General features: G+C 42.3%; 6 protein-coding genes and 1 non-coding gene across 17 annotated transcripts in view; 5 read left to right on the top strand and 2 right to left on the bottom strand.

Moving 5' to 3' along the window:
* MTHFD1 (methylenetetrahydrofolate dehydrogenase, cyclohydrolase and formyltetrahydrofolate synthetase 1) overlaps positions 1-40,024 on the top strand; it is a 68,907-nt gene extending 28,883 nt beyond the window's left edge. The window contains exons 3-28 of one of the 2 annotated variants that reach the window (XM_049611461.1): positions 54-113; positions 775-828; positions 1,916-2,052; positions 2,192-2,292; positions 4,336-4,472; positions 5,782-5,893; positions 10,176-10,303; positions 10,902-10,999; positions 11,635-11,808; positions 12,437-12,573; positions 14,099-14,145; positions 14,787-14,894; positions 15,037-15,111; positions 18,355-18,457; positions 22,323-22,399; positions 23,021-23,161; positions 25,051-25,119; positions 25,393-25,504; positions 25,603-25,742; positions 28,257-28,298; positions 30,616-30,716; positions 31,543-31,720; positions 34,011-34,118; positions 34,894-35,046; positions 37,672-37,765; positions 39,080-40,024. In XM_049611461.1, the coding sequence (XP_049467418.1) occupies positions 54-113; positions 775-828; positions 1,916-2,052; positions 2,192-2,292; positions 4,336-4,472; positions 5,782-5,893; positions 10,176-10,303; positions 10,902-10,999; positions 11,635-11,808; positions 12,437-12,573; positions 14,099-14,145; positions 14,787-14,894; positions 15,037-15,111; positions 18,355-18,457; positions 22,323-22,399; positions 23,021-23,161; positions 25,051-25,119; positions 25,393-25,504; positions 25,603-25,742; positions 28,257-28,298; positions 30,616-30,716; positions 31,543-31,720; positions 34,011-34,118; positions 34,894-35,046; positions 37,672-37,761 (2,682 nt within the window). In that variant the 3' untranslated portion in view covers positions 37,762-37,765; positions 39,080-40,024. The remainder of the gene's footprint in view (positions 1-53; positions 114-774; positions 829-1,915; positions 2,053-2,191; positions 2,293-4,335; positions 4,473-5,781; positions 5,894-10,175; positions 10,304-10,901; positions 11,000-11,634; positions 11,809-12,436; positions 12,574-14,098; positions 14,146-14,786; positions 14,895-15,036; positions 15,112-18,354; positions 18,458-22,322; positions 22,400-23,020; positions 23,162-25,050; positions 25,120-25,392; positions 25,505-25,602; positions 25,743-28,256; positions 28,299-30,615; positions 30,717-31,542; positions 31,721-34,010; positions 34,119-34,893; positions 35,047-37,671; positions 37,766-39,079) is intronic. The other variant, XM_049611460.1, reaches the window with a different exon arrangement.
* Positions 40,025-44,174: 4,150 nt separating this feature from the next.
* On the top strand, positions 44,175-49,779 carry AKAP5 (A-kinase anchoring protein 5). The gene is made up of 2 exons (XM_049611483.1): positions 44,175-44,378; positions 46,875-49,779. The coding sequence occupies exon 2, from the start codon at positions 47,135-47,137 to the stop codon at positions 48,422-48,424; it is 1,290 nt and encodes a 429-aa protein (XP_049467440.1). The 5' UTR covers positions 44,175-44,378; positions 46,875-47,134; the 3' UTR covers positions 48,425-49,779.
* An 11,397-nt stretch (positions 49,780-61,176) lies between these two features.
* On the bottom strand, positions 61,177-81,471 carry ZBTB25 (zinc finger and BTB domain containing 25). Of its 2 annotated transcripts, none has more exons than XM_049611481.1 (3): positions 81,394-81,471; positions 68,260-68,439; positions 61,177-64,929 (listed from the first exon to the last, which is right to left on the bottom strand). In XM_049611481.1, the coding sequence occupies exons 2-3, from the start codon at positions 68,430-68,432 to the stop codon at positions 63,795-63,797; spliced, it is 1,308 nt and encodes a 435-aa protein (XP_049467438.1). In that variant the 5' UTR covers positions 68,433-68,439; positions 81,394-81,471; the 3' UTR covers positions 61,177-63,794. The 2 variants fall into 2 exon arrangements, with proteins under 2 accessions (XP_049467438.1, XP_049467437.1); XM_049611480.1 differs by lacking the exon at positions 81,394-81,471 and adding an exon at positions 79,859-80,877.
* A 1,125-nt stretch (positions 81,472-82,596) lies between these two features.
* ZBTB1 (zinc finger and BTB domain containing 1) lies at positions 82,597-110,783 on the top strand. Of its 2 annotated transcripts, XM_049611463.1 has the most exons (3): positions 82,597-82,684; positions 99,507-101,422; positions 108,563-110,783. In XM_049611463.1, exons 2-3 carry the CDS (start codon positions 99,525-99,527, stop codon positions 108,597-108,599), a joined length of 1,935 nt encoding a protein of 644 aa, XP_049467420.1. In that variant the 5' UTR covers positions 82,597-82,684; positions 99,507-99,524; the 3' UTR covers positions 108,600-110,783. The 2 variants fall into 2 exon arrangements, with proteins under 2 accessions (XP_049467420.1, XP_049467419.1); XM_049611462.1 differs by lacking the exon at positions 108,563-110,783 and having other exon boundaries at positions 99,507-107,732.
* Positions 110,784-111,247: 464 nt separating this feature from the next.
* On the bottom strand, positions 111,248-111,316 carry LOC125910645 (small nucleolar RNA SNORD2). The gene has a single exon (XR_007454138.1). It is a non-coding gene; the product is annotated as a small nucleolar RNA SNORD2 (small nucleolar RNA).
* Positions 111,317-116,051: 4,735 nt separating this feature from the next.
* HSPA2 (heat shock protein family A (Hsp70) member 2) lies at positions 116,052-118,630 on the top strand. Its single transcript, XM_049611464.1, has one exon. It carries the CDS (start codon positions 116,352-116,354, stop codon positions 118,269-118,271), a length of 1,920 nt encoding a protein of 639 aa, XP_049467421.1. The 5' UTR covers positions 116,052-116,351; the 3' UTR covers positions 118,272-118,630.
* Positions 118,631-123,959: 5,329 nt separating this feature from the next.
* The window catches only part of PPP1R36 (protein phosphatase 1 regulatory subunit 36), a 53,327-nt gene continuing 35,139 nt past the window's right edge, over positions 123,960-142,147 (top strand). For 4 of the 8 annotated variants that reach the window (XM_049611474.1, XM_049611471.1, XM_049611478.1 and 1 more), the window contains exons 1-6: positions 123,960-124,130; positions 124,944-125,008; positions 134,636-134,722; positions 135,494-135,591; positions 135,699-135,765; positions 138,205-138,303. In XM_049611474.1, the coding sequence (XP_049467431.1) occupies positions 124,056-124,130; positions 124,944-125,008; positions 134,636-134,722; positions 135,494-135,591; positions 135,699-135,765; positions 138,205-138,303 (491 nt within the window). In that variant the 5' untranslated portion in view covers positions 123,960-124,055. The remainder of the gene's footprint in view (positions 124,131-124,943; positions 125,009-134,635; positions 134,723-135,493; positions 135,592-135,698; positions 135,766-138,204; positions 138,304-142,147) is intronic. The other 4 variants (XM_049611472.1, XM_049611473.1, XM_049611476.1 and 1 more) reach the window with 4 other exon arrangements.

The following is a 142,147-nucleotide window of genomic DNA, read 5'->3' as shown; positions in this document are numbered from 1 at the left end:
TGTACACTTCGCCTTTCCTTGATCGTCTGATTTGCATGTATTTATTATTCTAGGTTGGCGACAGAGATGATTCTAATCTTTATATAAATGTGAAGCTGAAGGCTGCGGAAGAGGTAAAGCCCGGAAGGGCAGCGCCGTCACCCCCAGCCCACCCCCTCCCCAGTCTTGTTGGTGACCCCGTGCCCTTTGTGCCCTCCCTGTAAAAGCTTTCATTGCCCATAGCAGGTTTGAGTCAGAAATGCAGGGCTGAAGCTGCAGCCTCCGGTTACCCTGGAATGTTTTCTAATCAGTGATGTGCCGACTTCCCAAAGAGCAGGAACAGTGGACGTGAAATTGCTTTAGTACAGTGGTGACAATGAACAAGTAAAGGATGAATGGGTCAAAGTGAGAGACTCATTCTTCAGACCATACGGGGGTGTGAGGTGCCTGGGTGGCTCAGTCAGTTAAGCAGTTAAGTGTTTGACTTTTGATTTCAGCTCAGGTCATGATCTCACGGTTCTCGAGATCGAGCCCGTGTTGGGCTCTGCCCTAGCATAGCGGAGCCTGCTTGGGATTCTCTCTCCCTTTCTCTTTGCCCCTCCCTTGCTTTGTGTGTGTGTGTGTGTGTGTGTGTGTGCGCGCGTACACACTTTCTTTCTCTCTTTAAATAAATAAAAGCAAGCATACAAGGGTGAAAGGGTGACTAAGGCCATCTGATTTGTTAGTCATATTGGTTAAAAGAAATGGGCCCATGTCTGACATTCTCTTGCCTGTTTTAAATGTTCATTTTTGCAGATTGGGATCAAAGCCACGCACATTAAGTTACCAAGAACAGCCACAGAATCTGAGGTGAGCTGTGAGGAATTGACTGTTAACAGGGGCAGCTAAAGTGCTTTCATCTCTGGTCTTTGGTTTAGTGGAATTTTAGGGATTGGTACATTCACCATATGAAAGACCTCAAGGTAATTCTTTCTTTGCAGACTCTGCTTCCAGAAAATTTCTGAAACACCCAGAGTAAATGGTGCCATCCTGGGGTATGGCTGTGTGTATACTCAGTGCGTGATCACAGTATCTTTTGCTTCAAACCCCCTGCAGTATTCACTACAAACCAATCCTGGACCTGTAGCTGTTTGCCTTTTAAAAACCAAATATGGGGGCGCCTGGGTGGCTCAGTCGGTTAAGCGGCCGACTTCGGCTCAGGTCATGATCTCACGGTCCATGAGTTTGAGCCCCGCGTCGGGCTCTGTGCTGACAGCTCAGAGCCTGTTTCCGATTCTGTGTCTCCCTCTCTCTGACCCTCCCCTGTTCATGCTCTGTCTCTCTCTGTCTCAAAAATAAATAAACGTTAAAAAAAAATGTTTAAAAAAATAAATAAAAACCAAATATGTATTCCATTTATGTGATGTTCAAGAATAGGCCAAACAGGTCATGAGTGATTAAACTCAGAAGTGTAGTTGCCTGAGGGTGCAGGGGTAACTGTGAAGGGGCAGGAGGGAGAAAGAACTTTTTGAGGTCATGGAAATGTTCTACGTTCTATGTCCAGTGGGGTAGCTACTAGCCCCCTGTGGCCGTTTAATTAGAATGAAACAAAATGTAAAATTCAATTCCTTGGTTGTGCTAGCCATGTTTACAAGCATTCAGTAGACATTACTGTGTGGTAAAGGGCACATTATAGAACGTTTCTGTCATCACAGATCTTGGTTTGGGTGAGTAACATGGCTATTGCTATTAAAGTTCTTAGCTCTTTTTCTTGATGGTGTTCTTAGCAGACACTGAAGATTACATATGGTGTTAGAATTGCTCTCAGGTTCAAGGGGAGGTACATTCTAAGAGGACTACGATTAAACTCCTGGGGGAAAATAGGGCAACCAAAAAGTGTTTCTCCACCTTTTTGGTTTCTGTGTATAACACAAATTGTGTGCGCTATTTCTTTTAGGTGTTGAGGTACGTTACATTGTTGAATGAAGACCTCACTGTACATGGTTTCATAGTGCAGCTACCTTTAGATTCAGAGAATCCCATTAACACCGAAGCAGTGGTCAATGCCATTGTACCCGAAAAGGATGTGGATGGGTGAGTGTGCCTCGGCTCTCTGTATCACGTTGCGTGATTCCAATTATATTTCTGTTTCCAGAACAAACCATATGTGCTTCTGGAGAGTAAAGACATCTAATTATCTTTATTTCTCCCTTCATTGCTTTAATTGTTTTAGATTGACTAGCATCAGTGCTGGAAAACTTGCTAGAGGTGACCTCCATGACTGTTTCATCCCTTGTACACCTAAAGGATGCTTGGAGCTCATCAAAGAGACAGGTAAAAACAAATGTGAAAACAAAGCACCGTTTCTTGGGTCTGGTCTTGACCCATGGAGGTAAGGGGGAGGTACACTGTGGGCCCTAAATGAATGGACTTGATTGGCACAACGACCTGTCGGCTGGGGGCTTTTCCTAAATTCTCAACTTTTTCGACAGCTCTATGGATTAGGTACTGTTACTGTTTGACAGCTTGAGAAAACAGGCTCCGAGAGACGCATAACTTGTCCCAGAGGCAGCCATGTCAAGATGTGAGCTCAGGGTTATTTGAGTTCAACGAAATTTATTTATTTAATTATTTGTTTTTGTTTTTATTATTTTTTGTTTGTTTGTTTTCAAAGAAGTTTGCTTTTTATGGAAAAGTAACTTACAGAGTCCTAAGAATTCAGACAAAGTGAAAAGTCCCAACCCCCCACATGGGCACTGAGTTGAGTTTGAGGACTCGACAGATGGCTGGAAACAGATCTCTTGAACAGTTGGCCATATTACCCCACCACCTAGTCAACATCTTGGTATTTTAATTTCATCATGAACACTTTTTGCAGAGGTTATTTTTTACCAGGAAATGTGTCCTATTTAAAGGAAGTGGATCAGAAGTTTCAAGTGGAAAATGCTGGCCAACGTATATGAAAATTTTCTGTGGTTGGCAAGAAAAGGTTAAGCTGTAAGCCTCGGGACAGCTATTACTGTTCAGTCCTCCAACTAAATTTATATACTCTAAAGCATATTTAGCAAACGATGCATTACAGAAGCAAATCCCATGAGCCACAGCAGCTTCTCTGCCCCAACACAGCTTCAAGTCCTTCTCTGAATCCTTGAAAGTCTATAATAAGGTACCTTTCAGACACCTCAGACTTTGAGGGCTTTACTTCTAGATGCTTATGATATTAGCATTACATAGAAGCTTATCTTTTTTGAATAAAATTAATGTTATACAGGAAGCACAGTTTAAAATAAGCCACCTTAAGTAAGCAAGAGTCCACTCAAGCCGGGCTGCATAGAGGAGCTCAGGTGGAGTCTTTGAGGTCTTACCCCTGCTTTCTTCTTGTGGTGGCTCATTCTTGGGCTCTCCTTGGCTGCCCCGAGCATCTCCAGCCTTGTGCCTGACAGTCATACGATTAGCTCTCATTGGCCAGAGACAGAAATGTGAGTGAGGGGCGCCTGGGTGGCTCAGTCGGTTAAGCGTCCAACTCTTGATTTCACCTCAGGTCATGATCTCATGGTTTGTGACTTTGAGCTGCACATCGGGCTCTGTGCTGACTCACAGAACCTGCTTGGGATTCTCTCCCTCTCTGTCTGCCCTCCCGTGATCATGTGCTCGCTCTCTGTCTCCCTCTCTCTTTTTCTCTCTCAAAATAAATAAAATATTTAAAAAAGAAAAAAAATGTGGGGGAGTACTGAGATCATCTCCTTCAATGAGTAGAGTATGTCAGTCCTGGAAAGGACATTGGGATAGTGCCAGAAGAATGGATGCTGAGTCATCAAAAAAGAAAGCTTTCTGGTACATTTAAAGTTCCCCTTTATCACTTCCCTGCAAATAATCCTGTGGCTCAGGCCCTATGCCAAAAGAGAAATCTGGATGAGGAACTACATAAATAAACTTACCAGAGCTGGAAAGAATTACTGATACTCCTCTAATTTCCTTTGCTTCTGTCCAGCACGTCATATGTACCCTATTTGTTGTAACTATTTTTCCCATGTAAGTAAATCTACTGTCTTCCATATGGCAGTTTAGCTGTATGTCAGGGTTTCTTTCTTCTTTGAGTGTAGGTTTTCTTCCCACTCTCCTATGACTCAATGAATGGATCTTGGCTTAGTCTGCTCCCCAAAACCCACAGCAAGAAAGGCACAGTATAAGTCCCAATTTGCAGCTGAAACCCTAGAGCTGAGACTATTATTGCCAAAGAAGGGATGTTTTTAGGAAGATTTCTGTTTGATGCTCAGAACCCGTGTTTGTGCACTTGTTCTGAATTTTCCCATTTAGGCGGTGTGTGAAGAGGGCGACTTCTCCCCACACTCTGACTCACCCTGGCTGTTCTTTCAGGGGTGCAGATTGCTGGAAGGCACGCCGTGGTGGTCGGGCGCAGTAAGATAGTCGGTGCGCCCATGCATGACCTGCTTCTGTGGAACCACGCCACAGTGACCACCTGCCACTCCAAGACCGCCAACCTAGGCGAGGAGGTAAGGGGACCGCAGCCGAGTGGAAGGGTTCTGTGTGTGCCTGTGCGCACACGTGTGCGGTGGGCGTTCTCACCTGGTTTTGAGTGCAGAAACTGCCATGTACTTCATTCAATATCTCATTTAACCCCTACAGCAACTCCCTCAATTCTTGTCTCATTTTACATGATGAAGAAACAAATTCTACTTAAAAACTTGCCCAGGTTGTACAGATTTTGTTCTGATCGTATTCTTTCTTTACCGGTCTGCCTCGTGGGAAGGTAGGGATTCGCAGTATAGAAACTGGGGTGGATCACAGCAGCCAGATCGCAGATGTGTGACACAGTGGGGGCCTCAGAGGTGGAGGTGCTCCTGAGGGGGATGTGGACGGTGGTCCCCTGGACCCCTGTCACATCTTGTTCTTTTTTTTTTTTTTTTAATTTTTTTTTTTTTTTAACATTTATTTATTTTTGAGACAGAGAGAGCATGAACAGGGGAGGGTCAGAGAAAGAGGGAGACACAGAATCCGAAACAGGCTCCAGGCTCCGAGCTGTCAGCACAGAGCCTGATGCGGGGCTCGAACCCACAGACCGCGAGATCATGACCTGAGCCGAAGTCGGACGCTTAACCGACTGAGCCACCCAGGTGCCCCCTGTCACATCTTGTTCTTGACTCTGCATCAGATCCCGGAGCCTAAGAATTCTCACGTGTACCTATCCCGGCTGACAACGCACCTTCTCTTTTAACGTTTATTTATTTTTGAGACAGAGAGAGACAGAGCGTGAACAGGGGAGGGTCAGAGAGAGAGGGAGACACAGAATCCGAAACAGGCTCCAGGCTCTGAACTGTCAGCACAGAGCCCAACGCGGGGCTCGAACTCACAGACCGTGAGATCGTGACCTGAGCTGAAGTCGGCCGCTCAACCGACTGAGCCACCCAGGCGCCCCCGCACCTTCTCTTTTAATCCCCCCGAAGCAGTGGTCTGCAGGAGGTGCTGGTCCCCGTACTGCATAGGAGAGGGGGCAGCCTCCCAACGCCTCGTAATTTAGAGCCGGGCCTGTGGCTCCAAGCCAGTGCTCCTCCCTGCCCTACATGTTTTCATCACGTTCCCCATTCGGGAAGATTTTAGTAGCGGGGAGCATTTTGGCACATGGAGGAATGAGCCCAGCATAGGAACTGTCAGATGTGGTGTGTGGTCTGCATAAAATAGCTGATGACATTGAACAAGTTCATACAAAGCTCAGGGATGTCTGTTCCACATGTACATTTTTATTTGTTTGTTTGTTTTATGTCTCACTGTTTAATTTCTCAAATCAAAATCCTCTTTTCCTAGGTAAATAAAGGTGACATCCTGGTGGTTGCAACTGGTCAGCCAGAAATGGTAAAAGGGGAGTGGATCAAGCCTGGGGCAATAGTCATCGACTGTGGGATCAATTATATCCCGGGTGAGTGCTGCTGGAGGATGCAGGTGCTGTCTGGTGTAGGGTGGGCAGAGGAAGACATCTAGGTCATCACGTGAAGCCTACGTGAGAACCTCTTGTCCCGTTTCAGGCTCGAAGTGCTAACCCTAACCCTTTTTAACAAAGGATGAGTGGATTTAAAATGCAACGTGATCTTTGCAGAATGCTCGGGTGCCTCCAGGAGAGGGGCTAGCTTCGCCAAGACTCCCATAGGAGGGCTTTACTGAGAAGGCTTGGGCCCAGACCCTTCCAGGCAGAGAGAGTAAAGCCAGCGCACCGTCATCCCCTCCCAATTGTTCCCTGTGTCAGATTCGTTTTTAAATATCGGAAATTTTCCCTGTCTTCTGTCTTCGGTGTCTCCAGTGAGCGTTAACCCTCGCAGGTGGAGGCCCTGCTGTGCGTCGGTTACTGGTCTCCCACGGCCAGCTGACTCCCACGCACATCCATCTGCGAGTTCTTGCCGTGTTGGTGGGTCTTGACGTGGAGCTTCTTCCTCCCACGTTACCTGTCAAACTCCTCAGCCCCACCCTGGTTTCAGCCAGCTCTGTGGCCGTTTATCTCACACCGCTTTTGAACACGTGTCTTCACGTGTTGCCGAGTGGACCACGTGCCCTTCTCTGCCCGTGCCTTGCTTGTCCCTGGCGGCTTCTATCCCCACATCCTCTGTGCAGTGGGTGATTCCCTCATGGTGACGTTTTCAAAATTTGACAGGACGATACAGTGAATAACTGTGCCTCACAGATTCAAGAAAGGAACAGCCTTTCATCAGACAGCTGTTTCTGTGCATCACACACCAGGGCAGGCCTTGGGCTACGTGGTCGGAAAAACTCCACTTTGATCTTCAGTTTAAGCCACTTCCTCTCTCTCTCTCCTTCTCTTGAAAATCCTTCTCTCCCTCCCTCCCCTCCCACAGAACCTAGTGTCTCTTTTACTGTGTGTGGTGTCCTGTGCTGTCCTCCACCTTGGAGCCGTGGTCTCTGCAGTTCCTTGTCTAGCTTTATGCCCTCTAACTGCTGGCACTCCCACCTGTTGAATTGTTGAAGGGAGTTTCAGCAAGAATATTGGGGTTTTTTTTCCCCCCTTCCCATCTCAAGTTTGAAACATAGACACTAAGCTGCCAGGAACATTAGTCACTGTCAAGCCTTCACCATTTTTAACCTCCCTCCCACTCTCCTTACCGTGCTTTTAAGACAGTAGCTCATAATTGATCACTCATTTTCTTGTAGTGTAATTATCTAATGGGTGATAAAGAAATTGCTCTCCTACAACTCCTCACTTTGAGTACTTGTGATATGACATTCAAGCCCATTCTGTTTAAAACCTTGCATCTTCTGTATCATATTTCTGCATTTTGGCATTTTGGGGGGTGGGGAGGGGGATTTGAGAGATTTGAGAAGATAGAAGAAAAAAACACCTGGATAGGAATCTTGAGTCCCACAGGCATGAAATGTTGACTTAAACATGAAACTCCCCATCCTGTTCACATTTATTCCTCACATAGATGTTGAAATATGAGTAAGAGCAAATCAATATCTGGTCAGCTGTGTTTTTACTGATCTGGGGTATTTAGTAAATAAGTTTTGATAAGGCTGGATTTTATTGTTTCCTTCTCAAATTATCTTTAGTAAGCCAAGCAGGAAGGCTGCTTTTATGTGTTTCTCTTCTGCTCTGAACTTGAATCTTAAAAGTATTCCTTTTTTTTTTTTTTGGAAAAAAAAAAAAAAAAACTTATTTATTTTTTTTTTTTAAATTTTTTTTTTTTTTTTAATGTTTATTTATTTTTGAGACAGAGAGAGACCGAGCATGAACGGGGGAGGGTCAGAGAGAGGGAAACACAGAATCTGAAACAGGCTCCAGGCTCCGAGCTATCAGCACAGAGCCCGACTCGGGGCTTGAACTCACCAACCGTGAGATCATGACCTGAGCCGAAGTCGGCCGCCCAACCGACTGAGCCACCCAGGCGCCCCCTTAATTCATTCTTAATTTGGCAAATGTCTTAGGATATTATCCCTGCGTGGACCATGCAAATGACTTTTTTTCTTTAAAGTTTTTTTGAGAGAAAAAGAGCATGAGGAGGGGGAAGGGGAGAGAGAGAGAGAGAGAGAGAGAGAGAGAGAGAGAGAGAGAGAGAATATCCCAAGCAGGCTCTATCCTGTCTGTAGAGCCTGACATGGGGCCTGAGATCATGACCTGAGCCAAAATCAAGGGTCAAACCGACACCCAACTGACCAAGCCACCCAGATGCCCTGCAAATGATTTAAATAATCAAAATATAAGTCAGGATACGGCCCAATTACAGAACATGATGCCTTGAAAATGAACATTGGCAAAGAATAGTATTTAGTTCCTCCAGTCCACCCACTGGTCTGTAACTCAGTGATTGGATTTTGTACCTATAATTCACAATGAAAGAGAACTTCTAGGGCTCAGATAAATAACCAGAATGTTTATTGGTTAGTGAAACCATACACTTAGTTTGAGAAGTGGTCACTTTTTCTACTGACCACATCATACTTTACACAAAACACTGGACATATACCAGAGGGCACTCGGGTCAACCCTAATAGTGTTGATTCAGGAGCAAAACAGAGCTCATCTAGTGTAGCAGTTGTACAGTGATTGATATGTCTCCTATATATAAAGACACTAAAATGACTAGCATGAATAAATAGGAAGAGGTGCAGGGCATTTTAGACTAATGTCCATGTTAGACTATTGAAACCTGTACAGTAGCTCTTAGCCATAGCTCCTTGGCATTTTGAAATGACTATAGGGGCGCCTGGGTGGCTTGGTCTGTTAAGCGTCCGACTTTGGCTCAGGTCATGATCTCACGGTCCGTGAGTTCCCCGCATCGGGCTCTGTGCTGACAGCTCAGAGCCTGGAGCCTGTTTCAGATTCTGTGTCTCCCTCTCTCTCTGTCCCTCCCCTGTTCATGCTCTGTCTCTCTCTCTCTGTGTCAAAAATAAATAAACATTAAAAAAAAAACTTAAATAAAAAAAAATGAAATGACTATAGGGTTCTGAGAGGAAATGTTCTGTGGTAGCTTGCTTTATAATTTAGCAACCTGAAACTATCCCAAGGAGAGATATTCTCCAGCTCCTTATAGTACATATAGAAAATATCCTATGTATCTAGGATGGGAAGAGAAACACTTATGTTTAGAGAACGCTTTTTAAAAAAAAGCACAGAGCCCAACACGGGGCTCAAACTCATGAACCGCGAGGTTGTGACCTGAGCCGAAGTCGGATACTAAACCAACTAAGCCACCCAGGCGCCCCTAGAGAATGCTTTTTCGATTTCAAGAATGCACACAATTTCTGACTTAATTCTCAGCGAGCTTGTGAAATAGGTAGTGTCAGTCCTTTGCAATCTTTGGCCTTCTGGTCAGGAAGGAGCCCACAGAGGCTAAGGACTGGCAGTCAGCTGATCCTAGAACTTAGATCTCTTGAAGTCTGACTTTTGGCTACATCCTAAAGTTTGCTCTGTCGGTTGTGGTGATCTGATCAAACAGAAGAGGTGAAATGGCTAAGATCCTACCAGATCCTGCCTCGGGAGTCTTAGAGCTGCAGGGTCTAGCCCTGTCCCCCAGCCCCTCCCGGAAGTGCACTGAAGCCAAGTAGAGGAGGTACTTTGTGTGAGTGAGCAGTGATGCATCACTGGGTTTTGTTCTCTCGAATAGCTGTTCTTTGCTGGTGAGATTTGTAGTTGTTCTGATTTCCTTTTAAGGGAAGCGTAATTATATTCTTTGCCTTTTGCATACATTTAAGTAGCTGCTTGTCTCTGGAATTGGATGTTGAATTGTTCCTCCAGCTCACGCATGGAGCTTACAAAGTGCTGACAGTTGCTGTAGAAACGGTATCTGGCAGCTGTGACATAGTTGGAGCTTTGTGCACCAAAAATTCCTTTGTAGGCCTTGGCAAATTAACATTTTAAAAGGTGCTCATTACATACTGGGTAGTTGGTTTTAAGAATAAAAAACAGTTGGTATTTTATTTGCCACATGACTGCAAAAGGATTCTCCTGGTTCTGAAACACCACTTATGCAACTTGTGAATTTTTGCGGATAAAGTAAGTTTCTACCTAGAAAATAGCAAACACCTGTCATCCTATAGCTTTTTAGTAAAGTAGATGTTTGAGCCTGATGGGAATACACACCCTAAACTCTAGTTATTGGTGCAAGCTGTCATACTCAATCACTTAACTTGGAAATAAACACCACGATTGCAATTGTGAGACCTTGCCTTGCTTTTTTCCCCCCCTTGACCAGATGATACAAAACCGAATGGGAGAAAAGTTGTGGGTGATGTGGCCTACAATGAGGCCAAAGAGAGGGCGGGCTTCATCACTCCTGTTCCTGGCGGTGTGGGGCCCATGACGGTGGCAATGCTAATGCAGGTGCGTGTGAATGGAAGTTTCTGCACTGGGGGTTAACTGGACTTACTGTGATTATTTTGCAGTATATACAAATATTGAATCATTGTGTTGTACAGCTGAAACTAATACTGTTGTATGCCAGAAAAAAAAAAAAGTTTTTCTGATGGTTGTGAAAAGCTGCCAGAATTCAAGTTATTGCTTTTAAGTAAGGATGTGAATCTATTGAAGGAGAAAAAGGGACTGTTAGAACAGAGATATAGAACCAGTTCTATTAGTAGGGCAAGGTAGGGATGGCACAATGGGGATTTACTCTGGAGTATCAGAACCTCAGGAAAAGGAAAGTGCGAACCCACAGCTTTGCTAAGTGCACTTTGTCTTGCTTGCCCTTGTTGATACACACACAAGCTGAGATGGGGCGAACCCAGGGCACTTTAGCGGCTGTAGATTCTAGGGGCTCAAACTCTCAAACTCTCAAACATGCCTAGGATTGAAGCATGTTTATAGGGGGGTCATAAAGCTGTTCATTTTGTGGTTGAACTGGAGTGACCTGGGATTTGGAATTGAGGTGGAAGTTAAAATAACCACTTCTTCTAAGTTCCATTTGTGACCTTTCGTTTAGAGCACAGTAGAGAGTGCAAAGCGTTTCCTGGAGAAATTTAAGCCAGGAAAGTGGACGATCCGGTATAACAGCCTTAATCTCAAGACACCTGTTCCCAGGTAAAAATAAAATTTTACGGGTTTAAAACTTTGTGGATTATCTGTTTTTAGCTCACGGATACTATGGCTACATATGTGCCTCCTCCAGAAGCGCCATCAGTGGTCGGGGTGGGTCGTTCCTAGGATGCGGTTAAATAAATTCAGTGAGTCGGGGCACCTGGGTGTCCCAGTCGGTTAAGTGTCCGACTTCAGCTCAGGTCATGACTCACGGTTTGTGAATTCGAGCCCCGTGTCGGGCTCTGTGCTGACAGCTCTGAACCTGGAGCCTGCTTCAGATTCTGTCTCCCTCTCTCTCTGCCCCTCTGCCACTCATGCTGTCTCTCTTTCTCTCTCTCTCAAAAATCAACATTGAAAAAAATTTTAAAGGGGCACCTGGGTGGCTCAGTCGGTTAAGCATCCAACTTCAGCTCAGGTCACGATCTCATGGTTCATGAGTTCAAGCCCTACGTTGGGCTCTGTGTGGACAGCTCAGAACCTGGAGTCTGCTTCAGATTCTGTGTCTCCCTCTCTCTGCCCCAACCCCACTCACGCTCTTTCTCTCTCAAAATTAAATAAACATTAAAAAAAAAAATTAAAGTTTTTAAAAAAAGTTCAGTGAGTCAAGATTGATAGATATTTTCTCTGTTTCTTGTAAGTGACATTGACATATCACGATCTTGCAAGCCGAAGTCCATTGGCAGCCTGGCTCGGGAAATTGGTCTGCTCTCCAAAGAGGTAGAATTGTACGGTGAGACAAAGGCCAAGGTTCTGCTGTCAGCACTGGAACGCCTGAAGCACCAACCCGATGGAAAATACGTTGTGGTGACCGGGTATGGTTGTTACTCCTTTGCTCTTGGAATCGTAATCCTGATTATTATTATCAAAGATGGCATTTCCTCTTAGCATATATATGAGAAGTTTCCTTTCATTTGGTTTTGGCATTTTCACATGTGTTTAGTCTCATTCGACTCTTAACAGCAACCCTGTGAGGTAATTAAGAGTAGATTCTAACCCTTTGGAGATGAGAAAATTTGTCAAGGTTATCCATCTAGTAGGGGAAAGAGTTGAGTTTTAAAAGCTTGTCTTCAGATGGAATCACCTTTTTTTTTTTCAACCCCAGATTTTTTTATTCAGTGGATGTATTGAGCATTTATTTTTATGGTTTGGCTGAGTTATACACAATAGCTAATTTTTTAGATTACATCGAGCTATTAAAATTATAGCAGTGTCTCTATAAGATCAAATGTGTTTTCTCCTCACAGTGCGAGGGGCTCAATTACAACAGTCTTTTTAAATGTAACATTTTTTTGCAACTTCAGTAAGACTCTTGGAAAAGAACTTTTTCAGGTCTTCTTCCTTACTATTCAGGTTAAAAATTATTCTCTAGGTCTGGCTTAGTGATTCACATAAATTTAATTCCTATAAGTTCACTTTCCCTCTTTTGCTTTCACCTTGAAGAATAACTCCAACGCCCCTGGGAGAAGGGAAAAGCACAACTACCATTGGGCTGGTGCAAGCCCTTGGCGCCCATCTTTATCAGAATGTCTTTGCGTGTGTGCGACAGCCTTCTCAGGGACCCACCTTTGGAATAAAAGGTATTAGTAGCACTAGACCTTGGGTGGCCAGAGGCCACTGCTTCTCCTTCAGTCCTCCCTGGTCCACTTGACCCAGGAATGCTTATGGGTCTTCATATAGACACCAGGAATGTCCTCGTGGTGCAGCCTCTATTGTGATGCTTTTGGTGAAGGCTTTTCATCAGATCATCCCAGCTCTTGCTGTCACTATTTGACACTGCACAGGGGTTCCCTGGGATGGGTAATAATGTAGCGAGAGGTGCTTTTCTATGACTAATAGTCAACTGTCACAGTAACAATAAAGGTAATCGTAGGTACTGATCATCATGCTGACTTTCTAGAAACAAAGACACCCTACAGCTGTCTCAGCCTGTTGGGAATAAGAAAAGCCTACTGTTACTGAGTATATGCTTTGCACTGTGTTTTATGCTACGCAGCGTATGCATTTTCTCTTCTAATATGAGATAGTTACCGCTGCCACCAGTTGTCAGCAGCAGTGGCTGGGACTCCCAGAGTAACTTTGTCAAGTGCTAGGGTGGGTGCCATGTCAGTTTCAGACCCTTTAACAGCACTGCCCACACAGGGTTTCTTCTGATTCCACAAAAACATGACATCACTATTCACTCTCCACCTTTCGTTTTTGGTAGCTGTGGTACTGCAAACATGCTCTTTTCATTTAAAGTATTTTCATTAATCGTAAGTTCGTAGAGTTAGCGTTCTCATGTGCTCGGTGAGAGCACCACATATTCTGCTTGTTCTAGAGACTGCTGCACAGGGCACACCTTTGCTCTTCTGCCTGTAGTAATATATTTTATAAATGTCCCGACTCAGTACACTCTGAGCTTGTCTTACCAACCGTCTTTCCACTTCAGAATGAACCGTTCCCTTGCACTGCTTATTGAACCCAGTATTCTGCTTTTCCTCTTATCACTAATTGCCCCATTTTCATCGCGTGGTCTCTGCCTCACAAAAAACCCACAAAATCTAAACCTCAAATTGACATTTGTCTCACTGATAACCAGAACATTTTTGACTGGTCTTTTGTTAATAATCCAAACAGACCAGCAAAAGCTAGCAGTTAAGCTGTTTTCTAACATGTGTCTCCTATTTAGGAAGAAGTACAGTCTCTGTGTTTGTGTTTGGCGTGTATATTTTAAACATTCCTTTTTTTAAAATGCCAGCGTAGCATTTATGAGAGTACGAAATTGAGCAGAGTTGCCTTTATGTAACTGTAGGCTGGGTCTTTTAACAAATGTTAGGAATCATGGGGAACCTGTCTCTAAAGATAATGAGTAGGTATGTATGTGTTCATGGTTTTGTCATTTAGAGTCAGATTTCAACAGAGACTATTCAGCATGAGCGAGATCAAGTGTTTTAGACTGGTAAAAGAAAATTAGAAAACACTTGGTCAAAGCTGTCCAAATGGTTGAAAAAAGTAAATAGATAATGTGCGTAGCAGCGACGAAAACCAATTTGCTTTTATTTGATTTGCAAGTGGTGGAGAAACACACTTAACCTGAGTCCTCACCCTTGGCCTGCCCTGTAGGTGGCGCTGCAGGAGGTGGCTACTCCCAGGTCATCCCCATGGAAGAGGTAAAGTGCCTGGAATTTGGTTTCATTTGGACCTTTATTTATAGTTTTTCTTACAGAGATTAACTTTTTTTGTGCAGAGTTCTTAGTGGACAAATGACTTCTTTTTAATCAGAAAGGGGAAAACATCTTAATATGCAGGCTTGTGAGACAGCTTAGTTTTTTTCACGTGACAAGGACTTCAAGGTCTGGCTTTCACTGGGAATAATAATTTTTAAGCAAGAGATGAAACAAAGCATGGGAATGGGAAGGACCAACACAAGGTGTATTCAGAGCGGTAACTCCAGACACGGGAGCATGGTATGAGCATACAGGCACAGGGCTGCCCTCATGAACCCCTCGGTGCTCACAGTCTAAAGGACAGGAGTGTGCCCTCGGTATCCCGTGGTTGCTCCTAATGCTGGTGGTACGGGGTTTGTGGTTACAGGACGTGTCCCTTCAGGTAAACACCAATTTCTTGTGAGGCTACACAGTCTGTAATTTATGTTTTCAAGAGCGATTTGTACCGGGTGTTTGTTTGCTAACTGTGCTGCCGTCAGGTTTCTGTTAGCTTTAACACAGGGATTGATTTGGTTGCGATACAATGATCATCGGAAAGATGTCAGAGAAGGTGAAAGACTAATGTGGCCTCTGCTCTTTTGTAGTTTAATCTCCACCTCACTGGTGATATCCATGCCATCACCGCAGCCAACAACCTTGTGGCTGCAGCCATTGATGCCCGGATGTTCCACGAACTAACCCAGACAGACAAGGTAGGCTCCTGAGGCCCACAGGCACTTTTGAAAGGGCTGACGCACCCAAACTAATGTTGTTGGTCCCTTGGGTGTTGATGATGCAGGTGGCAAGGCAGGGGGTTCCTCTCACTTCAAAGCCCTTTTCCTCCTTTTCTTTAAGGCTCTCTTTAATCGTTTGGTACCATCCGTAAATGGAGTGAGAAAGTTCTCTGATATCCAGATCCGAAGATTACGGGTGAGATTTTCCCCTGTTCATTTTTGATAATTGTATGAAGTTGGGTGATTAATAGGGAGATACCTATTTTAGATCAAGTTACATCCATAACCGTAACCTTAAGGTCATTGTATACATAACAAAGGTTGGTGGTGGAGGGTATCTCTCATCCATCTGTAAATTATAAGTGGTTAGTCCTGGAATACATACAGCACTGACACCCCACCCTCAGTCAAGAAGACTGATAATTCCAGGGCACCTGGGTGGCTCGGTTGGTTAAGCATCCAACTCTTGATTTCGGCTCAGGTCATGATCTCACGGTTCATGAGTTAGAGGCCTGCATCAGGCTTGCGCTGAGTGTGGAGCCTGCTGAAGATTCTCGCTGCCCCTCCCCTCCCTCTCTAAAATAAAAACAAATATATAGTCATTAAACATACATTGTACCCTGTGACCCAGAAATCCTACTCCTAGGTATTTATCCAAGACAAATGTTAAGTTGTGTTCATACAGAAACACGAATGTTTTTAGCAGTTCAACTAATAACCTCCAACATTTAGAAACAACTCTGATGTCCCTTAGTGGATGAATGGATAAACAAACCTGTACATTTATGCAATAAAAAGGAATGAACTATTGATACACACAATTTGAATGACTCTTAGAGGCATTATGTGGAGTGAAAGAAGCCAGTCTCAAAAGGTTGCATACTGTGTGCTTCCGTGTACATGGCATCCTCAAAAAGACAAAGCTGTCGTGATGGAGAATAGATCAGTAGGTGCCAGAGGTTATAGATCTGGGGAGGGTGTGACCCAAAAGGGATAGCACAAGAGGGTTTTTTAAAATAAAATTTGAAAATATATTCATCACTTTTGTATATGAAAGAAATTATATGTATATATATATTTTTTTTAATGTTTATTTATTTTGAGAGAGATTGTGAGCAGGGAAGGGGCAGAGAGAAAGAGAGAGAATCCCAAGGAGTCTCCACACTGTCAGTGTGATCACAGACCTCATGAACCGTGAAATCACGTCCTGAGCCAAAATCAAGAGTTGGATGCTTAACCGACTGAGGCTCCCAGGTGCCCTGTACATATATATTATTTAGACAACCTGGCATATGTAAGCTTAAGTAAATGGCACGTGCTGCTTATTAGCAACAATAGTTTTATTTATTTTAAATTTTTTGCAACTTTATATTTTGATGTTGCAAGAATAGTACATGAAGCTCCCCTTTACCGAGCTACATCGTTTATGTTTTGCCCTACTTGCTTTACAATTATGTTTTATTTATTTATTTATATGCATTTTTTTTCTGGACTTGAGAAAAAGTGACTTAGACACACTATGATATGTCTAGCTTACTTTGTTTCCATACCCCCAAAAATCCTGTGTGTAAGGTAAGTTAATTATTGCTCTGTTTTGTAAAAGGGTCATGTTTTGAGAGGCATGTAAAGAGCAGGCAACGTCTAACCTTACCTTTGCTGATGGAACTTTCTGTCAGATGTGGGGAGGTGCTGGACTAAATGTGTAAATGATTCTTTAAAAGTCTCTAGGATTTGAAATCAAGGGACTTGCCCAAGGCCACAGTACCCTCTCACCCCCCCCCCCCCCAGGTTTGAGCTAGAACCTCGGTCTCCTCCTGGGTCCCCAGGCCTCCTCTGTGGCAAAGTGTGCTCACGGTCTACACCCCGTGTGCCCAGTCGGAGTGGGGTGTCAGTGGCAGATTCTCAGCTGAGTGACTGAGAGTTGGGCTAACTTCTGTAAACAATGTCATGTACTAGGCTTCTGAGGCCTGTGATGAGCCAGTGAGGGCCAGCTCTGAAAACACATCTGAGATTTTATTTTACTTATTTTATTAAAAAAAATTTTTTTTAATGTTTATATTTATTTTTGAGACAGAGAGAGACAGAGCATGAGCAGGGGAGGGGGCAGAGAGAGATGGAGAGAGGGAGAGTCCCAAGCAGGCTCCACACTCTGAGCTGTCAGTACAGAGCCCGACACGGGGCTCGAACCCACAGACTGCGAGATCATGACCTGAGCCAAAGTCGGATGCTCAACCAACCAAGCCACCCAGGCGCCCCACATCTGAGATTTTAAAACAAAGTCTTCACAGTATAAAAAAAAGGAACTGTGGGAAGAACAGGGCTTGCTGGAGCCCACTCAGATCTACCACACATTAGGCAAAAAAAAAAGGAGGGGTACCTGGGTGGCTCAGTCCGTTAGGTGTCCAACTTCGGCTCAGGTCATGATCTCAGGGTCCCTGGGTTTGAGCCCCATGTCATGCTCGGTGCTGACAGCTCAGAGCCTGGAGCCTGCTTCGGATTCTGGGTCTGCCTCTCTCTCTGCCCCTCCCCTATTCGCACCCTATTTCTCTCTCTTTCTTTCTCTCTCTCTCAAAAATAAACATTAAAAAATAGAAAAGGAAAAAAAAGGAGAACACATTTTATTTTATTTTTGTTTTTTTAGGAGAATACATTTTATACTCACTTTCCATTTCAGGATGCGACCTGTATACATATACTCTGTAAATAAATAAAATTTCCAAGTTCTGTGAGGAAGAAGAGACAAACTTTTTTTGTGCCTTTTGGAACAGTAAGAAGGCACTAAAAAATGCAGTGCTGTGTAAAAAGCATGTGAAGGTGATTAACACAGAGTTTTACTGATTAATAACTTATTTTTACCCTTCCTAATTTTTCATGTGAATTGGGGTTCTCAACTGTCTGCTTGAGAAAGCTTTTGTACCTTGTGTTTCCTTTCATACACTTGGGCTTGGTGAATTAGGTACAGCACTTTTTGGTCATTGTGCTTTTGTGTTTTTTAAAAAAAATTTTTTAATGTTTACTTTTTGAGAGAGAGAGAGAGAACACAGGAGAGGGGCAGAGAGAGAGGGAGACACAGAATCTGAAGCAGACTCCAGGGTCTGAGCTGTCAGCACAGAGCCTGACATGGGCCACGAACCCATGAACCGTAAGGTCATGACCTGAGCCGAAGTCAGAAGCTTAACCAGGTGCCCCTATGCTTATTTCGGGCTAGGTTTAGGGAAATGCCTCTGGGGCCCAGTTATAGGGATAAACATGTTAACAACACCTGTGTGTGTGAGAAAGCGTAAGAAATAAAGGTTTGGCCTAAGGATTCTAATTTTCCCTTCTGAATGTCACGTGGTTTATATTTCCTAGAGGGCACTCCCTCCGGAGATAAATTTTTAAAAAATTTATCATGCTTGTGTTTTGTCTTACTGATGTTTTAATTTTCCTGCCTCTTCAGAGACTGGGCATTGAAAAGACTGACCCTAACACACTGACCGATGAAGAGATAAACAGATTTGCAAGATTGGACATTGATCCAGAAACCATAACTTGGCAAAGAGGTACCAGTGCAGTGTCTGCGCCCCGTTGGCTTTCATTGTGCTGCATGTCCCTCCCTGCCTGTGGGGGTTATTCGAGTGTAAGGTCCGGAAGCTTGTGTGTTGGTGTTTTCATGGTTAAGGCATGACCAAGATGGTGCCTGACCTGTTTTTCTGGCCACCTCCATCAGTCTCTCTCCTTATGAGCTGTAATCAATCCTCCTTTCGTCGAGTTAGTTGGACATTTTGCTGGCTTTTCAGTGTTGATTGCAGTGAGGGTAGTTATAAGGAAGTTCATGCATAAACTGGAAATAACATTCTGCAAGTTTCTTTTTATGCAAAAAGTTTGGGTTTCATGAAGTAGAGAAATTATGTTTAATCACTTCTTGAATCATGCCGTTCTTTACTCCCAGAACTCTTGTCTGGCACACGTGATGTACTTTTTCTTGTCACTCTCTAGGTTGCCTACTCATTTTTACCTCATTTTATTAAACTCTTGTAACAAAGTAGGTAGGTTTCAAGGTTTAAACAGTTGGCGGTAGGTTGCTTTTCTCTGTGCACAACTGGTGTAGCTTAGAATTTTATTTGGTACCAAATTTACCAACATAAATTTTATTTATGTGGTGCATCTACATATTCTGTGTCATTGCTAAGAAGAAATTTTTATCCAGTCATGCAGAATGCAGCTAGTGGCAAGTTTATTCACTGTTTTTGTGATTTTCATTGGCTTAGTAACTATTGCTAGCTAATGGCATTTTTAAATATTTTGTCTTTCGGGGCACCTGGGTGGCTCAGTTGGTTGAGCGTCCGACTTCGGCTCAGGTCATGATCTCACAGTCTATGGGATCAAGCCCCGAATCAGGCTCTGTGCTGACAGCTCAGAGCCTGGAGCCCGCTTCAGATTCTGTGTCTCCTTCCCTCTCTGCCCCTCCCCTGCTCATGCTTTGTCTCACTCTGTTTCTCAAAAATAAATAGATGTTAAAAAAAATTCTTTTTTTATTTTGTTTTTAAGGTTTATTTTTGAGAGAGAGAGAGAGAGACAGAGTGTGGGGAGGGAAGGGGCAGAGAGAGAGGGAGACACAGAATCCAAAGCAGGCTCCAGGCTCTGAACTGTCAGCACAGATGCAGAGGCTCGAACTCATGGACCGTGAGATCATGACCTGAGCTGATGTCAGACACTTAACCGACTGAGCCGCCCAGGTACTCCTTTTTAAAAATCTTTTAAATTTATTTTTTTAATGTTTATTTGAAAGCTTATTTATTTATTTTGAGAGAGAGAGAGAGAGCCAGAGAGAGTGAGCAGGGAGGGGCAGAGAGAGGGAGACAGTGAATCCTAAACAAGACTGCATGCTGTCAGCATAGAGACTGATGCAGGGCCTGACTCACAGACTGTGAGATCATGACCTGAGCCGAAATCAAGAGTCAAACGCCCAACCAACTGAGCAACCCAGGTGCTCTAGGTTAATGGCATTTTAAAGATGACTTCTTTAGTATCTAAAATCACATTGGTATACCTTTTCCTTTGCTTTCATTGACAGATGGTATAATATTTTATGAGGAATAAGGTAAAGATCCATTTTGAAAATTTAGTATCTCATTCCCTTTTCCTTTGCTTTATGTCTAATTCATGCTTCCTAAGAAAGTAGAAGCAGACAAGGAAAAAAATGGATCATACCTATTGACTGGCTATTTTATAGAGAGAAATCAAATACAAAGAACTTGACATAGTTTTTGAAAATAAGAGTAGGCTCCAACAGCCCATTACATCCTTCACTTACCAAGTGGTGTGTGTGTGTGTGTGTGTGTGTGTGTGTACATGCATTGTTATGCATTGTGCAAGACCCTGCTTTTGGGGTTTACATTTAAAAAAACATTTTTTTTTTAATGTTTATTTTTGAGAAAGAGAAACAGAGCGTGAGGGGGAGAGGGGGCAGAGAGAGAGGTAGACACAGACTCTGAAGCAGGCTGCAGGCCCCAAGCTGTCAGCACAGAGCTGGGGCTTGAACTCACAAATCGCACGATCATGACCTTAGCCAAAGTCGGACACTTAACCGACTTAGCTGCGCAGGCACCCCGGGGGTTTAAATTATTACAGTCTTTATGGAAAATAATTTCACATGTAATCAAGGGCCTTAAAAATGTCTCTCCTGTTTGACCCGTTTATTTATTTATTTATTTATTTATTTATTTATTTATTATTATTTTTTTAATATATGAAATTTACTGTCAAATTGGTTTCCATACAACACCCAGTGCTCATCCCAAAAGGTGCCCTCCTCAATACCCATCACCCACCCTCCCCTCCCTCCCACCCTTGACCCGTTTAGAGTATGAACTGGTTTCTTGTTCATTGTGTGTTTCATTATTGTTTGGCACGTCATACAAAAAACAAAATTGGTAATACACCAAAATGTTAACAGTAATTAGTCCTGGAAGGTGGAATTAAGATTAGTTAGCTAGTTGATCTTTGCCATGTTTTCCAGGGGTATACAATTGGATACGTATTCTGTCATCAGAATGGAAATTATTTCTTCCAAGTGTGCTAAAGGAAAGAGTAAGCCTGTACCTAGCATGCTTCAGAAAGCATTTGCCTTGCCCTGCATTTGTGGCTCTTGTGTGTCAGGATGGTGTAAGGTCAGTGACACCCCACAGAACAATAACCTTGGCCTTTTAAAAAACTGGCCAGCTCTGGTTTTCTTTTTACGTGTAATGGGCTTTAAAATAGATGCCAGATTTGTAGTTAATTGTTTGAATTCTCTAGACAGAATAAAACCAAGTCACTCTATTTCTTTAAAAATATCCTTCTTTGGGGCACCTAGGTGGCTCAGTTTGTTGAACGTCCGACTCTTGATTTCAGCTCAGTCATGGTCTCGTGGTTTGTGGGTCCGAGCCCTGCATCTGACAGCCTAGAGCCTGCTTGGGAGTTACTGTCTCCCTCTCTCTGTGTACTGGCCCCCTCAAAAATAAATGAATAAACTTTAAAAATGTATATCCTTCTTTAGGGGTGCCTTGGCCAGCTTCGTCGGTTGAGCATATGACTCTTGACCTGGGGTTGTGAGTTCAAGTCCCAAATTGGGGGCAGAGATCACTTAAAATTGAAGTCTCTTAGGGGCGCATGGGTGGTTCATTTGGTTGAGCATCTGAGTCTTGATTTTGGCTCAGGTCGCCATCCCAGGCCGGTGGGATCAAGTCCTGCATCGGGCTCCACACTGAGTGTGTAGCCTGCTTGAGATTTTCTCTCTCTCTCTCCCTGCCCCCCTCTTCCCCTGCTTGCATTGTCTCTCTCTCAAATTAAAAATATACATATTTTTAAAAATAAAATAAGGGGCACCTGGGTGGCTCAGTTGGATAAGCATCTGGCTTCGGCTCAGGTCATGGGTTGGAGCCCCATGTCGGGCTCTGCGCTGTCAGCTTCAGATCCTCTGTCTCCCCCTCTCTCTGCCCCTCCCCTGCTTGCCTGCTCTCTCTCAAAAATTAACATTTAAAAAAAATTTTGTTTTTTTAAACATTTATTTATTTTTGAGACAGGGAGAGACAGAGCATGAACAGGGGAGGGTCAGAGAGAGAGGGAGACACAGAATCTGAAACAGGCTGCAGGCTCTGAGCTGTCAGCACAGAGCCCTATGTGAATTGCAAGATTATGACCTGAGCTGAAGTTGGATGCTCAACCGACTGAGTCACCCAGGCGCCCCTCCTTCTTTTAAAATAATTCCCTGTTCGTTTATAGTTTGTGAGCATCATTTCTGAACTTCAACCCATATTCTAGCTTCGCCATCAGCTTTGAAGTCAAATTTTGGTAGACTGTCGTTGAGTTGGACTTGTAAGGCTGTCGGGTTAACTTACTGTGCTTATACTGAAGGCTGTTCTGTATCTTCTCTTTCTACTGTAGTATTGGACACCAATGATAGATTCCTGAGGAAGATCACAATTGGACAGTCTCCAACAGAGAAAGGGCACACACGGACGGTAGCTATTTGTTCATTTCTCAGTAAATTCGTTCTTGTGAACCAGATCCTTGCTGCTTCTGTCCTCCTCCGTCCTCTCCCGTACGATTGATCCTGCCAGGTGTTGTTCTGCCTTCTCCTTTTTAAAATGGAAGTGAGTAGGTGTGTGGTAACGAGCACTCCTGACGGCTTTCGCAATAAATCCCATGTGTCACCTGTGTGTTTTCCCCCCAGTATTTTTTCCTGGAGGTGGAAGCCCCCAGTGAATATCCTCGTACGTGATTTATTCAAACTGCCTCTTTTTTTGTGGCCATTTATGATGTTTCTTCGATGGAAGAGCTTCTGTGTCGTTTCCTTGTGGGTTAGGGAAACCATCACCACTTGAAGGCTGCCTTCAACGGAGCTTATTTTTTTCCTACTGGAGCATTTATTTTTAAAAATTAACTACTCAAGGTCTTGGAATAATTGATTACACATTTTTGCTCTTGGAGAATTATTTTCGTTAAGTTCTTTGTGCACTACTCTGTCATTCTGTCCTTTTAAGGTATTTGTTTAAGGCTTGGATGCAAACAGGGATTGCTTTCGCGATCCAGTCTTCTGGTTGGACGCAGTGTTATGTGTCGTGTCTTTTCCCTGCCGACAGGCCCAGTTTGATATCTCTGTGGCCAGTGAAATCATGGCTGTCCTGGCTCTCACCAGTTCACTAGAAGACATGAGGGAGAGACTGAGCAAAATGGTGGTGGCATCCAGCAAGAAGGGGGAGCCCATCAGTACCGAAGATCTGGTGGGTACCCGGCTGCTGCAAGCTCAGTGACACGCCTGTGTCTGTTAGCGTATCTCAGCAGTTACTGATGAATTCACTGTGATTTTCCTGCTTGTAAGAGAATTCGAAATTTATAAACAGTACTTCGTAGCGAGTAACGGGTGGTGTGCTCCAGTCATAGACCACAGGTTTCCGATGGTTTGAGCAACACCTTGAACCTGTGAGTATTCCTAAAAGCGGATGTATAATTTCAGTTTTCAGAGAACAGCCAGTGTCCCAGTGAGGTCCTTAGTAGCTGAGCTTGGAGCCACACCTGGCCTCTCCCTGCAGAGAGGCCTCTTGTCACGAGGCTCGCTGACCGCCATGTCCATGCTAACAAGCACATTGGGAACAACTTATTAGTGGTTTATCTGATGGTCCCCCTAGGCTACTTCTGCACTTCAGGGTTATTTCTGAACTGGGTGGTAATAAGAGGTTTGAAATGAGAGAATCTTACAGATTAATTTTTTGAAAGCCTGTTTGTGTTCACATACACCAAAATGTTCAGCCTGTGATTAGCAGTCTGTCAGTTGAATTCAGAAAAGGGGAGATACTAAGTTTCTGTTTTCACAGCCAATATGTGTAAGAAAAATCATTTTAAAGTTTACACCCAGAGGTGTCTGGGTGGCTCAGTCGGTTAAGAGTCCGACTTTGGTTCGGGTCATGATCTCACAGTTTGTGAGTTCGAGCCCCGTGTCGGGCTCCGTGCTGACAGCTCAGAGCCTGGAGCCTGCTTCAGGTTCTGTGTCTCCCTCTCTTTCTGCCCCCCACCCCCCGCCCCTGCTCACACTGTCTCTCTCAAAAATAAACGTTAAAAATTTTTTTTTTAATTTTTTTTCAATTTTTTTTAACGTTAATTTATTTTTGAGACAGAGAGAGACAGAGCATGAATGCGGGAGGGGCAGAGAGAGAGGGAGACACAGAATCGGAAGCAGGCTCCAGGCTCTGAGCCATCAGCCCAGAGCCCGACGCGGGGCTCGAACTCATGGACCGCAAGATCGTGACCTGAGCTGAAGTCGGACGTTTTATCCGACTGAGCCACCCAGGCACCCCTTAATGTTTTTTTTAATGTTTATTTATTATTTTTGAGAGAGAGGGAGAGAGAGAATGGAAGGGACAGAGAGAGAGGAAGACACAGAATCCGAAGCAGGCTCCAGGCTCTGTGCTGTTAGCACAGAACCTGATACGGGGCTTGAACTCAGAAACCATGAGATCATGACCTGAGCAGAAGTCAGATGCTTAACCGACTGAGCCACCCAGGTGCCCTCCCAGAAATTTTTTTAATAAAGTTTTACACCCAAACCAGAAACTTGGAAACTCCCAAAAATTGAACATGGGTGGGATCCATAGCTCTTTCTTACTTCGTTACCAGTTCATTCAACTATGGTTGGATGGTTTCAAAGAGAGACCAGATTTTAAGAGTTTGTATTGAACTCCTGGGTAAATTTTCAGTTTCAGTTTTGGGAAACACACACTGAATTTGGTTTTTAGCCATTTCTGCCCAGACATCAAAGTTACAAATAACTCAGTTCTCTAAGAGCTAGCATTTCTGTGCTATAAACCAGTATAAAATGGACTCCCCTCATCAGTCAGCAACAGAGCTTGATTGAGATGCTTGTCCAGAGTTCCATGTTTTGCACAAATTCCACGTGAATGTCATTTTCATTCTGTGTGTTATCTCTGCTTAAAATAAGTGATAACTTCATAGTATATCCAGAAAAAAATAAGTAAATGGATGGTACAGCTCAGGTGAAAGTACGGATTGGTGCACAGTGGCTAAAAAAGGAAGACCTGAGAATGTTGAGTTTTGGTTTGAAAAGGTTGGGGTTTCTTGCGGGTCGGAAGCAATGCTCCATGCCTTTGTTTTGTAGGGGGTGAGTGGTGCATTGACAGTGCTTATGAAGGATGCAATCAAGCCCAATCTCATGCAGACGTTAGAGGTGAGCAGAGTGACCACCGCCTTCCCAGACCAGTCTTCCGTGTCAGAGCAGAGCGGTTCTAAATCACACTTCTCTTGGGGAGTCAGGGAGTTCTGTACCTGCCCGTGTCTCTCTTCCCATTCTTCCTCACTGTTGTGATCGGGATGCTGCTGAAATAGAAAAGAGGGGGCTTTGTATTTTTCTTCTGGGAAGTCTTTATCTTTCGGATTCCAACTGACTTTCGTCCCCTTGACCATGTTGGCAGCACTGCTCACGATGTCTTGATTTCCATAGGGCACTCCGGTATTTGTTCATGCTGGACCGTTTGCCAACATTGCACATGGGAATTCCTCTATCATTGCAGACCGGATCGCACTCAAGCTTGTTGGCCCTGAAGGGTTTGTGGGTGAGTATTTTTGCAAAATCGGTGGATCAACTGTTTTCCTTTTAATATCAAAGGAGTCGGGATGGCCTTTTTACAGTTGCTTTTCTCCTTACTTACAGTGACTGAAGCAGGATTTGGAGCCGACATTGGAATGGAAAAATTTTTTAACATCAAATGCCGGTATTCTGGTCTCCGCCCTCACGTGGTGGTGCTTGTTGCCACTGTCAGGGCTCTTAAAATGCACGGGGGCGGCCCGACGGTGAGGACCAAGAGTTGGAAGGATCTGATTGTCAGGAATGTTCTGAAGGCTAGGAGGAACTTGGGATGACCTGTGCCTGTTTCTTCATGAAGTTGCTCATATTCTCATGACTAAGAGGTGCCCAAAGCAAGAGGTGTTCAGACGGCTCTCGTACTGGCCGCCTTATCACTCACAGGCACTGGGGGCTCTTGGCATTTACAGATGGTGGAAATGGGCTTCGCGGTCTGTCTTCTGAGGGAGCCATCTGATAATATCTAAGCCCCTCCAAGGACATGGGCTTGGCTATATCCACAAAAAGCCCCTTTATGTTTAGACTGTTTTTAAATGAGTCCCATTTTCCCTCTAAATAGTGACGCTGGCAGCCAGCCAAGCAAACCATTAAGCCGAGACAGAGGTCAGGGCCTTCTTGAAAGGCACATGCTGGGTGGGACTAGCACGGAGTAGGAGAGAAGGGGAGGAGAAAGGTAGGTCTGCCCTGGACTGCCTCCGGGTAACAGAGAGAAACTAGGTTAGGACTAGCTTATCTTCAACTCCAACCTGAACTTTGTGTGTTCCTGAATTCCTACTGGTTAGAAATTACACTTTTTATCCTATTATTTTAATACCTTTTCTTTAGCACACGTACATGAAGACAGTGTGCTAGTTTTCAGAAATTACTTGAAGAAGTATTAAATTCCTAGCCTTCTTAAATTCTAGAAGCTGGTCTTACAACTTGAGAAATAAGAGCCCCCTCTCTTAAAGTCGGTGTTTCTTTTCTTTGTTTTTTTGTTTGTTTGTTTGTTTGTTTGTTTAAATGTTTATTCCTTTTGAGAGAGACAGAGTGTGGGTGGGGGAGAGGCAGAGAGAGGGCGACACAGAATCCGTATAAGGCTCCAGGCTGTCAGCACAGAGCCTGCCGCGGGGCTCAAATCCACGAACTGGGAGATCATGGCCTGAGCTGAAGTCAGACGCTTAACTGACTGAGCCCCCCCCCACCCCGCCCCGGGCGCCCCTAAAATCAGTGTTCTTCGTGTAGCTATCATACAGCAGTTCTCAAGCATTTTAGTCTCAGAACTTCTTTACATTTAAAATTCTTGAGGCGCTGAAAGAACTTTTGTTTCGGTAGTTATATCGGTATTGACTATATTGGGAATTGAAGATGAGTTACATTTTAACAAAAATAATTTTTTTTTCATGAAAAGTTCTTACATTTCCCCAAACAAAATGTAAGAATCGTACAGTTTTCAGGTCTCTTCAGTATCTGGCCTAATTGAAAACTACTGGATTTTCATGTTCTGCACGGAATTAGTTGTGTTAGCACATGTCACGTATTCTTTGCAAAAGTCCATTGTACACTCAGTGAGAGAATGAGTGTGAAAAGGGCTGTGATATTTTAGAGTTACTATGGAAATAGTCGTGACCTCATGGCCCTGTGAAAGGATTCGGTCCCCAGACCACTCTGTGAGAACCACTGCCATAACGCAACCCCAGGACACCTCTCCAGTGTCACTGGTCCCCCAGGTACCAAAAGCACTCCTAGCCCACGAATGTAGGTTGGACTCCTTTTCCCAGTTATAACCAACATGTTTTCCTCTTGCGCCCCTCACACCATTGCACCTTCTTTCCTCGTGCCCTCATGGTCTGAAACATAATGCCAGACACTTAACTCAGGCAACAGTGAGAGGAGAGCCTCGTACGTAGCCTCACTTCTGTCAAGGAGCCAGACATGCTGCTCACAGTCCCTCATGGAGCTACATGTCAGCCCCAGAACACGGCGGCTCAGGTCCCTGCTTGCCGCCCCGCCTCTCTGGCCCCCTTTGGAGACCGAGGAATGGGAGTGGACCACGCTGGGTGGCTGAAGCCTTGTAAGGCACGCCCATTGTCCACAGTGGAGTCCCTGGGATGAGCACCTTTACCTCAGTGCTCGTCCCTGTGGATGCGGCAGAAGCCAAGCCACCGGCCACCTCCGTGACAGTGAACTCACCACTTAAGTATTCTGACACCTTGAAATATACTCTGATGGAGGGAGAAAATCCTGGGCTGTGTCCCTCCTGTTTTATTGCTCATGCTCCCTAGTTCAGCCCCACAAACTTGCGCGTTGGCTCCGTGGGCCAGGTCAGGAGCCCATTGCAGGGCCTGTCATAGACTCCTCTGGGGGACATTCAGGGTGGCCTTTCTGACCACTGCCTTTTTCCATACGTGCACCTTTACTTCCGCCCCCACTGCTGTGTGCTTTGCTCACTGAGGTTATGCCCCTTGCCTAGAACACATCCCTTTCCACACCGCCTTCACAGATCTGCCCTCACGTCCCTCATTCAGGCCATAGAGGTTTCCCACAATGCTCAAACCAGACATTTTTGTTGTTGGTCATATGCCCTAAATCCCTTGGACAGGAAACAACCTTATCCTGCTGTAAACTACCCCTCCCCCGCCAGTATGCAGCTTCTGGCCTTTTACACATGGCAAGGCATCATTTTAAGCTAAAACCGGATTGTAAGTAGAAAATGCCTCTGACTTTGCCTGCTTTCCTTTCAGGTTACTGCTGGACTGCCTCTTCCCAAGGCTTACATAGAGGAGGTAACTTCAGTCATTTCTAACCACTTGTCCTAGAGAGTACGCAGAATCAGCATCTCTCAGCCTGTTTGGAAATGAGGGGGGTGGGTATGGCTCCTGTGGACAGGGGCACTAAGAGGCCTGCTGTGTGCTGAAGAATCTTATCGAATAAAGTAGGGAAGAAGTGCTTCTAGTGAAACCAGTGGTTGGTTCTCCATCGGGAGCGGTTTTGCCCCCCGGGGGACATTTGGCAATGTCTAGAGACCTATTTTTGGTTGTTTCCACTTCAGGTAGAAAGTGCTGCTGGCACTGAGTAAAGGCCAAGGCTGCCTCTAAACACCATGTGGTGCACAGGTCAGCCCCACGGCAACGAATCATTTGGCCCCAAATGTCAAAGGTGGTGAGGTGGAGAAACCCTGCCCTATAGACTAATGACGTTTCTTTCCACTGCCTTAACGCATCGGCTGCTTCCTTACCAAATGCCATCTGAGTCTGGAACAAGTAGGGACTTTTTGTGAAATGTCTCTTCCTCTGCGGATTTAAATCCACCTTAAAGGGGCACTATGCAGTCGGGATCCTGGTTATATTTTTCTAGGTAAAGTTTCCCTAAGCTGATTTGGTCTCTAGCTGTCAAGGAGGAGCTCAAAGAAGAACTGTGACCTTGAGCCTTTTCCTCTTTATATCATTTACTACCCAAATCCCTGGAGGCTGTTGGGGTGGTTCTGTGAGAGACAGACCCTCGTATGAGACGGGAAGGTCAGCCACTGCCACTGTGAATTCAATTCTTCTGCCTTTTGTGGAGGCTTTTGAAGTTGTCAAGCAATCGAGTGCCACTGTTCAAGCCCTAAATGAAGTATTTCAGAAGCAGCTAGAAGAGAATTGTTAGTTCCTTGAGTCTGCCTGTCTTCTGAGTTATGATTTGCCTTTTATGGTCATTTGTCTGATTCACGCGTAGGAGGGGAATTCACAGTTCTGGCCCTCCTGCCACCCCACAGCCTTTCCTGTGTCTAATTAGAGTGACTGCCCCTCACTGGCCCAGCTGGTGTCTTCATTTACGAAATTCTACTTTTCAAAAACTGTTCTCAATCGGTCTTACATATTAATTGGTTTCCATGTGACTAGAGGTAAAGAATTAGCAGTGCTCTTTCGAATATCAACTCAATCCTAATTTTAGTTTTCAACTACTAAAGGAGAAAAAAGCCTAAGTCATGTTTATAACCGTAATTGTTTTCTACCTTTATCTTGCCCCCTTTTTCTGCTCTTTCATTGAATCCACAAACCAAGGGCTATTACTGCTGGGTTTGCTCATGAGCCAGTGTATGTATTTTTACGTAAAACTATTACATTTTTATCTTAAAGATATCTAATGTATTTTAAGCTTATAATGGTAGCATCCTTTTTGTAAAAGAAAGTTAAGCAATGTAAGGATATAATACGCAAATATGAGTCCCCTGAACAGTTTGGTATATATTTTTCAACATTTAAAACATTTCATGAATATATACACGTATTTTTTGTATTTGTCCAGAAGTGGAATTAATGAAGCTGTCCATAGTTTTATAACTTTGGCACACTTTAGTACATCTTTGACAGTTTCCACGTTAATGCAGATTATCTCACTTTTCATGGCATCTGCATGGTATTTAATAGAGGGTGTATGTCATAACTCACTGGTACAGTCCCCCATCGAAGGAGGTTTGTGTTTGCAGTTTTCCAAGGCTGCAAGTAGAGCTGCCATTAACATTTAACATATTTAAAGGTATGTTTCCTTAATGACTTTCCTTTAAACGTCATAGTATTTGGTTATTAAAGGTGGCATCTATCTTCTTTGTCCCGAGTGAAGGTACACGGTTGAGCTCATTAGAACCTTTGAAAGCCTCAATGATCACTTCGTGTTTTCTGACGGCACGTGCGGTGGCTGTGTAATGAACCCCAGGCACTGTGCTAGGCTCTGTCTCCTGTGCAAGATGCTGAGTAGAGTTTGTACCATTGTACCACATGAGTACATGACATCTATAAACACAAGGCTATAAATATAATTTACTTAAGAGCAACTGATTCTCTGCAAACAGCAAATATGCTATTAAGATGTGGTGTGATGACAGCAGCTATGCCCACTCTCATGCTTTCAAGAGAGCCAGGAGACGAGCCTGACGCCACTCCAGTGTTACAGGCTGGCCCAGGGTTATGGCTCCCTAGCGCCCCCTCACCACGGTGTGCGAAATGCATCAGCAGATCTGCCCTTGGCTTGTTCTGACTAAGTGGCTGGCTGCTGGTTCAAGGAGTTCTTTTAAGAAGAACCTGCAGCTGACCTCATGGACCTTTCCTGTTGTTTTTACAGAACCTGGAGCTGGTTGAAAAAGGCTTCAGTAACTTAAAGAAACAAATTGAAAATGCCAGAATGTTTGGAGTTCCAGTGGTAGTGGCTGTGAATGCATTCAAGTAAGTACAAAGAGTAGGAGTCAACGGGACTGTGGAAAATGGTCAGAAAACATCTCCTGGAGCTGACTGTATAGCACTGCTTTTAGCTTTGTTTTGTTCTCCAGCTACTGGTATTGGTTATTAAGCCTGTGTTCTAGCAGCCAATAATGAGAGCCTGTGGTGTGAGCTACACCACAGACGCCACAGCAAACTCGTCACTCCTGCCACTGAAGGTCCAGGGTCAGCTTTGGCTCCCATGGGTCCCCTTCTCTACTGGGTGAAGTGGGTGACACATAGGCCTGAAGTTAAATGTTCTTTGTGCTCTCTAGAGGCCTTTTGTGCTAACAGAAGGTCAAAGCCCTACAGAGTTCTATTATTTTAGGAGGTCTGGTGGGACATTATCTTGACAAAGAGTCGACCGTATTGAGCTAGAAGTGTTCGTGCAAGAGGCAACTTGTGTAGGCTGTGTAGGTATTGTAGTGCTAGCTTTGGTCTTGTTATAATGGCCTAACCACAACAGAATGGGAGGAAACGTTTTTAAAAAGCTAGTATTTATTGATTCCTGTGATGTGCCTGGAATGTTCTAAGTATTTTGCATGTGTTTGTCAACTAAGCCTGATGACATCCCAATGAAATAAGTGCTATGATTAGTCCCATTGTACCACATGGAAACCAAAGCACATAAGGATTAAATAACTAGCCAGGAGTCCACCCAGATGGTAACTGATGGAGCCGGGATTCAAACCCAGTCAGTATTACTTGATTAGTTTCCATTTATCGGTGAGTAGCTCAAAAGAGTTTGTCCTAACTGTCATCAATGCTTTAACACGAAGCGCTACCTTTACAGGACAGATACGGAAGCTGAGCTGGACCTCGTCAGCCGCCTCGCCAAAGAACACGGGGCTTTCGATGCCGTGAAATGCACTCACTGGGCAGAAGGGGGCAAGGGCGCCTTAGCCCTAGCTCAGGCCGTCCAGAGAGCAGCTCAGGCACCCAGCAGCTTCCAGCTCCTCTATGACCTCAAGGTGGGTTACTTGCTATAAGACAAAACAAAAACAAAAAGGAAAAAAAAGCACAGTGAGGTTTCTGTGTGGCTGCCTCTCTTTAGAGCCCGTGTTTAGCGTCTTTAGCCTTGTGAGTTTGATTCCCACATAGGTGAGTTACACAACCACAGCCTGGGCTTTCAACCCTAGACAGCTTTCTTACCAGTGCATGTTTCTGCTTATTTACAGAGGAGCAGGTCCAGGCAAGAACACTCTGGGAGGTTGGCTCCCGGGCTAACTTTTGGGAAGGCTCATGGTACCTTCTCTCTGCTGTCAGGAGAAAGGGTTAAATGTAGAACCAGTAGTGTAATTCACTACAGCCTTTAACCCAAGGCACCAGCCATGTTGTTGCAAATCGGCAGGGAGCTCCATCATGCTCAGAAAAGCTTTTTGACCACTTCCCAGTACCAGGGGAAAGCTGCGTACTCCCAAGCTCACCTCCTGGTTTGGGGCTGCCTCACGTGCAGAGAAGCTCTAGTGCAAAGCCAAAGCATCCCGGCAGGTTTTAGTATTCTTTTCATCACTGAGTAACTGCTTATTCTGTGATGCGATAAAGTGAGTTCAGGGAAACGTTGTTCTTATAGTAGGGTTGTGTTTTGTTTTCAGCTATCTGTCCGTGTATTTCAGGATGTGATTAGACATTAAGCAGCATGCTCACGACACCTGGAAACTTTGTTAGGAACATGGGATGGATGTGGTAGTTAATTCTGCTTGTATTTTCCAGGCTGGTTCTGGCTTGGTTTTTAAAATATAGTCATAGACTTTCAAAAATAGCCATAAAAAGGTAGAGGGAAGAAACCCAAGTATTCTTGGGTTTTTAACATTCTCTTGTTTCTGTTTGCCCTTTGCAGATAAAATACACTGACATTTCATTGACATTGTCCTATTGACATTGACATTTTCCCATTAGGCTTTAGTTTTATAGACTGGTTTGAAAATCTGTTCAACCAATCATATTTTCAGGAAATGCCGTAAATGCCAATCTGTACACACATGCAAAGAAAGCATTTATAGGGCCTCTCTCTAAGCTCCATCCTTAGTACCTGAATTAGGAACCCCCAGTCCTTGAAGACCAGCAGGAGGCCCAGAAGAAGTTGAGTGATAAAGACTTTATCACTCGTTTCTACTTGGAATTTTCTCTGTTCTGATAAACTGGAATCTGCCGCTTTTTGTCTTATTTAGCATCTGTTAGCCTTCAGTCACCCCTCAGTGAAAGTACTTTCACTTCAGAAGCTCTGAATGTGCCTCAGCATTTATAAAGCTCCAATGATAAGACACATGGGAAAGCGATCTCTGTCGCGTCTGTATACAACCGTGATTGAATAGTCCTCTTATTTTTGTCCATTATATAAAGCCTCTCCTTAAATTGGCACTGTGTAGCTCCAAAGGAAATTTTTATCTTTATAGATTATTGCTCCTTTCAGAAAACAACATTCGCCCGATGTGTCCTGTTAGCCTTAGTTGCCAGGGAGCATAGTCAGGTTATTGCCTAATTTTAGTACTTTGCTCATCCAAGGAGCTTTCCTTCCCATTTCCTCTAGGCAGTCTCTCCTTAACGCGGTTTGCATTTCATTCCCCAGCGGAGCAGCCCCGTGGAGGGGGAGGCTCTCACTGGGTGAGAGACCACTGGCCTCCGTGCCTGGCACTGTTCGTTTCAGGTGCCACACAAGTCATGGCCTTCTGCAGCACGCCCGGTGCATGTTGTCGTGTAAGTCACTAGGGTGTTTTTTTAATACGTAGGTGATTTTGTTTTTATGGCTATTTCTAAGCAACAGTGGTTTGCAGTCACTGCCTTATGTTAAAAATAGCATCTGCCTCTCACATAACAAACTGGGAGTTGGATGGATGCTGGTTGTCTTTCGTCAGGAGTATCCCAGGTCTGGTTTGACATGAGTCTGATCTGCAATATTAGAACACTACTTTGTATTTATGAAGAAATAATTATTCTTGGGTAGTCAGCAGTATTGTTTATGACGTACCTAGGGAGGTCCTGAATACACATAACACACGTGTGCACGCACACACACACACACACACACACACACACAGTAACTTTACCTCTGTGGGACGTTTTCCACGTATAAAATCTGGAGCTTGATATTAAAAAAGAAAATGTTTGTAACCCACATGCACCTCAAACTATTTGTGTATCTGTATGTGTATGTGAAAGCATCTTCTCGCCCTTGTGGGAACTCGGACCTGGACTGTGGCCCTGTTCAACATCATCATGTGTGTCCAGTCATGGCATCTCCCCCTCTTTCCTGTGCATTAGCTTCCAGTTGAGGATAAAATCAGGATCATTGCGCAGAAGATCTACGGGGCCGATGACATTGAATTGCTCCCCGAAGCTCAACACAAAGCTGACGTTTACACAAAACAGGTGGGTGTTTGGTTGGTTGGTTCTTTTAACTCTTTACAGAGCAGCCTGGGTGTCAGAGCCCCTGAGTTCTCCCCACCCTGCTGGGCACCCACTGCCTCACTTCTCTGGGTGACAGTCTTCTCCCCTCTGGATACTGAGCTTGGATTAGGTGGTCCAGTTCTTTATCTACCCAGAGGTGGTATATGAACGCGTAGAAAAGCCATGGAGAAATAGGAAGTGTCTTCCTCAAATACTGAGAGCCTGCCTTCAGTTGTGTCCTCACATCTGCTCCAAACTATCATTTTTAACAGGTTGTATGGACGAAAATAAAATACTCACTTTTGGAATATGGTTGTGGATGTTTACCTCCCTCACCCAACAGTGATTCTTTTTTTGGGGGGTGGGGGGGGGTCTAGAATACAGAGCTTGAGGTCAGTGAGGTAGAGGTGTATGTAAAGGAAATTAGATGTTTTATTGTTTTTTATTTTTTTAATATTTATTTTTGAGAGAGAGAGAGACAGAGTACGAGCAGGGGAGGGACAGAAAGAGAGGGAGACAGAATTTGAGGCAGGCTTCAGGAGCTGGGCTGTGAGCACAGAGCCCCACATGAGGCTTGAACTCATGAACCACGAGAATATGGCCTGAGCTGAAGTCAGAGGCTTAATCGACTAAACCACCCAGGTGCCCCAGGAATTAGACGTTTTAAGTAAATTGAAGAATCCGTATCATCACGATGCCCAGATGTGCTTTGTTGTCAACCTTTCATTTGTCCTGCTTTGTTTCTTTCTCTCCCCAGGGCTTTGGGAACCTGCCCATCTGCATGGCCAAAACACACTTGTCCTTGTCTCACAACCCAGAGCAGAAGGGCGTGCCCACAGGCTTCGTCCTGCCCATCCGTGACATCCGTGCCAGCGTCGGGGCCGGTTTTCTGTACCCCTTGGTGGGGACGGTAAGTGAGTGCTGCAGGCAGAGTGGGGGGTGGTTCATCTGTGCTTCTCGTCTGAAATTGATCACTGAAGCTATCAAGCAAGTGCCAGCTGAGCAGAGTCCATGGCTGACGAGCAAGCTGGCGTCGGGCCTGTTAGGATTAATCCTCTTGCTGTGGATCATCCTGGTGTCCTTTCAAGGGTGAAGCCATGACTACTTGTGATGAGTAACAGTTCTCATCAGTTTCCCAGGGGCAGTATGACCTTGACTGAATCCAGGACAGGCCTAATCGATAGTCTGTGTAGTGCTAATGTATCATCACAACTGACATTCATTGGGTACCTTTCACAGATTAACTCAGTCCGGCCAACAGTAGGGGGGTAGGGAGTAGGGACAGAGGCTCCGACCTTCCCTGATCATCTTGACAGGCCTGCAGCTTATGCCTGAAACTCAAGGAATTGGTTGTTTCTGAGTAAAGAATTCCCCCCTTAAAATACGATTGAACCCTTTAGACTTGGAAAATGAGGTTGCTTATTTCTGCTTCAAGATGAATTATCAAATGCTTCCTTATGACTTCGTGCATATTAAAGAAGGAGCTTTGCTGACAAGGGAGGGAGAGTGCTGAAGGGCACACTCACAGTTTGCACTGACCTTCCCAGGTTAATGCTGATCCTGTGCTTAGGTTTCCCCCTTTGATCCGCCCAATGTCCTATACCTGCAGCTAGTCCTTACCTGCAGTACAGGATCGAAATAGTAAACTGAGCCAATTCATAATGGAAAAGAAACCAACAGATCTCCTGCTGGAGCTGGGTTACTCTTTCAGGATAGATAGAAAGAAAGTGGTAAGAGGTAGCATTATAAGTCTGAAGTGTGTAACTTTAAAGCCACATCCAGTTTTCACTGCTGGTTTTGGCCTTGGGCAAGTTATTAAAGATGTGTGCCCTGCTCCACTCAGCTCTCAGCGTGGGGCAAGCTGGTGCCCCTTCAGCCACTGCAGAGAGCAGGAGGTTCAGCTTTGTGACGACGTTCTTCGGTCGTGGGGATTTAGAGAAGTTACCTTTCGATAGGAATGTTAAACCATTGGCCTGGCATCTTGACTGTCACAGAAACGGGTGTTATTCTCTCTGGAGACACTTGTCAGCAGCCGCCAGCTGGAATAGGAGGAGCTGCACTGGGCGCTCGCTTTTGATGTGCGTGCAGGGGGTTGGCCATCGAGGGGAAGGCGAAACTGACAGGTCCGGCCTGAGTTTGCCAGTAGCATGTCTGCATCAATGGGCACAAGCCCGTCATCTTCACCGTCACCTCCAGGCTTTTCTGCTAGGTCTGAGGACCAATCCCTTCCTTCCCCCTTCTTGTCCACACACCCACCAGTTGCTTACAGAGTTCCAGAATAGAGACTGATAGCAGGTCCCTAGAGAATGTTCTGGGAAGTTATCGTTAAGTTGTGGAAGTTCAGCTTAAACTCTTTTCCTGTCTGGATCTGATTTGGAACTTGTACATATTCATTATACAAGATACTGTTACAGGTGAAAGTTTACTTACAAGCCTTAAGGATTTGTCGCGAGGTAGATGTTTGTCAAAGCCAGGTCTTTAGAAAAGAAGGAAGTACAAATATAATCCATAGGCATTACAAGCTCAGTTTTAGAAGGCCAAACTGGACCCCTAAGAACAGTGATTGTAAAACTATTTAGATTTTGTACAGAAATGTCTTGGCCCAAGTTAACGGATACTAATTCCTAATGTGCTGCTGAAGCAGAATGATACGGGCATCAACACAAGACTTTTTTTTTTTTTTTTTAATGTTTACATTTATTTTTTTTTAATTTAAAAAAAAAAATTTTTTTTTTTAACATTTTATTTATTTTTGAGACAGGGAGAGACAGAGCATGAACAGGGGAGGGTCAGAGAGAGGGAGACACAGAATCTGAAACAGGCTCCAGGCTCTGAGCTGTCAGCACAGAGCCCGACGCGGGGCTCAAACTCACAGACTGTGAGATCGTGACCTGAGCCGAAGTCGGCCGCTTAACCGACTGAGCCACCCAGGCGCCCCTGTTTATATTTATTTTTGAGACAGAGACAGAGCATGAGCAGGGGAGGGGCAGAGAGAGAGGGAGACACAGAATCCAAAGCAGGCTCCAGGCTCCAAGCTGTCAGCACAGAGCCTGATATGGGGCTCGAACCCATGAACCGCGAGTTCATAACCTGAGCCAAAGTCGGATGGTGGCTCAACCGACCAAGCCACCCGGGCACCCCAACCCCAGACTTATTAAAACAAATTAAAACAAAATTAAAAGGCAGACAAACCCTGCACCTCCCTTTGGTCTTATGAGGGCTGAGGAGGGGGGAGGAGACTCCTCAGCATCCCCATACCTGCCTTAGAGAATGTAGGTGGAAGGCCTTCCTTGCTACTTCTTGTTGCAGTGGTCAATGTGGAAGATGGTAGTGAAGCCCAGTGTTGGCTTGCTGAAGACTCACTGGTCTCTCTGTGAGACCATAACAGGATCGGTGTCTTGGTGTGTAACAAGAAGAGTGCCCCTTTATTGACAACTGTAAAAATAATATTCTGTTTTTGTGCCTTGGGCTTTTTATCTGAAGGGAAGGTGGAAACGAAGATCACTTTTTTTTACTGCTATTTCACATCTCCTAGATGAGCACAATGCCTGGACTCCCCACCCGGCCCTGTTTCTATGATATTGATTTGGACCCTGAAACTGAACAGGTGAATGGGTTGTTCTAAACAGGTAAGTTGTCAACTGTGAGAGTTTTGCTTTTTTTTCCTTACAAGGCACAGTTATGAATTATGGGACTCAAGCTAACGCTCTGAAAATGCCCGTTGTGATACTTTCAGAACTTCTCTTTCCAAACATCACTGAGGGGAGAGTTGCAGTGACCAATGAAGGAAATATCTCAACACATTTTTGGACGAAGAGCGTGGCTTGTTCAGGGGCAGTGTAGGGGAGAAAGCCACCGTCTCGTGAACTCTGGAGGGACTGGTGCGGAGGCTGCGTTCTGAGTTGTTGGCACCCTGGAAGGCAGGTGCCACTAGGGGTCTGTGTACTCTGAGTAGATGGTGGGCAGGAGTTGAGTAAATGTTCCAGAATGTAGAAAAGAAGAGGAAAGAGTCTAGGACTTCATGGGGTCTTAAGTGAAAGGCTCCCAAGTACTCGTCACAATGAATGAGCCTTCCCTAGATACATCTAGTTGAAGTTTCAAAAACATCAAAGATGTAATCCTAAAAAGCCTTTTCCAGAAAAGAAAAAATGGTTTGTCTATGAGAAAATAGGAATCAGACTGAAGACTTGTCTTCTTATCAGCAGTAAGGGACTTTTCGACAATGGAAGAATAGACTCCCAAGTTCACGGGGCAAGCTGACTCCCCACCTGTGCTTAACACCCCACCAAATGTATCTAGATGTTTTCAGACACGTCCAGCTGTGCCACCCCACCTCCCTTCCTAGGAAGGTATTTAGCAGTGTCCTCCAGCAAAACGGGGAATAAACTAAGAAAAGGGAAGACCTGGTTTTCAGGAAACTGAGTCCTGATCTGGGCAGTTACAAAGGGGAATCCTGACAGCTGCAAGTGACCTAGAGTTACAAGTCTAGGAATTAAGCAACACTAACTAGAAGGAGCCATTGAAGACAAGGGTGTCAGAGGGTAACAATGCAGAACGAAAACTCTCAGGTTGTTTAAGAAAGTAAAGGTCCGGCTGATGGCAAAGTATAGTCCTCTTCCCAGCAGCCGCAAGGATGGGTGCTTACACAAGTCCCTGCAGAGGGAGCAGAGACGGTGTGCTCCATGCCTGGGGTACTTATGTGACACTGGAGGTGTCCCCCTGGCTCACTCCCGGCCCGAACAGTGTTCACATAGCCATAGTAGAAGAGTGGCGTGCATTGTGTTCAGGTCCGTGGGCAAACCCTGCCCTCCTGGAGTTGGTTGTGGGAAGGATGGAAACGTTAACAGCTTTGGCAGAGCAAAAGGAGGATGCTGCAGGGTGGGGGTCGGGGTGTGTTTCAGCTCGTAGAGGAACGTTTACTTCTCATGTCCTTTTCCTTCTAGATTTCCCCTCTTCGAGGAGCCGCTCTGAACATTTGGCCAGTGTCTATTCGGGCCGACTGTTGGTTAGGAAGTGTGGGGAAGGTGGAGAGGAGTCAGCCCCTGCCCTGAAGATCTTCTGAAAGAAAGAGCAGAAGTTTCCCCAGGAGCCTTTCTTCAGTCTTAATTCCCACCACCATGTATAAATTAACATAAATCATGCACAAGTCAACTTACTTGATTGAAGTTCCACAGAATAAAAGGAAATGATTTTGCAATCTGGATGTTTAAATATAAATTCTAGCCTTAACAGACTGTGCTACAGTATCACTGCTGTCCTGCGGGAGCCCCTTTGCCAGCAGGCACCCGGGACTGAAGAAGCAAGTTGCAAGACCTTCTTTATTGACACTGTTGTGTTCAAAGGGGTAAATGGCACATGCATGCAGAGTTCTTGGGGGGGACACAATCGGGATCCCTCCTGAGAGGGTTGAGGGGGAAGTAGGGTATAGAGAATGTGCCTTTTTAATCACGTACCTTTCTATATTGTTCCTTTAAAACAGACCTGAGAAAGTCACACTTATCCAGGTTTTTGTGCTGAACTTCCTTGGAGGTCCCATTTCTGGCACAGCTTTAGCACCATTCATTTTTTTAAGTCTTCAGGAAGGACGGTCATGAAGCACTAACTACAGGTCCATCCTGTCTGCTCTGTTGGTTCAGCAAATGTTGATTGGGCTTGTACCATGTGCCCTGGTCTCTACCCCTCCCTCTGGAATGTTTTTTTCCCTGAAATGTTTTCCCTCCTCTTGTTTATCTTCTCTGTTCTTCCTCTCCTGTTTTTTCCTCCCTCTTCTCCCTTATCTTCCTGCATTGGATCCTTCCAGGAGATGTTGCATCACCATTGATGCTGATGTAAACACTGCTGGCATTGGCGGAGCAATATTTGTCCCGGTGTCCTTGGTTTTATTACATTTAATTCCCTGGGTTCACGTTGGTGTTGTCATGCAGTTTTGCCATCCAAAGAATTGATGGCAGTGCTTCGGAGGCATATGGTAAAGGGATCATGAGTGCGGAGCCCAAGCTTCACCATGCTTTGTATAGTGCCTGGCACATTGTTCACAACGATGGTGTCAGTTCCTGTTCCAAAGCATCATTTGGGCCCCATCTGCACAGAGTTCACTGTTTTTGATGGGGTTTTTTAATGTCCTATGAGACGTCATCTGGAATGGGACTTGCCGGGAATTCATTTTGTACATAAGGGAAGAAAGCAGTCTATTGTTAGACGTGGTGACTCAAAGATCATCTTAAAGGATTTAGGCTTCCTCATCACCAAAAGCCAGGTGGGTTTATGTCCTTAATATTGATAGGAATAGTGAACACGATTGGTGGGAGAAGGTGAGTGGAGGGTGTATAAGCCAAAGATAGCAAACAAACCCCTAATATAATAAGTAGTCCAAACTGTTTTTTACCAGATACTGCTTAGAATGAATGGACTATCACGAATGCAAGAATTTTCCTAAGGAGGAGTAAAATGTCTTCAGAAAAATTCAAATGGTACCACTTGCTTTTTCCCCCTGGCAGTATATCTTGGAGATCTTACTATGTCAGCAGCTGGAGACACACCTTGTTTTTTACAGCTGTGTAGTATTTCAGCAGTCCTCTATCGATGGACACTTATCATCGTTTCATGGTTATTGCTGTTACAAATGAGAGCAGCGAATATTCTCTCACGCATCTGTGCAGTCTGTGTAGAAGCACGTGTTGGGTAAATTGTTAGTAATGGAATTGCTCAAAAGTGACCTCTAGCTTCAAAATGGGAGCTGACCTTTGGCTAGAAATGTGTCAAGAGAAATGATAACAGAACAAATTTGTAAATTAGGTTTGTATCTCCATTTTGCAGGAAGGCAGACTTCAAATTGCACTACTTGCTGCCTGCCAGATGGACTTTTTAAGTCCTCTGACGCTAAAGCCTCTGCTCCTGTTATTCTGCCCATCAGAGCTGTTCCTGGAAGGCAGCCCCTGCCACGTGGTACAGAAGCAGACTTCCCATTTGTGACAGGTGGAAAGCTGTGTCCATTTCACTTCCCTCTTGAAGGAAGGGAGAGTGAAAGGCGGAAGAAGCAGAGGGAAGAAATAAAGAGGTTGGGAAGGCTGCTGAGCAATTAATAGCATGGGTTTTGTGAAACTGATTCTTCGATCTGTGGTTAAAAAGTGTGACCACACTTCTTAAGAGGGTACCTGGCTGGTTCCGTTAGTGGAGCATGTGACTCTTGGTCTCAGGGCCGTGAGTTTGAGCCCCACACTGGGAGTAGAGATTACTTAAAAAGTTTTTTTTAAGGGTAAAGAGCACCGAGGCTAAAAAAAAAAAAAAAAAAAAAAATAACTGCAGGCTAATTGAAGACCTAAATTCAAGACCTGCAGAAGCATTAGTGCTCGGAGTACATATTATATGTTGCCAGACAAAGTCCAGTGTCTTTACCTTGGGCCGAGGAGCCCTTCCAGATCACTGGCCTCCCCGTTCTTAACCCTTTTCCGGGCCACTGATGCTTTCCCTCCTGCTATTTGTAATGTTACTGATGAACAGAGCGGACCTTCTCTATTCTGTACTTCAGAGGCTGTCGCCATGCACTGAAGATGTTCGTAGTAACAATTCAGAAGAGGCAGCACGCATGTACTGTCAAGTAAAGCAGATTACGACAGAACTCCCGTTGAGTTTGTGTTCACTGGTACAACCAACCGGACGGTGCCCCGAAACAGATAAAAGTACCAGAGAACACGAGCCACAAGTTCATTTAATGGTGTACCAGGGAAGAGGGTGGTGGGCTGATTCCCAGAAGGTCTCTCAAATGTGTGTAAGAATTACTGCTAAGGAGTTCTAAGCCATTTTTGGTAGCTACAGGCCCAGGCCCCGGGGGATGAGGGCCAGAATGGGAGAAACGGTAGGACCAGTTGAGAGCAGGTAAAGAGGAGTTCAGATAAACAAGCAAACTATGCTATTGGCACGCTATGGCTGGTGATATTGACAAGATAAGCTGTAGGAAGGATAATTTCTCATCAGATTGGAGAAATCTATTTATAGCCTGTTTCTCATTATATAATGAAAAGCTACTAATGGAGTAGCAGACAACGATATGGGTAATAGCTTACTAACTGTCACTTGAGTTCAGGGATGACGGGTTTCTTTCATGCATGAAGTACTGAATACATTTCTTAAAATTCAGATATGGCATCAGTTTGTAGTCATATCCTAAAGAAAAATCACAGTGCAGTATTTTATTTATAGTACTATATTCTTTGTGAGTGTGTGTGTGTGTGTGCACGCACATGTGGTACAGGTTGGGGATGAGTTATTTGAAATATACCTTAAAGAAATCTTCCCTTCAAATACAAAATCAATTTACCTCAACCTCTTACCAGTTCCCTTCCACTAGTCTTTTTTTTTCCCAAGAAAAGTGATAAAAGATCTACAAGTCATTAAAGTGGATTTTGTTGTTTTTTACCTGTCCCTTATTTTATTTCCAACTCCTGCCTAATAAGACAGCTCTCCTACCTGTCTTCATCTGGATAAGCTCATCTTATTTTTGCCTGAAATTGTTGTAAATGCCTATGTCTAGTAGATTTGGGGAAACTTGGATCTCAATGAGTAATAGCATCTCAGTTGTTTATGAGTGCCATGGATTTCTTTTGGCTTGTTTAAAGTTCAAAAGTGTCAGCAAGGTTAGCAACCCATCTGGGAATATAAACTGCATTTTCACAGGCTGGTGTTGGCTGTCTGCACAAAGACAAACTGAATTCTTAATTACCACTAAAGTAGATGCTAATGGATTTTCCTGTTTTACAGCTTTCATCTCTAACTTTACCTGTAAGTTTAAGACCCCGACAACTTAGATTCGGCTTTGCTGTTGGGTCCTCGTGTTTCTTTCTTAAGTCTCAGTGAGAGCTACAGAATCTCACAAAGGTAAAATGTATTTCTGGAAAAACATCCAAAAGCAGATACCAGATTTATTTCCGTGAAGATCAGAATCCTGTCAAAGAATGGAGGTAGTAAGTACAGCGCTCTTTGGTAATTCTTTGCTCCGCCTGAACAGGTTCTTCATCTGGACGGTGTCCCGGGGAGGGCCCCTGAGGAGCCCAGAACTGTAACCCCGGGAGGACCTCACTGCTGGAACTCCCAGGAATGCCCGGGTAGGTACTGGTAATCCTGAAGCCCTCACACCTAAGTCCTCACAGCAACACCTCATTGGTTAATGAAACCGATGCGCTAAGTACAAATAAATGCTTGCGGTGTGTTTCACTACGCTTGTAACCGGTTTAGACAAAGACCCAGAAAACGTATGAAAATACACAACCTAGCCATCCAGTCAGGAAGGAGGGTAGATGTTGCCTGTGCCCTTTGCTCTGATTGGGACTGGAATCGTGAGGAAAGCAATCTCCTGATCCCCACTCCCGCTTAATCGAGAGGGACAAGATTAAGCACACATTGTAAATACGTAAGGTATAAAAGATGGATGGGGCTGGGTTCCTGTGCCCTGACCTCCTCCGCACACAGATTGTATCACCTCCACCTGGCCCCCTAGACTAGGGAGATTAGGGTCTGTCTAGGTCTTGGGCCTCAGAGTCCATTTGGCAATGAACCATAATAACACCATTGCACCCAAAGCCACTCCTAGGATAGCTGGTTTGTGTGTGTCTGTGTTTTGTTCTGTTTTTTTGTTTGTTTGTTTGTTTTTTTGGTCTCAATTCACATACGTAATTTTCTCTCCAAACGAGCTCTCACCGTGCACAGTTTTGAATCCTTTCAAAATGTATCTGCTGTGTCTTTAAATATTTGGTGGGTCGAGGGGGCTTCGATGGCACTGCCCATAATTTAAAACCAGATTTTGCTACTTTGCATCTCAGGAGGTGCGGGGCTCACTCCCCCTGTCCCCACCCCATCTGCGGGTGGTCCCCAGCCCCGGGCCGGACGGGGTCGCGCGGCGGGAACTCGCGCGGGGGCTCGAAGCGCCGGGTGCGCTCCCACGCGGCGGGGGGGGGGGGGGGGGGGGAGGCTCTCTCAGGCCGCGCCCCCGCCCCCGCCCGCCCTGGCCCCGCCCCCGCCCCCGCCCGCCCTGGCCCCGCCCCGCGCCCGCCCGCCCTCCCGGCGCGCATTGGAGCCGCGGGCTGTCGCTCCCCGCTCTCTGGGGAGGGGGCGCCGCGGGCTGCGGTCCCACTGCAGAGGGTTGTTCACTGCGGGTACGACCGAGGCTTCCCAGCCTCCTGGGCGCCCGGCCCCGCGAGCCGCCCCCTGACCTCGGCAGCAGGGTCGCCGGGGACCCCCGCGCCCTCGGTAAGTGAGGGACGGCGAGGGGGTGGCAGGGAAGGGGGTCTGGGCCAGGGTCAGGTCCTCTGGCCGCCCGCGCGGCGGGATGGGCGCCCACAACCGGGGCCCCCGAGGTGGCCGGGGTAAGAACCGGGAGGGTCGTCCGTCCGCCCGCATCTCCAGCCAGCGGACACCCTGGTCAGCTGTGCCCACCCGCCCTCTCCGCGTTACAGCTCGTCCTGGCAGCAGGGGTTGCGGGGACCGCTTGCCCTTCCTTACCCTCATTTGAGAGGAATGTGATTTGGGGCCCCTGGCCATTCTGTTTGTGCAGACAGCCTGAAGCTGGGCTATCTGTTCCACGCCCCCGGCACTTTCCTTTTTGAGTTCTTTATCGTGCGCTCCAGCACCTGCCACCAAGCGCGTCCAGCCGAACGAGCCGCCTTCCTCCGGAGGCAGCTTGGTGGTCCGCATCCGGCCCTGGGAGAGATTCGCAGCTTTCCTCGCAGGGGGCTCGCTCTTTTCCTCCGGGTTTCTCTGCTCAAGGGGGAAAGGGGCGTTAGACATGAGACTCGGTCAGGAAATGACAACAGGGACTTTAAGATTGCTGTGGCGGTAAGAGTACCCTGCTGGCTAAGGAGGAATCATCTGCAGACTAACACTCTTCAAAGTTTTAAGGTCTTCAGATTGTATTTTCCCCATTTCGGTTAGGTTTTTGGGGAATTTATTTCTACTGTGATATCCATTCAAGTGAGCTTCTCAGGCAGTTGTCTTTGGGCAATCCAGAGCAATTTCAAATCCTACAGTCTTAAACATGGTCTAATTTCAATATTTCTGTTAGTTATACATTCTCTGGCTGGTAAACACTCAGGTGCTGAGAACTCCGAGACAGGAGAAGACTTAAAGAGAGAGCTATAATCAGCTGTGATTCTGGAGCGTATGGAAGCATCATTTGAGGAGGGACACCTACAATGTTCATATTTTAGTTCCCGCGCTGTTCTGGGATGATCTTGTCCTTCCATCAGGGGCATCGAGTATGGAAATCCAACCTAAGGGAAAACTTAGATCATAAACTGATTTGCAGAGTTCCAGTTCCTCTTGTGGTTCATAGAATCAAGAGCTGCCCAAATAAACCTACAACGCTGAAGGATTTACATAAAAATAGTACAAGGAAAGAGTCCCCTTGCTTATTTTAGGACTTCGATCAACAAAAATTGGTACAACTTTTGTTGAGATCATCCCCTCACATCTTTGTTCGTTGGTCACGCTATTCTGTGGATTAATTTTATATTTATATGTAACCAATCAGTTTGCCAATCACATAGCTTAGCGATTATCTTTGGCTCCTTAATTAGTTCCAGAACCAAGAAAACAAAATATAAGGAATTTCAGAAGCTTGATTTTAAAATAACACGAACCCAGTCTAGTCTTGGTTCAATTATGAGTTCATGGGCTGTGTTATGGTTAAATAACCATAAGTTAAATTTAAGCAATGAAAACATTTTTGACTAGTGAATCTACTGCAGATTAGTATCTCCAAATAATTCATTTTCCTGATAAAACTCTGTTGCGCACTTTCAGAGCTTGGATTCAACCAAAGATTACCTACTAGCTGTGGAATCTCAGGCAAGTTGCTTAACTCTGTGCCTCAGTTTCTTCCTCTGCAGATAGTGATACCAGCACCTACTCACTTCGTAATGTTGTGGGGAAGATTAGAGATGTATGTAAACGTGCTTAGCCTTTCCTAAGGCACAGATGCTGCTCAATAAATGTTAGTTCTTATTATCATTCACTCTTACTGACCTTTGGCTATGTGCTCATTATGGAAAACTTTTGAACAGTAGATACTTAGGGAAAAAAATGTCAAAACCATACAACTACATTTAAGAGTGGTGAATGACAGTGATGTTAAATTTCCTGAAAGTATGTATGAAAAGTAGCAGCTCCCTGACAGAACATACATTTTTAGAACCGAAACCTTATGGTAGAATGGAAAGAACATCGGAGAGGCAAAGTCTTCAGTTCTAACTCTGGCTATGACCTTGTCTAACTGTATGGCTTTCAGCAGTCCAACCACCCACTCTGGAGCTCGATTTCTTCATCTGGCTGGGCTTGAAAAATCTCTAAGATCCTTTGCAGCTGCAGAATTCTTTACTGCATGTAATAAAAATTACCCTAGCTTGCTTATCACCTTGCCTTTCATTGTTTTGTTAATGTTTGTTTTGTTAACTTTGTTAACAAATGTTTGGAATTGAGTCATAAACATTCGTAAAGACAGCGCAATGAAAGAATTGATATCAGATTTGCAAATAATCCAAGATGAAGTTTTAAGAAAGAGAGTAGAGGAAAATAGATTCACATGGAAATCTTTTTGATATTTTAATTCTCCAGTTATTTCAGTAAGTTATTCTGTGGGAAACGTGCCTGGTAGAATCATATACGTTCGACGGAAATCTAGGAAATTGTTTTCCTAGAAAACAATAGGCTGATGGTGAAATAAAATGCCACTCTCTTTTCTCTCATCAGGTTGATCCTTAAATAAAATAAAAATCTATCCCGTAAAGGGCTTTCGTGAAGAAATTAAAGAGAGGAAATTTCAAGTAATAGAGAAACTAGGAGTTGTACACTGGAGAAGCCACCTAAAATAACTGGAGTAAGACAAAAAGAGTGAATACATCTGGAAGAAATTTTACTTAGTATGGTATTTTTGCCCACTTTTTGGTCATAAAGGCCGCTAAGGAAGAAAGAATATAGTTTTCTAGAGAAAGAACGAGTGTAATGTAAAAATGGAAGCCACAGTTTCTGAGATTCAAGTCGAAAGCAAGGATGAGAAGAGACCCACAGAAGTTAGTCCTCAAGATGAGCGGCAGGAGGAAAAAGCATCAGTGCTTTGCTTCAAGAGAAGAAAGAAAGCAGCCAAAGAGATGAAGCCCAAAGCTAGCTCTAAAGCTGCTGGTGCAGCAAGAACGGGTCTCCCAGAGGCGGGAGCTTCTGATCAGCCCCAGGCCCCAGTGGGGGCCTGGGCGTCAATCAAACGTCTTGTAACGCACAGGAAAAGGTCAGAAGCTTCAAAGCAGCAAAAGCCCTTTGAGGCTAAAGTGCAACCTGAAATCAGTGCTGAGGATGCTGATCTTTCTAGGAAAAAGGCAAAATCCAGACTCAAGATTCCCTGCATAAAATTCTCAAAAGGAGAGAAAAGAAGTAATCATTCCAAAATTATAGAAGACTCCGACTGCAGCCTCAGAGTCCAGGGAGAGGCTGAACGTTTGGATACGGAAGCTCCGACCCAATCCGATGACCAGGCAACCACGCCCAAGTTGCCCCAGGATGTGAGTAAAGCTGTCTCACAGAAAGGGGGCGATGAGGTCTGTGAGCCAAACGTGAGCCACAGCACAACGGCACCTGGGGAAAAAGTGATTGCAGTAGAACTTGGGTTAGACACGGGGCATTCTGCCATTCACACAGGAACGCTAGTCATTGAACGAGATACTGAAACAACTGAGGAAAAACAACGCGTTCAACCCCAGCAAGCAAGCCCACTTGAACCTTCAGAAACACAACAGCAACTGCCGGTGGCTTCTGATGTTCCTCCCTCACCTGCAGTCCCAGATCAGCAAATTGTGGAAGAAGCCAAAAGCAATATCCTAGAAAGTGGACCAAATTGGAAACAGCACGAAAGTGGAGAGATGGTTGCTGAAGAGAGTGAGCCAAAAGATACTGAACTGAGCCAGGAATCAGAGCTTAGAGGAAATGAGGTCACTGCAGAGAAACCAAAACCAGAAGAAAGCAAAAGAATGGAGCCAATCGCTATTATTATTACAGACACTGAAATCAGTGAATTTGATGTTAAGAAATCTAAAAATGTCCCTAAGCAATTCTTAATTTCAATTGAAAATGAGCAAATAGGGGTTTTTGCTAATGATAGTGGTTTTGAGGGTAGAACTTCAGAACAATACGAAACACTCTTAAAAGAAACGGCTTCTTCTCTTGTCAAGAATGCTATTCAGTTGTCTATAGAACAGCTGATTAATGAAATGGCCTCTGATGATAATAAAATAAACAATCTTCTGCAGTGACTTAATTTCCAAATCATGGGAGGAAAAGAAAAAAAGCTTAATGCTGGCTGAATTATTTTACATACTTGCGGCATTTCTTTTTCAGTAACAAATGAGGGATTTATCATCTGTGGAATTTAAAGGTACAGTTCTGATCCAGAAGTGCAAAAGAATTACGTTTATAAAACCCTTTCTCCCCCTGAGATGTAGTCACTTCTGGATCAGAGGAAGCCCATACAGATTGCAATGCACAGTGACATACAGGGAGGTGTGAAAATGACACGTGGAGATTGGGGTACTTGGGGGAAGGAAGCTGTATTAATTGAGCACTTATGGGATGACATAAACTCTTTACTGTTCTCTGATGTCACAAAGCCTGGTTTCCCTTTGATAGTTCGATCCTGTGTATAGGTTAACATCACATTCGATTTTCAAAGCTTCCCCCCCACCCCCACAGTGCACTTTTATGTTTAAAATGGTGAAGAAGGTGAGCTATTTTTGTGAATGTGTGATTTATAGTTGTTACACTCATAGGCAGTAGTCTTACCTCAAAAAAATATTGCCTTTTCTTAGTTTCAGCAGAATGTGCATATTTGAATTAAACATGAGTGTTTTTCTAGTCCTGCTTAAATACTGTACACAAGCCATTCACAATTTACTTCAGACAGACAAATAATTACCAAGTGCAAAGGTGTAGAAACAGGCAGGGCATCTTCGCTCTCCATCTTCTGCCTCCAGCAGACCTGTATAAATCCATTTCTGCATGGGGTCGTCTACTGAAAAGCTTAAAAACAAAACCTGAAAAGCTAAGCAACAGCAACAGCAGCAACAAAAAGTGAGATCATTGTTTTCCATCCAGGGGAAGGCACACTGCCCGAGTAACAAATTATCACAGATAACATAGGATTCATCTTGCAGGATTGCTTCTCTAGAGCCCGTATTCATCAACCTCTCCTCGAAGAGGGAACGTGAATTCAAAGCCTGCCTGGCAGTGAAAGTACTAGGAAATCATAATAACCTGGTGAAAATATTGTCCATTCTTGACCAAGAAGGAGCCAAGTACATAGTTGAATAGAAAAAGTAAAAAGTTACTGCTAAAGCACATTGAATTTTAAATGTCAGTATTCTCTCATTGTGCCTCTGTGTTGAGATACCAGTAACAAACATTTTATGTGGATTTTGAAAAATAACTTTTTCATCAGTATTTCCAGTCCAGCTAATCCCTTACAGAAAAAATGAACTTAATGTAACCATAAGGGCTTGTTTGCATTTTATTCGGTTATTTAAATCACCGATCTCATTAATAATTACCATATTTTTTGAAAAAGTAATTACATTTCAATCTTTCCTTGTGTGAAATGGCCATAATACTACAATACACTTCCCTACCTCACAGGTAAAGGTTCAAACTGTAGAGTCCCCCACTGTCTAAGGGGCGGCATCACTCTGAAAGTGGATGAAGTATGAAGAGCTCTCCATTTGAGTTGTAAGGTATTTGTTAAAGAATATTTGTACATTCTTGGGGAAAAGAGTGTACATTGGATGATTGTAAATGATCTAGGTGACTTCCAGCATTATTACGTATAGAAAGTATGTGCTAATTTGTCCTATAGAACCTTCTTTGTTTCTTGCTGTGAGTACATCTTGAGACCTCTGGCAGAAAAACCTAATCTGACTTTGGAACTGAACCAAATAATGGATATTATTAGCAAGATTCTTTCCTGAGGTGCAAAATTATCCCCCCAGACTTTCCTACCTTCATGCCTATAACCTTGGGACCAGAAACCAACAAAAATCCTTCAATTTAGCAATGTGAGCGTGGATTTTCAAAACACATGACCCAAGAAATGAATTTCTTTTAGTGTACAATTTTTAAACATTTAAAAAAGACTGCTAAGTCATTCTCCCTAAAACTACTCTTTTTCATTCACTCTCTGTGGTGCTAATGGACTTGGATGGCTACCAGCAAATACCAGATCATATTTAAAAGTGAATAATTGTCAAAAACCTGATCAAAGTTGGTGCATTTTAACTGTTTTGAAGAATCCTGTCTTCACTTACTGCCAGAATGGCTCAAGCCAATATACTTGCATTGTAAACTTTTTAGTAATCTCTCATGAATGAGCACAGAGCACAGCACTTACCAGTGATTGAAAATATTTTGGAAGGCTTAAGCATATTTATTTGGGAGTTTTAAAAACAGATACAAGATAAATATGTGTAATTATTTTTGTTAAAATAGCACTTCCTCTAGTCCTAGGTTTCTACTTTTTTTTTTTTTCCACTATGGTTTGATATATATTTTTGGTTAGAATGTATTATAATTGATTGTTTCTGTGGTAAGATGTGTAACTCCACTTGCATTCATCTTAATTGGTTTTTCCTTAATCTTTCCTACTGAGAATATCTGGGGAGTTAAATAAGTAGGATTCCAGTTTGAAAAAGGAATCCAGAAATTAATTGGTCTCCATCTAAATATACCTGCCACATGGCCAAATCCTATTAAAAGGAATTCTAAGGTGATCCAAACTGTATTGTTGTAGACACAAGCAGGAGTCACATAACTTGGAAGTCTCTTATAAAATATGTTTCATTTCAGTAGTGTTTATTTTAAGCAATTCGACCTTATATGCGAGACATTAAATGAATTTAAGTAGGTTCCTATTCAATTCATATCCATTTGACATGATTAAAATGATCATTTAAAAGGCAATTCAATGACACTACATTAATTTTCACTTAAACGTGCTGTGGTATAAATGCTGCTTTTAATGAACACTTATTAATTAGTTGGGATTCAGTTTGTCTTTGAGTTTAGGATTTTACAAGGTGGGTTGGTTTATTGGATGCTTGTTAATTTTTTCGGCACATTATCTTCCCCCTTCTAAGAGTCCAGTATTATTCACTTCGCTTTACAACCCAGTGAATATGAAAACCCTCTTCTATTTTCTCTAGCACTATTCACTTAACATTTTCTCAAAGTACTTTATAGGGTATAAAAATAGTACTGGGTAATATCTAAGTGAAGGTAGCAGAAAACAAAAGAACTTTCAAACAGAAATTATGTTCCCTGCCTCCTCCTCCACCTCAAAGAATAATAAGCATGTGGCACAAATGGAGTTCTTCAGAAAAGCTGTCTGCATAATTTTCTTTCAAGGCAATTTCAAGGCATTTGACAGCACGAAGTTTGTGATGATCTTAATTGGTCTACTATTTAGTGGAGTCTAAGAAACTCTGATTTATTTCTGAGAGATTATCTTATTTCACGAGTATCTGTGAAAAGCCTTACTGCTAAAGTCCATTAGTCATGGGAGGGCACCAGTCAAATCTGGCTTTTGCATGCAATCCAGAGTTAACTTCATAAATGTTTAACTTCAAGTTGCCTTATTTTTTATAGTTATGAGTTCATTTGTGGGGGTGGGGGGTTTCCAGCAGAATTTTTAAAATAATTGTTAGGCTTTAGAACCCCATTGTTTGGAAAGGTCCTTTTAATCTCAACTTTATTCAGATATGTAAAGTCTTTCTAATTTCATCTGATACTCAATACATCAGGGGTTGACTTTTCTGCCTGCCATTTCTGAAAAAAAATTTTTTTTAAGTCCTCATTTATGGTTTCAGGTTCTTTAGGTTCAAATTCCTATGATGTTTCATCCTGTAACGTGAAGTTTCTTATTATGCAGAATTCAATCAATAGTACATTTTATGATACATTTTTGAAAAAAAGTTCTTGCAATCCTTATTTAGTTACAAAAATTAAACAGAAGGAAGCTCCATGAAATTTAGATGTCCTGATTAAATTCAGTTTGGTTCAACATGTGTTGGGTATAACATATGCCCAACACTGTTTGGTGAAGAAGACGGGCTCCCAGCCCTCCAAGAGCTCAAGCCAGGCAACAGCAACCACAGGAACTGGGGCAGGGATTATGGCAAAGAGCCACAGGCAATGCAGCACCATGAGTGCCATAGAGGGGAGAATAAAGAGACACTGGTTAATTTGCCCAGTGTGGGGAGGCGGTCATCTAAATACAGGGACAGTTTGAAAGCATTCAGTTTCTAAATAGTTACACAGTTATATTCATTATGATTTGTGAACAGGTGCAGAAAAAAGCCTGCATAATGTTACATATTTATAGTAGTTCTTTGTCTGTAAAAATGTTAAGTGGATGAGCTATTATGAAAGTAAAAGTTCCATTTTGTATTTCTCATTAAAATTAGTACTATAGGACTGTGGATCAGATGCTAATATTAAAGAAATACTCTGTAGAAAAAAGGTTTTAACCTGAATTAATATATGTACTGACTATTAATATAGAATAAATGTTATATTGGCTCATGTTTATTTTATTTACCTAAATCTTTTAAGAGAAATGTGGTATATTATATTTATTTCCTAAAAGTATAAAGATCACACTGATGAAAACTATTGAGTTAACATTACCAAGAGTTCTACTTTGCTAGTTGGGTGTTGGACAGATTTTACAATGATCTGCCCAAAAGAGCTCACCTGCAGGGGCTCCTAGGTGGCTCACAGTTGGTTAAGCGGTTAAGCGCCTGACTCTTGGTTTCAGCTCAGGTCATGATCTCACAGTTCATGTGTTCGAGCCCTGTATCAGGCTCCATGCTGATAGTGTGGAACCTGCTTGGGATTTTCTCTCTCTCTGACCCTTCCCTGCTCATGTGTTCTATAAATAAGGAAACGATCAAACAAACTTAAAAAAGATTCCACCTACAGCAAAGAGAAACACAAACACCTCAAACTTGAATTCAATATCAGCGAACTATCCATCTAAAGGGCATTTCTGACTTTGATGCCATCTATAAATTTGGCAAAAAGTCCACTTGTTTTCACCATCTCCTGCTATACTCATTAGTTGTTTTTCTACATTATATTAACCTAATAATTGTTAGTAATCTTTATGGTTTTCCAAATAATTAAGCAATCTTGATATGAAAATGCTTAAATTATTCAGATGTTGCTGCTAAAGCTGGGTTCTGTGTTTACAGACAGAGTAAACACAAGTTCTGTGTTTACAGACACTGATTTTATTTCCCTAACATTGACAACCCTGTTTTTCTTAAGCACAGCACAATGGTAATAATTGGACTTCTATTACAGATTGTCTTTTCTAAATCTCAGGACCAGTTTAAAGTCGATTGTGTCTGGGGCACCTGGCTGGCTCAGTCAGTAGAGCATGTGACTCTTGATCTCAGGGCTGTGAGTTTGAGTCCCACGTTGGGTGTAGAGGTTACTTAAAAAAGAAAATAGAGTGGATAGCATCCTAAAACCAAAATGTGTGCCAAAGTAAAATGTCTTACTAGTGAACAGACCCCGTATATAGGGTATTTCTGCAGGATTTAAAAATTCTTATTAAATCACAATTCTGTTGTAAAAGAAAGATACACCACCTTTTGCAAGACTTGTTTTCACAGGCAATCCTGTGAATCGTTTTTTAGACCCACCATTACTGCTGAAGTCTGGAGTGAGTTCCTACTTTCCCCACCCTCCCCCCGAGAAGCTTGAGATCATGAGGGGTTGAGTTTCTGAGAGTGAGTACAGACAGTCCCCAACTTAGGTTGTTCAACTAATGATTTTTTTACTTCATTGGGACAGTGAGGGCCAAGGGCCTTTTTCTTTTTTTTTAAGTAGGCTTCACACCCGACATGGAGCCCAACACGGGGCTTTGAACTCATGATCCTGCAGTCAAGAGTTGGACGCTTGGCCAATTGAGCCACCCAGGTGCCCTGATTTTTTGACTTCATGATCGTGTGAAAGCGTTCAGTAGAAACCATGCTTGGAAGTTTGCATTTCGATCTTTCCTAGACTAACACTAGTGTGATACTCTGGCAGCAGCCACAATTCACATTCAACCATGTGATCATGAGGGTCAATAACTGATACACTCAAACCATTCTGTACCCATACAACCATTGTTTTTCACCTTCAGTACAGTATTCAATACATTACATGAAGTATTCAGTACTTTATTATAAAATAGGCTTTCTGTTAGATGATTTTTCCAAAGTAGGCTAATGTAAGAGTTCTGAGCTATGTTTAAGGTAGCCAGGCTAAGCTCTGCTGTTCAGTGGGTTAAGTGTATTAAATGCATTTTCAACTTACAATGTTTTCAATTTACAATGGGTTTATTAGGACGTAACCCCGCCATAGACTGAGGAAGATTATATGCGTTTGTACATGAGCACACTCCACATCCTCAGAAAATCCTCAGCAAAGCTGGGCACAGGTGCCATGAATAATTAAAGACAACCTAGGTAAGTGGAGAATGGTGTGGTGGCTCCCAGACTAGAAAAGTCCCAAACTGAAACTCGTCTCTGTAGGGGCGCCTGGGTGGCTCAGTCGGTTGAGCGGCCAGCTCTTGGTTTTGGCTTAGGTCATGATCTCAGGGTTGTGGGATCAACCCCTGTGTTGAGCTCCACACTGACAGTGCAGAACCTGCTTGGGATTCCCTCTCTCCCTCTCTGCCCTTCCCCCACTTATGCGCTCATGCACTCTCTCAAAATAAACTTAAAAAAAAAATTGTCTCTGTAAATTCCAGCTGATAACAGCAATGGTGGTGGTGTTCAACAGTTTCTGCACATTAGCAAGACAAGATGCACTTTCCCTGTTGACTCATTTTGTGCCTAAACTCAGATCGGACTTTCAGCCTTGATTTTTTTATTGCAGTGCAATTATGGGGCAAGGATTCAGCTTTTCACAGCTCTACTTGTGGCCGTGAAACCCAGACCTTCCACTTCTGCACCTGGGGAACACAGGGTGACACAAAAAGCAGATGGCGTCATTTGTATACTTGTACTCGAATCCTTTATTCCCAAATCCCTCCTGTGACATCCATACCTTCAGGACACAGGAAGTTCTAGTCAGTATGCCTACAAGTGGGTCTCCGGGCCACATCTGTGATGATCAGTCAGTCACAACTACTGCAGCTACAGGCATGCACCCTCAGATCAATCAGATAGCCTCATATACAAATTACAATGCACAGCTTCCATGTGGAACAACCATTTATGGCATAAAAACGTAGAATATTGACTATTTAAAGACATCATCCCAAACCGTAGTATTTCCATCCTCCTGATCAGAACTAGTTAGAACTTATCCTTGTACTCTGGGTAAGGCTGAGATGTACAGAATGCCAAAACAATAGGTCACCACGCAATTCCAGTGAAAAAAGTCACTAGGCTAAGCTAGGACGTTCGATGGGTTAGGTGTATTAAATGTATTTTATAATCTTCTATCCAGATATGCCACAAACAGCCTTATCGGCAATTTCACTGATTTCATAGTGAATTTGCTTAGAATTATCGTTTTAGTTTTATGGGTTTCTTCTATACCCTGAATGTCTGGCTGATGTGTTTTTTTCTGATCTGCGGAGGTTTAACAGTGAATAATAATCACTATATACAGTAAAATCCACTCTGTGCACAGTTCTACAGATTTTGACAAGCATATAGTTGTGTCACCTAGGGAGTCTTTTTTTCTTATTCTGATTTCATTATTTTTTTATACCACATGTGTATTTTAGTTTTCCTGACTGCATAAGTGGAAACTGCTACTTGCTGCAGACACTCAAAATAAGGGCTTCTTAAACCCTATGTTTAAACCAGGAAGGAGAAGCAAGGCTGTCATGCACGGCTGTGCAAACTGCACAGCTCAACTGCAGTCACGGCAGGGAGTGGCGCCCCCTAGCGTCTATTGTGCATGATCATGGCCATACGTGGTGGCTCTGAATATAGCCACCAGTTTGAGAGATCTGCAAAACTGTGATGGTGTTAACAGTGAAACAGGAGATGTTTAAAATAAAAAAGGAGGCTTCCATTTATATGCCTTTCATCCCACATTTTAAAAGATTGTGATGGAAAGAGAAGACGAGAACCACTGAGCTCATAGCACCAGACTTTGCACATATGTGTAAGAAGGGCGATGTTGCAAAATGAGAACTAGTCCGGTTAAAAAAAAACAAAAAACAAAAAACTTGGAGACTGCTGGATTCTCTGGTCTGCATTTTAAAACCTTTTCTCTTACCTTTTTAAATGTTATGTCCTTCTAAAGAACCACCATAGATTCTTTGGATGTTTCTCCCTACAAGGCACTTAGAACAACAAAAAAATTTCCTTAATTAGATATTTACCTACATATGGTTTGGACTAAGTACCATATGGCTCCCACTACAGAAAAATGTGGCAAGGCTAAACTCACAAGACCTCATTCTTCCAGGGCCTATTTGGTCCGCAGGAATCTAACATGGACCTTCCAGAAATTCAGACAGACCAAACAAGGAGTAACAGCTACAGCTGACGACGGCCTCCTTCTTAGGCCCTCTTCCCACACAAGCCCCTCCCACAGTTCCCAGGAGAGCAAGGACCCGTTCAGGTGTGCAGACAACCCTCCCCAAGGTCCTGCTATTCCTTCAGATTTCTGGCATGAAAGGACACCATAGTTTTCTAATAGTTTAGAGGAAGATACTTTATTATTTTGATACAATATCACCAAGTTGTTTCAATGAAAAAAGTTTCAACACCGTCTAAACGATGAAAGATAGTTTATCTGAGAGGAGGGGGGTTCATTCTCCAAATTGGCTACTCAGCTGTAAAATGAATTTAAGAGAAGCATTTAGTGATTAGATACAAAGTTCTAGGGTAATAATAACAACACTGTAAGCTGAAATGATGGAGGGAAAAAGAGGGCACACTGCACTCACTCAGCATTGGAAGGCAAAAAGAGTTGAAGGCAAAAGAACTCTATTAAAGAAGGTCTCAGTTTACTCAGAAAATGGAACTGGTTGGAAGGAAGGGAGGGAAGAAAGGTAATAAACACCCGCTTAGGGGTGCCTGGCTGGCTCTGTCGGAAGAGATGTGACTTGATCTGGTGGTCATGAGTTCCAGCCTCATGCTGGGTGTAGAGATTAATTAAAATAAACAAAACAAAAAACCCCACCAACTTAGAAAATCAGTTGTTGAACCATAGTTAAAAAGGAAATTCCAGGGGTGCCTGGGTGGTGGCTCAGGCAGTTGAGCGTCTAACTTCGGCTCAGGTCATGATCTCACAGTTCATGGGTTCCAGCCCCAGGTCAGGCTCTGTGCTGACAGCTCAGACCCTGGAGCCTGCTTCCGATTCTGTGTCTCCCTCTCTCTCTGTCTCTCTCTCCCTCTGTCTCAAAAATAAATAAACATTAAAAAAAATAAAAAGGAAATTCCAGAAAATTATAGGCCAATCTCACAGGATGTCAATGTAAGGAAACAGGAGGCAAGAAGCAAAGGAATATTTACTCATATGTCCCTGGATTTCTCTCTTGACCAGGCAGGCCACCAAAAACTGAGTCTGACGTCTGGTTAGAAAAGCAAATGTTGATGGGGACTAAAATGCCAAGGACTTAATGTTAAAGACTTAGAAGAATCCTCAGATGAGCTCAATGTAACAGTCACAGTGTTATATTTAAAAAACCCATCTGTTGCAATATTTACACGTAAATTGGAAGCTTCTTGATTAAAGAGGGATGTCAAAATACAGAGGTACCCAACATATTATAGAATTCTAGGAAAATTCTTATTAGTCATGACTAAATGAGACCCAGCAGTAGCTAACTAAGTACTAAATAGTGAATTAAACAAATAGTGATGCCAGATTTGAGTGTCACATAAAATGGATTTCTAAAAGATACACGGGTGCCACCTTTTGGCCAGATTAAAAATTTACACAAATTATAACCCACGATCACATGTTAATTTCACAAAGAGACCGTGTTAGACATGGTTGTTTAATTCAAACATTATGCGAATAGATTTTAAACCGCCTTGTTGCTTAATACAGCTGATTTTTAATCACATTTTTTTATTTTTTAAGACCTGGGATAGAAGATAATGCAAAGAGAGTTTAATTCTGAACTAACGCAATTCATACTTGGTAAGTATTCCTTTAGTTCTTGACAACCATCACAAAACTTATTTTAAGCTTTTAGACCAGGATTAGTGACTTCAGCACTGTTGATGTTTTGGGCTAGGTAGTTCTTTATTTGAGGTGGGGGTGGGGGCTGCCTCCTGCATTGTGAGATGTTTAGCAGCATCCTTGGCCTCTACCCACTAGATGCCAGTAGCAACTATCCCCTCCCCAGCCCAACCCAGTTGTGACAACCAAAAACATCTCTACATTGTGAAATGTCCCCAGGGAAAGGGGGATCACCCTGTGTATGGTTAACTTGCAGTGTCAACTGGCCACAGGTGCACAGATATTTGGGCAAACATTATTCTGAGTGTGTCTGTGAAGGTGTCTTTGGATGAAATAAACATTTGAATCCGTAGACTGAGTAAAGCAGACTGCGCTCCCTAAAGTGAGTGGCCCTCATCCAGCTGAAGACTGAACAGAACAAAAAGGCTGACCCTTTGAGAGTAAAGGCAACTTCTCCTGCCTATTAATCTGGGACACTGGTCTTTTTCTGCCTTTGTGGATCTCAAGCCTGCTGGCTTTTGGACTGGAATGATACCATCGGCTTTCCTGGGTCTCCAGCTCGCCAACTGTAGATCTTGGAACATCTCAGCCTCCATATTTGTGAGTCAATTCTTTATAATCAATCAACCTCTCTCTCTCTCTGTACTACACGCTATTGGTTGTTTCTCTGGAGAACCCTGAGTAATACATGCTGGTTGAGAACCACTGTTGTACATTAGGTTACTAGAGAAAACACAGGAAACAGGGAAGAAAGAAAGAAGCAAAGCAGGGAACTACTGGGCAATGGCTAGACGTTACCTTTCTTTCCAGAGATGGTAGTTGGAAAGCATTTGATTGGGACACCAATCTTCTATTAACACAGGTTATGGTTGATAAGACCTGGGCTCACTGATGCATTTTTGCATTACACATCCAAGATGGCCCCTGGCACAGAGACTTACTTACCCCAGTGCTAGGATGACAACACTTGGCAGACACTGCTGTAAAATAAGAACAGTCTTTAAGCCGCACTTAAAAAAGGTTTTGTTTATGATCAAGTCACATTAATTTATTGGTCGTGATAAAATACATGAAATCCACTGTTTTCATTCCAAATAGAGGATACAAAACTTTCTAAATTAATGTGTCGGAAGCAAACTCACGGTGCGTAAGGTGGGAAGAGTTTAACCATACAACGTACTATTCTCTGTGGTCTCCTGAATTTGCCATGTGTTACTTGTACGTGGAGGATTTCTTCTGTGGGCCTTTCTTCTTGCACAAGTGTTTGAATTCCAAGTTTCTTTGAAACGATTTTAAGTTCATATTTGATCTACGCTGACTAAATGACTTTATTTGGCACAAAATGGAAGAGCCAATGGCAGTTAATGTCAGATGAGTCGGAGCAGTTGTCTACTAAGCAGTCGAGCGTGGCACAGAAACATGCTGCAGCACAACGGGTTCTTCCAGGTCTTGAAGACAAAAATCGCAGTTGGTGATTCCTTGTATTTAAGACATCCAGGCTTGGGGCCGTATAATCTCACCAGTTTTCAAAAAGTCCAACCATACAAACATAGAAGTACAGCAGAGAACAATCATTTACAGATTTCACTCTTAGGAATTTAAAAATTAATTATAATCAAATCCCTTAGAGCTACATTTAACGTAAAACATACAAAGACACAGATTACATGATGAAAACTCTTCGTGTGGCTTATTTTACCTCAATTACTACTAAAAAATGACACTTATCAAGGATCTGGGTTACAACACTAAGAATTTGCCTGGGCAGATAAACATTAATGGAATTATACCATTTTCCAGACTATCTTTTTCCATGATTAATAGGTATTTCCTTCAGTTTAAAGTGAGGCCTTTCCAATGTTACTTTAATAGAACATAATGAATAACTATGTTATTATCCCCACTCTATTTCTTGTCTCCATGTACTTTTTAGATGACCTACAGCAAAGAAACGAAAATGATATTTTCTCCATTGCTTTTGTTCTTTTTTTTCCATGTGTAAACAATATGTTTGGGGTAACTTTCCATGAAGCTGAAATTGGCAAGGTTTTATTCCCAATAATGCCAATGAACGAATATCCCCCTTCCTAAAGTCTAAAGAGAAATACTACTGATTAAACTACAATAGAAATGGAATTCTGGCAACGTTGCCGTTTCTAGAGTATTTCTAAAAAATAAAAGGAAGGACTGTGTCAAAAAATTATTGAATATTTAATAGTATATGACTGCTTCTAAGACATTCTAGAGTTTACAGGTTGGAATACTGAAGTTAATAGGTTTAGCTATAGAATATATGTAGTTTTCTTTATATGGCTGGTTTTTATTAATAATATTAAGAGAACTTAACACAATTCCTCACAACACCCCTGTGAGGTAGGGATTGTTTATGTCCACTTTACAAGTGAGAAATCAGAAAAACAGAGCAAGAAATAATAATCTCAAGATATAGAAATCAAGAAATTTTGCTTTTCTTATAAGGCAAACTGCACTTATGAGTACCAGAGTTCTGACAATATGCTAATAGGGACAAATACTGAAACAAGTCTGTTTTTCTCCAGAAAACAACTATATGTAGGCTGTGGAAAGAAGAGAGAATCCTAAGTTGATCCAAGAAGAAAATGTCTGCTTAGTATTTGCCTCATACATTAATTAAGGTGCATCTAGCATTTCCAGTTTTAAGAGCTTGGTAATCATGCAAACCACATTATATGGTTAAGATTACAGCTCATTTTACAGATGATGAGGTCAAAACTAAAGGGTTTAGCTGAAAGAACCTTTTTTTTTTTATATATATACAAAGTAGATTCTCTTAGTAAGGAATCAAATCTTAAAAAAATACACTCAGGGCACAGTATTAATTATACGTGTAAGTTATTTTTAGAATATGCCTGTTGAATGAATGAAAAAAATTAAACAGGGGTCAGTTCCCACACCACTATTCACTGATTCTCTGCAACCCACCTTTTGGGACTTTTTTCCTATAAAATGGAGTTAACATTTTCCCACTTCCTAAAATAGAATATTATGAAGACTAAAAGAAAGAACATTTGCTCTGAATTTCTAACATTAAAAGGAACTAAATGAATGAGAATAAAAATACAATTAACCATTATGTTCTTAACGTCTAATAAGTATAAATATATTTCAGCTTTAAATTAATGTCCGCCGTGGCCAATCAGCCACAAGCAAACACAATTTCTCCAGACTCTGCCCTGAACTGCTACCCTACACCTCAACTCATATGCACCCGCAGTCCCACCCTTCAGCTACGCACTTCTTGTGTCAAGGACTAATGACTGAGCAAGAAGAAAACAGAGAAGGAAGAAATCAGAAAAACTGTCATCCTAGTGAGAAAAATAAAATTTCACTTGAAGAAGGCCGAGGAGTATATCATGAGTAGCCTAAAATACATGAAATCGATGTTAAGATGTGTGTTCACCCTATGAGATGAAATCTTTGAGGGCAGAAAAGTTTGAATCATTGTTTAAGTGACTTAAGTTTAAGATTAGATGAAGTTCTCACCCCCAAGAGCAACACATTTGTTTTTAGCCACTCCCAATGTAACTGCTACTATAAAAACAGCTAGTTAGATTTTATTCTCAACACATAACAATCTTGACCCCAGGAAGTTTTAGTCATTTGTCTGAGGGAGAAACGCTACTGCCTTAGACAATGCCCAGTAGTTTCTTCATTCAGCCTTCAAGAATAACTTACCACTTTATAAGTCACCTAAACTCAGTGTTTACCCAGAGAAAACCTTTGTGCCCTTAGAATGGGCTGGATTACTCTTTCAGCTCCCTTCTGACTCCACTCTGATGCTGTCAGGAGATGTCTTCAGAAGGATGCAGTCAATAAAGGAGCTCAGAGTTTCTGTATACAGTTAAATTGTAAGCCTCACAAGCCAGATTTATTAAAATGTCTGTGAGGCTTTGAATTTAACAGGGCAGCACACACAAAAAAGATGAGGCTGTTTTAAAGCCTCTCTGCTTTGTTATTCTTGACTAATCTTTGAAATTTAAACATTTCAGAAACAATTTAGATCTATCCTTTGTGGTGAAGTTTGACCAGCTATTCTCCAGCTACATAAAGCAGGACAATCTATCATTTAGCCCATCAGTTTAAATTTTTCTGGTGTTTTAGCTTTGTAAGTTTCACTGTTATAAAAGGGAGCTAAGGTTATTCACAAAGGGAAAGCTATCATGGACTTTAGACATAGTTCTAGGACACTGTGTGTACTGTTAGTTTTATGGACCAGAAACAAATGAAAACTGTGTCACTGAAAAACTACTTCTGCAAGTGATAGAAAATTAACATCAACTTAGGCAGCCTAGAAAATCCTCGGGCGCTGAGGGTAGAAAGACAATTTGTATTTTATCATTTTCCTCTCTAAGCTGATGTAAATTTCTGGTTATAAAAAAATCTCAAATTTCTCTTAAGATCCTTAAGAAAACGTTCTAGATTAAGGTAACAACATTGGTGTTAGTCAAGGCAGTTCTGTCTGAAGCTCTGTTTACCTAGGTGTATGAACATTTCTGTTTCTCTGCTTAGGATTTTGTTTTCCTGTTTGAATCTCCTCCATTTCTCTCTTTTCACTAAAATATTTTTCATTAACAATGAGGTATTCTCAATGTGAAAAAATAAATAAAAGCCATGCAAGATGCTGCAGAGCTAATAAGTAAAAAGTGATTTTAAAACTACTCATGATTTATTATAGCTATGCCTTAAAACAAAATTTTTATACATTATATAGTTATGCATTAGAAATAACTTTAACTCCCTATGTGGCAGAAAATATTATTATTGTTTTTTATTATTTTTAAATCTTTAATGTTTATTTATTATTGAGAGACAGAGTGTGAGTGGGGGAGGAGCAGAGAGAGGGAGACAAAGAATGTGAAGCAGGCTCCAGGCTCCGAGCTGTCAGCACAGAGCCCATGTGGGGCTCGAACTCAGAATGGCAAGATCATGACCTGAGCAGAAGTTGGATACTCAACCAACTGAGCCCCCTCAGCGCCCCAGAAAATATTTTAAATAGTCTTTACAGCGGCTTATTCATGTGAAAAATTAGCCAAAACTGATAGTCTAGAGTATTCTTTAAAAAATTTCATTTACTTCATTTTCAATTTGGTTTTACTGATTCTACTTAGAAATTCTATAAATATTTACTCTAAAGTTCCATAATTCTTACACTGATTTCTGATTGCGTAATTGCGATTTATGAACGGTTCACGGCTCTACTTGAAGGTTACATTTTAATAGCCATGTGTATAACATACCTTACAATAAGACCCAATATATACCACCTTAAAGCTATGGATAAATGGCAAAGAAAAAAGCGAACAGACGTTGAGGAGGAAGAGAGTTTATGAATAAAAAAATGCATGTGGATTTTTTTTCAGAATTGGTATAAAAATTATGGAGGAGAAAGTGCTACTCCACAAGGATAGTGTCCACACTTTCTTGTGTGAGCTCTGACTCTAAGGCACAGGATGAATCTAACTGTTCTTGCGACAAGCAAGAACTTCTCAGGGGGACATCAGACCAGCTGTCACAGTACGGCTGAAATCTCTGGGCTACCGCATTACTGAACCTTTGGCATCGGTTGTATCTGGAAGATTTACCTTTGTGTATATACATGTGTTCCAGCAGTTGGCTTTTTCGGAGAAATTTATGACCACAGATGGAACAGCTGATTTTTCTTTTCCTTGAAAAAGAAAAATTACAGTTTAATTCTACTGGCTCTGAGTCTTTGGAGATCAGAGACACTTGGCTGATCTGCAGAGGCTCGGTGGTACCCTGGTTTGAGTGGTCAGGCTGCTGCTCATTCTCCTTGACAATGAAGGAGCTGACCCTGCGGCATTCAAGAGCCTCACTGTTTTCATTAAGCGGATGCACTTCACCAAGGTCGTTGCTTTCCAGAATGGAAGCAGGGACACCAAACGGGAGGGATCCGGACACGTGGGTATGGAGATGTTGTCTTAGGTTACTACGGGAATCAAAACGTTCCCCACAGTAATGGCATAAGTGTATTTTGATACCGCTTTCGGTGAAAGTGGGGCCTGTCACCTCCGCTGAGGGTGAGGGATGGCTCTGGGAGATCACAGACTCTGGGTCACATCTCTCCTGCTTGATGGACACTGGGGGCTTCTGGTGTTCCTCCAAGGCCTGGGCAGCAGGACGGGCCCTCTGCTGATCGGCAGTGCCATCATCCAGCCCAATAGCGAGAGAGAGCTGCAGCTGGGGGTGGTCGCCCTGCGCAGCAGCCCTGTTGCCACTGTTACTGGCAGGAGCTTCTTTGACCTCCAGCCCCGGTTTGACAGCTGTTTTTTGGGTTGTTGAGATCTGAATGCCATACAGATTGGAGGACTGCACAGTCTCTGGTGAGAACACCTGATTCATTTCAGTCGCAATGTGAGAAAGGTAGTCGGCGTGAAGAAATCGAATCCCTTCCTCCAGGCGACTATGATCCACAATCTGTTTTGGCCCTTTCCCCGTGTACATAATGTGCAGCAAATAGCTGAATATGTCAGGTTGGATATCAGTTGGTTGTATTTTTATGCATTCACTGTTAAAAACAAAAAACAGAACCGCACAAAATGAAATGACCAGCTGGCCTTTTGGGTAGCAGCATACAGTCTAAGGCTAACGTGATTTCTTCCCAAGAAGTTCAAACTTAGCAATCTGCCTTGATGAAACATATCAACGGAAAATTAAACTTTCACTATACACCAGCTCTGTGGCCCAGCAACAAGTCTTCATGTCTTCAACCTACCGCCTAAAGTTAAGAAACACACACAGATGTTCTGATGAGTTCAACATTTAGTGACTCCTAAGTGATATGCCCTATACAAGCTGCCAGGGAGTAGAAACGTGATGAATAAAACAGGTCCCTTGCTGTTAAGGAACTTACCAGTCTTTTGAATATATAATCAAAAGAACTGAGAATGGGGACCCAAAGGACACCTGCACGCCAGTCTTCACTGCAGCATTATTCACACTAGCCAAAAGGTGGAAGCAATGCGAGTGTCCAGCAACAGGTGCCTGGATAAACAAAATGTGGCCTGTCCGTACAGCGGACTATTACTCAGCCAGAGACAGGAATGAAGCTCTGACACCTGCTACAACATGGATGAACCTGGAAAACGTCTGGTAGGTGAACTAAGCCAGACACAGAAGGACACATTTTGTAGGATGCCACTTATAAAAAATATCTAGAGCAGGCAAATTCATGGAGACGGAAAGTAGATTAGAGGTTACCAGCAGTTTGGGCCGGGAGAGATGGGGAGCTATTGCTTAATGGGCACAGAGTTGCTGTTTTGGGTGATGAAAAGTTTTGGAAATGACAGCAGTGATGGTTGCACAACGCTGCTGAAAATGGTTCAAATGGCAAACTTTATGTTATATATATTTTACCAAAATAAAAAATATTAAAAATTTTAAAAGGATCTATTGAAATTGGCAATATTTAGAATTTCAATTACACTAATCCCAGGGGCACCTGGGGGGCTCAGTCGGTTGAGCATCCGACTTCGGCTCAGGTCATGATGTCGTGGCTCGTGGGTTCGAGCCCTGCATCAGGCTCCATGCTGACAGCTCACAGCCTGGAGGCTGCTTAGTTCCTGTGTCTCACTCTCCCTCTGCCCTCCCCTGCTCGCTCGCGCGCGCGCTCTCTCTCTCTCTCTCTCTCTCTCTCTCTCTCATAAATAAATAAATAAATAAATAGCACTAATCTTATTTTGGCTTCCTAACTATATTAACACATCTAGTCTTTACATCACAAATGAATACAGGCATAACTTTGAAAAACTTCAAAATAACCCCAAGCCCAATTTTTAGATATGAATCTAGAATTCAGATAATAGGTGGAAATAATGAGTGAACAAGAAATTGGGAAACACCCTGCAAGATGAGGATAAACAGAACCTGAGGGAAGTGCTGGATGTCAAGCAACAACAGAATCAGTCAACGGACTTACCTTCTCTGAAGCAAAACTTTGTGAATGCTTCACAGTGCACTGGGTGTCAGTAAGTATAGCGACAATCCATTTCTTTAGTCCCCGTATCTCGGGATTGCCTCCTGGGTTTCACTCTTAGCTCTCACCCACCCACTTCCAGGGTCTGTGGCAGGGCTTTTTTATATCGGTACAGAGCTCTGTTAACTGAGGATTTTTAGTTGCTCAACAGAGATACCAGACAGCAGGCCTGACACCTTTGCATCTCTTGGATTTAGTTCAGCGTGCATGGTGCCTGGCACACAACAGGCACTTTGGGAGCTGAACCAACTCACAGCTCTTAGAGGAGACTGATGTGAAGGTACTGTTTCTAAGCCAGTTTCGACACTGACCCTAACTATGACACGTCCTCCCCTCCAACCTCCTCCCTCCTTGTGCCATGCATTCCAGTCATTCTGACGTACTCTGTTTCCTCAATGTACTAGCCTGGTTCATATCTGCCTATGTTTCCGTGCACTTTTCCCTCTGCCTGCAACGTACCTTCCTGCATTCCTCTACAACATCCGGAAAACTCCTCCTGATCCTTCAAGATACAGGGCCTCAATAAAGCCTATTCCAACCTCCTCAAAATAGAGCTGCTGACACTCCACTCTACCTTCTACAACACTTCTATTATAGACGTATCACGTTAATTATTGATAGCAGTAGCTAACAGTGCAAAGCTCCGTTCCAAGCATTTTAATATTATTAATCCATTTAAATCTCAACACCATGGGGTGAGTACACATACAATGCCAGTGTCTTACACAGAAGGAAACTGAGGCACAGACAGATCAATTACACTGCGATTATTTTCTTTACGTGCACTATCTATGAGACTATTAACCCCTTGAGGGCAGGGAGCATAATTAGCCTGTTACTGGGGTCTAGCACAGTGCTGACATTAAGTACCTGATAAATACTTGAATGAATGAATGGGTAAATAAAAATGTGTAATTGAGGCTAGACTCCTAGTATTTCATGCACGGTCCTTTAAAAAAACATAGAGAATTCTATCCCTTTCAATCGAGGATGGATTAAAGCTATTCTTTAAGAGCTCAGAATCTGAATACCACTTTCCTGCCCTCTTCCTACATACCCATCATGTTGGGATAACCTAAATTCAAAACATCAAAGCACTTTTTGAAAATAGTATTTGAAACAAATGACTTTTGAACTATAGTATAGAATATAAGATGGGTAGAACTATGACATTAAGGCCTTGCTATGAAAGTGCTACAGAACAGGTATCAAAAACTTAGTGGGTTAGAACACAGATCTTTAAAAACACGTATCTGCATTTGAGTGTAACTTATTGGGGGGCTATAATCCTGGATGGACCAATTATTTACTTCAACCTCAGTCTTCTTTTCTCTAAAATAGTGTGGATAAGAGGCACCTGGCTGGCTCAGTCGACTAAGCATCTGCCTCTTGATTTCGGCTCAGGTCATGATCTCACAGTTCATGAGTTCAAGTCCCACATTGGGGTCTGTGCTAATGGTGTGAAATCTGCTTGGGATTCTGTCTCCCTTGCTCTCTGCCCGCAATCCCCACCCCCACCCCCACACTGGGTTCTGTTTCTCTCTCTCTCAAGAATAAATAAACAAATAAACTAAAATAAAATAGTGTGCATAACAGTAGAATGTACATTAGGTAAATACTTAGTGCTTGGGTATGGGATAAGCCTCCAATAACTTTTAGCTATTACTGTTTTCATTTTTACCTTCCACCATGGATCCTACACACAGAGATGAATTACTGGATGTGTAAAAAAAAAAAATACATAACTTTTTTTTATTTCTTAAGATGACCCCATGACAAAGAATCCCCCAAATGATGTTACAATAAGGTTTAGCTATATCACAATATTTAAAATTCTTCTGATTTACAAAAGCACATCCTTACCTTGTTTGGTGAATAAATATCATCTTGAAATAGTTAGAAAAAGCAGCAAGCACTGCTCTGTGGGCTTTGAAGTAAACGTCTCCAATAGCAACTGTGCAATCACACAGAAAACCAAATTCTCGCTGCATGTTCAGCTGCTGCAGGAGGACAAGGCTATGGCTACCTGTGTCCATTGTGGCTCTGAGAAAAAGCACAATTTTTGTTTTGTTTTTTTTTTTTTGTTTTTTTTTTACAAAATTAGCTACAGTTCACACACATCTAGAGTACAAGGACACCTAAATTTAAACGAGATTATTCAATAGTTTTTAATACTGTTAATTTCACCCCAAACCTAGCTAACATGAAATCCCCTCCTTATGAAAATACCAATTCTTCAAAAACGGTAAAATATGGTCTTTTTCATTTGGTAAGAAGGTGGCTTGGTATGAGTGACACAGAAGCAAAAGGAAGGCTGTCCTTTTTTAATCTATCTGACCTCAACGTTACCAGTCCGTCCTGTTTCCTCACTGGAAAATGGGATTGAGATGCTGACCCATTCCTCAGAGCTAAATGAGTGAGGTTATGTGACAACCACCTTGTGATGGAAATGCTATTCAAATGTTAACCATAACTGTTAATAACTTAACAGTGTCCTGGCTGGGCTAGAGGTGTTACTGCTCCTTAGGAATCCTCTATGTGGTCAGGGGACACTGGCCTCCTGACTATCATACAATGTTTGGGAAATGTGTCAGTCACAGTACATTCAGGAGCCCTTAAAATAGATACTAAGCCACATCCCCTGATTTACATGGGGCCTGGAACCCTATGGGAAAGAGCCTATACCCTGATATTGACTGGATTCAGACATACATACAAGTATGGAGGCTCCTGAAGAAACAATACAGAATGGGACCACTGGTCCTGGGAAAAATCACGCATGAGAAAGAACACGCAGAAGAATTCTGCCAGCAAGGGAGAGCAGTGTGAGCAGCAAGGGTACTGAGTGCTGTCGTTATGCGTAGGTGGGAGGCCCCGCTTCACCACCTCCTCCCCAACCGTGTAGACAGCCACCAGTGTTTTAAGGAGAAGGCGGCCGAGTACGAAGGTCATCACTGGCAAGCTGGGGAAAACCTTCTCTAAAAGAGCAATTTCTGCGAAAGAGAATGAAGTTTCCTCACTAGCCAGAGACCAAAGTCAAAGAGGTCAGCGTTGAAAGTGTGGGGTTAGCTGTCTGGAGATTGGCCGCAGCTTGGGCAGCAGACAGCTGAGTGATCAATTATATAATAGAACCAGCTAACACTTAACGGTGTTTCCTTTCCCTTAGGAACTTTCTACTCATTTAATTCTCAATACAACTCTACAAGAAAGGGAGTAAGCAATGCACCTTACAGATGAAGAAACTGAATCAGTGCAGAATAAACGGACTCAAGTCATATTGCTAGTAAGTGGGAGAGCAGGGGATTCAAACCCAGGTACTGGGCTCCCGAGCCCAAATGTCCTCCCTTTCCACCTTTCAGAGGGAACATGACCCACAAACTGGAGATGCTTAGGGAATGGTCAGGTTATACATCAAGACACACAGGGAAGCCTTGGGGCACCTGGGTGGCTCAGTCAGTTAAGCTTCTGACTCTTGGTTTCGGCTCAGGTCATGATCTCCCGGTTTGTAAGTTTGAGCCCCGCATCGGGCTCTGCACTGACAGTGTGGAGCCTGCTCAGGATTCTTTCTCTCTCTCTCTCTCTCTCTCTCTCTCCCTCTCAAAACAAACTTTAAAAGAAAAAATTATGAAGTAGTTCAGATGGACAAATAGGCCCAGAGAGCAATGGGACAAACACGCAGCCACCCAGCCCTGAGCACATAAGGTAAACGTTACAAACATGGCAGAGACCCCCTGCCATCTCTCCCCCGTTTGCACTGCCTCCGACCTTGCCTCTGAAGGCAGTCATCATCCTGACTTTGGTGTTTATGACTGTCTTGTAACAGCATTATGTTCTTGCTGCATCTGTACATATCCCTTAAGAAGGGAGAGTACTATTTTGCATGCTTTAAAAACGTATGTAAATAATAGCGTACTTTAGGAATCCTGCAATTTGCTGCTTTTAGTTCTACATTCATAAATTGCTTTTTAAAATTCTACTTACTCACACATAAGTTTCTCCTAGGCCTCCCCCAATTAAAAAATAAATGAAAACAAGACTCTTACTCCTTGCCATCTCATTTTAAAAGCCTGTAAGCAGTAATGAAATAAGGAAAATAACAGAACCTACAAAGACCCGAGCCTCAATAAAAATCCAAATTGTAAGTATTGTTCCAAAAGGCCATTTGACTAAAAGTCACTACTTATCGTATTTGCTACATTACCCAGAATCCTGAACTCCACCAATTTAGAGAGAGATTTAAACACCAAAATAAAACTGGGTATACTGAAGATTTCACCATGTGAAAAACATGTGTCTTAGATTCAATGAATGGTTCAAAGTGAAGTAGCTTAAACTAGCCTTACAAATTGTTTAAAGCAAAACAAAACCTCAGATCATAAACATTTTCACCAGATCTATATCTATCTGTCTATATATAGTGCAGTAGTATAATGAGCTATTGAACCACATGGAAATGAGAAAGGGCACACTAAAAAGCCACATATACAAAAATGTTGTGGTTAATCGTCTATGAGTAACAGTTAAATTCTTCACTTACTGAACACATTTTTTTTGAAGAGAAACTTAATAAAGAAAAAATTATTTGAAAGCACGCATTACACAAGGCCTAGGGATAGAAAAAAAATTACACAGATACTGCAATCAAGAAGACTGCAGGCTAATAGGGGAGACAAAACATAAAACATAATAATTATGATATAAAGTAAAAGTGATAAATGTCATAAGAGCAGTTCAGAGAACATGTTATGGGGGGGGGGCAGGGATCAACAGCAGGTGACTCAATGGAAAATAAGCCATTATTTAGATGGACAGGCAGAGGATGAACATAGCATTCCAGGCAGAAAAAAAACAGGATGAATAGAATTACAGGGAAGAGTGTGAATATACAGGTAACTGAAGAATTCAGTCGGGCATAGAAAAAACAAAAGTAAGTGACTAACGAGATGTGGTTAGCTCACACAGGGTACCAATTGTAAAACTGAAAGGTACTCCAGTTGTGTTTGAGATGAACTGTTAAGACGTTTTTGCTGGAGGGAGAACACATAGTAGTTAAAGCTCAGACCCTGGAATTAGACAGCTTGGATTAAAATTTCAATTCTGTCATTTAGCTGTATGATCTTGAGAAGATACTTAACTTTCTGGTCTTTGGTTTTACTTGTAAACTATGGATGGATAATTACAGTATCTATCTATCTCACAGGTTGTTATATAGATTTAATACGATAATGCATATAAGCACTTAAAAGTAGTGGGGCCCATAATACCAAGTATCATCATCATCATCATCAGGCCTGTTAGTCAAACTGCTCTAGTAACAATACATAAAAAAGATTAGCAAGGGAAAGGTATGGAGAAATAAAGACCAGCAAGGAGTCTGCTGTAATATCCAAGTAATGGCAGTGGGAATGAAGGAATAAAAAAAGACGCACCAGACGCAGAACTGACATGACCTGGCAGCAGACTGGAAGTGATAAGCCACAGAGAATATCAAGTCAAAGGTGAGTCTCAGAATTCCAGCTTGGGTCACTGAAGAATTCGTTCCTCCCTTCAGGTCGTATTTGCAGAATAACTGTCAGGTGTCAATACAAAGGCAGGGTCCCAGAATGCTGGGGAAGAGGCACAGAAGCTGTCTTAATAAAAGAGAAGTTTCATTTTGGACATAGTTCAAGGTGTTCACGCTAGGACATCTGAGTAGAAACGCTTGGTGATCAATGAGACAACATGAGGACTGGGGCTCTGGAGATCAGGGCTAGACAGAGAAGGGCCTCAGTAATTACACAACCGAAGCCACCAGGAGTGGACGGGACTACTGAGTGAAATAAGAGGGAAAAAAAGCTAAGAATGAATCCTTGAACAACACAGAAAAGACACAAGAAGAAGAAAAGGAGAAATAAAATATATTTTCTTATATAAGGGAATGGTGAAGGAAAGGCAAGAGCCTTGGCTGGGGGAGCCCAACAGCCTCCATTTTCCATGGTGGAAAATGCTGCAGACAAACGTGAGGATGAGGCCTATTACAAATGCCCCAAGTGTGGGGACCAAGAGGTTTCTGGTGACCTTTGACAATGGGAAAGCAGCAAGAGCAAAATATCTCACTGCAAGAGGATGTTAGAAAGCACACGTCATAAGGAGTAGGTACAGATAGGATAGGGCACTGAGAATAGGCAGCTTCAGCTTGGAGAAGACTTCCAGCCTGAAGAGGGGTGGAGTCTCTAGAAGCCAGAAGGAACACAAGCAGAAGTCTTAAGTGTAGTAGTCAGCCACAGAGAAGAGAGGGATTTCTTTCTGATGGTGGCAAGGAGATGATGAGGTGAGGGGAGAATGTGAGAGTAGTCTGTAGATGGCTTTGATTTACAATATTATGAAGTTAGTCCATATGCAAAGGGAAGAGCTGAATTTAGGCCTTGAAAGAAACCTAGAGTAATAATCCCTGATGCTAACATATAGTGATGAAGTTCATACAGAACTTTCACATAAAACAATCTCTTTTTCTCTTTTAGGTGTGATACTTTCTATTAACCTGTCTTCAAATTCATGGACTCTTGTCATTTCTGTTAAACTCATTCAGTGAATTTTTAATTTCAGATATATTTCCAGGTCTAAAATTTTCATCTCATTCCTTTTTAGTGTCTGGTTCTCTGCTGAGATTTCCTATTTCTTTGCCCATTACCACTTTACTTTATGTTCTTGAGCATAGTTATAATAGCTACTTTAAATCTTCTCTGCCAGGGGTGCCTGGGTGGCTTGGTCAGTTAAGTGTTTGGCTCAGGTCATGATCTCACAGTTTGTGAGTTCGAGCCCCGCGTCAGGCTCTGCGCTATTGGTTCAGAGCCTGGAGCCTGCTTCGGATTCTGTGTCTCCCTCTCTCTGCCCCTCCCCTCCCCTGCTTGTGCCCCGGGTCTCTCTCTCAAAAATAAACATTAAATCTTCTCTGCCAAATCCAACCTGTGGGTCATCTTGGAATCAATCTTCATTAATTAGGGTGATAGTTTTCTGTTTCATTTTGGACAACATCCTAGACATTGTGATTACTGCAGTAAAGACTCTAGATTCTGTAATATTCTTCCAAAACACATTGATGTTTTTGCTTTGTTGTTATAATTAACTTGGTTGGACTTAAACTCCAAATTCTGCCTGCCCTCTGGTTCAGTGTTTTTAGCAGTAGGTGTGCCGAATGGGGGTTGCTCCACATATATCTAAGTTTAGGGATTGGCAAGAGATTCAAGCTGAGTAATATACAGTATTTGGGGTCCTCCCAGCATCCTTTCTGGAATTTTCCTTTTCTTCCCAGCTGTGTGATCACCCTGAACTCTGTCCTCTTTTCTTCAAGCAAGTAAGATTACAGGTTATTAACCTAATTTTAGCCATCTCCTCATGTCACCAACAGGAGTCTTCTCTCAGGATAAAAGCCATAGAAATGGAAATGTGCCCACTGCTGTTCCCTTCTCCCAAGTATAGACCTTATTCCAGTTTCTGCCTGATTTTTGTCACTTTCAAATGCCATCTGGTAGTTTCTAAAGCTTTTTTTCAAGTTCATACAGTTGACCCTTGAACATTGGTTTGAGCTGCACAGGTCCACTTATATGTGGATTTTTTTCCATAAACACAGTACTGTATATGTATTTTCTCTGACCTATGATTTTTTTTTTTTAAAGTAAGCTCCAGGCCCAACATGGGGCTTCAACTCAGAACCCCGAGATCAAGAGTCGAACGCTCTACTGACTGAGCTAGCCAAGCGCCCCTTCCTTATGATTTTAGTAAGTTTTCTTTTCTCTACCTTATTATAATATAGCATATTATACATATAAAAAATGTGTTAGTTGACTGTTTATGCTATCAGTAAAGCTTCCAGTCAACAATAGGCTCTTAGCAGTTAAGCTGAGGGTAGGGAGTCAAGTTATATGCAGATTTTCAACTGCAGAGGGGTTGGTACCCCTAATCCCCACTCAGTGCAAGGGTCAAATGTAGTTTTTATTTCAGAATTGTCCCAACAGGAACTACTCAGCCATTATCACCCTTCATCAGTTCTAAATAGTCCTGGACTCAAGATCCACTTACACTCTTAAACACTATTAAGGACTGCAAAAGGCTGTTGTTTATGTGGATTATATTTATCAATATTTGCCATATAAAAAATTAAAAGTGAGACTTTTTTTTGAGAGACATAATGTGTTAGCATGTGAGCAAGGGAGGGGCAGAGGGGGGACAGGGAGAGAGGGGGAAGGGGGGAGGGGGAGGAGAGAGAGAGAGAGAGAGAGAGAGAGAGAGAGAGAGAGAGAATGAATGAGAATCCCAAGCAGGCTCCATGCTCAGTGCAGAGTCCAACGTGGGGCTCAATCCTATGACCCTGGGATCATGACCTAAGCCAACATCAAGAGTCAGATGCTCAACTGATTGAGCCACACAGGTGCCCCAAAAGGGAGACATTTAAAAATTTTTAATTCATTTAAAATAACAGTAAGCCCATTATATATTAACATAAAATATACTTTTTCTAAAAAAATAACTACATATATTTTTTAAGTGGAAGGGTAACATTGTTTTATAGTTAACAATCTTCTGATGCCTGGCTCTAAAAAATACAGCTGGGTTCATTGCTTCTCCATTCACATAATCTGTTGCCACATTAAAAAAAAAAATGTTTATTTATTGGGACGCCTGTGTGGCTCAGTTGGTTGATTGTCCGACTTTGGCTCAGGTCATAATCTCAGGATTTGTTGAGTTCGAGCCCTGTGTTGGGCTCTGTGCTGACAGCTCAGAGGCTGGAGCCTGCTTCAGATTCTGTGTTTCTCTCTCTCTCTCTGACCCTCCCCTACTTGCGCCCTGTGTCTTTCAAAAATAAATAAACGTTTAAAAAAAAAAGTTTATTTATTTTGAGAGAGAGAATCCCAAGCAGGCCGTGTGCTCTGAGGTCAGAGCCCTACTCAGGGCTCAATCTCCTAAACTGTCAGATCATGACCTGAGAAGAAATCGAGTCGGTTGCTTAACCAACCGAGCCACCCAGGTGCCCCTGCCACATGTTGTTTCGATTCAAGCATAGTAAGATATTTCAGCCTTGCAAAAGCAAGCTCCTTGTAGATCCTGAAAAGGTTTCCGGAACCTCTGGGGGTCCTTGCACCATAATTTGAGAATCTCTGCCCTATGCTATCTTTTTTTGATCCTATGAGGTAGTAGAGCAGGTACTATATTGGTTCCATTTTATGGTTGAGGAAGCACAGGCTTAGGGAAGGCAGGAAAGGTACCCGACGTCAGGCAATTAGCCATTAACTGACAGTACTTCAGGTCTGACTTTACTTTTATTTTTTTGTTAAAGTTAATTAGTTACTCAAGGACAATTCCTTTTTTTTTTTTTTTTTTAATGTTTATTATTTATTTTTGAGAGCAAGAGAGACAAAGCCCGAGCCGGGGAGGGGCAGAGAAAGAGGAAGACACAGAATCTGAAGCAGGCTCCAGCCATGAGCGGTCAGCAGAGCCCAATATAGGGCTCAAACCCATGAACTGGGGGATTATGCCCTGAGCTGAAGTCAGACGCTCAACCAACTGAGCCACACAGGCACCCTTCAAGTCTGACTTTAAACTCATGCCCTTTCTTTAAAACCCCCATGTAAAACTTTTAACATACATACTGATGCAGATTTTGCAAATATATTGAATTGAATAAGGGGGAAATTTTTCCAAGTGTATAAAATGAAAAAAACTCAGATCTGTTAAAAAAAAAAAAACAAAAACAAAAACAAACCACAACTTACATACATAATAGGCTCATTCAAACTTGTTTGCATAATAATAGACCTTTGATGTTTCAAGGCAACACAACCAGATTTTATCTCATGTCAGTATAGCCAATCCACCACAGAGTTATTAAAAACATTTGCTAATGCAACCTACTTTGCAAATTATTAGTTAAACTTTTCATATAGCCTTTGCTCATTATTTCTTTGACCATCAATTCTATTTTCTCTACTATGTGGAACAGCCAAAGCTTTCTATGCATGCAGAAAGATCTTAGAAGTTACATTTAAGAATTTCCGGTGGAGGGGCAGCTGGGTGGCTCAGTTGGTTGTGTCCAACTCTTGACTTGGCTCAAGCCCTGCATAGGGCTCTGTGCTGGGCATGGAGCCTGCTTAAGATTCTCTCCCTCCCTCCCTCTGGGAGGGAAAAAAAAAGTTAAGAAAAAACGAATTTGGGGTGGCAATTTTAAGATGTGAGAGAGGTTGCAGAAAAATAATTTTATACATTTTATTAAATTGACAAATACCATAGTCAAAATGAAAGAGTACTTCATCTTAAGATGCTTTATTATCAAAGTGGTATTTATACTGTAATAATAAAATCAGTATTGATATTTAAGAAAAACTACAAAATCTTATTTACTAACTCAATTGCAGTAACTCTGGATTAGCTCAAACTAAGTAAACTAGAACAGCTTTATACCAGTATCTATTTTTGTTTAATAAAAAGTTAGCTGACATTTAACATCTTTTAGTTTTTACTTATTTTATATTATTTATTCTCATTTATTTAAATATTTATTGTATTAGACTGGACTCTCAGATCTATGGTAGCCAGACGATAGACGATATCCTTGAATACACAGCTTTTCATTTTCTCAGGCTGTATGAATCTTTAATAAAAAAGAGACATAGGTATAAGACATCTGTTGCTGTAGAAAATAAACAGTCTTAGATATTTTCTCTGTGGTTCCTACCATTGTGACTTTATTATTAATTATAATTAATAGACAAAGAGAAAAGTTGGCAGAGGAATGTGTACAGCTTTTTTGAGATACTTACTCATGGCTATAAATACAAAGATAAAAGCAGATATATTCAAAGTGCCAAGTGATAACAGACTTTATACAATGGTTTTAATTTTTCAATGGTACTTTCACATGACTGTGGAGGTGTAACAGTTTATAATCTAGAGAAGGAATGTTTGCAGAGATCATTTTATCATGGAACAGTAGCTCTTATCACTGACTGTACTGTAAAACTTAAAATGCAGGGGCTGTACTGATGCCTGCGTTCTACTCCACGCTAACCCAAAGAGAATTGCTGTGAGGCTCAGATCCTTTTTTAAAAAGCTCTTCAGGTAGTTCTAATATGATGCCTCAGTTAAGAACCACTGTATTAGAAGGGAACCAAGCAACCCGAAGAGAATATTTCACTCTATAATTTCAGAGAAAAAGAAGCAATTTTACAAGAAGTTCTCAAAATGTGGGAATTATACCAATTACATTAAATGAAAAATCAACTATTATACTTCTAATGTTAAACAAAAAAATTAGCCAGATCCTAAGAAACAAAAGTGCTCCCAAACTAGTAGAATGGGCACTGGGGGCAGAGGAGGAACACATCATTTCCAGACTTCTTCTAAAGAAGTATTTAGGAAAAAGAGGTATGTCCTCTCAGACGCCATTATGCCTATTTTCATAATATCTGAAAATGATACGGAAATCACAAATCTGAAAATACTGAGATAAAACGTACAGTAATTCTAGGATCTGCTTATGAAAATCACTAAAAATATTAGAAAAGAGGGTAAGAAGCAGACGTGGTAGAAGACACAGGAAGAGCAGTTATGCTCTAAAAACCTTTAACGGAACAGGGAAACGTTAGTTTGGGGCCTCCTGCCTGTTGCCAGACCCAGCCAGCCTACTACATCTCTAACCCCCATCTAACCAACATGTGGGATGCCTGATAAAGCCGCAGCACCAGGCAAACATGAATGCTAATACTGGTGAATGCAAACAGCTAGTGGACCTTAAAAAAATCAGAACCCTGTGAAGGAAAATAAACGGTCTTCTTAGTCCACTAAAAAAATAATGACTGCATTTCTGAAAGAAAAAAAAAAGCTACTCAAAGGACAGCAGAAAGCTGGAAAACGACAATGCTAGTACAGATCTAGAATACAGTATAAACAAGAATAATTATTACTTCTGAATATAGGTGAACCAGTACTTCCTTTGCTACAGAACGTTCCACAAACATGTTATCCACATGGGTTAATTTTGCTTAAAGTGCCTAGAGTTTTTCACAAGGAACCAAAAGTCATTATATGACTGATAAGTACAGGGAAGAAATGAATTAGAAAAATTTCAAAAATAACTAACAATACTATAAACATTTTTTTCTTCAATTAAGATTTAAAAAGGGGTGTGTGGGAGGCTCAGTTGGTCAAGCGTCCAACTTCAGCCCAGGTCATGATCTCACGGGTTTGGGTTCGTGAGTTCAAGCCACGCATGGGGCTCTGTGCTGACAGCTGGGAGCCTGGAGCCTGCTTCGAATTCTGTGTGCCACTCTCTTTTACCCTCCCCCACAACAAGTAAACATGAAAAAAAATTTTTTTTAAAGATTAAAAAAAAAATTCCCACTGGCAAAGGGAAAGCAGATGTGTGAATAAATTACTAATCCTAAAACTGATGTTTGTTTCAAATACTTTCCTCTTACTCCACTCGCCCTAAACAAGTTCAAGTAGCAATCTTTAGTATCCTAGAAAAAATAATACTGTTCTAGTTAAAGTAGCTACTATTATAATGAGTAAATACTATATGCAAGGCCTTGTGCTAAGTGCTCTATGTACATTCTCCCTTTTAGTCCTCACCTTGACTATGCGTTATTTTTATTTCCGTTTTACAGATGAAGAAAAACCTAGACTTAGTACCCACAACTAGCAGATAGTATAAAGTGGGGATCAAGAGCTAGGTCTGATTCCATAACCTGCGCTGATAACTATCAACTGGAATAGTACTTTTCTTAGCATTCTTCTCTCAAAAGACTGACGTTCGCATGCAATTTGGAATAAATAAGCAAAAACGGAGCACAGGAAGTGGTGTACGAGTACTTTATAATTTATCAAGATAAGAGCACCTGCACTGCTTTTTTAAGACGAGGGGAAAAAAAAAAACCCTGCAATAATCTAAAACCCCAACTCTGTTCTGGCCCTATTATGACAAAAAAAAAAGACAAGTTTTTCTGTAACAAGATGGTCAAGCACCACCTATGGGCCATAGTAAATAAATCACTTTGGTTCAGTGGTGGGGAGGGCATTATGCAACACTTCCCAGCACTGCCTTTGCCAGGATATTTTACGGCCAAGACTCTTGGGCCCCTCCTCCCCAGCTAGACAGCCTGGCTCCTGCCCATTCCCCTCAGGAGATAGGGTGGAAGCACACAGCTCCATTTTCTAAGGCAAAGAGGGCAGCTGAAAGTCCTGCTCAGCCTCTCTGGGCAACCACAGGCGCCAATAAATCAGCCACAGGCGATTCTCTCATCCTTTTCCTGGCTTGAAGTCGTAGCAAGATACAATGCACAAGAGCACTGACTGGACTTGTGAGATAAGTGATCTGGCCTTGAATTCTGCTGTAAATGACAGTATCACAGAAGACAGGTAAATCCTCTAAGTCTGTTTCCTCGCTTGTAACACAGAAACACTACTACCTCCTTTTTTATTAAGTACTCACAATTCATCTATGAAAGTGGCTAGCCACTGCTGGTGCTCAGTAAACAGCGAACAAGCTGAGGAGAACCCATTTCCACTGCTTCCAAATAAGACATTCAGGGAAGGGCTGGGCAAAAAGGTATAGCATGTCATGTGACGCCCCTCCCTGCTTTGTCGCTAACCATCCTTGTGACCTTCCACGGTTTCCCGTAACCTCCCAGCTATCAGAACTAATCTATTCCAAACAAACAAACAAACAAAACCAAAATGAAACTATTACACGTGCTATCCCAGTATCCTACGCCCTATTAAGGGACTGTTTTCTGATCATGGATAGTTTACCCTTAACCAAAACACATCCAGATTGCTTGCTAAACAGATCTTTGATGCCTTAACCTAAGGAAGCAACCAATGCTGCAAACATTGGTTATTCTTGCAGATAATACGGCTGAATTTTGGAGACAGGCTTTGAGCCCCAAAGTACATCATAGGGAGTCTATTTCACCTAGAGATAATGCCAACCCCATTCCTTAAAATAACAGAGCCATCACACAATGGCCAAGCCTGGTTTCTCAATAATCTGAATCAAGGCAAGTATATCACCTCTGGCAGACAGTCTCTACAGTGAGTGGGTTAAACCGGCACTGTGCTCCTGGTGTGGTGCAGAGCCCAATAATCAAGGCCTAGAGCCCTACAGTCCAGTTACTCAAAAGATGTAGGGCTTCGATCAAGCTACACGTTCTTTAGGCCGGGTGTCTTTGATTGTAAAATGAGAGGGATGAACTGGATTTCCTCTAAGGCCCCTTGCAGCTTTAAAATGTCATTCCAACGTATACCTTACACGCTTGACAAAATCCTGTGAGAATCAACAGTTTTGCCAAAAGACCCGAGTCTCAAGAGAACGAATACCAAATATAATTCCCCGGGGGAACCGGGCGTTACTTTAGGAAACACATTAGCTACTATCAAGTTCCAAGTACAGCTCTAGGTGCTGCCTAAGCAGCTTGATTTTTCCAAATAACAAGTGCTAGGTAAGCAGTGAATGATGGGGCAAACTTTTAAAAGAAAAACTGGATTTACTCAGAATGAAATCAATATAATCCGAAAAAAGGAAGAAATGAATTATGAAGGGGGGAGGAACTTCCTGCCCTAGAAACGGGGTAATCACAAACAGGGGTGGGGGAGGGAGAGGACAGTGGCCGAAGCGTCTCGCAGTTTGCACCACGAGACCCGCCCACTTGCGAGAAGGGTCCGCGCGGCCGCCCGGGGAACGCCGCAGGCCTGCTGGCGGGGGTTCCCACGCGGGGTCAGGCCCCGACAGCCACCTTCTGCGGGCAGCGAAAGGTGCTTCTGGGCATCCTCGGCCCAGCGCTCCCTCGCGGTTGCCATTTTCCTCCTGTGCCCTGATTGACATGTCAAACGGACCAGAACACCCCTCTCCCCAGCTACTTGCATCTGTCCCACGACCGGCGCAGCTGCAGGCCGCCGCCCCGGGCGGCTCGCGGCGGGAGGGACTGAGCCCGGAGCAGCCCACAGGGGCCGGGCCGCGTCGCTTACCCAGACGCCGCCGCGGCGGCCAGCCGGCTCCACCGTGCGGGAGGGGCGGCTCCCGCGCCGCGCACGTCACGCGGCGGCGCCGGCTCACGCACCCCACGGTCCGCTCTCGCGCGGCTTCCCGCGCCGGCCGCCCCGCGATGGGCCCACGTGACCGCGCGCCTGGTAGCCGGGGAACGAGGAGAGCGGGGGCAGAAGAGTGCGTGCGTACGTGCGCGCCCGCCCGCCTGCCTACTCAAGAGGCTAGGCGGGGGTCGGCCCGCGCTCTGGGCACCTCCGCCACGGTCCTCAGTCGTGACTCTGTAGGCGGAAGCGTGGAGATGAGCTTGAGCGTCACAGGCTCCCCACACACAACCGCGTGACCCGGGGACTTTCCCCAGGGTGTGCAGAAGCACAGCACTACCTCAGTTCGGGGGTGGGGGTGGGGGAGGATGCGCCCGCGTGTTCGCGGGAAGAGGGGTGGGGGCGCGGGGCCAAGGAGGCCGAGCCGCTGGAGCCTGAGGGGGGGTGCGGGGGGAGGCGGGCTGGGCGGGGTGGGGCATGGCGGGGGAAGTGACTCAAGGCCAGAGGCGGACAGGCCCATGGCAGGCGGAGTCGGGGGAGCGCGGGGAATGGGTGACCCCGGACCGACTGGCGGCGCACGGGACAGGGCGAGGGTGCCGGCGCCCCCAGAACGCCGGGGACGAACCGCGCGGGGAGGCCCAGCTGCTGAGCCCTCCGGGACAGGGGTCTGACATCTGGACGGAGTGGGAAAACAGCATCCTGCCCTTGGGGAGTCGGGAGGAGCCCAGTCCCATCCAGCTGTGCAAACAGGAGGAGGAGGAGGTCCCAAGCCTACCCTTGGGAGAGGGGCTAGAGGGGTGGTAAAGCCGCCGCCGCCGCGCCGGCCCCCGCGGTGCGGGTTGCGCCAGCCTCCCCGGAGCCCGACGCAGAAACTTGTTGCAAACAAACAGGCGACCGCGGGTGCCCCTAGCAGCCAGCGGCGGAGTGGGTGGGCGGGCGAGAGGGAGGGGAAGGCTGGCGGACGCCGCAGCGAACTGGTGGGCAGACCCGGAGTCGCCGCGTAAGCGGGGCCGGCTCAGTGCGGTGCGGCAGGCGCGGCTGTGCGGCAGCGGAAGTCCTTTGTTGCAGCACAGTCCCTGGCAGAGCCAGAGCCTCTCCGCGCAGCCCAGCCCGAACGCCGCGCGCCGCCGCCACTGCAGCTCGCGGCCCCTTCGCCTCCGCCCGCCTTTCCCGTGGCTGATTTGCCTTAAACTCCCTAAAACCTCCGCAGCCCCGGTTCCTGCTGCGGCCGGTGAGTATCTGCCAGTTGTGGGGCTATTTGCGCAACTTTGGCCCGGGTGGGAGGACGCGGGCCGCCGGCCTGGCGGAGTGCGGTGCCGGAGCGGTGCCGACCCGTGCGGGGATCCCGAGCGCTGAGGACGCGCCGCGAGGACCCGGCGACGGGCGGCTGCCGGGCCGCCTGCTCGATCCCGCCGTTCGCCCGCGCGCCTCGTCCGGGACCTGCGGCCTCCCTGGGTCGGAGGCGAAGCCCCAGCGGAGACTAGTTCCCAAATTAGTTACCTTCTTTTCCCTTTCTTTCTCTGCCTTTATTTTTTCTTGGGGGGGGGGAGGGGAGGGGAGGTGTAGACGGGAGGCGGGAGGACCCGGTTGATTGACGTGCCCAGAGCCCGCTTCTCTCAACTTACAGCTGCGGCTCCTCGGCGGGTGGGAGGGGAAGTGTCCCGGAGCCCGAGGCCGCAGACTTGGGCGCGCTCCGAGGGAGGAGGCGTAAGAGCCGTGCAAATTCTTGCCACGCTCTTTTCCACCCCCTCTTGCCGGCACACACGCTTTTTGTTCAGTAAAAAAGTAGTGGGTCTCGGGTTTGGGAATTTTCAATGGAAAAGATGTGTTTCCTGGGAAGAAAGTGCTTTCGATTCCAGTGGTGGGCGCTTGCTAGAAGTTCTGTTAGTGTTCTGTAAATGTGTTGGGTGTAGATCGGGAGTCGTTACCACTAAAATATGTAGGCTTGGGTCTGAGCTCAGCCACACTCTCAGCCTCCCTTTTTTACCTAAGCAACGTGTCCGTATGATCTGAAAGGTTGACATGACCTTTTCCAAATTGGGAGCGTCGGGGAGATGTTGATGAAAGTCCTTGATGTTTTCTGGGGACAGTAGGGCATTTGTATGTGTGTAATAATACTCCTAAATCGAGCTCCAGCGTGGTAGGTACGCGCAGATTCTCCATTGGCCTAAGTATATTTCCATACAGCATGTCTCAAGGCAGGCAAACTATTACAGGAACAATTTTCTCCAACCCAAGGACTGGTTCCAGGCTTTTTGAGGCGACTTAGAATCAGTTTCCGAGTTGAAGTTCAAGTCACTTTGGAGCAGAATTGGTGAAGGATGCAGGTCTCATGTTAACTTCAAAGCAATCACCACCTTCTTAGAAACGAAGAAATTAGATTCTATGAAATTTTATCAGTGCAAGTGGATATGATGGGAGAATTGGGATACAAAAACATGAAGGTTGAATGATAGCTGGCCATTCCAACCTCAAAACTTTTACTTTTGATTAACTTGCTGGATATCTAATAAAGTCTCAGTAATAACTGAATGGCTTTGGGAGCTAGATAGGGGCTTCCTCATCTCAGAAAATTGAAGCATAGTGGATGTGAAACTATTTTCAAAGATTAATAAAGACAGTCTCATGTAGAGCCTTTACTTTTAACATCTTATATTCATTTTAGGAGATTTCTCCATTATGACCAAGTTATCACAGTATAGAATAACTCAAGTTGAGTAGCCTTTTCTGAAGCCTTTCTATTCTTCCCACTCCAATGTGATGGCCTATTTTGGGGAAGTAGTGGGGGAGCCCTGGTGCCTCACTGTCAGAGAAAAAGAAACCATATTTAACCAGGACCTCAGCAGGGCATGAACACAGTCTCAGCCACTTGCTCTTGACCTTGTGTTTTGATTTCACATTAACGGCTAGATTTTTGTACTGTTTCCTTATTCTCTTCTTTTGCCAGGCTCTGGGGATGATAAGTTCATGGAGCTTTTTCAGAGTGTCTCTGTGTTCCTTGCAGCAGCATTTCATATCCTAATGTGCAAGAGAAAAGAAATGCCTGCTTTCAGGCCTCTCCTCCTCCAGCCAGGAAAGTGCTAAGCCTTTCCTATTAACCTTCTAGGCCAAGGGGGAGGAAACCCTGTGGGATACAAATGTAGAAAAGTGTCCATAGATTTTTATTTTTAAGCTGTAATCTGTTTTCTAAAAGAACTGAGGTATGTTTGAAAAACATCTGTTTGAGAGGGCTCTTTGGTCTGTATAGGATGTTTTCTCCTGTTGTTTTTTCTTGTGCTAATGTATTTTGCCTTGAAATATTGGCATTGTTATTCTTATGTACTTTCATGTGAACCAAATTAAATGTGATTCGTGCCTATTTTTTTCTCAAAATGGAAATACTTATTATAAAATCCATGCTGTTTGTAAAAATTCAGCCAATACTAAAGTACATAAAATACAAAAACAAAAATCATTTTGATTCCCACTCCCCAGAGATAATCACTGTTAACAGTCTATTCCTTGTTTAAAACAAGAGAAGGCAACATTTGATCATAACTGTGCTGTTGTGTGTGCTTCAGAACCCTGCCTAAGGATGGCCTGTGATGATTCATGGCCTTATGTTCTCTGTTCACTACTCAGGTTGGTGAGAATTGGCTAGGTGGAGAAAAAGGGAATGTTTCGCATTGGACTGGTTTAAAATTCTATGATCAAGTAACAGACGTGAGCGTTTAAATATAACAGGGCTGCTATTTTAGGTTTGTCCTTACGAAGTACTTACTGTACTGTGGTAAGCTAGTTCTCACACTTTTTTCATGCTGATGTTGATGTCCAACTTCTGATGGGTTGGTTTATACTGGCCAAACTCATTAAAAAAATAAAACAAAGCCAAAAGCCTCATATTTGTAGAGAGTTTCATAATTTTGTAGTTGGAAAGGAGTGGCTGAATTTGCCATGAAGACCACTGCCAGGATGTTCCTGTGCTGATATGGCGAGAGGGGTTCCTTTTGAATAGTACCTAGAGGTAGCATGCCAAACATCAAGGAAAGAGAATTAGAACAAAGAAGGGGATTCATGACTACAGTTTTTAGATGTGGCATGGAAGGAGATGGTACATATTTAATATAGATTCTAACTTCTGTTTGTGGCTTGTATGGTAACTACAGGAGCTCTTAGTCAAAGCCCAGAGTCATTTATGACTTAGCCTGGCATAGTCAAGAAGAATGCATGTGAAGTAGCTGATGATGCTCTGAAAACAAAGCCCCAAAGTAGTACATAGAAGTTTAATTACACCATTGGTTATTTGATAGTGTTGGGGACACTGGTCTTTTTACACTACTTTGAGTGTAAAATCATTTTCAGGGGCACCTGGGTGGCTCAGTCGGTTAAGCATCAGATTCTTGATTTTGGCTCAGGTCATGATTTCACAGTTCATGAGGTTGAGCCCTGCCTCAGGCTCTGTGCTAACAGCACAAGCCAACGTGGGATTCTCTCCCTCCTGCTCTCTCTGCCCCTCCCCGACTCCCACTCATGTGTGCATACTTGCGCTCTCAAAATAAGTAAATACACATTAAAAAATCGTTTTCCAAATAAAATTGGGAAATTGAAGCATTAAAGCACCAACCAGATTTTCCATTTGTTGTCTATGTGAGATACACATAATCCCTTTTAGAGCTAACTAAAGAGCTCCATCCCCACTGTATGTCTTTAGTATTGGGGGGGGGGGCTTGCTCTGATGGACGGTGGGAGTCAGCAGATGGAAGAGGAGATGCGGAAGGGGCAGGGCGTTCTGCCTACAATGTGGGGCTATGTGAGAGTGGGTGACCGGGAGGCTTAGCATGTTCCAAAGGGGCACTTCAGTTAATAGTCATTGCCATGGAGAGAGTGTTGTCTGGTTTATTTATTTAAAAAAAATTTTTTTAACATTTATTTATTATTGAGAGACAGAATGTGAGCAGGGGAAGGGTAGAGAGAGGGAGAGACATAGAATCTGAAGGGCTCCAGGCCCTGAGCTGTCAGCACAGAGCCCGACGCGGGGCTCAAACTCACAAACTGCAAGATCATGAACGGAGCTGAAGTCGGTCGCTCAACCACCAGAGCCACCCAGGCGCCCCGAGTGTTGTCTGGTTTATAAAAGCTGAAACTTAGGGCCCCGAAGCAAGAGTTCAGAGTTTGAGTCCCACATCCTACTTACAAGGTGAGCACCTGAATATCAACCATTAACATTCAGAAAATGAGGATAATAACAATACCTATCTCAGGATTGTTGTGAGAATCAGTTGTATGATGTATGGGAAATTGCTTTGTAAATTTTTGACCACTATATAAAAGCTGCCATGACTGAAATAATACAAAAAATTGGACACCTGGCTGGTTCAGTTCATGGAGCATGTGACTCTTGATCTCCAGGTCATGAGTTTAAGCCCCATGATTGTAGAAATCACTAACAACAACAACAACATTGAAGAAATTACTAACAACAACAACCACAAATTGATAGGCAAAATGAAATTTACCTTCTTCAACATATTCAATCAAGACTGATCGAATATTAACTAAATGCCAGGCAATCCTTAGGGCTCGGGATACAGTGATGACGAAGACAATGCCTTGATCTCGAGCTTACAGCAAAACAAAATTATATAATTGTAATTGTAATCCCTGCCAAGAGAGTGTGTTGGACACAGCATCCTATAGTTGTAGATAGGGGCTGTTTTAGAACAGAGGGCATCTGCATTTTGCATTACCCTAGGATCAGGAAAAAAATTCCCAAAAGAGTGACTGGACATCAAAAAGGTTCTAAGCAAAGGGAATCACATATATGAAAGCACGAAGGCCTTTGCTGTGGCAGGTCCTTTGGGATGAAGGGGAATCTTAAAGCTTAAATAGATTTAATGCTTAAAAAGGGAGTTAAGCTTCTTAGAATGAACATAGTTTTTATGATACTTTTTTTATTGGTTTCATTTCATGGACTTTTAATTAGATAAGAGTGAACTTTTCAGGGTTTTGGTTGGACTTAAACAAGAAAAATGGGGTTATAAGTGGAAAAATTGGAGACAATACAGTTTGAAAAGTCGGGTGGATCTGCGGGGGGGAGGAAGCCTGGCCAGTACTTCCCATTGTTCTAGAACTGCCTCTCTTGCTGCTCATTCAGCAGCACTTAGTGAATACTTACTATGTTGCACAGAAACAAGCTAACGGCCTTGTCTTCAGGTTGCTCCTCCCAATCTAGTGGGGAGACCTTCCGACAGACGCACAGATAACTGCGGTAGCCAGTTCTTATTTAGCATTTACTCTGTGACAGCCACTGCCTTGTGATAACTCTAAACACTAGGAAGGATTATCATCCCTTCTCAGATGAGAGAATTGAGGTACAGATTGCTTACGGACATGTTCAAGGTCACACACCTAATAAGTGGCAGAGCCAGAATTTGGACCCAGGCGATCTGGTTAGTCTGTGCTTTTTAACACCTACTTTATGTTGCTGTTCTGATGATTAAAACATAGCGTAATAAGTGCAAAATAAGGAGATGATACAGAGTAATATCAAAACCTAAAATAGCGGGAGAGGGAGGTGTTACAGAAGGCTTTCTGGAGGAGGTGATACACTGTTAGATATGTGGGAGGTTCAGGCAGAAGAACCAATCAATCAGCATGAGTAAAAATGGAGGTAAGAAATACATTCAAGAGGAGTGGGGGGACAAGCAGTTTTGTGCTGCTTGAGAATGGAGTTTGAAGCAAGAAGTAGCCAAACATAAGACTAGATGGGTGGGCATGGACGGCTCAGTATGCTTGGCTAAGGAGTTTTTACTTTTTAGCCTGAGGATATGTGAAGGGAGGTATAGATGGTACGATTTGTGTTCTTTATGAATCGTTTGTTGTAATAACTCAGGAGTGATGACAGAGACCTCAGGAGGGCAGGGAAGGTAGGGATGGAATAGAGGAGTAGATTTGAGAAACAAAATTGGTGAGACTCGACAGTTGACTGTTAAGGGTGGGAGAAGTCCCAGGTGACTGGCAAGTAGCCTGGGTGATTGGTGCATGGCAGTGCCTGCTAAGGCAGAAATACAAGGGGGAGGGGCAGATTTAGGTGGGTCCCCAAAGTCACAGAGGTACAGATATAAGTTCTAAAAAATGAACCCTAAAATTACCAAGAATACCAATGCCACGTGCAAAAAAGTGACTTCCTGGTAAAAGCTGCCTTTTGCTGAGAAGCCTGTTGTTCACACAGTGCCCTCTAGTGGTCGGAAGATGCCATGTTGCCTCTTTAAGATGAACAGATCAAAATGTAGAGATGGCCTGGAGTAAATACTTTTCCTCTTCTACTTCTGGAGGGAGAGAGAAGTATTCCAGAAGCCACTATGTTCCCTTTGCTTTCTGTGTGGACAAATTTATTTCCTAGACCTAGGAACAACTCACTTACTCAGAAGTTAGTTGGTTGGCTACCTCACTTATCCAGTGCCCTGGCCAGAAACAAGAGTAATGGCATTTTGTTGCCTATGAGCAATCAAAATAGATGAAACATCAGGTCATGATCTCACGGTTCATGAGTTCAAACCCCACGTCGGGCTCTGTGCTGACAGCTCAGAGCCTGGAGCCTGCTTCGGATTCTGTGTCTCCCTCTCTCTGCCCCTCACCCACTTGCACTCTATTTCTCTCAAAAATAAGTAAAAACATTAAAAAATAAAATAGATGAAACAAAGTGCAGGAACTAAACCCTTATCTTACAGAAAATTTCCCTTAGGTCCTCTCAGAAAATTAAATTATGTAGATTCAGTTTCAATGAGTTTTTGTCTAATTTCTTAACCCCTAACGGGTTGCAATGGTGGGCAGCAGGAGATCAGCACCCGTTTTAGAAGTGATAGCTGTTGGCTTGACAAGCAAGACAGAATACTAACCAGCCAGCAAACCACAACCTCCAAAAGCACAACAGTTTGAGGCCATTTTGTGTAGGTGCAAACAACCCTTGCCAGTTTGAACAGCTGTGTTTTAGCAAAACACAGCTGATGCAGAGCATAGGGCAGAGAGGTAGTTGGTGTTGCACTCGGGGTTGCAGAACAGTAGGAAGAGCCCTGGACCAGGATTGAGGAGATGGGGACCTTTGCTGTCAGCCACTACAACTGGAGGTGATCTTGAGTATGTCTCTTAACCTCTTAGGGCCTCACTTTGCTTTCTCATGTGTAAAGCATCAGGTTGAACTTGATCGCTTTGTAAAATTCTATGAAGTATGTTCACAATGATGACATTAATACTTAAGAAAAATTGTATTGTGCCTGACTGAAAAGACAAGAAGAAATTATCATCTCTGATTTATTTAAAACAAATTTTTTTTAAGTTTATTTATTTTTGAGAGAGGCAGAGCATGAGCGGGGGAAGGGCAGAGAGAGAGAGGGAGACACAGAATCTGAAGCAGGCCCCAGCCCCCGAGCTGTCAGCACAGAGCCCAGTGTGGGGCTCGAACTCACGGACCATCAGATCATGACATGAGCCGAAGTCGGTCACTTCGCTTGACCGACTGAAGCCACGCAGGTGCCCCTGGTCTCTAATTTGTATGAGAATCCCGTAAGGAGTATGATTATCCCTATTCTATAGATGAGAAAAGCAGGTTTAGAGAGGTAAAGATGTTTCCTCATAGCTAAATAAGTGGTAGAGTGGGTATCCCAACCTATTGGTGCCTGCTTCCTGGGCTCTTACTTAATACTTTCATTTACCAAGCATGCATTAAGTACCAACTATGTGGGATGTGTGTGCTGGGCACAGGAAGCATGAGAGCCTTGAAGTCTCATCCTTAGCCTTTCGGGTTCAGTGTAGTGGGCATTGCTGTATGGTACCTCTGTTAGTGTAAATGATAAAAGTCATGCTCTGGCACTGTTGGGACTAATGTAAAGCGCCATTAGGGTTTTAAAAGGCTTTAGGGTGTGAGCACAGAACTGACTCACCATTTATAGCATTGTTTCTATGGGAATATGTGTTTCAAGTTCCAAAGAACTAACTTAAAAATAAAGTTTTGGAACATAACCCAGTTACAATTTCAGAACTTCCTGTGCTAAGTACTGAATTTACAGTCTAATAGCCAGCCAGAATGCCTATTCTAAAAAGTGAATAAAATTGTCTAAACTTGATCGTGTCTGTCATGTAAGTGCCTTGAAGTGAAACTTTTTACCTTTGCGAGCATCTACAAAACTGGTTCTGCCTGGAAATTTCAAGAAAACCTAAAGAACTTCATTCAGTTTAAATTTAGAGATTGGACTCTATACCCTGGAAAATGGTATTCCAAGAAAGGATTTCACCAGGGTGACCTTATTTTTTACAGGTAGCAAAATCATAGAGACCACGATCTCAGGCTCAAGAGTCACATTGCCTGTGTTCTCATCTCACCAGGTCCTCTGTGGCCTTACAGAAGTTATATAACGTTGTGCACACACACACACACACACACACACACACACACACACACTTAGACTAGAGCCTGACCATTGATAGGAGCGCTTAGCAAGTGTTGGCTATTCCTATCGTTGTTGTGTTACACTTGTCATTCACTGTACCTTCAAAACCTCCATTTGCCAGTTTGGTGAAGTGTGCCTGTCTTCCGTCCCATTACATCTTCATGCTTTCGTGTGTGCTGCTCTGTATCCCTCTCCAATTATTTACATCCACCCTTGTGCAGATGCCTGCAATGCCTCTCATCTTATTCTCTATTTTTCTCTGTTCTACTCACTCATCAGGTCCTCACTCAAAGCTTCCACGTTTCCTAACGCCCACTGTTGTAGTACAATCATGCTTTTATTCCCCCCTCCAACTCTTGCTGAACTTTATTCAGTTTGATTTAGTAATTATTCTCAAATTGTTTCTTGCTTTAAAATTTAACCCCTCATTTGTAATTAGGTCTATGTTGACCCTCCTTTTCCACCCTCTACCTCAATGCGTTATGCAATGTTAGGAATGTCGTAGATGTTCAATACACTCTTGATACCCTGCTTTATTAACATGAGAGAGCCCTTTTCATTTCATTTCAGGATTTTTAAAAGGATAGTCTATAACCCTCAAAGTAAATCCCTATAGATATATCCAATCATAGAAGACACGGAAATAGGTATGAGGAAATGAATGTATATACCTAAATGACCTTTGAGATCCAGAGGTAATTGTTAGTAGTTGAGAGATGGGGGCACTGAATCGAGAGTCTGATGCCAGACTCTGCTGCAGATTCTCACTGAGGCAATGCACGCTGTCCCCGGGGAGGCCTCCGTGGCCTATGGCACACATTACAAAAAGATGATTTGCTTTACAGAAGGAGTCGCTCCAAAATTAAGTGACTTTTTCAATCACTTTATTTTTTTAATTAATTAATTTTGGGGGAGGCGGAGAGAGAGCAGGAGCAAGCAAGAGAGAGGGGGAGGCAGAGGGAGAGAGAGAATCTTACGCAGTCTCCACGCCCAGTGCGGAGCTCAATGTGGGACTCAGTCTCACAAGATTGAGATCGTGACCTGAGCCGAAACCAAGAGTTGGACCCTTAACTGACTGAGCCACCCAGGTGCCCCTTCATTCAGTTTATATGCTTATTTATAGGTTCTTCAGTTATCACATGACTAAGGCGGAAGCAAAAGAAACTTTCGGCAAAACTTTTTTCCCAGTTTAAGAGATTTAGTGATGAAGGAAAAGTATTTCTGATACCTTCCTATGTCAGTGAGAAATTTACTGAAATAGCTTGCACAGTATAATTTAGGGGACACGTCTACTAGGTAAGACTAGATGCACGTATACAGATAAAACAACATTACAGATGGAGTTCAGATGTGGGTAGTCACTTGTTGTGCAAGAGTGCCTGGCCAGTAAATCCTGTGTGAGGGACTCATGCCCAGTCCTTGCTGAGTGTTCTTTGCAGAAGGGCACTTAGTGCCCTTTACGAGTGGTTCATACCCCTTTGAGTGGTCATATGTCCTTGTTCTGTAATCCTAATCCTAGTACCTACTTTACCACAGTTAACTGTCCCCTTGATATACTGTTTAACAGTCAGAGATCTTTGCTGTTCTATGAAATAAGAATGTTGGATCAGATTAGAAGTCTCTAAACTCTAAAAATCTGTGAATATCTAAATTAATATGCTTACTGTGCTTGGTGGCTGTTTTTGAATTTGAGATGAAACTTTCAAACTAAAAATTTTTAAATCCAGCGTAAAATGTGTCGTATCACCTAACTTCTTTCTTTTCCTGGAGAACTGCATGCACACAGATCTCCATCTGGCTTAGAACTCTTGACTTTGGATCACATTTGAAGTTGTGCTCTCAGTCCCAGCCCTTGACTTCTAGCTGTAATAAATTTGTTTCACTAGTGATATAGCTAGTATATAATATAAGCAATCACAGATTCAGTTATAAAGGCAAGAAGAGCTAAACGCTCTTGCACTGTTGATGGGAATGCAAATTGGTGCAGCCACTGTGGAAGACAGATGGAGGTTCCTCAAAATGTTAAAAACTGAACTACCCTATAATCCAGTAATCACATCACTGGATATTTACACACACAAAATAAAAACACTAATTCAAAATGATTCATGAACCCCCAAGTTTATAGCAGCATTATTGACAATAGCCAAGATATGGGGGCAGCCCAAGTATCCATTGATTGATCAATGGGTGAAGGCGATGTGGTATATATACACAAAGGAATAGTATTCAGCCATAAAGAATGAACTCTTGCCATTTGCAATGATGTGGATGGAGCTAGAGAGTATAATGCTAAGCAAAATAAGTCAGAGAAAGACAAATACCATATGATTTTATTTATATGTGGCATTTAAGAAACAACACAAGTGGGAAAAGGGCAGGGGGGGAAAGACACACAAACCAAGAAACAGACTGTCAATTATAGAGAACAAACGTTACCAGAAGGGAGGCGGATGGGGGGGATGAGTGATAGGTGATGGGGATTAAGGAGTGCACTTGTGATGAGCATTGGGTGATGTATGGAATATTGAGTCACTACATTGTACACCTGAAACTAATATTACACTGTATGCTAACTATACTGGAATTAAAATTAAAACTTACAAAAATAAATAAAAATAAGAACAGCTAAGATATAAGCAATCCTTTTATTTAAAACGTTTGCAAGCTTTACTATAATATAAAGTTAACTAAGTTTTAGTAGCATTATTAATATCAAAAAAACCGAAAGGAGAAAACTTATTTTGGAATTTGAATAAAATTGTTTTTAATGAATTAAATTTACTGTAAATGAATGTAAAAAAATATTTTCAAAAAGGGGGTGCCTGGGTGGGTCATTCAATTGAGGGTCTGACTCTTGATTTTGGCTCAGGTCATGATCCCAGGGTCATGGGATTGAGTCTCGTGTTGGGCTCCATGCTGAGCATGGAGACTGCTGGAGATTCTCTCTCTCTCTCTCTCTCTCTCTCTCTCTCTCTCTCTGCCCCTCTCCCCTGCTCACTTTCTCTCTCTGTCTCAAAAAAAAAAAAAAAATCAGGGCACCTGGGTGGCTCAGTCGGTTAAGCATCCAGCTTTGGCTCAGGTCATGATTTTGCGGTTTGTGAGTTCAAGCCCCACATGAGGCTCTCTGCTGTCAGCATGGAGCCTGCTTCAGGTCCTCTGTCTCCCTCTCTCTTTGCCTCTCCCCCGCTCTCTCTCCCTCTGTCTCAAAAATGAATAAACATAAGAAAAGATTAAAAGAATAAGTGAATGAGTTTTTAAATTTTTAATGCAAAGGTATTCTCAAGAGATAGATAACAAGCTAAAAGTCTCACAAGAATTTAGATCCTCACCCCAGATTCCATGCCCCACCTCTCTTCTTTTTTTGTTTTTTTGTTTTTTGGTGTTGTTTTGTTGGTGTTATTAAGCCTTCTCAAAGCTTTTCTGTGTAATAAGTGAGGTGTAATAAGAACAAAGTTATGGGTACTAATATGTGAAGGATTGTTATTAAAAGTTACTCTACTTTTGGGGTGCCTGGGTGGCTCAGTTTGTTAAGCATCCGACTCTTCGTTTTGGCTCAGGTCATGATCTCATGGCTCGTGGGTTCGAGCCCTCCATCAGGCTCTGTGCTGACAGGGCAGAGCCTGCTCGGGATTCTCTCTCTCTCTCTCCCTCTCTCTCTACCCCTCCCCCACTCATGCTGTCTCTGTCTCTCTCTCTCTCTCTCTAAAATTTTTTTTTAAAGTTACTCTACTTTTTAAAGTTAGTTTTACTCAGAATGTGGATATTTGCATAATAATATTGATGAAACTACAATTCTAGGTCAGCCTAGAAACTGTAGTCTTAGCATGAATTTTGTTTGGCCTTGAGCTCTCTGAGGGGAAGGTAGGAATGTGAAGTGAAGACAGTGGGGTTCATACCCATGCCTTTCTGACCCAGAGTCCTGTGTTCTCTCACAAGAGCATGATGCTCTCTTCCATAGAGAAGGTACTTTACTGAATACGTGTTGAAGTCACTAGTGTAGAAAAAGCCAAAATTCTCAACAATGTATCCCTGAGATTGCAGAATACCTGTGCTATTGCCGATTCTCAGTACTTTATATAGTGCCTGATGCCCCAGAGCACTCAAGGAATATTTGTTGCATTGACAAATGTGCGTTCAAATGCTGTTGGTGCTCTTGTTCTAGTGTAGTGTTTATATTAACACAGATGCATTTTTACTAACTTCACTGAATCTGATTTTCTCTGGAGAGGTGCCCATCATATTGGTCTTGGATGTACTTGCAACAGTTTTGGTTGCTGGCCGTAAAACTGCTTTCCATTTAGGGGCGCCTGGGTGGTTCAGTCGGTTGAGCGTCCGACTTCTGCTCAGGTCATGATCTCACGGTTCTTGGGTTCGAGCCCCACGTCGGGCTCTGTGCTGCCAGCTCAGAGCCTGGAGCCTGCTTCGGATTCCGTGTCTCCCTCTCTGACCCTCACCTGCTCATGGTCTGTCTCTCTCTCAAATATAAATAAACATTTAAAAAGAATTAAAAAAAAAAAAAAAAACAACCCTGCTTTCCATTTAGATTAGAAGAGGTCTTGGAACTTTTCAGCTCTTTTTTTTTTTTTTTTTAAGTTTATTTATTTATTTATTTAGAGGAAAAGAGAGCACAAGCAGGGAAGGGGTGGCGGGGGGCGGGGGGCAGGGGGTGCAGAGAGAGAATCCTAAGCAGGCTCCTCGCTCTCAGGGCAGAGCCCAATGCCGAGCTCAACCCCACGAACCATCAGATCCTGACCTGGGCCGAAATCAAGAGTCGGACGCTTAACCAAGGGAGCCACCCAGGTGCCCCTAATGTCTTTATGTCATTATATTAAGCACAGGATATGAAAAACCTGCACGTCTTCACAGATTAACTGCTGGCGTTCCTCCTACTAGACTACTGTTTGGAAGGAAACCTTAAGGTTAGCTGACTAGTCAAACTTAGCTCCTGCTACTTAGAATATGCATGACCACCACCACCACTGCCGTGTTACTTCCGTTAGTTATCACCCATCAAGAACTTTACACATTGTTTCTATGAATCCTTGTATGTGATATGTTATTTGACGTATTATCCCCACTTTGAAAGTTCGGGAAATTTGGGGACAGTGAGGGTAAATAAGTTACCAAAGGCGGCGAAGCTAGATTGGAACTCAGCTCTCTCTGACGCAGAGCCTGTGTTCTTTTCCTTGTACCGTCCCGTCCCGTCCCGTCCTCATCGACATTTCATCCCTCTTCCGTGCAGGGCATTCGTTATCATCCGGAAGAGTTTGTTTCATTTTTTAACAACTCTTATTAGGAGATTTGTTTTGAGATAACATCTATCCTTCTGCCCCTTTCTCTTTATTTTTCATTAAAGTTCTCTATGAATCCTACAAAATGACTATAGACCTAGAAATCTCATCCTATGGTGCTGCCACTCTGGAAAACAGTATGGACTTTCCTCAAAAAAATTAAAAGTAGAACTACCCTACGACCCAGCAATTGCACCACTAGGTATTTATCCAAAGGATACAGGAGTGCTGATTCGAAGGGGCACATGCACCCCAATGTTTAGAGCAGCACTATCGACAATAGCCAAAGTATGGAAAGAGCCCAAATGTCCATGGACTGATGAATGGATAAAGAAGATGTGGCATATATATATATATATATATATATATATAATAAATATATATTGTGTGTATACATAGGGTGTATATACACACACACACACACACACACACACAATGGAATATAACTTGGCAATCAAAAAGAAGGAAATCTTGTCATTTGCAACAATGCGGATGGAATTAGACTATATTACACTAAGTGGAATAAGTTAGTCAGAGAAGACAATTATATGATTTCATTCATATGTGGAATTTAAGAAACACAATAGATGAACATGGGGGACACAGGGAAGCAAAAATAAGATAAAAACATAGAGGGAGACAAGCCATAAAAGACCCTTAAATACACAGAACAAACTGAGGGTTGATGGGGGTGTGCAATATGGGTGATGGGCATTGAGGAGGGCACTTGTTGGGATGAGCACTGGGTGTTTTATGTAGGTGATGAATCACTAAATTCTCTTCCTGAAATCATTGTTACACTATATGTAGCTAACTTGGATTTAAATAAAAAAATAGAGAACAAACTGAAGGTTGGTGGAGGTGTGGTGGGTAGGGGGATGGGCTAAATGGGCGATGAGCATTAAGGAGGGCACTTGTTGGGATGAGCACTGGGTGTTAAGTGTAAATAATGAATCATTAAATTCTACTCCTGAAACCAGTACTATGCTATATGTTAACTAGCTTGACTTTAAATTAAAAAATAAAAATAAATAAATAAGTCTAAGAAGCTGTGAGTTCAATAAAGTTAAAGCTTCTTTACAAAAAAAAACTCATCCTATAAAAAATGGGCTTGGGGTCAACGTGTGTGTGTGTGTGTGTGTGTGTGTGTGTGTGTGTGTTTCTCACCCTTTGAATAAGAGATTGTTTTTGGATTTGTTTTATATAATTGTTATTGTTACATAATTTCATATCCTTTGTTTATTTACTTGACTTTCCATCCTGGAAACTTACTCATTTTCTCCTACAGTCTTCGTTCATTAATTTAATTTTTAAAGGCCACACGACAGTGAATTTTAATTTTAGGTAGTAGATTTACCTGGGTTCACTTGCAACTCCCTTACTACCAGACATTTCAAATTATAAATAACATGTTGATGGATATCTTTGTGCATATATTCCTTTTTGTATTTAGGTACATACTAAGCATGCTTCCTCATTGGTTATAGATACCTGACTTATAGAAGGTTGAAATATTGTGCCTATTGACATGCTTGATTTGGCTTACAAAAAGGTACAATGGTTGCAATTTTAAGAAGGCGCTAGTCCTCATGATAAGCCACCATCTTTTTACTAGACTCACTAGATGCATATCCCTGACTAAGCAACTCTGTGTCATTAGGCAGGAAGAACAGGAAGAAGGAGGAGGGATGGGTCTTTAGGTAGTGGGGAAAAGGGGTATGTGATCGAGATATGATCTGTGAAGAACAGATAAAAAGCAAGTGGAAATAAACTGTAGATACCTCTTAATTACCATTGCAAGGATTGAAGGGTTTGGGGACTGGAGAGTGAACATTTAATGTCTCTGAACAGCTTGTTAAATGTTCTTTTTATGCTCAGGTTGTATAGGAACTTGTTTTTAAGTAGAAGATAGTGAAGTTTATGTATACAGATTAAAAATTGAGGCTATGGATTGAGCGTCCGACTCTTGATTTCGGCCCAGGTCATGATCTCACGGTCATGGGATTGAGCCCTCCTGTCAGGCTCTGCACTGAGCTTGGAGCCTTCTTAAGTTTCTCTTTCTCTCCCTCTGCCCCGCTCCGCTCCCCTGCTTGTGTGCACTCTCCCCACCCCCCCCCAACTCCCCGCCCCCATTAAAAAAAAAATTGAGGCTAAAATTGGATCTTATTTTAGTTTTATAATATAATGGATAGGGCTTCTAGTGCTTTTAATGTTTTTCTCTCCTTTACCCAAGGTCGACTCACTACATTAATAATATTTATAGTGGGGGGGGCGCGCCTGGGTGGCTCAGTCAGTTGAGCATCCAACTTCGGCTCAGGTCATGATCTCGCTGTCCATGAGTTCAAGCCCCCCATCAAGCTCTGTGCTGACAGCTCAGAGTCTGGAGCCTGCCTCAGATTCTGTGTCTCCTCTTCTCTCTGCCCCTCTCCCACTCATGCTCTGTCTCTGTCTCTCAATAATAAATAAATATTTAAAAAAAAATTTTTTTTAACCTACAAAAATAAATGGCCAATAAATGGCCAATTTTGTATCACCTATAGCCCCTGCACCCACCTCACTGGATTTTTTTCAAGCGTAGTTTAGGGTATATCACGTCATCTGTAAATACGTTAGCGTGTTTATCTAAAAGATAGGGACTCTTTTAACACAACAAAAATACATTCAACACACTTAAATATGAGAGTGATTCCTTAATACCCGTTACCTAAGTTTTTAATACTCTGTAGTTTAGTTTATGAACTTTCAGTTTAAGTTGTTATTTTATTTACTTTCATTGTTTGTATCCGTCAGGTACTTTTAAACTTTTTCCTTTCAAATCTAGTAAATGTTATTCCCAACATAGTTTGAGGAAACCAAAGTGATGGTTTTTGTTTTTGATACCTTAGCTTGGGTTTCTTTTTTTAACACAATATTTATTTTGAGAGAGACAGAGCACGAGCATGTGAGTGGGGAAGGGCCAGAGAGAGAGAGAGAGAGAGAGAGAGAGAGAGAATCCCAAGCAGGCTCCGCGCTGAGGGCTTCCATCCCACGAACCATGAGATAATGACCTGAGCCAAAATCAAGAGTCAGACGCTCATCCGACTGAGCCACCCAGGTGCCCCCATTGTGCTTCTTAAAATCAAAGTGGGAAGCTTGAATAAATGGCTGTCTTCATCTTCAAATTTAAAAAAGCATTCAGGTATATATTATTGAGTTTTCCTACACTGGAATGGAAAACTACGTATACCTTTGTTATAATAGCAAAGTCACACAAGTCACAAAGTGTGATCAAAATTACCCTTCAGGTGCTTTCTAAAGATACCTCGTCTGACTTTACTATTTTTGTTTTACATAGGTCTCTAATTAATAGAAGATGGCAAAGCCCAGCCACAGCAGCTACGTCCTTCAGCAGCTAAACAACCAAAGGGAATGGGGTTTTCTCTGTGACTGTTGTATTGCAATCGATGACATTTACTTCCAAGCACACAAAGCAGTTCTGGCTGCCTGTAGCTCCTATTTTAGAATGTTTTTCATGAACCATCAGCACAGTACTGCGCAACTGAATCTCAGCAACATGAAAATTAGTGCCGAGTGTTTTGATCTCATTCTGCAGTTTATGTATTTAGGTAAAATCATGACTGCTCCCTCTAGTTTTGAGCAGTTTAAAGTGGCAATGAACTATCTACAGCTGTACAATGTTCCTGACTGCTTAGAAGACATACAGGATGCAGATTGTTCCAGTTCCAAGTGTTCATCTTCTGCTTCTAGCAAACAGAACAGCAAGATGATCTTTGGGGTAAGAATGTACGAAGACACAGTGGCTAGAAATGGCAGTGAGGCCAATAGGTGGTGTGCAGAACCCAGTTCAACCGTAAATACACCACATAACAGAGAGCCCGATGAAGAGTCTTTACAGTTAGGTAATTTTCCGGAACCACTGTTTGATGTCTGTAAAAAAAGTTCGGTGTCCAAATTATCTACTCCAAAAGAACGTGTGTCACGACGCTTTGGACGGAGTTTTACCTGTGACAGCTGTGGATTTGGCTTTAGCTGTGAAAAGTTATTAGATGAGCATGTGCTAACCTGTACTAACAGACATTCGTACCAAAACACAAGATCCTACCACAGAATAGTGGATCTTAGAGATGGAAAAGACAGTAATATCAAAGCTGAGTTTGGTGAAAAGGATTCTTCTAAAACATTTTCTACGCAGACGGACAAATACCGAGAAGACCCGAGCCAGGCGGCCGAGGATTCGACTTCAACCCCTGGAAGCAGAAAAAGTAGCACCGTGGAGTCTGAGCTAGCCGGTGAAGAAAAAAGCAGAGCTGCCGAAAGGAAAAGAATCATTATCAAGATGGAGCCAGAAGATATTCCTACAGACGAACTGAAAGACTTTAACATCATTAAAGTTACTGATAAAGACTGTAACGAATCCACTGACAACGACGAATTAGAAGATGAACCTGAAGAGCCATTTTATAGATACTATGTTGAAGAAGAGATCGGTATTAAAAAAAGTGGTAGGAAAACTCTAAAACCTCGGATGTCAATAAGTGCTGAAGAAAGAGGAGGTTTAGAAAGTATGAGGCCCCCTAACAACAGCAGTCCGGTACAAGAGGATACCGAAAATGCGTCTTGTGAGCTGTGCGGACTCACAATCACCGAGGAGGACCTGTCATCCCATTACTTAGCCAAACACATTGAAAATATCTGTGCGTGTGGTAAATGCGGACAGATCCTTGTTAAGGGCAGACAGCTTCAGGAACATGCGCAGAGATGTGGAGAACCCCAAGATCTGACAATGAATGGCTTAGGAAATGCCGAGGAGAAAATGGACATGGAAGAGAATCCTGATGAGCAGTCAGAAATAAGAGATATGTTTGTTGAAATGTTGGATGATTTCAGGGACAATCATTTCCAGATCAACAGTATCCAAAAAAAGCAGTTATTTAAACACTCTGCCTGTCCTTTCCGATGTCCAAATTGTGGCCAGCGTTTTGAAACTGAGAACCTAGTGGTTGAACATATGTCTAGCTGCCTAGACCAAGATGTGTTTAAGAGTGCCATCATGGAAGAAAACGAGAGAGATCACAGACGAAAGCATTTCTGCAATCTGTGTGGAAAAGGATTTTATCAGCGGTGCCACTTAAGAGAACACTACACTGTTCACACCAAGGAAAAACAGTTTGTCTGTCAGACATGCGGAAAGCAGTTTTTAAGAGAGCGTCAGTTGCGACTGCACAATGATATGCACAAAGGCATGGCCAGGTATGTCTGTTCCATTTGTGATCAAGGAAACTTCAGAAAACATGACCATGTGCGGCATATGATTTCTCATTTATCTGCCGGTGAGACTATATGCCAGGTCTGCTTTCAGATATTCCCAAATAATGAACAGTTGGAACAGCACATGGATGTTCATCTGTATACATGTGGAATATGTGGAGCCAAATTTAATTTGAGGAAAGATATGAGATCACATTATAATGCCAAGCATTTGAAAAGAACATAAGTGATTTTCTACTGTACTCACGTTTAGTTGATAGCAGACAAAACACCAAAGCAAAGGATATGAGCTATTTAGAAATTGATTTTATAAGATGAATTGTTGGAGAAAGATCTCAAGGCCCTTTTACCTTTAATATTTTTGTTTAGGATCTTAAGTATCTACATTTTAGATGTTATTAAATGTTTATCATTTTTGTTATTTCTTCATAGAATTCTTTGATTTTAGTTTGTTTTAGCTATGATTAAAATTACTTTTCAATGTAGACTACAAGTGGTTGTTACCCCTTCAATGACTATTAAACTTTAGTTTTTTTATCATAAGGTGATGACTTTACTATTTCTATGTGGGTTTTTTTTTTTTTTTTTTTTTTGTAAAGTTATCCTGTGAAATTTTAAATCCAACATCATTGGCCATTTGTGTTTATTTAAAAAAACTTTTTAAAGTAATTCTTGGAAACTATCTCATTTGCTATTAGCTTTTTTTTTTTTTTTTTTGGTAAGTTGAACAATGATTTAGCTACTGTTTATTCCCCCCCTTTTTTTTTTATCAATGAAATCCATATTCTTTAATTGACATGCTTGTTAGGCAGGCTAGGTGCATTGACTCTAAACTTGAAGGTTGACATGGGCTCAAACTTGGCCTAAAAAGATTGATGGACCTAAGGAAATTCCTATAAATGAATATTTCCTATAATTGATAAAATATTATCATTTAATAATCACATTTAAAACTTATATTAAGTGTAAAATCCAATGACTTTACCCCACTTGAGAAATTAGTGGGGACATGTCATTTTGTTTTGTGATATTAAATTTAACTATGATAGTTAATTAAAAAGACATATCTTGTATTCATTTAAAATAATTTAAAATATTCTGATTTCTAAAGTGTATTAGTTTATCAATTATTTTTGTTTATAAATAGACTTTAATAGCTCTCTAGGAATATGACATCTAAAGGAAAATGATTTTTCATCTTTAAAATTACATACTTTTGGAACTTAACTTTGAGATTTGAGAAAGCTGCCATGTATATTGATAAATCAAATAAAATAAAGAAATCAATTACAAACCTGGTTGTTCTATAAAAGTAGAGTGTGCAAAAAAATGTCTTGTGTTTTATACTAAGATTTGGAGGAAATGTGTTGTGGCAAATTGCAGTTTATCGCCATGCTTTATTACTATTTTTTTCTGTAAAGGACTGCAAAATTTGAGGACTATAAAATAATCACAGAGCATATAAGTAGAAATAGCTTATCATTTTTAGTTAAAGGAGTATCATTGTTAGTTGTTGCTGGCACAGGGTCTACATTGAATTACATGTGAATTAAAACACTGGCACAGCCGACACACCAATAACCACATCTACCGAATAGAATGCCTTTTAATGTGAATTACTTGCATTGTCATACCCTTCTCATAACGCAAGGGATTTTAAGTGACGTCTGTATTTAAACATGCAATTCTGTAATTATGCACAGTAACTTAACAGCATTGCTCTTTTTGCTTACATCAGATTTTTAAGCTATGCAAGTCCTATTTTTCTATACAATTTGCATACGAGGAAAAATTGCCAAGAGAATTGAGACACTGACTAACACAGATCTAGCTGAAAGAGAAGGAAGTACTGGAGCACAGTGTGAGCTCGGAGATTTGTGGGGATACAAGTAAGAATAGGATAAGTAAGAAGAGGGACAGTGCAGGTGGCATGTGGTATTAAAATAATGGGAAATAGAGACGGGGGAAATACACTAATAGATAAACAGGAAGTTAGGAATTTTTTTTTTTTTTTTAAAGCCACATAGCAGAAAAAGCAGGAAAAGTGATTCAGCTGAGTCTTGGACACAGTAGTTCATCAAGGAATTAAATCTGGAGTGCCACTTGAAATATGGTGTATATATTACTGATAAGAACCTGATAAAAGCTCTGTAACAAACCCAGAGACCATCAGAGGGTTGCGTAACGAGATAAGATAAACTCAGCAAATTTCCAAACTATTGATAGAGTATCTCAGTGAACATAATTTTTAGGGGGAATCACCTTTTTCCATGATCTTCACCAATATCGATTGCAGTGGCTTCCCACCATTAAAGAATAGGGTGGTTTCTAAATACTCCCGTGCTGTAAAAAAGGATTGTCTATTCCATTAGGAAAAGGGAGCGTTAATTTAATGTTTTGACATGGACCGACAGCCAACAATTTGCAAGCAAATATATAAACATTGAACATAATGTCTAACTTTACATAACTGAGAAGTTTATGGTTTCGCGAAGCCCCACCTCACCATGTGTCCTTCCAGTTCCATATTACTCAGAACAACTTTTGTTTTGTTTTGGAACCAGCTATAGGGCAGCACAGGCTCCTGTGGGTATAATGTACAAATTTTCCTCATTAAGGCAGAGAGTACATTTAAAAGCTACTTGCCTCTTACAGTTAAGGGGAATGAAAAATGTCTGACACCTCTCTCCAACCCAGTTTCCTCTGACTTCCTTCCTTTCCTGGGGTTACAGAGCTGTAACTCCTTGCTATTGCTTCTTGCCCTCCGTGCTGTGAAGGCAATGAATCGAGGTTGTGGAAGCTACCTTCTCCTCCTGCCTTTTACAATTTATGTAATTAGGCTCCGAATCCAAAAATGAAGGGAAAATCTAGACAGATATCTGTGGAATCTTGTGTCTCATAAACAGAGTCTTCCTTTTAAAGGGCCTTTGTTCTTCAGCAAGAAATCTTAGAGAAATGGAGTCCGTGCCTATCAAAGCTTGTCACCGGTTACGGTGACAACTTGGATGTTTATAATTCTGTAATAAGCACCACTAAGAATCTCAGATTAACGAAGCACAACAGGGTGGCAGTGCAGTAGGACTCAGAAATCTGACTTAATCTCACCCATATTTTTAAAGTAAAACTATTGAGGCAAATGACTCTCATGGCGTAAAATGGTACAAGGCTAGTTTAATGTATGAAGTTCGAATGTGGACAAAACTTAGAAGAAAGAACAGGGATTCTAGGGGCTAGTTATAGAACTAAAAGAATTAAAATAAGGACAAACTTTGCTAGGGCAGTCAGAGCACCAATCAAAAGGAAAACTAATAGACTGACGTGAAAAATCGTATTTAAGTGCTGTAGTTGAAAACAAAAACACGAACGAGATGTAGGAGTTGAATAAAATATAAACATTTGGGATTGTCTTAGGTGAGAGTAGAGATTGAAGTACTTTGGTAGGTTAAAATAATACTGATACATTAAAATAATTACAGCCATAAAATGCCTAGTGAAACAATTGCTGTGAACATGCCAAGGATATGCCTAAATGCTTGAGATAATATACTAAGTTTTCTATTCTAAAAAAGTAGGAAGAGAGGCTAGTGACGGTTGGCAACTTTCTCCCTGGTTAAACAATACTTGTTCCTCTATACCACAAGTTAAGGAACTTCCATATATACTAGATCTCTGGAAAAATTCCCCCCTCATAATCAGTTTAACAGTTAAAGTAAACATAAAACTTGTCATTGTTAACAAAAAGGTGAATGAGTACCAACCAAAAGAAAACCCAAATGTGTATCGGTACACGTTGTTGGGAGTAAAGAAGTGTGGCGTGTTTCTTGATTTTTAATGGGTTTTGTGAGTTAAAATTAATTTGTTTTCCATGAATCTACTTGATCAGTTCCTCATCTTTCCTCACCGGGCCCCACCTCCTTTGTAACCAATGTTTGTCTGTGATAAATGCCAGCGTTCCTCAGGCAGCGTAGCAGTACAATGCCTAGGCCACCAAGGTGCCAAAAAGCTCTGTGGGGACATATCCTTGGGGAATGCCCCCCATCTCCTTGATATTTGAGGTGTAGGGAACGGGATGACAGGATGCATGCCAGCAAAGTGAAGCAAGTAGGGTGCTGTTGGGTGTTTAAGAGCATGAAGATGCCGCCCAGATTAGGAAGCCCTTGATCCATCCATCCTAGAGCTCTCCCTTAGTAATCCTGGCATCCATTTACTTAACGCTCTTTATGCTCCGCCAAGTGCTTTACGTGCACAATTTTAATTAAGCCTCACAGCCTTATGAGGTAAGTATTCTTTCGATTTTCCAGATGGGGCACTGAGGTTCACAGAGACTTGAGTATTTTTCCTAAGATCACACAGAAATTAACCACAAGAGCTAGAATTGAGCCTAGACCTATTTGATTTCTACATGCCTGTACTTAACCACTCAGCCACATACCTCACCTACCAAGAAGTACAAAGGAGGCCCTTTTCAGCCTAGGAACACGTGTGATAAAGCTCCTATGAAACTCTGTGCTCCATGTTGCATCTGTGATCTGCTGTGCCTGGTAAGGTACTTAATGAACGCATTGAATAATGTGGAAACATATCAGTTGGACACGAAACTTTTTATTTGAATGGGTCACATTCAGAGTGATGTTTTAGAAATAAATCCTGACTATTGACATGTTTTAATTTTCCTTTACTTAAACTTAAACCTTTAGTGGTATAATCAGCCATTTGGGAAGACCCATTGTAAGTGCCCAAGTAAAATTTAATTTGAATTCCACTTCTGTACTTCTACTGTAACTTTTTCCCCTTCTATTTTCCCTATTCCTGACCTTTATGTTTTCATCTCCAAGCAGTCACCATTTTATTGGTTATGAGACTGATGAGTTGAATAATTCCAGCCATTTGAAAGTATTCCCAAGAAAAGCCAGGACCCCAGAATAACTAGTGTCCTCTTTTTGCCTTAACAGATGATGTGGATAAGAAAATTTTCATGTCTTTGGCTAAAAAACAAAATTCTTAATTGGCATATTGTGATTGGTTTGATTACAGAGTGATGTAAGTTGGCCTAAAATCAAAAGTTGGTTATTCTCTTTATAGTTCAATTTACCAAACATATTAGTGTAAACTTATAAACACAGTCTTACTCATAAAAGAAATGAAAGACAGTTTCAGGAAACAACAGCTATTTTTGCACGCTAACCTAGCGGCAAACTTAAAAAAAAAAAAAAGAACAGTTAATGGTTTAAGTGAAACCATCCCCCTCCCAGTCTAATCTGATTTTAACTTGATACGTCTATTGCCTGATTTCTAAAAGCTATACAATAGGTTTTACTACTACTGTATTAAATGTACTACTTTAATGGTCTTTCTACCATCTGCCAAATGTTATTTTTTGAGTGAAGAGAATAAGATGGGGAAGACTCATGGATGATGCCTTTATAATTACTCAGGTGGCCCACTTTCATTGCCTTCTAGCAAACTCAAGCACATGCTACTCGGTAACAGATCAGAAGAGTCTTATACTAAAACCAGATGAAATGTAACTACTTATAAATTTATATGCTGGCAAGAAGCAAAGATGCAAGGATTTAAAATGCAAGCCCTTTTATGTCTGTGAGTATTGGTAAATACAAACTAAATGATAATAGCTTGTAAACATGCTAGTTTTGAACCAGTTTATTGCCGCTTACATATTTATATTCAGGTGCTTAGTTGACTTTGTCATTAAGAAGCTTAAATCGTTTCCTTATATCCAGGAGAACCAAATCATTGAGGTCCATTGGTAGTGACAGAATTGTTCATCCTTTCTATCAAAATCTACCACAGATCACTAGGGGGCAGGAAGCCATTAGAATTTCTCATTACGTTACTCATTTGTTGACAAAAAAGGTGGTGTAAACATTGTAGTGCAGTACTTGGCTCTGAATCGAATGTATCAATATACTCATCATCATTGTGACCAAGTAAGACGTCGCAGGAAACTCTCAGGCCGGGGGATGACAAATATGTAAAAGACATTTCCTTTCAGAATCAGGAATATTAACAATTTTATGTGAGAAAACTTGCATGACTCTCTGAACTTACCTATGTGAGAAAGAAATAGTTTAAAGAGGACAGCCTAGGAAGCCCCCACTTAAGCTTTATTTCCGAAGTTACTATGTTGTTTTTATTGTACTTAATACCAGTCAGAATCAGCAAAGCTCATTTTTGGATGACAGAAATAGAATTCCATCCAGATTATGAAGGCCATCTTTTCTTTCAAATGCTTATGCATTCCCTGATGTGGGAGAAAATATTTTAAGAGACATATTTTAAGAGACAATCTCTTTTTTTTAAAAAAAATAGGGTAAAGCATTGTTGCAAAAAATACAATTCTACCCAGAATCACTGAGGCAGTTTAGGAGAGTTGTGAACTGAGGGATTTGAAGGAAAGCTCCTTCTCAGCGTTCATGTGTGTACTTTATTTTTGTTTGCAGAGTGTGCAACATTTAATATTTGAAGAAAACAATGTCAGTATGATGGCTGAAGGCACTCAGTAAAGAGAACATGAACTTTTAAATTTGTTAGATAGATCTTCCAATCAGAGATTTGCCATTAACAAGTTAAAATGCATCGCGTGGCACCTGGCTGGCTCAGTCAGTACAGCATGCGGTGCTTGATGTCGGAGTCGTGAGTTCGAATCCCGCCTTGGGTGTAGAGGTTACTTGCATAAATAAACTTTTAAAAAAAGGTTAAAGCACATTGTAAAATTATTTGATTTGAATGAAGAAAGAACTCTTAACTGCTTCCTTTCTCCCTACTTTCCTCTACCTGGCTGACCTCTTACTCTTCGTGTTGTGTGTGTCCTACCCATTTTTGCTTAAATCACAAGAAAAAAGGTGCCCCTAAAGTTGAAGAATTGTATTAGTAATAAGAACACCTTGTATTTGAAGGGTTCAATGAGTTACATTAAGGAAGAAATTAAATAAATTTAAGTCCTAGGAACTATGCTTTTGCTTCCATTCTTTGTTCTCGTAATATTATGCTGGCCTAGTACCCCAAGCCATGAAATTCTGACCTAAGAATTATGTTGTATCTTGTAGAGCAGTCAACTTGTAATATTATTTTTCTTGAGTTTTGTCTTTTTCTGTGTGGCAGTGGTGAAATAGGGCCTTCTAAACCTCTGGAGAAGTGAGATCTGAATTTGGAGAGGACATGGGGAAGAATCAATCTTCAACAGATAATCTTTAAGTCCAGACCCAGGAATATCAGATCTGAAGTGACACCATCTTTTCTGTCTTCCTGACAAACCTCATCAATCCCAAAGGTTCCAGTTTCAAGGATCCAAGAAAACTCAGTAAAGATCACTTTGGAATCACTTTGCTGTGACAAAATTGATTCACGGTGACTCTCCTAGTATTTGTGGAAAATCTGCTAAAGTAACAGAATATTCATATGGCATCAGTGGTTAAAGCTACACTAAAATGAGACTTTATATGCTAATTATCTTCCATGGTCCCTTCTAAAATAAAAGGGGTTGCTAGGCTACTATAAATATATTATAAAGAGATAATAACGTATCTGTGTAAACACATATAATCCTAAAATTAAAATAATCTCAATCACAGTTTACATATTATGAAATGCAGTTAGACAATTAAAAAAATTACACTCCAAAATCTACAGTTTAGAGTATAAATAAAGAGATGTGGGTACAGAGAAAAAAACAATGAGACCAATTTTTTAACAAGAAAAGATAATCTACTTTTTACTCGTTGTAATGTAACATTTGCCCTTCCTCCTTTTTCACTGTATATACTCGTCACAAACTTGATTATTAATATTAATGAAGCTCCCTTTAAGCCTGTTAACTCAAAGGAAAACCAAAGTGGTTATTACTTCAATAGATTTTCATAAATCACAGACAACAAAAAGAATGTATCTTAAGACACATTATTTTCTTCTGAATTTAGCAATATAACCTAATAAGGTAGAATGAGTTTCTGTTAAATATTTATTCTCAGTATTAACATATAATACCATATTTCTCAGCTTTCAAATTTCAAGATAAAATTTAACTAAGTATTGAGTGAAACGATTGATGTGTTTAAAAAAAAAAACAAAACAAAACACCTTTCACCGGGAAATGAAATGTTTGAGGAGATTTTAACTTGGCTTCAAATACTTTGTTTTATATATATATATATATATATATATATATGCTCATACACACATTTCTTAACCATATGAATCTTACAGCCATACTATTTCCTTATTGTGAGATACTCATAGTTTTATTTTTGTTTAACTGTCTATCCAATTCATTATTTATTATTATTGTTTCTTATGCAATATCCTGATGTTATATATTTCCAGAAATGCTTATTTTGCTTTTATGCCTATTTCTTCAAATGTTTTAGTAAAGAATTACACAAAGAAATCTAACTTAGAGTATATATAATAGTATATGCAAAAGTTAAGTCATTTAAAATCTCTAGCTATAAAGTGGGATGATAACTTGAATATTCCTTCTAATAATTAGACTAACAAAAACTTAGATAAAATTAATTAGAATGAAAGTTAATTAGAATGTGGTAGTGGGTATAGGGGCCTGAAGGGATAGGAGAAATAAAGACTTCGAGTTCATACGAATTCAACTGCTTTAAGAGAAATAAGTTTAGACAAGTGTTAGATTCTAAAAAACAAAAACAAAGTAAAAAACTATAGCTAATCTCTTGGGAAGCATATGAACCTGCAGACTTATAACAAGTAGGAAACAGACAAGATAAAAGATTACCTGTAATTAAAGGTGCCAGATCGATACAGTAGAGACTCAACAAATAATGACTGTAGAAGTAGATTTAGAAAAGAAATATGGCTTAAATTTTGACTGTACTAAACTATAACTGTAATGAATTACAATAATTATAAGTGATATAAATGCATTCTATAATGTGATTATTTTCTGTATGTTAGTATGAAATGGAGTTACTGAGTTACATGGAAAATTTTTGTTACATATCTTAATCCGTTGCTTTTACCTAATAAAATTTCCTCCTCTATGTTCAGAAGTTAAACTGTCTGTATATTACTTTTATTTATACAGTATTTCTTCAACCTGGCTCTTTTACAGAATTACTTGTCTGAAAAATTATTATCAACCCCATCCATTCCCTAATACAAAAATAATAAAATATCGGAGACGGCTAATTATTGTGTTCCTGAGCAGCTTAAGAAGTGCACAAAGCAGGGACACCGGGCTCGCTCAGTCTGTAGAGCATGCGACTCTTGAGCTCAAGGTTGTGAGTTAGAGCCCCAGGTTGCAGGTAGAGATTACTTAAAATCAAAAAAAAAAAAAAAAAAAAACATGCAAAGCAAAACTACAAAAAGTTCTTATTGCCAAATCCTGGATTATTTTATATAGAATGATTAGAAAAGTACTATCTTATGGAAAACACAGGTGGCAAAAAATCAATTAGGTTTCTTCATAATATAAAAAGGAATAACAGGGGCGCCTGGGTGGCTTGGTCGGTTGAGCGTCCAACTCTTGATTTCGGCCCAGGTCATGATCCCACGGTCATGGGATGGAGCTCCTCACTGAGCATGGAGCCTGCTTACAATTCTCTCTTTCTCCCTCTGCCCTTCTCCCCGCTCGTGCTCTCTCTCTCCCTAAAATAAAAAAAGAAATAATCATTTATAAAAAAATGCACTGACATAGTATTTAGTTCTTTCAGAGGGTTAATTTTCAAAATGACAATTTATTCAGAGAAATAACTTCCTTACCAATATAATTCATTTTGTCTATGTTCAGCTTAAGAGATGAAAGTTGCACCCATTCCCCCAAAGTGATCAGCAAAGTGTATTCTCTTCATTGCAGTCCAGTTCCCAAAGATGATTGCCATAATTGCACAGAATCTAGTTAAGTATTAACAATTACGACAATATTGGGTCAGACTATTCCACAAGATTCTATCCTCAAAGCTAGCACTGTACAGAACTGAAGTAAGGCCCAGTTAGTGTTATTGTCACAGATTCACTTCTTTTCTGGAAAAGACTCTCTTCCAGGTGCAGGTCTTAGCTTTCCATACCAGGACGTGTCCTCCTCCAGACCACAGTGTATCTGCAGTTTAATTGTAACTTTTAAAGACTCAGGTTTTTAAGACTAAAAGAGCAAATGGTGAAATTTTTCCTATAGTGACAGGTGATTGGATAAAAATTTGGGGACAGGGTACTTCCAATGAAGTATAAAATGGAAGTATTTATAGAGATTTTGTTTTGTTTTTTAATGTTTATTTATTCTTGAGAGAGGGAGAGAGACATAGGGCAAGCAGGGGAGGGGCAGAGAGAGAGACAGAGACAGAGACAGAGACAGAGAGAGAGAGAGAGACAGAATCTGAAGCAGGCTCCAGGCTCCAAGCTGTCAGCTCAAACTCAAACTTCCCAAAACCGTGAGGTCATGACCTGAGCCGAAGTCAGACTGAGCCACCCAGGCACCCCTATAGAGATCTTAAATAACCAGTTCAGCTCCACTTTGCTCGTAGGCCCTCAAATTACAGGCTGCTACTTACTACACTTTCTCTTCAGGCCAACATTAGCTCCTCAAAACAATCCACAACCTTTATGAAAGTTGTGTCTGGGTAGGGATTGAGAGGATTCCAGAAAATCCATAAGCTCCCCCCCCCCCCCCCGGTAATTCTGGAAAAATTTCTTCTTATTCAGTCTCCTTAGGGCAGGCCTGACTACCCAGGTACATAGTTCTAGACTTAATCTTACCCATCTTTGTATCTCTAGTACAAGTATTTTCAGATGTGAATTTGTTTCAATTTTTGGTCCTGGTAGTATTATTTAGTACAGAAATGTAAGAGAGAGGCAGAGAATCTTCTTCTTATATGGGAAAAAAAATGAAGTTATTATTTCCCAGTTTTTGGTTAAATAATGTGCCTCAGGCCGCTCTTCATAAACACTGAGCTAGTGAATCACTACTGTGTTCCAGGTATTCTTCTGGGTGGTGGGGATTATTAATTAGAGGGTTTGACATATGTTGACATATGTTTTTCCAGACTGTGTAGAATTTCAGTTTTTGGATTTTAAAAATATTTGAAACACCCCAGTATTTATAATCTGCCAAAGAGATTTTTCCCTTGTTGAAAATCAGGAATGATTTCTATGTAAATAGTAAACTACCAAACTTTGTTTCAATTGACTGTTAATAGTCAAGCTTTAAAAATCCTTGTAAAATTACAGGAAAATTTAGAAAAATTATTGACAATCCTACCATCTAGAGATAATCAATTTTGATTCATTTTCAATATATGTAAGATTATCCTACATACAGAATAGGCTACAAAAGTCTTAGATCTTATTTTCCCGTTTAACTATATCAGGAACATTTTCCTATGTCATTACAAATTCTTGTACACAATTTTATGGTTACGTAATAATTCATCATAGGAATGTATTACACTTCATGTAATCATTTTCTTATTGTCAGATATTTAAGCCATTTCCTTTTTATTATTGTTGTTATTACAAATAATATGCCTGTATGTTCTATTATTTCCTTAAGATTAACCCTACAAAGAGTAATGCTAAATGAAGGGTATGATCATATTTAAGGTAAAGAAAAAAATCTTGTCACATTGCCCTCCAGAAAGAGTGTACTAATTTATATTCCCACCAGCAGCATTTACCTGTTTGGCTGCACCAATGCTGGCATTGATGAATATTATTTGATTATAAATTTGCAAATTTGATCATTTTTAATGGGTTACATTTTAAATGAATTATGAGCCACAATCATCAAAGAGAAAGGAACAAATTTAAAAAATCAATACAAGTAAGGAACAATATAAAAATTCCGAGAACAGTCAATATATGACAATGTTCTAGGACTACAAATGTTTATTTCATATAAAATCAAAATGCAAACACTACGTCTATTTGGGAAAAACTCAGATGCCATTTCAAGTATAAAACATAGGGACATCCAGCTGGTTCAGCTGGTAGAGCATGTGATTTGATCACAGGGACCTGAGTTCAAGCCCCATGTTGGGAGTAGAATTTACTTGAAAAAAAGTATAAAACATCGATATACTAGGTAAGAAGAGCAGAAAAAGTATATATAAATACTGAAAATACAGATAAAACTGCTATTGTAGTTTTGGAAAGCAGTGTTAAAGATGAATGTGGAGTTAGACTGCAGGATTTATTTATAATAACTATGCATAGAGTATATAGTTACTATACAAAAGAACCTCTCTCTTCCTGAAGCTTCAATTTTAGTGCTTGTAAGAACTAGCATGTTTATTTTTTGCAGCCTTGCTTTGCTTGAAGGAAGTGTATGAGGGCTGTCTGAACACGAGAGATCTGATGAGTTTGTTTCTCACTGTTCTTTCTGCTTTCACAGTTGTAGCTGAGATCCTGTCTCTAAATCACACTGTATCATCAGTTCTACAAAGAATTTGTATTGCTTTCCAGCCCCCTAATTCCCCTCTCCCCTTTTAATTACATAAAAGGCAAAAATTTCCAAGAATAAAATCAAGAGGTCTGTACTCACAATTCAAGGCAACTTTAATAGAAACTTTTTGGTTTTATTTTGTTTCCCTAATATTTTCTTTAAAAGGTTTCCTAGTCCCAAATCAACTTCTTTCATAGAAAAAGAGATGGGAATTGTGGTTAAAACCAGTGTCCTATGTAACCAATGAGACTAACAAATAGCAAATGTATTTTTTAAAATTGGAAATGACATACACAAGTAGATAAAAGAAAGGAATATTCATTGATTTTATAGGGTTCTGTCAGCATTACTTTTTGGTCACGGATAGCTATGTGTGTTTTGTTTTGTTTTGTTTTGTTTTGTTTTGTTTTGGCAAAAACTCCTCTCCAGCATTGTCTCACCCAAATCTGAAAGGGGCTCTATACTACCAGCCTCCTTCAAAACCTGGATCCCCCTTCCCATGGCCTCAGGAAAAAAATCATGACAGGTAAAGCTCCTAAATGTATCCCGTCCATCCGAAGAGACTATTTGGTGCTTGTGTCCCTCTTCTTATAGAGACACTAATCTTCTGTCCAGAACTTGTATTTGCCTCAGCACAGCTGCTCAAAACTCCGCCCATGCCACAACGCATGGAAAGAAGGCCCTCCCTCCTTTCTTTGCTGGCAAACTTGAGCGCCTGGCTCAGCGGTGTCATCGCTTCCAGGAAGCCCTCACCAACACACCCTGCGCTGTTCGGATGTTCCCCTACTTTGTGTTCCCATAGCACTTCTCTCAAATTACGTTTATCTTTTTATTAGAGCCTTAACTTCATAAAAACAGCCCATTTCATTTGTCTTTTTACTCTCACATAATAGGTATCTGTTAAAGCTCGTTGAATGTCTCCAGCTTTCCCCCCTAATGTGAAGTGTTACCGCTGTTTTCGTGACAGCAATTTGGTTACTGTCTTCCTTCGAGAGTCCAAATATAGGGGTCTGCTTCTACCTCCTATCAGCTGGTGCCAGATAGTACTTCCAGACCCATTCTCAAATTCCTCTTAAACATAATAGAATGAATTACATTCCTTTTTCATCTACCTACTCTGAGGGTTTAGGTCTCTAATGTAACGTCAGCATAGCTAAAGATAACAATTTCAGTTGAGCTGGGTCATAAACAAAACTCGGTCATAAACACCAGCGCAAGCTCATGCTGGGGATGAGAGAATCTTGGGGGGCGTCAGCCTAAGTTACTTAGTGGTGCTTCAACGTGCAGGTTTTGATTAATTTATAGATTTTTCCAGTGAAGAACTCAAATTGGGGAATAAAGCACTTAAAACGGAAAATAAGGAAAGCAGTGGAGAGAACCGGGAGACGAAATCAGGGAGCTCTAAGAGGCAGGACAAGCAGGAAAAATGGAGAGCGAGGTGGAGAAAGTTTAAACCCTGGGAGGACGACTCGCAGCCGCTTCCCGATCTCCAATTGCGCAGGCCGCCCGCGCGCGGGCAGAAAAACCGTCGGCCTCTCAGGTCGCACCGGCGGGCTACTGCTGTCCCGCCCGCTAGGCGGTTTTTATCGAGCGCTCACACCCACAGAGACGCTGCGAAGCACGCGAAGTAAAATTCCAGGAGGCCGACGTCCCGTCTCAGGAACTTCAAAGTCATTTCTTTTTGTCCCCGCCGGAGGAAGCCGCCCTCACGCCCAGGCCACGCCAACTCCCAGTCCCTTCCGTTTGAACTGCGCAGGAGGAAAAAAAAAAACCAAACCCGGCTCTGGACCTAGTTTCTTAGAGCAACCAACTCCGAAGGAACTGCCCCCACCCCAGCGTGTTAGATTGGTTGGAATACTCGGCTTTGAGACGCATTTAAAGTCTTAGGAACTGAGCGAGGCGCTCAGGTGGCTCTGCTCTCCCGGCTCCGCTTCCGCGTCTCCTCCTTGCGCCACGCCCCAGCTTTCCCTTCCCCACCCACTCGGGAGTCCGAGCTGCTCATTGGTTGCATGCCCTGCCAATCCAGCGGACGTTGACGAATCCCGCCTTAGGAAAGGCAAAGAACGAACTAAAGCGCCTACACCTGGCCGGGGGGCGCGAGCCTAACGCTCCTAAGCTGGTGGCTGCGCGCGTGGAAGGGCTGCTGGAGGCCGCTGGGGAGACCCGGTGCGGGGGCTTCATTTGCATAACGGCCGCCCCCGCCTCTGAGCGCCGGCCGGGGTCCCGCCCCTCACCCAACTAGAAATCTGTTGGGCTACGGACGGGTCACTCCGACCCAGGCAAGCCTGTGGCGGGCGGTCCTGGGAGCCGATTGGCTCCGGTAGTTTCCAGAAGGCGGCAGGGAGGCGGCTATAAGAGCAGGCAGCCGAGCAAGGGGAGTGGGAGACGGTGTCTGCGCTCGCGGTGTCTAGTGCGAGGCGACCGTTAGTTGACGCCGCAGGTTTTCTGTCCTAGGTGTTGTCGCCTAACGTCGCTTGCCTTTCAGTCAGGATGTCTGCCCGCGGCCCGGCTATCGGCATCGACCTGGGCACCACCTACTCGTGCGTGGGGGTCTTCCAACATGGCAAGGTGGAGATCATCGCCAACGACCAGGGCAACCGCACCACCCCCAGCTACGTGGCCTTCACCGACACCGAGCGCCTCATCGGCGACGCCGCCAAGAACCAGGTGGCCATGAATCCCACCAACACCATCTTCGACGCCAAGAGGCTGATCGGACGGAAGTTCGAGGACTCCACGGTGCAGTCGGACATGAAACATTGGCCGTTCAGGGTGGTGAGCGAGGGAGGAAAGCCCAAAGTGCAGGTGGAGTACAAGGGAGAGATCAAGACCTTCTTCCCGGAGGAGATCTCCTCCATGGTCCTCACTAAGATGAAGGAGATCGCCGAAGCCTACCTGGGAGGCAAGGTGCAGAGCGCGGTCATCACGGTCCCGGCCTATTTCAATGACTCGCAGCGCCAGGCCACCAAGGACGCGGGCACCATCACGGGCCTCAACGTGCTGCGCATCATTAATGAGCCCACCGCGGCGGCCATTGCCTACGGCCTGGACAAGAAGGGCTGCGCCGGCGGCGAGAAGAACGTGCTCATCTTTGACCTGGGCGGCGGCACCTTCGACGTGTCCATCCTGACCATCGAGGACGGCATCTTCGAAGTGAAGTCCACGGCCGGCGACACCCACCTGGGCGGCGAGGACTTCGACAACCGCATGGTGAGCCACCTGGCGGAGGAGTTCAAGCGCAAGCACAAGAAGGACATTGGGCCCAACAAGCGCGCTGTGCGGCGACTGCGTACCGCCTGCGAGCGCGCCAAGCGCACCTTGAGCTCGTCTACGCAGGCGAGCATTGAGATCGACTCGCTGTACGAGGGCGTGGACTTCTACACGTCCATCACCCGCGCCCGCTTCGAGGAGCTCAACGCTGACCTGTTCCGCGGAACCCTGGAGCCGGTGGAGAAGGCGCTGCGTGACGCCAAGCTAGACAAAGGCCAGATCCAGGAGATCGTGCTGGTGGGCGGCTCCACCCGCATCCCCAAGATCCAGAAGCTGCTGCAGGATTTCTTCAACGGCAAGGAGCTGAACAAGAGCATCAACCCCGACGAGGCGGTGGCCTACGGGGCCGCGGTGCAGGCGGCCATTCTCATCGGGGACAAGTCAGAGAACGTGCAGGACCTCCTGCTGCTCGACGTGACCCCGTTGTCCCTGGGCATTGAGACGGCTGGCGGCGTCATGACCCCGCTCATCAAGAGAAACACCACGATCCCTACCAAGCAGACGCAGACCTTCACCACCTACTCTGACAACCAGAGCAGCGTGCTGGTGCAGGTGTACGAGGGCGAACGGGCCATGACCAAGGACAATAACCTGCTGGGCAAGTTCGACCTGACCGGGATTCCCCCCGCGCCCCGCGGGGTCCCCCAGATCGAGGTAACCTTCGACATCGACGCCAACGGCATCCTCAACGTCACCGCCGCTGACAAGAGCACCGGTAAAGAAAACAAAATCACCATTACCAACGACAAGGGTCGTCTGAGCAAGGACGACATTGACCGGATGGTGCAGGAAGCGGAGCGGTACAAGTCGGAAGATGAGGCCAATCGTGACCGGGTCGCCGCCAAAAATGCGGTAGAGTCCTATACCTACAACATCAAGCAGACGGTGGAAGACGAGAAGCTGAGGGGCAAGATTAGCGAGCAGGACAAAAACAAGATCCTCGACAAGTGTCAGGAGGTGATCAACTGGCTCGACAGAAACCAGATGGCGGAGAAAGATGAGTATGAACACAAGCAGAAAGAGCTCGAAAGAGTGTGCAACCCCATCATCAGCAAACTTTACCAAGGCGGTCCTGGCGGCGGCGGCAGCGGCGGCGGTTCTGGAGCCTCCGGGGGACCGACCATCGAGGAAGTGGACTAAGCTTTCACTCGAGTCAGCGTAAACCTCTTTTCCTTTCTCTTTTTTTTCTTCTGTTTCTTTCCCCCCTTTGAAATGCCTTTGTGCCAAGTCTGAGGTCTGTTGCTGGAAGTCTTTAGCCCGTGTATGCATATAAAAGGAAGGGTGCAACAACTTAGTTTAATTATAAAAGGTTAGTTCTACAGTTTGATTTTTAAAACCTTTATTTGAGGTTTCTCTTTAACGCATTTTGGGTGTTTGCTGACTTGAGCATTTTTGAGTAGCTTAGTTTGTGCATGGAGATTTATTTGAAATGAGAAACCTGAAGTTTGCACACAAGTTCCGTGGAAGCTTGGTAACAATAAAACATATAGAAGCTTGAATTGTTTATTTTTATGTACTACTTTAAGATTAAAATGAGCGTTTAGTAACGTTAAGGACAGGCATACTTTTTGCAAACAAATGCATAAATACAAATTTAAAGTAAAGCTGAAATCGATGTCAAAATTACTGTCTTGGAGTTTTTACTTTTCCCTTCTTACAGTTTTAAACATGTTGGTCTTTAGGAGATTAGTATGAGGTGAAGTGTGTCTAAGTCAGTCTTGTCTAATTCTCAGATGAGATTCCTGCTTTGAATTACCAATAATTTAAGAGGAGAAGATCTGGGTAAACTTTCTCCCTCCTTTTAATAAAGAAACCAGACAGGTCTGGTGTACCCAGTGTATCCAGACTCCTTAGGCTTGGCTTAAGTGTTCAAGTAAAAATCCACCGGAATATTCCAGCAGAATACAAACTATATTCTGGGGTTAAGTATAAAGTAAACACTGGGGCAGGAGTTGTCCTCTGACAATAGCCTTAGTATGGAACAAGTTGCTTTTTGTGCATGCAGGTGCCTGAAACAAGAGCCAGCAGAGCAAACTTCAAAGCCACTTAATATTAGAGTCCAATGTAGTCAAACTTGTTTTTAACCTTAATTTTCTAGTGAAACAGCTTAACTTGTGAGCTAATAAGGCTGTGTTTTCAATAGTTACCGTTACTTGGGGGATAGAGGGAGATAAAGATTTTTTTTTTTTTTCTGATTTGAGAATCCTAATGCTTTTGCAATACCTGCCTTAACTCACTAGAATAGAGTTCTTTTCTAAAAGAGAAAAGTGCAAGATAGTCCTGTGTTTTGTTAATACACAACATATCCATTTTCTCATATATTTGATTTGAGATTGTTACAGATAAGAATATTGTAACCCTTTGGGATCCACTATCCTGGGCTTAAGCTTTAAAATCCACATCCGTAGGAGAAGGGGGTTCACGTTTGTATTTTTTAGCGGAATGACACTTCTGCTTTGTTCTGATTTACTCTCTTTAAGGGGAACTTGGGAGACATTCTGTAAATCTGATTGGAAAGCACAGTTAACCTAATGTGTTCATCACATATAGACACTTCGATATCTCTTTTCAAGTGATGTAGATTTGCTCCATGTTGTTCATAAGATAACAGTGAATTATAGAAGCTACGTTTTTAGTAGTGGACCCTTCTGTGTCATGTGGAGAGATTAATATTTTAAATAATATAAAAACTAGAGAACAAATTAGCCTAAAAATGTTGAGCTTTATAATAAGCCTGACCTACAAGAGCTGACTCGTATGTACATTAAGTTTTATTTTTTAATTTTTTCAGCAAAGTCATTTGAGTGGATGGGAGTGAAATAAAAAGGCAATATTGAAATTGTCTCAAAATAAACTTAAAAAATATTTAAGGAAATTGCTCTTTACACTGAAAAGCTGGTAACTCAGGTATTTTAATGCTAATGCCACATTGGTGGAAAGTTTTCAGCAAAGAGGCATTAAGAGTGTTTAATTAACTACAGATAGCATCACATAAATATTTGACAAATTACCTTAGTACTAACAGAATCAGGTGAATACTAGCATTAGAGTGATGTTTAACATGAATTTTTTCCAACATAATGCTCATTCTATTAACCTTTTCTTAGTCCTTTATTTGTTGAAAGCACTTATCCCTTGCTCTAACTTCAAAATATAATGGAATCTTTCTGTAAGTGCAAAAGGGCAATTTGGTAATAGTATGTTTCATTTTAGACCTTTCTTTAGAAATTAGTTTCTAAAGTATCAGAGAAAATGACCAATGGTAGTCTCTTTGACTATCCTATGGCGTGGCCTCTGGTAACTTGCCATAACACAAATATCAGTATGCAGATACTGCATTTTCTGTTATTCTGAAAAGTAATTTGCAAAACCCCCAGCCTTCTTGAGTGTTTTTAATTTTGTCTTCTCAAATTTATCTAGATCTGAATATTGCAAAGATAAAGGCACCAAACTAGCCATTCAGTGTTTCCATGGGTCATTTGAAACCGGTAACTGGATAACTCCTGGGAACTCCTTAGCAGATGTTAGATCAGCCATAGTCAAATGACAATGGAAAAAGTACTTGATGTTGGATGAGGCTAAATTACAGTTTAAGGAATAATTAGCATCACTTCAACTTGAAAGTAGTGTTACACTAGGGACTAGTCATGTCTAAGGCTAATGCAGTACATACAGAATGCTAAGGGATTAAAAACATTTCTCAGATGGGCACTTAAATCCTTACCTGAATGTCTGACTAATACAGTTCCTGTTTTGAGGCAGTAAGTCTAAACACCTGTCAAAATAAGACCTAGCAGGTTGTTTACAGGATTTGAGACCCAGAAATTTCACAACAAGCTTACTCTAAATTTCTTATTGCATTAGTTTGATGTGTATAGTGGTAATTAATGGTTGTTCATGAGGAGATTTTTTTTTTTTAAGTTTATTTTTGAGGAGGGGTGGAGGGGCAGAGAGAGAGAATTCCAAGTAGGCTCCATGCTCATCACAAAGCTTGAGGAGAGGCTGGATCCCACGACCGACCACGAGATCAAAACCCTGAGATCACAACCTGAGCTGAAATCAAGAGTCGGATGCTTAACCAACTGAGCCACCCAGGCACCCTCATGAGGAGGTATTAATGCTGCTCACATCTTTAAACTTAGCATGCATAATAGGATATTTACTGTATCACCTGTATGATATATCAGGGAGACTTAATGAGAATTTCTTTATCCTATGAATTGAATGTAGTTTATCATGTGCTGTGAGGCATATTCCCCTTGATTTTGAACACTGGAATTAAAGTTTTAAAGAATCTCAAATCCATACATCACAAGACAATTGCTAAGTAAGGCAATATGTATGTTTAGGTTAAGGAACAACAACCTAAACCTAGTTTAGGTTAGGTTAAGGAATATTCAGTTGCTTCTGTATAATGTCTAAATAGAAATGAGAAAACGGTTTTGAAGGGTTATCCTTAAGCATTAAAATTAGATACAGAAAAGTTGATACATTCCTTAAAAATTATGGATCTTAGAAAAAGAGCCCAATATTTATTCTTGAGATAGCTCTCGGAATACTTCAGGGTATATGCATTTCTGAGATTTAATAGGGTGATGTTTAGTGTTGAAATGTCTTTCCCTTAGAACAAATTAAGAAGCCATAGGTTCTTTTCCTCTTTCAGTTTAGGTTGTTTGTGAATTGAAGATTGAGGAAATAAGCAGCCAAAAATGGAGTTGATCTTCAAATACTGGAATTGCTATTTTCTTACATGTTAGTTTTTATTTAATGTCTATTTTTGAGAGAGAGCATGCCAGCACAAGTGGAAGAGGGGCAGAAAGAGAGAGAGAGACAGAATCTGAAGCAGTCTCCAGGCTCTGAGCTGTCAGTGCAGAGCCCAAGGCGGAGCTCAAACAAACTGTGAGATCATGACCTCAGCTGAAGTTGGATGCTTAACCAACTGAGCCACCCAGGTGTCCCAAAAATCTTTTTTTTTTTTTTTTTTTTTTTAGAGGAAGGGAGAGGGGCAGAAGGAGAGAGGGAGAATCCTAAGCAGGCTCCATACTCAGTGCAGAGCCCAAATTGGGGCTCGATCCCACGACCCTAGGATCAAGACCTGAGCTGAAATCAAGAGTCTGTTGCTCAGCTGACTGAGCCATCCGGGCACCCCTCACATGTTAGTTTTTAAAGGTAGAATTATAATACTTTGAAAATCTCTCCATTATGACTTTTTCATATATAAGCATACATTATATTCAGTTAATGTCTTTGGCCTAAAATCTGCGATCAGCAATTTAGTTCTATCTTACATGCTCTTAGTTACATGACCTTGAGAAGTTTCTCTTCATTAGGCAAACAAAACAATTTGTCTCACAGGACACTTGAAACTGTTAAATATTTAGAATAGTACCTTTATCCCTACTTTATAACATCATGAATTGTTTTTTTAAAGGGAAAACTTTTTGTCATGTTCCTTTTATGTAGATCATTGGAGTTCTCAACTCTTATTTTTTACCTTAATTTTGTACATTAGACAGCTTGAAGTTAATCTATGGTGACGTATAAAAGGTCTTTGGTTTTCTGTTTGCATTTCTTCATTCACTGGGATAAACTGAAGAGGCTGACTGAAGTGTGGTCTTCCTGATAATGGTTGTGAGGTGAATGGATTCTACCCAGAGTCCTTGGTGTTTCTCAGACCTCTGTGGAGCTTCAGCTCATTTCTCCCTGTCCTCCCCACCCCAAGTGATATACATTGTTAGATGAAAAACTCTTAGTGACTGGGGTTTTCTTACTCCTATTTCAAGTGAGCCATTCACCATGTATAACAGGCCAGTCCTGAGGCCACAGCCTCAAAGCCCCACTGCCAGTGGATAGGTGGGTTTCCATATCATCTGAACAGCAGCGGACTGGAGTGGAACATGAATCTAGCTGATTACAGTTTTATACCACCGGAACCAGTGATTATGTGTTATCAAGTAGACTGGGAGGGCGAGGTAAGGGGAAGCAGTGGGATGGCTACTGCCATACGTTTTAAATTTATGGGAGTAAAGTTACCAACTATTTACTGAGGAACTCTTAACCGTATTAGGCTACGGGGATAAAACAAAGGCAGAATATATTAGGCATTCTCAATAATGTAGTGATATCTAGCATTGCTTACATCAGTGTTGGAAGGGGAAAAAAATACCAACGTCTGCGTATCTACTCGGTTGCAAGAAGGAATTAGAAGACACATGATTTGAAAAGTGAAAAGCGGACACGTGAAAATGTTATTGAATACTCATAGACACGAAGCAAGTTTTCTTAGAGCAACACTAATTTTGAGTTCGGAAGGGCGGTGCTTTATACACATTCCTCCTTAAAAATCCTCCTAATTCCTGATTTGGGTATCTTTGGACAGAGGTTCAGAGTTGCCTTGCCCTGGGTCAACACATCTAGTTATGCAGTAGAACCAAGTTAAGAAACCTGATTTCCACGCATCCTTCCCTGAACCTCCCCCACACCCCATCGACTTAATCCCAACCTGGATTTGAAATTTAGTGCTAGTAAATCGGGACAAAGGGATCTTCCCTATGAAACGGGATCTTGGTATTCCAATTACGAACGAAGACAATTCAGTGCTTTGCCTCACAGCTGGAAGGCCAGGTAGAATCGACCCCTGCAGAAATAACCCCTGGGCAGCTACACCACGGATACGCCAAAAAGGCGCCACAGCAAAGGTAGAAAGTAGACGGAGCCCCGCGAGGGCCGGACCGGGCGGAGCCGCCTCCCGCACCGCGTGCGCAGCCTCGCAGCGCCGCGGCCCTCCGCCCGCCCGCTGCGTCCGCTGAGCCCGCGGCGGAAGCAGGGTCCCCGCCCCCCTCCGCCCTCCGCCCTGCGGCCACGGTTGCCCAGCGCGAGCGCGCAGTTGCCTGGGCGACAGTGAGGGGCTGGCTGGGAGAGGCCATGCATCAGGTGACGGTGCCGGAGCTTTATTCCCGGAGGAAGCGGGCAGAGGGACAGGGGGCTTCCTCGCCGGAGGTAAGCGCAGCCTTCCTTGGTCGCCCCCACTCCCGAGGCAGGGGCAGGCCGGCCCTGCCGCCTCCTCCCGGCCCGCAGCTCCCGGGGCGCCCTCCACCCCGACTCAGCTCCGGCCGAGCGGCACTCAGAGATGTGGGCAGCTGTGCCTACGAAACCCAAACTATGGAGGTGTACTCGGCCAAAGGGCAGAATTGAATCCTGGCTCCTCACCGGGATATTTAGATGTTTATGAAAGTTCCACCTCACCACCTCTAATTTGTTGGTTGCAAAAGAAATAGCCTTCCTGCGCAGGAAGCTGTCCTGCTCGGGGGGGGGGGGGGGGCGATCCGCGGAAAGAAAAGGCTGGTGGGTTGGAAGCTACCACTACTGAAAAAGTAAGCTGGTTCTTTGCCTACTTCCTCTGGGCGGGGTCGGTTCGAGCAGGTTCCCCTGCCTGTTATGAGTGTCTTAACTCCTCTGTTGAGGCTGCCCTGGGCATCAGTTTATTGTGGTCTGAGTCGCACTTCATCGGTCAGTTGCTATGATGAGCCTTGCGACAGTAGTGCAGGCTAAGTGAAGTTTCCTTCCTTCCCTTCCTTTTCCTCCTCTTTCCCTTATTTCTCTCTTCTTTCTTTTCTACCGAAACTACATCTGAAAACAAGATGGGTAAAATCCTGGCTTCAAGATAAAAACAAACCAACCCCACAACACTTGAAGATACTACATCTTTATTGAATAAAGAGCGGCTAGTGGGAATTGTTAAAAGCTCATTATGCCATGTGTATTGTAAATTGAGTTTTTAATTATATTTGCTGCAATCATTTCATTTTACAGCAATTGGGATTACGATTAGGGATGTGGTACTGGAAAGATGAAACCAGAACTCTTGAATTCAGAAGGTAAATTTTATTAAAACTTTATTGTAGCTTTTATAAAAATTGCATGTGCCCGGAGTAAAAAAAAAAAAAAAAATTCAAGCAATACAGAAGAATATAATGAGCAAAATAAATACCTGCTGAAATCCAGCCATCTAGAGAAAACAGTTTTGGTGAGCAGCTGTCCAGATATCATTTTCTGATAAATTTATCAGCTGCTTCCTATGGACCAGACACTGTGCTAATCAGTTTGCCAACCGTTTCAAAAAGCTGCATGTTCATCCAGTTTTACAGATGAAGAAACTGAAGTCAAAGGGTTAAGCAATTGGAGGAAAACTAAGTGACTTGGCCAAATCACACAGCTCACAGGTGACTAAGATGATTGAAATCTAGGTCTGTTTGGCTCAGGGTACATACTCTTAACTGCTTTATAAAATTGCCTCTTTGAGTTATAGAAATATAATTGTACATTAACGGGACCGTATTATACTTGCTGCGCAATAGACAGCCAATTCTACAAGGTAAAATTATTAAATTAGAAAAAAATCTCCATTGAGAAAATACTGACTCTATTAAGTGCATAACTAAACTAATAATACTAGCCACTGTCTGCCGTGCTGTGTGCCTATTATGTGCCCGACATTTGCATGTTTTCTGATTCTTAAACAGCCATGGAAAGTGAGCATTATTATCTCCATTTTAGAGGTGAAGAAATAAGGCTCAGGAGACTGAGCAATTGAACCAAAGTCCTACAGCCAGTAAGTAGCAAAATTGACATTTTGAACCACAGTTTGTCTGATGCCAGAGCCCTTCCCGCCATAGACAGTGTCTCCCTCCTTTAGACTGTAAGCCCCTCAGTGGCAGGAACTGTCTTATTCATCTTTGTGTCCCTTGAAGGAGCTGTCTGTAGAACTTCACAGAGTAGGCCCTCACCAGATGTTTATTGAATATTTCAATACACCAACTAGATTCAAGTAGAGGAAGGCTAGAGGCAGGGGACCAGTTTAAAAGCTAGCTGTGGGAGGTTTACAGATAGCTGCCCAGGTACGAAACCATGAGTCGGCACGAAGTCCACGTTAGGAGGAATAGAGAGAAGGGTACAGGACCAAGAAATACTTAAGAGGTGGAACTGACAGGATTTTGGATAGAATGGATAAGATGTGAAGGGAGAGGGAGAGGAGGTGCTTAGGCTGACTGCCAGTGTCTCTCTTGGGTGATGGGGTGGCTGCGATTGCCCTTCTCCTGTATACAGAATAACAGACAGAACTGTAATGTGCCTGAGGTTACTATGACACGTTCACATGCACATGTCTCTTAGGCTGTTGGACAAATGGGGCTGGAGGTCAGGAGAGGCTAAGCAGATGTAGTTTATAGTTACATCATAGGTAAAACGACATTTGATGGCAATTAAACAATAATTTAAAAAATCAAATTTTACATTTTATAGAATGTTTGTTTCGGTATTGCTGAGTAGTTTGTCATTTCCAAAGTGGTGATCTCAGTTTTTTTGTCTGCAAATATGTCACAAAATTCTGTTGTCTAGCTCCCAAAATATCACACTCAGTGAGTGTGAGATAGACAGTGAGAAGGACAGAAAGAGCTTTGGGATTAGCCCGCCACGATAATGGAGTCAAAATACAAGTTAAATACATGTTACAACACCAGATAATGTGGGTAGAAATTTTAAGTGCCAAAATGTTCTTTTCTCAATCTTCATGTATATTTAAAGGCCATCTCAGTCCTCTCTTTTTTGATGAACGTGGACCATACTTTTTACTTACTGACATTCTTTGTAAATGAAATTAATTTGCAGTATATTTCAAACTGATTTTCAGTGTGACTGGTAACTCCGATAACTAAAATCCTTGCAAGTCTGATTTTGCTAGTTTTTTTTTTCTTACAGCGTTATTAAAGTTTTTTTAGGTAAATGTAACATTTGAAACTTTTTGTATGGGAAGAGAGGTGCCTGGGTGTCTCAGTTGGTTAAGCATCTGACTGTTGATTTTGGCTCGGGTTGTAATCTCATGGTTCATGGGCTTGAGCCCCATGTAACGCTCTGCTCTGACAGTATGGAGGTTGCTTGGGATTCTCTCTCTCCCTCTCTCTCTGCCCCTTCCCTGCTTGCTCTCTCTGTCTCTCTCTCAAAATACCTAAATAAACACTAAAACAATTTTTTTTAACTTTTTTTAAATGTTTATTTTTGAAAGAGAGCAGGACAGAGCACGAGGGGGGGCAGGGGGCAGAGAGAGATGGAGACACATGACCCAAAGCAGGCTCCAGGCTCTGAACTGTCAGCACAAAGCCCGACGTGGGGCTCAAACTCAAGAGGTGCGAGGTCATGACCTGAGCTGAAGTCCCACGCTCAACCGACTGAGCCACCCAGGTGCCCCCAAAAAACTTTTTGTAATGGAAGATTTCAAGGATATACAAAAGTGGGAGAAGGGTATAATGAACTCCAACATTCCCATGATGCAGCATGAACAGTCACCAAATTAAGATCCACTTCATATCATCCACACCCATCTACTCCACCTCTTGATTATTTTTAAGCAAATTCCAGACATCGTATCATTTCATCTATAAATATCTCAGTCTTTATCTCAAAAAATAAGCACTCTCTTAAAAAATAAACCTTACTGTTTATGCATTTACAAATGGAAATGGTAATTTCTTTATATCATCATATATTCAATTTGCATTCAGGTATCTACTCTTCTCAACCTTTCAGTTCCTGGCTTCTTTCCTGAATGAGTGGCACTGGAAATCTTTTTTTTTAATTAATTAATTAATTAATTAATTTTTAAATTTACATCCAAGTTAGTTAGCATATAGTACAACAAGGATTTCAGGAGTAGATTCCAGTGATTCATCCCCTAGGTATAACAGCCAGTGCTCATCCCAACAAGTGTCTTCCTTAATGCTCCTTACCCATTTAGCCTATCCCCCCTCCTACAACCCCTCCAGCAACCCTCTGTTCTCTATATTTAAGAGTCTCTTTTGCCTTGTCCCCCTCTCTGTTTTCATTTTATTTTTGCTTCCCTTCCCTTATGTTCATCTGTTTTGTATCTTAAAGTCCTCATATGAGTGAAATCATGTGATATTTGTCTTTCTCTGACCGATTTCACTTAGCATAATACCCTCTAGTTCCATCCACATAGTTGCAAATGGCAAGAGTTCATTCTTTTTGATTGCTGAGTAATACTCCATCACACACACACACACACACACACACACACACACACACACACACACTACATCTTCTTTATCCATTCCTACACCAATGGACATTTGGGCTCTTTCCATACTTTGGCTATTGTTGATAGTGCTGCCCTAAACGTTGGGGTGCATGTGTCCCTTCAAAACAGCACACCTGTATCCCTTGGATAAATATCTAGTAGTGCAATTGCTGGGTCGTAAGGTAGTTCTATTTTTAATTTTTTGAGGAACCACCATACTGTTTTCCAGAGTGGCTGCACCGGCTTGCATTCCCACCAGCCGTGCAAAAGAGATCCTCTTTCTCTGTATCCTCACCAACATCTGTTGTTGCCTGAGTTGTTAATGTTAGCCATTCTGACAGGTGTGAGGTGATATCTCATTGTGGTTTTGATTTGTATTTCCCTGATGATGAGTGATGTTGAGCATTTTTTCATGTGTCGGTTGGCCATCTGGATGTCTTTGGAGAAGTGTCTATTCATGTCTTTTGTCCATTTCTTCACTAGATTATTTGTTTTTTGGGTGTTGAGTTTGATAAGTTCTCTATAGATTTTGGATCCTAACCCTTTTTCTGATACGTCCTTTGCAAATATCTTCTCCCATTCCGTTGGTTGCCTTTTACTTTTGCTGATTGTTTCCTTCTCTGTGCGGAAGCTTTTTATTTTGATGAGGTCCCAATAGTTCATTTTTGCTTTGGTTTCTCTAGCAACACGGAGATGTGTTGAGTAAGAAGTTGCTGCAGCTGAGGTCAAAGAGGTCAAATCCTTTCTCCTCTAGGATTTTGATGGCTTCCTGTCTTATGTTTAGGTCTTTCATCCATTTTGAGTTTATTTTTGTGTATGGTGTAAGAAAGTGGTCCAGGTTCATTTTTCTGCATGTTGCTGTCCAGTTTTCCCAGCATCATTTGGGGAAGAGACTGTCTTTATTCCATTGGATATTCTTTCCTGCTTTGTCAAAGGTTAGTTGGCCATACGTTTGTGGGTCCATTTCTGGGTTCTCTATTTTGTTCCATTGATCTGAGTGTCTGTTTTTGTGCAAGTGCCATCCTGTCTTGAGGATTACAGCTTTGTAATACAGCTTGAAGTCCAGGATTGTGATGCCTCCAGCTTTGGTTTTCTTTTTCAGGATTGCTTTAGCTATTCAGGGTCTTCTGTGGTTCCATACAAATTTAGGATTGTTTGTTCTAGCTCTGTGAAGAATGCTGGTGTTATTTTGATAGGGATTGCATTGAATATGTAGATTGCTTTGGGTAGTATTGACATTTTAACAATATTTGTTCTTCCAATCCAGGAGCATGGAATATTTTTCATTTTTTTTTTGTGTGTTGTCTTCAGGTTTTTCATAAACTTTCCATAGTTTTTTTTTTTTTTTTGTCCATAGTTTTCAATGTATAGATTTTTCACCTCTTTGGGTAAGTTCATTCCTAGGTATTTTATGGGGTTTGGTGCAATTATAAATGGGATTGATTCCTTGATTTCTCTTTCTGTTGCTTCATTATTGGTGTATAGGAATGCAACTGATTTCTGTGTATTGATTTTATATCCTGGGACTTTGCTGAATTCATGGATCAGTTCTAGCAGGTTTTGGTGGAATCTTTTGGGTTTTCCATATAGAGTATCGTGTCATCTGTGAAGAGTGAAAGTTTGACTTCCTCCTGTGGCATTGGAAATCTTACCCTTCAGAGAAGACCTTGCTCTCTCTGTCACTGGCAGTACCCCGAGAGGGATAACTGTATCAGAATAAAACAGGATATCCATAACCTCCACACAAGAAATGGACGCACAGTAATGGGTAGGGAAAGGATGGTCATTATTTCTTTTTTCTTTTCTTTTTTTTTTTTTTTGAGAGAGAGAGAGAGAGCACGCAAATGCACGAGTAGGGGTGGGAGTGGTAGAGGGAGAGAGAAGGAAATCTTAAACAGGACTTGATCCCACAGCTCTGGAATCATGACTTGAGCTGAAATCAAGAGAGGGACGCTCAACTGACTGAGCCACCCAGGTGCCCTAGGCATTATTTCTTAATAGGCAGTTAAGGAAGAGACCTCAAAGAGTGGTTTGCAGGAAGACTTGGGTTCAAATCCTAGCTCTCCCACTTGCTAGGTGATTATCATTTGTCAGGTTACTTAGCCTCGCTAATTATCGGTTCCCTTGTCTATAAAATGAAATCATAATGCCTTGTGAGGAGTAAATGAGGGTATTGCATAACTCATCAGCATGCATGCCCATTGCTTATTTCTTTTTTTAATTTTTTTTTAACGTTTATTTATTTTTGAGACAGAGAGAGACAGAGCATGAACAGGGGAGGGTCAGAGAGAGGGAGACACAGAATCTGAAACAGGCTCCAGGCTCCAAGCTGTCAGCACAGAGCCCGACGCGGGGCTCGAACTCACGGACTGTGAGATCGTGACCTGAGCCCAAGTCGGCTGCTCAACCGACTGAGCCACCCAGGTACCCCCATTGCTTATTTCTTAAAGAGGGAATAACTTTCTTCACAGGCCACCTCTGGGTTGTCCCATGAGGCAGGCTTCTCCCTGACTTAGTGTCAGCAGTCCTACCCCTTCTACTCACAGCTGGGAGAGAACCAGCAGCTTGCTTGCATGAGTCTTTGCCAAGGTCATTGACTCCCCTGAGGACATACAGCTGAGGAAACTATACCTCCAGAAGCCTGAACTTCTCTCATCTTTCATAATGGCCTGAGAGAAGAGTCTAATAACCAACTGAGGAGCTCTAATTTGTGTGGAAGCCAAGAGTGGTCCAACCCTCTGCATTTTAGTGGTGGGTTCTAGGGGAAAATAAGATTTTTTTTTCCTCACTTATTTCAGGGCAAAGGGAAATGACATGATTATGTTGTAATATTAGAAATGTAACAAAATGTGGTCTGAGAAAGGCGCAGATTCTAACGGGGTTGCCAGGTGGAGACCGCGGGAGGGCACAGAACGAGCTCAGACTGCTGTTCGGCAGCCAATCAGAGGTACAATTCAAAGGACAGCTTTTAGTTATTACTAGTGACACTTCCTAGTGATTTCAAATGCACTGTGAGCATAGGCTGCCTGTAGAGCTACAGCAGGGCCCTCAAGAGAGAGAAATCCTTCCCACTAGCTGAGGTAGAGAATGACTTCAGTCAAGTGGAATGCCACTCAGACAAGTATGAAGTAGGGAAGGCATGTCCGAAGGTCAGAGAATAAGGACTAGAGGTTTAGCAGTACATGTCAGACTGTTGGCTAAGGACAGGCACTCAGTGTCTTATTTTAAGGTGCTCTCATCTCAAATCATCTCAGGCAAATAGGGCAGGACGCTTTGAATTATAGGGATAAGACTGAGAAAAGGGCAGGAGACAGCAGTTTTATTGGGTATATCTATCTTCTCTTCTAGAGAGAAGAGAAACCCTGGGAGGGCTGGTGACCTGTGACTTCCTTAGCGTGGGGTAGGAAAGTTAACAGCCAATGGCTTGTAAGTGGCTAAAACCATGTGATGATCCAAGGAAAAATGTGAAAAAACTTTGTGTCCTTGTTTAGGATGGTTATATGAAAGAAGGAGGTGCTAATCTGCACAAGGCATCTAGCAAGGAGAAACGGCTTCAAGGAGCCATTAGAAAATGTCAGGATATTTGGGGGATTTGATTATTTTGTTAAAGACTATCTAAATGGTCTGTCGGGGCGCCTGGGTGGCACAGTCGGTTAAGCGTCCGACTTCGGCCAGGTCACGATCTCGCGGTCCGTGAGTTCGAGCCCCGCGTCAGGCTCTGGGCTGATGGCTCGGAGCCTGGAGCCTGTTTCCGATTCTGTGTCTCCCTCTCTCTCTGCCCCTCCCCCGTTCATGCTCTGTCTCTCTCTGTCCCCAAAATAAATAAAAAACGTTGAAAAAAATAAATAAATGGTCTGTCAATATAACATATCAACCATATAGTGTTTCTTTATATGTGCCTCTATCAACTTTTTCTTAGTTATGCAGGTAATAAGTCAATATGTTCTTGTTTAAAAACTCGAATAATATGGAAGTATACAGATTGGAAGGTAGATCTCTTCGTCACCATTTCACCTCTCTGCCCCTTCTGATCCCCTGTCTCTTTCTGGCAGTAGCCATCAACATTTGATATTCTTCCATTTCTTTTTACCCACCCACGCCCTCAGTAGTTCAGCATACCTTCCCAGCATACCCAATCCTTGGAGACCGCGGATAAGAGGAGCACCAGAAATAATGAAAACCTTAGAAATCGTCCACTGACCAGCTCAGTACCAATTGTCTTTTTTTTTTTTTAAGTTTGTTTGTTTATTTATTTACTTATTTATTTTGAGAGAGTCACAGTGTAAGTGGGGGAGGAGCAGAGACGGAGGGAGAGAGAGAATCACAAGCAGACTCCATGCTGCCAGCACAGAGCCTGACATGGGGCTTGAACTCACGAACCTGCGAAATCATGACCTGAGCCGAAACCTAGAGTCTGACGCTTAACCAACTGTGCCACCCAGGCGCCCCTGGTGCCAATTATCTTTAAAAAAAAAAAAAAAGTTGAAAAATGCAAAGAATCATTCCCTTGCGGGGACACGATGTATATGCTTTTAGGAACTAACCTCTTCTACAACCTGAACACTGCTAGGAGGTTGGCAGAAACTCCGGGAAGAAGACAGAGTCAAACAGATTAACTTTATTATTCCCATGGAGAGGTATTTCTGTAAAATAATTACTTTGTGAGTAACATCAATCCCAGAAAATTTTCAGATGAAGTTGTTTTATAACTGTTGCGTCAAAAAACAAAACAAAAACACCCAACTGTTAAAAAACACACACAAAACTGTTGTGTCCACAGGGAGATAAAGAAAATATATATGATTGATATCCATCTTTAGAGAATGAGTAAAGTCTGGGGGAATGTGCTTCCATTACTACACCTACACGTAAGCAGAAAGACAAGAAACTGTGGGCAGAGATTAGGCTTCTGGGTTGTGTTATTGTGGCATTGTTTCAGGCGGAAAAATAAAAATCGTAATCCACGGTGGGTTTCCAAACCAGTGTATTTGGTAGACCCCACAATTCTCTGAGAAAATGCACGCTCTATAAGGCAGGAACCACATCCTGCTGGTCTACAAAACGTTTTTCTGGGTGGGGAGGGGGGTGGCACCTGGGTAGCTCAGCCAGTTGAGCATCTGACTTTGGCTCAGGTCATGATCTCGGAGTTTGTGAGTTCGAGCCTGCATTGGGCTCTGTGCTGATAGTTGGGAGCTTGGAGCCTGCTTCGGATTCTGTGTCTGCCTCTCTCTGTGCCCCTCCCCTACTCATGCTCTGTCTCCGTCCCTCTCTCTCTCTCAAAAATAAATAAACATTAAAAATTTTTTTAAAAATGTTTTTCTGGGTTTTTCTATTCAGCATTTGCTGATATTCCTAAGGGTCTGTGCATTGACTCTAACAGGCACCATTTTCTTTTCTTTTCTTTTTAAAAATAAATTTTTAAAAAATGTTTTATTTATTTTTGACACAGAGAGCATGAGCAGGCGAGGGGCAGAGAGAGAGGGAGACACAGAATCCGAAGCAGGCTCCAGGCTCCGAGCTGTCTGCACAGAGCCCGACGCGAGGCTCGAACTCACAGACCGCGAGATCATGACCTGAGCCGAAGTCGGACGCTCAACTGACTGAGCCACCCAGGCGCCCCACCATTTTATTTTCAATGTCAGAGCAATGTGTGACGGAGTGTGGCCTCATAGTATATGTTTGTTGCTCCGTCGTGGTCCCTTGTTAGCCCCATTACTGCTTAGTAAATGTTTGTACAACTATAGAGTTTAAGACACCCTGAGTTAAGTAAAGGGTCCCGATACCTCCCAAGAGATAGTCAAGGCCCTTACAAGAGTCCACAGCAGTGACAACTGAGATGCTGCTCGGGAGGCCGGATTGCCTGGTAGGTAAGCACATGGCTCTGAGGCTAGAGATCGTGGGCCCCAATCCAGGCTCTGACACATGCTAAGTGATCTTGGTCAAGTTACTTACCTCTTTCTGAGCTTCAGTTTTTCTCATGTGTAAAAATGGCTATACGAGTAATATTAGAGTAATCATACTAGTAATCATAGAATTGCTGTGAGGACTAAGATTGTGCCTAAAAGCACTTGGTGCACAAGTGCTCAATAAATAAAAACATCTCTCCAAACTTACTGTGAGCTTTCTGTTTCTTGTGAAGTTACTACAACATCTTCAGAATGAAATGTTTCGTGTATGGTGGTATTCTGGAGGCTGCTGATAACGTAGAGGCTGAATATAAAGTCTGAAATGTTCATCTTTTTTTCTAGATGGTTGTTCCATATGTAAATACACGAATTGAGGACCTCTGTGCCCAAGATTCTCCTCACACTCCACTCATGACATATGCTAGTCCTGAGATGCCATGAGTTACTGTTGTGATAGCATCAGTCTTCATGGGAAGGTTCGGTTCCTAATTTTCTCATTTCTATTACAGTTTTACACCTGCAGTGGAACTCAAGGAAAAAGGAAAGAAAGGCAAAGCAATACACTTTGCTGAAATTGATGGTCCGGCTTCAGACAGGTACCTTCACTTCCCAACTGTGGCAGTGCTGCTGATAGCACCTCTTAGCAGAATGACTCAAGTGTTTACAAACTCTAAGAAAGTGTCATTCCCATTATCTGAGTTTGAAATGCAGATACCCGTTAAGGAAAGAACATGCGCTATTTGACAATTGTGGGAGGAGTTATACCAGCCCCTGTAAATGTATCCCGGTGATAATTTGGCTCTTAGCAAATTTTCAACATTTTATACTTAAACAAATTTTTTTTTACTTTATTTTAGAGAAAGAGTGTGCATAGGAGTGAGCAGGGGAGAGGCAGAGGGAGAGAAGGAGAGAATCTCAAACAGGCGTCATGCCCAGTGTGGAGCCCAACACGGGGCTCAATCCCATGACTCTGGGATCATGACTTGGGCCCCCACCAATAGTCAGACACTCAACTGACTGAGCCACACACGCGCCCCTATACTTTTTTTCTTTTTTTTTTAATCTGAATATGGTAGCTCCACCATAAATACATGATCTTAATAGATGATCTAAATGATCTGTTTTGGATGGAATTGGCATTTACATTTTCTATCAGGTAGTGTGCATTTCTCCTAACCCTAGCATGGTAAATATAATGTTTAATAAAATGCATTCCAAAATTCTCCTACATTAAACCAAACCCATTTTTGGGTTTTGACGTTCAGGCTCTCCTTACTTGATAGTAAAAGCCTCATGCATCTCAGGATCAATTACATACAGTTGAAATCTTTCAAGTCACTGCTAGAGACTGTTACATTCCAAAACAGGTTGACGGATAAAAAGCTTGCTTCAAGAGACGATAAGTCAGTTAAAGCCTTAGAGAAGCGAGGTCAGCAGGGCAACGTGATGCTCCATGATGCTAAATGTGAGTAGCTGGTTCATCATCCACACATATCGTATGGGGGGTGAACCTCTGAGGCCGCCCTCTGTCCCTCTGTCCCTCTTTCAATTGTCCATCTTTGCTCTTTTCAGTTGTTGCTTTGTTTTTACTACAAGATAATGAGATGCAGCGGATCTGTTCCTTTACAACATTCATGAGGTATGTAGCGCTCATGAGAAGTTTTATATCTTTTATCCTTAGTTCAAAGTAATTCCGCCTGATAAATGGTGAACAAATCTGGTTTTTGGAGAAAGGGCATGGGACTGGCTCTGTGCAAGCCATCCCCTCAGACTGAGACCAAAGCGATGAGGCCGGAAGTCACAGCAGCCCAAAATAAAGCCCTAGGGCAAGGAGAATGGATAGCATGTTATCAAGAGTCCCATAGAGACTACATTATGTTTATATAATAGTAAGAGGGTATACTCGTTTACTAAAGACCCATTTTCTCCGTTTTTGGAGCCCCAGCAAATACTAGGTGTGTGACTCTGGGTGAAGCTTCTTGACCTTTCTAAGCCTGTTTCCTCAGATATGAAATCGGAAGTCGTTGTGTCTCCCTATGCCTGTGGGTGGAGGGTGCTTCTCAGGGTGCCGCACTTGAGCGTGCTCAGTGAGAAGTTCCCAACGATTGGCAGCCCTCCCAGGTTCCCTTACATTTAGTGAAGGCTGTTTGTGGCAAACACCTTAGGCTTTATTCCACAACAGGGGCACACTCCTCCCGACGACGACAGGGCAAGCTGGGAGCACTAGGGAGTCAGTGTCCCTTCGGTCAGTGCTGTGCGAGGAGGGAGTGTTGGTAGAAAAAGATCCTAACTTTCATCCGTCAAGATAACTCTGAGAAGTTTTCCCCGCCAGGACTGAACTACATTTGTCCACGGGGATAACCAACTTGTTAACCACCCCCTTTGTGGGCTTCCTTCCCTTTCCCGTCTCACTTCCCTACCCCACAACTGATGTTTCCTGTGCGCACATCCCACGTCTTTGTCTCAGAGTCTGTTTCTGGGAGAACCCACCCTAGGACAGGGACATATTAATGTCGTGGGAAAAAAATCTGCAGTGCTCACGTTCATCCTGTTGTCAAGGTATAGTTGAAGAAAGAATGTCAGTAAGAATTTCCACTTGCTAGAAAGAAAGTAGCAAAAATCTTGTAAGAGTATTTAGAAAGAAGACAAAGGCTTCTAATTTTTCCTTGTAGGACTGCCTTTGCTGCATGCATCCCACAGTAGTTTTTAAACAAATCAGATTGTGAATCAATGCAACCTTTTCCTCGAGCAAAACCATGAAACTTTAATATGCTCTACACTATGCCCTAGCAGTTTCACTCCGAGGAAGTTACTCAGAAATGTGGCCATCAGGCTAATTACTGCAGCAGTATTGATAACATTTCTAAAAGACCTACATATCCATCAATAGAGGACTATTTAAGTAAATTGTGAGTTATAGAATATTTTACCCAGCTGTTTAAGAGAATGAGGAAAATCGATCCATAGTATCAAGGAAAGAGGTCCATGCTAAGCAGGTAAGTGACAAAAGCAAGTTGCAAAGACTTGTGTGTACAGCGTTATCTTCTTTGCTACCAAAGAAAAATTTAAGGCATATATTCATGCGTGTGTATGTAGGTGTGTTGGTGGGGGAAGACCTTCTATGTAATTGTCTCTGCTTTGGAAAGTGTAGAAAGGATTCAGGCCACTCTTAGCAGCGGCTGCCACTTGGAAGTAGGATGCTAGCAAGGGAGGAGAGGACTTTTTACTTTACACATTTGTGTACATTTTTTAAAGAATGGGAAAATATTATTTGTATAATAAAAACTTATTAAAAGTGAAAAGTAATTAATAAACAAAACTATAGTTTAGCATGTGACCTCCCAAAAAGTTTTGGTTACAAAAATCCGATTTCTTACATCTTCAATAGTATAGTAGACAGAATTTTTAAGTTTTTTTGTTTGTTTGTGTTTTTTGAGAGAGAAAGAGCGTACTATGCAACTAGGGGAGGGACAGAGAGAAAGAGGGAGAGAGAGAATCCTAAGCAGGTTCCTTGCTGATCAGAATGGGATCCGATCTCAGGAACCATGAGACCATGACCTGAGCTGAAATCAAGAGTTGGACCCAGGTGCCTCAGTAGATAGAATTTTATTTTATTTATTTATTAAAAATTTTTTTAAAAATATTTATTTATTTTTGAGACAGAGAGAGACAGAGCATGAATGGGGGAGGGTCAGAGAGAGGGGGAGACACAGAATCCAAAGCAGCCTCCAGGCTCTGAGCTGTCAGCACAGAGCCCGACGCGGGGTTCAAACTCATGGACCATGAGATTGTGACCTGAGCTGAAGTCAGATGCTCAACCAACTGAGCCACCCAGGTGCCCCAGTAGATAGAATTTTAAATGGTAAATTAGTTGTGTAATAGGCATGATAACATGTACTTCTATTTATTCTTATGTCGTGTGCCCATGTATTTTTATGAGAAGTTTTATATTTGAAATATGTCAGCATTCATTTCTTTCTTTTCTTTCTTTCTTTCTTTCTTTCTTTCTTTCTTTCTTTTTCTCTCTTTCTCTCTTTCTCTCTTTCTCTCTTTCTTTCTTTTTTAACTCTCCCCATAGGAATAAGAATCTTGACAATTTCCTCATGGCATTATTGTACTATTTATCTCATTACTTGGAAAAAATAGCCCTGGAAAAGAAACCCAAAAGCTGTATGGTGTAAGTAGGACTTTGCAGTGTGCTGTAAAGTTTTATCATTGCCAGTAATAAAACTGACTTTTTTCTTTCAAGCTTTTATTTAAATTCAAGTTAGTTAACATACAGTGTAGTATTGGTTTCAGGAGCAGAATTTAGTGATTCATTACTTACATATAACACCCAGTGCTCATCACAGGTGCCCTCCTTAATGCCTATTATCTGTTTGGCCCATCCCCTCACCCACCTCCCTTCCAGCAACCCTCGGTTTGTTCTCTTTAGTTAAGAGTCTCTTATGGTTTGCCTCCCTCTCTGTTTTTCTCTTATTTTATTTTTCCTTTCCTCCCCCGTATGTTCATCTGTTTTGTTTCTTAAATTCCACATATGAGTGAAATCTTACAGTATTTGTCTTTCTCTGTCTTATTTCGCTTAGCATAATACACTCTGGCTCCATCCACATCATTGCAAAAGGCAAGATTTCATTCTTTTTGGTGGCTGAGTATAGAGATGATGGAAATTTTTTAATTTTTGGAGTATGCTAAAATATTTACATGGGAGGAGTTCATTAGTTTTTAAAGCTCACTGAATAATTCAAATAGTTATTCTAACAACAAAATATTCCAGATAGTATAGACCAGCACTGCCCAGTAGAAATATAAAGAGAGCCACATATGTAATTTAAAATTTTTTCAGTAGCTAGATTTAAGAAACATAAAAGATAAAGGCGGGGGGTGCCTGGCTGGTTCAGTCAGTAGAGCATACAACTCTTGATCTCAGTGTCATGAGTTTGAATCCCATGTTGGACTTAGAGAGTACTTACAAATAAAAAAATCTTAAAAAAGATAAAGGTGAAATTAAGTTTAATAATGTATTTTATTTAATGCAGTGACTCAAAAATGTCATTGAGACACGTAGTCAGTGTTATTGTATGTTATTGTAATGTATGTTATTGATGACATACTTTGCTTTTTTTTTTTTTTTTTTTTGTAGTAAATCTTTGAAATCTGACACTTCCTCAGTTCAGATTAACCACAGTTAGTGCTTAGTAGCCACACGTGGCTCATGGCTACCATGTTGGACAGGGCAGATACAGATATTTGGTTTTATGCTTTTTATGCTTAAAACCTGCTTTATGCTTAAAAGCCCTGCTAGGGCTTTTGTAAGCATCTAATGAAAACAAACTAAGAATTAAGAAAATTAATAGATATGACCAAAATTATATTCCATATTACAGAAGAAAACAAGATTTCTTAGGCTACGTAGGAAGAATTTCACTGCTTTAGGCAGAGGTGGCTCAGAGCTGTATGGGGCAAGAATCTGGGAACTCAGAGTCCGGAGCAGAACAATGCCTCTCAGGCTTGGTGACCTTTTGCAAACCGTGGAACTTTCCAAGTGCCCAGGCTGCCCTCCCCAGTATGTGTGGAATCAACCCAATGATTTAGCTGTTAGAAATGCTGTTAGAGTCATCAATTTGTTGCTGTGGAATGTTTTTAAAATGCAAAATCCTTGTGTACAACCAAGCAGTTTGAAAACCATTTTATGGATAGATAAATATATCTGGACAACAGTTTTGTAAAAAACCAAATAAATAATTCGGACACTGCTGGCCCAGTAAAGCCATCAAAATATACCACATCCGTGTTATTTCAAGGCTGCTTTCACTGCAGAGTGGCCAGAGCTCACGAAGGGTTTCTGTGGTGGCAAGCAAAAGGGCTCAGCTAGCTGTAGGCTCAGAAGGTTTGAGGGGTCTTATCATCCCCCCAAAAGAACTTATTAGACTGTGGCAGCACATTCACTTATATTTTATATGGTGTTTTCTAATTCTGAGAGTTATTGCTGCTCTGGCAGAGACCTTTGTTTCATTTCTTCATTTTAGAAATAGATTAACAGAGAAATAAGGTCTCTTGGGTTTTTTTTTAAATACACTAAAACATATTAGAGTACAGTGGTATAAGGTAGACTTTTTTTTAGAAGGAATCGGTTACAGAATGACAGAAAAATCCAAGTCTTAAAATGATTGGTTCCATGGGGTGCCTGGGTGGCTCAGTCAGTTAAGTGTCTGACTTCACCTCAGGTCATGGTCTCACAGATCTTGAGTTTGAGCCTCGCATCAGGCTCTGTGCTGACAGCTCAGTCTGGAACCTGCTTTGGATTCTGTGTCTTCTTCTCTCTCTGCCTTTCCCCTGCTCTCTCTCTCTCCCTCAAAAAAAAAAAAAAATAAAAAAAAAAAAAAAAGATTGCTTCTATGGTGTGATTCTGAAATAATTAGAATAACTTTTCACTTTCAGGCCTCCAGTAATTAGTTTACTTACTATAGTAGAAATATGGATTGTATTGAAATATCTGGACTTAAATAACTTTAAGAAAAAAATTGATTTTGGTCAAATTAGTGAGGTATAACAGGGATAATGGTAGTATCCACTTTATAGAGTTATCATCCAGATTACATGAGATATTATCATCCAGATTACATGAGATAATGCATATTATTTTAAACCAGAGGCTGCCACGTAGGAGGAAAGCCTTCAGCCTGTGAGGGGAGAGCTGAAAGGGCTACAAAGACATCCTTTGGAGGGTTTAGACGACTAAAAGTCCCGATTCCAGAGGAAGGAGCCTTTTCCCCATTTTACAGATGAAGAAGCCAAGGCTCAGAGAGGTTAAGCGGCTGGCTGGAGACGACATGGCTCGTTGGTAGTGGAGCTGAGATGGGAGCCCAGATCTAACTCCCAGGCCTGTGCCTAAGCCACTGTGTGGTGTGTCCACACCCCCTACCAGTCAGCTAAGCTCTCTTATGCAGAGTTTATCCATTTACACTTAGGATTTGTGACTTCTGAGCAAAGGCAAAATTATGTAATTTTTGTTTTTCATTTTTTTAAAGTTTGAGAGAGAGCAAGCGGGGGGGAGGGGCAGAGAGAGAGAGAGAGAGAGAGAGAGAATCCCAAGTAGGCTCTGGGCTGTTAGTAGGGCTCAAACTCACAAACTGCGAGATCATGACCTGAGCCGAAATCAAGAGTCAGACAGTTAACTGACGGAAGCACCCAGGCGCTCCCGAATTCTATAGTTTTTAGAACATTGTAAGTATTTTTCAAGTTATTACAATCTTCATAATTATAATTTTTAATGGTGGCATAACTTTCCATCAAGCTAATGTGTGTTATTGACTGATTGACTTACGAGGCAGTATAGCACATATACTGGTTAAGGGTATGGACTTTGGTGCTGGCATAAATCCTAGGGGACTCATATGTTAATAAATGTCAAGTCCTTAAGTGGCACCTGGCTGTATTACTACAGTCTGCATTATTACTACTTTTTCCCTTCCATTTTATAGATTTTTGGGATTTGCCAGTTTTCCTAATAGACAAATAGATAATAATTGAATGATTATTGAATGTCTTCATGCATTAGATTTCCCCCCTTAATTTTGGATAATTTTTAAAGCTTATTTATTTATTTTGAGAGAGAAAGAGCGTGCGTGTGGGAAGGGCAGAGAGAGGGAGAGAGAGAGAATTCCAAGCAGCCTCTGCACTGCCAGCACAGAGCCTGATGCAGGGTCCGAACCCACAAACCATGAGGTCATGACCTGAGCCAAGATCAAGATTCAGATACTCAACTGACTGAGCCACCCAGGCACCCCTGGATAATTTTTTTAAGAAGGATAAATTTCCCAGAGAGGTCATTGGACCCAAGGTTATGATCAATTGTATGGTGTATGAAATTATCAATTTTTTCCCAAAGGATTGTACCTGGGCTTGTTTTAAATGCCAGGCTCTATGCAGACCTGCTAAGTCAGGATCTTGGAGAGGGCGTGGCATTAGGAATCCGCACTTTCAGCGAGTATCCCAGGCAATTCTTACATATATTTCGC

This window comes from Panthera uncia (assembly GCF_023721935.1).
Source record: "Panthera uncia isolate 11264 chromosome B3 unlocalized genomic scaffold, Puncia_PCG_1.0 HiC_scaffold_1, whole genome shotgun sequence".
NCBI lineage: Eukaryota > Metazoa > Chordata > Mammalia > Carnivora > Felidae > Panthera > Panthera uncia.
Note: the sequence above shows the minus strand (reverse complement) of the source record. Positions and strands in the feature narration are given on the sequence as shown.

Coding starts and splice junctions, on each gene's coding strand:
- AKAP5 (XM_049611483.1), top strand. CDS start 47,135: ATGGAAGCCACAGTTTCTGAGATTCAAGTCGAAAGCAAGGATGAGAAG.
- ZBTB25 (XM_049611480.1), bottom strand. CDS start 79,989: ATGACATGCTATACCTTTTTGCCCAGCCCTTCCCTGAATGTCTTATTT. Junction 68,440..79,858: donor GCCACTTTCATAGATGAATT/GTGAGTACTTAA, acceptor GCTTTTTCTCAG/AGCCACAATGGACACAGGTA. Junction 64,930..68,259: donor ATATTTATTCACCAAACAAG/GTAAGGATGTGC, acceptor TGTTTTTAACAG/TGAATGCATAAAAATACAAC.
- ZBTB1 (XM_049611462.1), top strand. CDS start 99,525: ATGGCAAAGCCCAGCCACAGCAGCTACGTCCTTCAGCAGCTAAACAAC.
- HSPA2 (XM_049611464.1), top strand. CDS start 116,352: ATGTCTGCCCGCGGCCCGGCTATCGGCATCGACCTGGGCACCACCTAC.